We start from the raw sequence: 144,179 nt of genomic DNA on the forward strand, positions 1-144,179 counted from the left end.
GTTTGACCATATGCAAAACCAAACCACTAGGAATTCCCTAGTGGACAAGTTATAGCCTCGTGAGAGTTTTCCAGTGAAGGTACTCACAAACTTCATCTATACATAATGACTCAGAAATAACTATTGTTTCCTTATCTATGTCTTAATTATTTATACATCTCACTGGCAATGAATACAGAATAATCAAGTCAAAACCTAAGCTAATATATGCATAATAATCTATCATCTACGAATAAACATATATAGAATGAGTAATACTATGAGATGAACTAGCAGGTCTGTTTCTGAAAACTTGGAATAGCGTCCTTAAGTAGGTCCTCACATAAATGTCAAGACAAAAACCACTCTGATATTTCCGCTCAAGTTTCGATACTCCAGTGTGCAGTGGGCACACTTTACCTTACAATCTCTATGACACACAAGGAAGCCGGAGTCGATCAAACATATCTACCACTTACTATCACACTAACATATTCCTAATTGAGCTAGAGGTCTTTATTAGGTGTTGTGGGGATTAGGAGATGGTTTTAAAAAGGAAGGAAATGGATATTCAAATAGGACAAGTCTGAGATAATAGAGTCTTCATATTATGTAACTAGAGAAAACCTTATTCTTTACTTTTGCTTCTACACTTTGTTTCCATCCTTAGCCATTTTTTTTTTTTTTTCTTTGCCTTTTGACTCCTTGATTCATTTTTGGAGTTCTAACTCTTTATTTCCTTTTTTTATTTTTTTTTTTTTATTTGGATGGAAACTTACTTTTCTCTTCCTCAGTTTAATTAACTAATTCTTGATTTCAAAGGTTCTTCTCTTTTCTATTCTTCATCTCTATTCTCAGACTTATTCAAAGAATTGGGTAGGTTGATTTTTTATTTTGTTTTGTTTTGTTTTGTAACAGGGTAAAGGATTTGTGGCTTGTGAAAGGCTCAAGAAAGGCTCAGAGGGGCAACTAGCGGAAAATAATTCATAGGTTTGAATTTCTGGCTATATCAATCCAAAGATGCCTAAATTCTCGCTTAGGATATGGTATAGTAATCAAGCAAGTGAATGTGTGATTTCTCTATCCGGATTTTACTTCTCCCTTGTGTCATTTCTCAAATGTTCACTCATATAAGGCTTTAGGCTATATTCTCACAGGATTTGTATAATAAGTACTTTAGCCTAGATTTCAGAAACTTACTACCAACAATCATATATATTCATGTAACATATTTATAGATAGATGCAAAGATTATTACCTACATATTAGCCTAAGTTTCTAAAAACTATTCTAATGCAAAAGCTACGTGAGACTTCTAGATGTGGAGCATAGAGGAAGAAAACAATACCAATATTTCTAAGTGTATAGCATAACTTTTATTTATTTATTTATTTGAAATTTTTGAATTTTTAACTAGACAACAAGTGCATATTATACATATTTATATCCTAACAGATGCCTTAATTATACGTGTTTCTATCCCCCCCAACAAGAAGCATGCTTTGTCCTCAAAGTATTTTTAATAAAGATGGTAGGAAAATACCATTGAAACACGTGAAATTCCAGAACATCTGCAAAACAAGGTTATAACATACTAATATAGAAAAGAAAACTGACTCAACTCTATTAGAGTTCCACCCGTAATGGGGTTAATGAGAAACAAATTTGCTTGGGACATAAGCAAACACTAACGGAAACTAACATTTACCTACACTCCCATTTAAACATTTTCCTCCTCATCCTTAATGAAGAAATGAGGTTCCTTCGCATCCTACCATCCCATGGTGATTTGCCAGGCTTCACGCCACTTATCGTCTACTATAGCTAACTTGTCAAGCGCCACTTTGTCGGATGGGGTGTAAGGCGCAACCTAATGAGGTTGTATCCTCCACCCTTGCCAAGTCATTGCACGGAACTATCGTATAATACAATTGGTAGGTCTCACAATGTCGACTCCAACCCAATCCATGAAACGGGCACAAAAAACAGGAAAGAAACATAGCATTATACGACAAATTAAAACAGGCATAAGAAGGTACTCATGCCTCTTGGCATGGGCTCAGGCTAAACTAGACATTAAGGTCTGGGGAATATCATAGAGTGTACGTCCCCCAGCTAAAGCAAGAAAAATATTACAAGTTTCGTCATTCACAAAAGAATAACGCCATTCCCCTCTAATGTTTAGCATAATCTAAAACATAACAGTGCCCACATTCATAGACAGGCTACCAAGGGCGACGTTATAATCCCCATGGTCCTCTATCCTAAATATTCCTGCCTCGTAATGCTCATGCAAATCATCATAGTTATACATGTACATATTATCTACCAAATAGGCCCATGAGTCTTTTATTTCGGCCGGCATAGCAAGTCCAAGCACAAAGGCTATCAAGAACCTGGAAATTTCCATTGGTTCATCCCCGATGGTGATGGAGAACACTTGTTCTCCATCTGGTCTATCAAAAAACTTACTATTATCATAAAAATAAGATGTAAGTGCGGGAGAATAAAGTTCATCAGGACTTACTAATAGTGGCTCCCATCCCGCTAGAATGATCACTTCGCAAAACCACGCACCATAGGTGTCACTTTGGAATAAGTCTTCAAAAGACTGTTCCGGTATGATACGATGGAAAGTCATCCCCAATAAACTTGTTGGAATAGCTGCGAAGTATTCTGGAATAATCCTCGGAAAACTAGAAATTTTTGGTGTCCACAGAGGTCAGGGCGCAGGGTGTGCTCAAGGTATGCCTGGGATGGGTGCGGGTTGCTCTCTGTTGAATTTCGAGTTCAAGGTACTTGGGCGCAAGGTGCACTCACTTTTAGCCTAGGATGGGCGCGGGTTGTGCTCTGGATGAAAACTGGAATTCCATTGTTTTGGGCGCAGGTGGCACTCAGGTTTGGGCTAGAGAGGGCGTAGGTCACGCTCAGGGTAGAATTTATCTGACAATGCTGAGGGCGCAGGTGACACTCCAATGGGGCGCAGGTGCACTCGGGGAGCTGTTAGGCCGAAGTGTGAAGGAAAAATAAGGTAAAGTGGGAATGAAATGTGAGAGATGAATGTGAGATGTAGTTAGGGTTGTGAGTGTAGAATGAATGCAGTTTTTATAGGTTTTAAAATGCTAAACCGAATCAGGAATTTGCCAAAAAACTTTAGGCAATTTCCGAAAATAATAAAATTTCCAAAATCGAAAACAGAAACAACTCATATTCTTGATTCTAAAACAACCCTAATATCTTTTAGGTTGAATTTAGGATAGAAACTGCCTAACTCATCGAGATTTCATCCTAACACAATATCTATTTATAGCGATGCCCATATCGGCAATATTCTCAACCCTCACTCCAAAACAACTTCTTAAAATAGATGATCATATAACGAATTATGCTAGGCTAAATAATACCACTCCCAAACAATTCGGGAAGGTGGGATTAATGATAAAAATAACGCATAATTCGAAATAAACCAAAGTATATTAAAATTGAAATTCAAATACAATTAACTACCGAATTTAAATTTAACTACTGAATTTAAACAACTTAATATCCGGACTAAAAAAACAATAAAAACAACTAAATAACATCGAAACCACATATTTTTAGAAAATTTAGCCACGTGATGAAGATGGATACTGAGATGGAGATTGGGCTGGGATGAAGAAGGACCCTAGCCATCCGTTCTTTGGCGACGACGCTCATGCCGCTCAAACTCATCTGAAATAGAACCCTCCAAGGGTGGCATACGTCGTAGAATCTCTACTCGGAACAAGCGTTGTGCTTCCATCTCATCCTTTATTACTGTATACTGGGCCTGGTGACGCTGGTGGATAGTCTCCATGTTACACAAGATATCTTCCTGACCCTTTTCAAGCATTTCTAAACTCGTTTGAAGGTTTGTTTGTTTATTTCGAACTATAATTTGCCTATCTCGTATATCTTCACAAATAGCGTAAATTAATGCAACACACGCTAGTGTACAACACTGACATGCGTTCTAAATCAGACGTACACCTCTCCAAGGCATCTTCATCCAAACATGTCATCTCCTCCATTTCATCATCCGAATTCACCACCCTATCCTCCGGCAACATCCAAGTCTTTTGGATACACTCCTTATAACTGATTTCATTTGCATGCAATTTCAACATCCTTCGCTCAGTTTTTGGTTTATTCCCCCAAGACAACATTATCTTCATAATTAAAACAGGAAATGGTGCGATACTCTTCCCAACTCCTCTAATCATATTTAGCAAAAACTCGAGGATACAGAATTCATACCTCTTCTCTTACAATATCCAGAGAATGTGTAGACATGTGAACCCGATGTCGCTCACTTTCTCCTTCCCAATGACGTTCTTACCAATCCACTGAGCTACAGCCAATTGGTTGGTTCGCAGAGATTACTGTCGAGCACAATGAGAAGTCATATTATATTGACCCTCTATGAGGGTGTTGTTCATCAATGCAGGAACTCCAGTATACTGGGATTCCTGCACGGTGGCTTCTAAGTTGCATTCAGGCGTAATGCCTAAAATTTCAGCCAACTTCTTTCTCGATAATTCTCTCTTAGTCCCAGCCACTTTCATGAAAATTTTCTGACCATCCAACTCTCTCTTCTTATAGAACTATTCTACCAAATTGGAGTGGTAGAAATCATCTATCGAGTACCACAACCGATTTCAACCCCTTCTAATCATCTCGTCACCGTAAAACGGCGCGAAGCGGTCGGCCGTAAACGTTTGTTCCGGTAACAACCTTCGTCTTTGAGCCATTGATATTTTAGAACGATTTAGGTTTAAAAAGGCTGTGGGAATGGAGTTTGAGACTCTCTTACTAACAAAACAGTAGTGGTGGCGCGGGGGTGGCGCGGCAGTTTGAGTTTCTTTGAGTTTTGGGTGTTTTTCAGTGGTGGAAATTTTTGGGATTGGTGGAGGAGTGTTTTGGAGAAGATTTGAAGTTGGAATTGTATTGTGGGCGTGGGTGTATTGAGGTTTGTTTTTATTTTTATTTTTGGTTAGGTTTTTGAATTTAGTAATGGCGGAATTGGAAAGAAATCGCGATTCTGTTTGTTTTGGAGAAAGGAGACGCACACGCGTGCGTTGGGCCCAAGCCCAAAATGATTTTTCGATTTTTGCCGATTTTAGCGTAACTTCAAACTAAAATTCCCGCTTCGTTACCGGTCCGATTTTTGCGAATGAGGTATGGAAATTATCAAGAGAGAATTTCCAATCCAATAATCCATAAAACGCTCTAGTCCGACCATTGGTAACATATAAGAAGATGGAAAATGCATCAAAGTGCGTGCATGATGTAAGTTATGCGAACGAATGAAATCTAATTTCATAGATAATGTCAACCCGGATCGGAATACGATTAAACGGTTTAAACAACATAAATGGAAAGTTTGAACATCAATGAAAGAAATCCAAACACCCCATCCCCAAACAAATTTTAGACAATAGAGTTTAGAAAATTTATTTTAACAATGGGTCTTTTAAAGTCAAATTCCCGAGACCTTTAACAATTAATTAGATATATTAATATATATATACCATACAGTTTTCCATATATTAACAACCTAAAGAGTTGTGGGTCTTTCCATAAATAATTACCATGGAATGCACCCCCAAACAGAATCAAGTGCCAAGATTCTTTATGACGCAACTGTATGGAATCCATATATTGAAATGAAAGCGAAGTCTGATGGATCTAGAATGTAACCGCGCATGCAGCTTCTTTCTCGCCTTTAAACGAGAGGGTTTTTAAGTGAATGATCGTGAGAAAATGGATGTTTGTGGAAGATATGGTGGATATGGATGAATTTTAGATGTAAGGATTGGAAGAAATGATAATGTAGGTTTAGCACAAAACTCATTCATGATGTAGGTGGGAACTGTCTCAATTCTGAAAATGAAGGTGTCAAGTGCCTTTCCCTTGGGAATTATTTCTGTATTAATAGGATTTAGAAAATCATTAAGTACAGAAGAAACAAAAGGGTCAAGCGCAAACTCTAGGTTCCTTTGAAAGAGTAGAAGGTGGGGAATATTAGTGAGGGAAGATGAATAAGTGTCAGCTAGAGCTCTCAGGTCTAGATCATTAGAAGCTTTGAGATATGTCTGACATTCCTCAATAGGTGGGTCAAAAGAATCACTGGGATATAGGGTGAAAAATTCATCTTCCGTCATAGCGTTAAGGGATAAAGGGATGTTAGCAGGGTGGGACTCGCGAGGTGGCAGGGAAGAGTTGCAAAAGAGTTGAAGGAAATCTTCATCAATTTCCTCTACGTCCAAGGAGTATTTATTGAAGTTGGAACTTCCAAAGGAAAGGAATTTGTGCCTCTGGTCATTCGGAAACGTGGTTTTGAAATAATCATGAGTTAAGCTCTCGATCATGCTAACCTCTCCATCAATATTTGTATAAGGCAACTGTTTGATCGTCTTAAAAATGTTAACCGCAACAAAAACGGGAAAGATGGCCAAAAGACAAGGACATCGAACCATCGCGGAAGTTTATAAGTGCGTTGGCAGTTGCCAAGAAAAGGCGTCCTAAAATGATTGGAACAGAATCGTTAGTGACTTCTATATCGAGGATAACAAAATCCGCAAAATAGTAGAAATCCTGAACCTTAACCAGCACGTTTTCCACTACACCCTTAGGATAGTTGATAAACCTATCAGCTAGTTGCAACGTCATTGTTGTAGGTTGCATTTCATGTAGACCCCTCATTTGTTTATATACATAATAAGGAGTAAATTAACACTACCCTCAAGCCTTTGAATAAGGGCCTAGACTTTGAAACTTAAGCCCTCCTTAAGTATCCCCTCATTAGGTGCATTTAAATATATTTTAATAATTTTTTTACAATATAGTTTATTTTTTAATCCTTATGCTAAAAATCACTTAAAAAAAACTATTCCATTTGTGTTTTTAATTAAATATTTTATGTAATTTAATTGATCTTAATTGACTAATACAACTAAAAAGTTTTTTAGTAGTTTAGGTTTAATTTTTGAAGTCATTTGATTTTATCATTTTAACTAATGTTTCTAAATTTATTTTGTAAATCAAATGTATAACATAGCATCAACTCTTTAAGAAACTTAGCATGGTGAGGTAACTTTTAATCGCCGCCCGCCCATTTGACACCACTATGTGAAAAGTAAGTTTATCCTTGTTAGATTTTTAAAAAACTTCCTTAATTTTTGTCTCGTAGTGCAAAATTTGTATCCTTGTTTAACATAGATTTTTAAAAACTTTTATGAGAAAATTTGATGGTTTCTCTAATTTATGAGAAAACGATGGTTTCTCTCTATATTTAGCGTATGAATCAACTGGATGTCTAACCTTTGCTTTCTGTTTTTTAGGTTATGGTTTAACTGGTACCTCTACAGGGGTAGGATCTTCAATTCCTATTTCGGTATCTAGTATAATATCTAGTGTAGGGACTACTGGTGGGGTAACTATAGACATCGTTACTTTGTTATCCACCCTTTACCTGAACGGAGAGTGGTGATGGAATTTATCTCCCCTACGTTTGCATTTTCGTTACTAGTATTACCGTTTACCTCAAAGGCTGTGTTTGGTGTTTTCGGATTTTGTATCGCTTGTCCTGAAAACACACCTTTAGGTTGCACTTTCTCTTGAGCTAACTGCTATAAGGAAAGTTGGATGGCTTGTAAAATATGTTGTTGAGATTGCATAAAGATATCAAAATGATCCGGTTGTGGAGTAGTATTTGCTACTGGTTGTGTGACAGGAACTATGTCACGTTGATTATTAATGGGTGGATTTTGGTAGTTATTATTTATCGAAACGATACCTCTATTAGTATTATAATTATTATTGTTATAATTATTATAATTACCCTAGCTTTGTCCTTGTCGTGGTTGCGCTTGGTTGTTATAATTATTATAATTACCCTGACCTTGTCCTTGTCGTGGTGGAGCTTGGTTATAATTGTTTGCTTGCCTAACATTTAGGTTAAACAACCTTGGAGGTTGTTGATTATTCCGCCAACCGAAGTTGGGGTTTTGTCACCAAGCTGCGTTAGGTTCACTATTAATGGAACAAACGTTATCTTGTTGTGATTGTTGTTGCTCATAGGCGAAAGGACAATAGGAGTCGGGATGCTCTAGACTCAAACAGAAATTACATGGATTGGAGTTGACATTCATAACTGGGATAGGCGTTTGTTGAACAGAAATAGCCTCTAGATTTTTAGTTAGAGATTCGATTAAATTTTTAAGTTCCGGATCGGGTTTTATCTCAAACATACCGGCGGCCTTAACTGTTATAGAAGAACTAGCGTTGCGGGAGAAATCGTCACTACCCCCCCAGTTATTATTATACTTAGTTTGATCTTCTAAAAATTTATAAGCCTCTGAGGCTCCTTTACTTAAGAAACTATCCCCATTCATTATGTCAAGGACTTCTTTATGGTGGTGTAGAAGTCCCTTGAAAAAGGCACGAACTAACGTGTCTTTCACGAGGTTATGATGTGGACACTCTATAAGTAGATCGGTGAAACGATTCCAAGCCTCTAAAAATGATTCATGAGGATTCTGTCGAAAGAAATGAATCTTGGAAAGCATTTCATCGGTCTTCAGTGGTGGGTAAAAATGTTCCATGAATAGTTGAACAAGTTTAGCCCACGAGTCCACAGAATTAGGTGCTTGGGCAGTTAACCAAGACGCCACCTTATCGGCTAAAGTGAAAGGAAATACCCTTAGTTTAATTTGTTCAGCACCAACCGTAGGGTGGTGGAATGTAGTAAGGACTTGGTCAATCATACGCATGTGCTGATAAGGTTTTTCATGGTCTAACCCATGAAAAACGGGTAACAAATTAAATATATTTGGGAGAATTCGGAAATCCCTCACTGGGTCAGATAGAACGATGCAAGATTTAAGGCTATCGTTCAAGGCTTTCTAAAAGTCCGAGAGAGGAGACTCTCTTTCTTCAACCATAATTTCAGGTGTGGTGTGTGGTGTGTGGTATGCTAGCTAGAGGTGTAGTGAGTGGTATACTAGAAAGACGTGTTTGTTGTCGTTGTCGGTTAATTACGTTAGGCATTTTTCTTCGGCCTGACCTTAATCTCATGCAAGGCTAAGACCAATCTTAATGAAACACAACAACACTCCAAACAATGCTGATATGCTAGTATGAACCTCTAACAAAAGATGCGAGGTGTGGAAGAAAAGAGTACCTGAAAGCCTCCTTGCTTCGCTTATGAATAACATCTTATTTACGCGTGCTAACAAGTTAGAACACTAAAAATCTTGAAGAAATGGAAGTTTGAATCAAACCTGTGGAAATCGAATAGTGTCAGCAGAGGGCGCGGTCGCGCTCAGAGTAGGCCTAGGCTAAGCGCAGGTCGCGCTCAAGTCAAGATGGAGTTCTAGGCATGTGGGTGCAGGTCACGCTCCAAGTTAGCCTTGGTAGGGGTCGCAGTTCGCGCTCAGGTAAAAAGTGGAATCCAGGCATGTGGGCGCAGGTCGCGCTCAGGCAAAAAGTGGAATTCCAGGCGTGTGGGTGCAGGGTGCGCTCCAATTTGGCTTGCCTAGGGCGTGGGTCGCGCTCCGAGTAATTTTTTGAGGAAAATTTCAATGCTAAAATGGACAACCACAGTGAGAATCAAACAAGGGTGGGTGGTTATGGAACTTTGAAAAACTATCAATTCTAAAGAAAATAATACTAAAGAGTACTAAGATGGCAGCGGCACCATTTGATAATCGTAAAAAAGATAGTTTTACTAACAAATAGAGCGATGAAACTCCAAACGAAAGTAAAACTATAAACTGATATTTATACTAGACTTATCAAAGATATTTGTTTTCTACTCTCGAATCTATTGACGTAGAGTTGGAATAGAAGATTCGTTCCACTCCTAGTCCTTTAGCATTAAAGTTTTCTACAATTGATGGTCTATCCAAGGTCAATGAGAGATTTATGAAGGGAATTTATACTACGATGTGAATTCAAATAACAAGATACAAATAACGGAATGACAGAATGCTAAGAGTTGAATTTAGATAAAGAATTAGGGGAATTTGATTCCACCTTGAATCCAACTTAATAAACTAGCATAGATTTGTTGTAAACCAATTCTTATGTTCTTACGGTAAGAATTGGTCGTTCTAATCCCTAATTATACAAGGCATTTCTATCAATTCATAACTAACATGTGAGGTCGTCCACCCATTCTCATGGCGAATCAACGACCTTCTAGAGTGGAATAGATTCTTACAACGATTTTATACTACACAATCTCCTAATCCCTGCAACACCTAAATAAGACATCTAGCTCAATTAGGAATAGGTTAGTATGATAGTAAGTGGCAGATGTGTTTGATCGACTTCGGCTTCCTTGTGTGTCATTGAGATTGTAAGGTAAAGTGTGTCCACTGCACACTGGAGTAGTGAAACTTGAGCAGAAAAATCAGAGTGTTTTTGTCTTGACATTTATGTAAGGACCTACTTAAGGACGCTTATTCCAAAGTTTCAGAAACGGACCTGTTAGTGGATTTCATAGTATTACTCATTGTATATATGTTTATTCGTAGATGATTGATTATTATGCATATATTAGTTTAGGTTACGACTTGATTATTTTGTATTCATTGCTAGTGAGATGTATAGATAATTGAGACATAAATAAGGAAACAATAGTTTTATTTCTTAGTCATTGTAGTATAGATGAAGTTTGTGAGTACCTTCACTGGAAAACTCTCACGAGGCTATAACTCGTCCACTAGGGAATTCCTAGTGGTTTAAGGCCTTGTTGCATATGATCAATGTAATCGCACTCGGCGAAACGAGATTAGTTAGAATTCCGTTTTTGGTCACTTATGCTAATTTCTCATATTTGCTTAAGGACAAGCAAAATGCTATTTGGGGGTGGTTTGATAAGAGCCCAAAATTGAAGTTTTAACCCCTTAAGAATAATACTTTTAGACCAATTATGCGAGTAATAAATAACAGTTAATGCTGATTACGTGTTTTTATGTATTTCAGACATTGGAGTCGATTATGTGCATAAATGTGTCACTTTTGCGAGATAAAGGAGCAAGGGTTGGTTGCTGAGAAGTTCTGTGATTAAAGGCCAAAATTCAAGGAGAAAAACTCTTTTTAAAGCCTGGTCAAAGCTGATAAGTCAAAGTCAACGCGGGCAGAAATACCGCACAAAAGTCAGTAGAACTTTCGACAATCGTATATTTGGACTCAGACCTCCGAATTGGGTCTACCTTATGTCAAAACGACCGTCTTGGAAAGAGCTTTCCAATGGTTTAAACTTTGACCCAATAAGAGGAGCAAAAGTGGATGAAAAAACTACTGAAGTCAAATCCAGTTGAAAAGGGCTCTGTGGACTGAAGAAATTGGGTTTTGGTCTCGATTTTTCAGCCCAAAACATGGCTCCAGGCCCATGCACGAAATTGGGGATCTCTCTCTTTGTGAAAAGAAGAAAAGGGAACTCATTAGTTAGACCTGGATTAGAAAATAAATTAGCTTAGACTCCATTAATTAGTTTTAATTACTTTGTTTTAAATTCAGTTTTGAATCAATATTGTTATTATTCATTAGATCAATAAAAGTAGTTAGTTATTCATAAATTTAGTTTTAGTTTATTAAATCACTTAGATCTAAATTCAATTCTTTAGTTATTAATCATTTCTTAGTTGTTAATTTAGTTTTGAATTCTTGAGTAGATCAATATAGCAAATTTATAATCTTTATATCATGTCTTGTTTTAATTCCTATAGAAATGATAGTTTTATGAATCAAGGCTAAACCTCCATTAGAGGGGTTTGAGGAAGCCTTGATGAAAACTTGATTGTGTAGTGTAGAAATAGTTGTAAGATTCTATTTCACTCTTGAAGGTAGTTGATTCGCCATGAGAATGGGTTGAACTTCCTCACATGCTACTCATTATTTGGTAGAGATTGTCATGAATGATTAGGGATTAGAACGACCAATTCTTATTGTAAGAACGGAAGAATTGGATTACAACAATCTATGCTAGTTTATTAAGTTGAATTCAAGGTGGAATCAAATTCCCCTAATTCTTTATCTAAATTCGAACCTTAGTATTTGAATTGCCACCATAGTATAATTTTCATCATTACTCTCATTGATTTGATAGACTGATAATCGTAGTTAACTTAGATTTCTAAAGAACTAGGAGTGGAACGAATCTTCTATTCCAACTCTATTGCAATAGCATCGATAGTAGAAAACTTTGATAACATTAAGCAAGAAAATAGTTTTAGTTTTACTTACGTTTGAGTGTCATTACTTATTTGTAGATAAAACTATCGTTTTCCCTTTTATCACAAAACTAAGAAGTTGGGTTTGTAAAGTACCAAGAGCTAGATGACAGCAAACAAAAGAGAGGCTCCTAGAAGTTCTACACTCACGTCATAACAACACCACTAAGCTTTCAATCACTTGTAAAAAAAACAAACAAACAAATAAGGCGTCAAACATGCATAGCAAGTTTAGCTACCCAATAATTCATCAAGTTAGCGAAGAGAGAATGTACCAAGAGAAACAACAAAAATGCAATTAATACCATACATACATGTACCCAAATAAAAGAGATATAACACATCAAAGCGTACCCGTATTAACTATCATGTTAACTAATGGAAAGGAAAGGAATGGAATGGAATGGAAACAGTTTTAAAATTGTGTCTGTTTGGTAAACTGTGGAAAGGAATGTAAAACTGGGGAAATGAATAATCCTGTTTGTTAAAAAAAAAAAATGGAAAGGAAAAGAAAGTTGGAAACAGACATCATATTACCTAACAATTTTCTTTAAACTTATAGTTCCTGCGAAAAAAAAAATTTGGCATGACCTATCCTATTTTGGGCACATATATCATACATGACACCTGTAAAAAGAAATTCAAATCAAAATAAAAAAAAAAAAAAAACCATGTTTTATCAACATGTTTTATCAACACTCGTAGAGTATAAACAAGATTTCCTACACCTGCAAACAACACATGCATAATATTATCCATAAAACTACCACAACCATGTACCCCATAGTGCATTTAGAAAATAACAACAAAGAACTAGGTTTAAATCCTCAAAACATCCACAACACTTAAAATAAACATCAAAAAGTGCATGTTCCTACGATATAATCAAAACATACAATTTCATACAATATATATCGGTTGGTTCTTGAATTAGTATCAGCAGAGAAAGAATTATATCCCGGGAGGCATATTAAATCATAAGTAAGATCAATTGCATTTTGCTTATGATGTTCATGCGGAGATAATAAATAAATAACATATTTAAATATGAAAACAAAGATAGTGCCTAAAAGAGGACAGCAACAACAAAGAAACAGAGTCTATGTCTTCATAACCAACTAATCACATGCTTTGGGCGTGCGCATTTAGCTTTGTTTCGATCATAAACATATATAATCTTCCGTTGGGCATGCACATTTAGCTTTGCTTTTAGATTCCTAGAAATAAAATTCTTTATGTTTATCGACTCACTTAATATCATTGTTCACATGTTAGAAATAGGTGCTATCTACCACTTTTTTTTTTACAAATCTAACGAATTTCCCACGGAATTCCTTAAATCGTCTGTCAACGGAAAAATACTATAGAAGTATAACCAACCAAATACTAGTCTTCACAATATGATTAGAATAAGTTGGTGAGTATTCGTCAGTTTCTTGTTGATGCGAATAGTCTACTTTTTTTTCGATAATAGAACTAGTCTAATTAATCCATTCGCATTGTTGGGGCAATTGCAAATAAAATGAATAAAAAATAACTCTTGCGTGCAGCTAATAGAAGCAGGTTTTCCACTTTCAAATTTGAATTATTATCTTAAATCAGTCAAATGAATAAGTTAATTACCACAAAAAAGTGTAAGCCCAAATGGCAGAATTTAATTGTCATCCATTTTGTGATAGTTAAGATTAAAAAAGCATGCATATAGGACATCACCACCAACAAATTTACACAAGGGCATACAAAATTAACCTCATTAAATCACTAGAATTGCAACTTCAACTCTTAAGTCGCTTATTACATCTATCATGGTAATAGCTAGCATGAAAACAAGCAACAGAAAAACTACTAATGCAATTTACAAACAAAGTATATGTTGGTTGTCTAACATACCGCCTTCCATTGATTTGATTGTAATTTCAGTCATAATAATAAAACAAAACAAAAAAAAATCAATGGAAAAGAGAGAGAGAGAGAGAGAGAGAATAAAGATGTCCTTACCTGAAATTGGAGATGAGGATAAGTGATGAAGACAAATGAGGAAGATGAAGAAGGGGGCGGTTCCTTTCTCCCTGGTTCTCTTTCGGTTCTATTTTTTTTGGGTTTTTTTTTTTGGGTTTCCTTTCCCTAAAATTTAAAATTTGAGCGCGGACTCAAAACCATTTCCCTTTCCCCAGTTTTGTTTCCGCACGGTCAGGGGTGTCAAAATGGTCCTCAAACCCTCGACCCGGCCCATGGGCCGAAAAAGCTCTCAAAATGAGGCCCTCACACATTCGTGGGCTGGGCCTACCCGGCCCTCAAGCCTTTGAGAAGAGGATAAGGGCCTAGACTTTGAAACGTAAGCATTCCCTTAAGCCTGGCCCTCATTAGGCCCTCAACATTTATTACATATATTTTAATAAAATTTTTTACAATATATTTCATTTTAGCATTAATATGCTAAAAATCACTTAAAAGAACGTTTATCTATTACGTTTGCCAACCTTATAATTTCATTATAATATTTTATGAAATGAATTTAACCCTAATACAACTTTAACAAGTTTTTTTAGTAGTTTGAAGGTTTAATTGTGAAGTGCATTCGATTTTATCATTTTTAACTAGTGTTTCTAAATTTATTTTGTAAATCAAATGTATAAGATAGTATCCGGCCCTCACGTTTGGCCCTCAAGCGCGCTCTCTCAAAAGAGGGTTAAAGGGCGGATAAAGGCTTCGAGATTTAAGCATTAGCCCAACCCGACCCGACCCTCGAGGTAAAAGGGTAAGTATCATGAGGGCTTCATTGTTCATTTGATACCACTACGCATGGACAACAAGTTTTCTTATCCATGGGGAAACAAACAGCTACAAAACTACATAAAAGGTGGACCACACCTCTTTTCCTTTCCTTTCCCTAGCCTTCCTTCGAACAAACAAATTTTAACTAATGGAAAGGAAAGAAATGGAATGGAATGGAAACCGCTTTTTAAAATTGTGTCTTTTGGTAAACCGTTTTGTGCCTGTATTTTTCTTTCCTTTCCTTTCCTTAAAGTTTTTATAGACCATAGACTTTTTCCATTTCCTAGCTAGTTTTGTTTCCATACGAGAAAAGTAGTCTTTCCTTTCCATGGGCAAAAAACAACAAAAAAACTATGGAAAAGGTGGACCACACCTCTTTTCCTTTCCTTTCCCTAGCATTTCCTCCATAACAAACATGCCCTTAATTGATCTTAGTGATAAGAGGGAAAAATACCTTATTGCACTTTCATTCGTTCTTCCTTAAATCCAGAGCGAAAAAATTCATAGACTAAGCGGTTTCTTTGTTGATTATTGAAGAGATTTTTGAGCTGAGATAAGAATCGTAGCAGAGATGAAAGAGAGAGGAGAGGAGATGAGGGGCATCGAGAGAGAGAGAGAGATGAGGGGGCGCGAGAGAAAATGTGGACAGACAAAAACCTCTAAAGCACGGACGCACCTCCTAATAGGTTGTGTCCGCATCGGACACGGATGCGGCATGGACACGTGTCGGACGCAGTCAACATGGTCAAGACGCAGTCAACTAAATCGGACCTAGGCACAAGTTGGTCGACGCGGATTTTGACCTTAAAAAATCAAAATTAAATCAAAATAATATTAAAAAACTGAATTTTTTCATTTTTTTTGTTTTGTTAAGACTTATGACATGTTTTTAAAGTTTGATTAGGAAATATTAAATTTAATTTTGTGGCTATTTATCTTTAATAGTTTTGAATTTATGACTATTGATACATTTAATTTAGTTTTTAATGTTTAATTTATATAAAATAAAATTATAAATATTAATTAATTTCTACGTCCTTTGCTGCGTTCGCGTTCTACTTTTTTGAGATATAACCGAAGTCGCCGCCGTCGTCCGGCCCATGCAACATAGGACGGCCTTTTTGGGCCACATACCCCCACCCGATCGATCGCTCGCCTCCGCCACTTGATTATGTTGAGCACCAAGTTTTGATCAAAGTATGGATGGTACATACTATGTAGCATCCCGCTTTGGGATTGAAGATGATCCGTTGTCGATCGTTTATCATATGTGTCGTTAAGGCTCATTTCGTCTGTTTAGGATGGTATATCATATGTAGCATCCAGTTTTTGGGATGATACATACTATATAGCATCTTGTTGAGCACAAAGTTTTGATGTGCCAAACTATTGATGGTACATACTATGTATCATCCATAGCTAGTAAATTCGCGGACTGCTAAAAATCGATAAGGAAATTATTCGCCAAAAATTTGAAATTTAATCATAATAATACGTTTAAAAATTCGACTAAAAAAAACGATAAAAATGGCAAACATACAATTCGTCTTTGATACGGGTATAATACGGAAAAAAATCGGATATATTTTGTCGCATTACAAGTTTAGAATGCAATAAATTGTCATAATTGCTCGTTAATTACTCATGCATAACTCAAATTTTCATTTATATTTACTTGCTAACACTAGTTCTTCGATATTCTTTAGGTATGGAAGGTTCTAACTTAAGTGGATTTTCAAAACCTTCCATTTTGAAGTTGCATCATACCTTTTATAGTATGTTTTTTTCCATTTAAAAAATACGGACCATATTTTTTGGTAATTATAAGCCTGGATCATAGAATTCGTGTATTAATTCCTAGGTTTGAAACGTTCGCCTTATTATTCATATTATACATAAAAATGTATAAAATGGGTATTAAACACGAATTTACTAGCTATGGTACCTACAAGAGTTTTGGGGCTCAAAGATTATCTGAACTACCCTGTCAGAACGTTTGGCTCCTTGAAAAGCGATCTAAGGAGGTCGTTAAGGGCCGTTTCGTCTTTGAGGATGGTACATATTATGTAGCATCCATTTTTTGGGATGATACATACTATATAACATGCTATTGAGCACAAAGTTTTGATCTGCCAAAGTATGGATGGTACATACTATATATCATCCATTATTATAAACGACCCCTGAAGATCGTTTGGCTCTATAGTCCAACGATCTGAGTAGGTTGTTAGGGCCAATTTCGTCTGTACTGCCAAAGTATGGATGGTACATCCTATATACATCCATTATTATAAATGGCCCCATAAGATCGTTTGACTCTATAGTCCAGCGATCTGAGTAGGTCGTTAAGGCCAGTTTCGTCTGTACTTCCTAAGTATGGATGGTACCATCCTTTATTCAGAATGCTACATACCATATACCATCCTGTTGAGCAACTAAGAATGCCGCAGTGAATAAAATTCCAAAATCTATTACAAAAATCATGTCATAATCTATTACAAAAATGTCAGAAGATTTCGCAACGAGTGCTTAAAATAACTTGCAGACTTCTATATTGTTCGAAGTCAAATATTCTTTTTCCCTTACATCATATATTTATCATTCGAAAAAAAGACATGTCCATCATCACTACAAAACTTTTGGAGTCTATATCCATCTTGAGGCTCGCACCCAACATCGTCATCTGGGACATCATCATCATCAGGGACATTATCAACCGATAGGCCTGTAAGTTCAATATTTATATTGCGTTATTTATCTTCTAAAGTCATAATCATTAGCATGTAACACTGAAAATGAGCAAAAATGGAAACATTCACATACCTTGCAAATTAGGTTTGGGCATATGTGGACACCTACGCTTTGTATGCTCTGTAGATTGACAGTTGCTACACTTGTTCTTTCCGTCTCTCCCATTTTGCTCAACAGCTTCCACTACAACTACATAACAAGCAACCCAAAATAAAACTTCATCTCTTCACAAAGGAAATTTCATAATCCAAAAGTGAGATCTACATAGATATGTGTTATTTTTCTTAAAATGTCTTAAGCGCATTTACTTACATAAGTAAATTTATTTAGAAAAAATACTCGTATAAGAACTTACATCCAACATCTCTGTTCAACTCGTCATCTGCAGCTCAAGCATTGTGCTCAACATTCTCCCTATTTACACCTACAACAGAGCACACCACAAAAAGAAATGCGGCCAAATAAAAATCACAAGCAACTGCCCCATCAAAAATAATCAAACAAAGTGTTAATAAACGACTGAGAAAATGAATCATTACAATATTAAACAAGGTTGTCACCAACTTATATAAACTTACCCCTACCTTTTGGACACAAGCGTGGGCATTTGGGATTCGTGTGCCCTATGATACAACAATTGCCACACTTATTTCTTTTCATCTCGTTTTGACCTTTTAGTCTACTAGGATTTTTGGGCCGACCCTTGCATTTTACATATGGTGGATCATTAACTGATTGATGATGTGTGGTTTTAGGAGGAGTAAAAGGAAACTCGAAGGGAATTGGTGGGCTGCGTTCAAAAGTTGATGGAGTATCATCCATTCTATAAGTTCGATCATGAGTAGAAGGTATGTCAGAGTGAACCTGGGGCCTGCCATCCGAAGTAGATCGAGTCTCATAATTTATTTGGAAAGAAACTAACACGGCTTTAAAGGCTTCACTGTCTGCCTGAGTTTTGGAAGCCCGCAAACATATATCTTTGCAGTTGCTTGTAAGTTCACCATAATGAACGGCTGTGGTAGACCAATTAGAATCATTTGGACCGGGTACTCTAACAACTGATTTAGCGACCCGGGTCCATCTCCTAGAAAAGCAGCTTTGCGGAATTTGTCGAACGTCATCATGTTTGTAAACTGAAATTATATGTCTACAAGGAAATTCAGATGACTCAAATAGTCCACATGAGCAATTAGCTTCCCTTTCTAGGACGTTGTATTTCACAATTGACTTTTTATGTCTGTTTAAATGACGACTTACATTGTATGCATGAACATTCTCACTCGCATCTTCTCTACCCTCTACAGTGTACATCGCTTCTTGCTTTAACTCCATCATGAAAACATCAAAACAAGTTCGAGTGTAGATAGATTCAGCCTGTTTTGCATATTCATCTAAGTGGGTATCGATAACAGGCATACTCGTTATAGTCATCACCTCTTCCTCATGCTCTCTCTGGCGGATATTCAAAACTGCAATTTCCAATTTCCCGAAAACATCAAACAACCGCATGCCAGGCCTCACATGATGCCGTATAACATAATTTATACTCTCGCACCGCTGGTTGCTTTTACAACCAGCAAAGAAATAACCATGGAGATAAGCTTTTGACTACTTTTCCCTTTTTTCGTATATCATTCCCACCCAATTGTGCTTATCAACCTTGTAATTTTCCACGAACTTTTCCCAACATTTATCAAATTCATTGCGGGAGCACTTCATATGCATCATCGAGTTGAAGGCTTTTAAAAATCCTTGCTTGGGGACATTCTTGAGGCAATTATTCATGATGTGCCAACAACACAAACGGTGCTTCAAATTTGGGAGAGTCAATATCAAAGCCTCACTAATCGCTAGGTCACCATCAATAATCACATATTTTGGGTGCTCTCCATACATTGCATCAATAAATGATTGTAATACCCATTTATAAGACTCCGCCGTCTCACTTGTCATCAATGCAAAACCAAAAATTACTGTATGTCGATGGTTGTTGATCCCAGCAAACACTACAATCGGAATCTTGTATTGATTGCTCCTGTATGTTGAATCAAATAACAACAAATCACCAAAGCAACTATAATTTATACGTGAGATGGAATCTGCCCAAAATAGCCGAACTAGCTGCCCGCTCTCATTTAATTGGTAATTATGGTGAAAGAAAGGATCTACCTTTGTCTTGCTATCAATGTAACCTAGCAGAGTGTTGGCATCGCCATCAATACAACAAATTCTCCTATCATACCCTAATTTATTATACAAGTCTTTCTTTAGAAAGCCAACATTTGAATATTTTCTAGCTCTATGTACAAAGATATCCATTATTTTTGCAATGACGAATGCCCACATCATTCAGAGTCCTAGCATATTCCAAATCATGTTGAGGCACTTTTCTATGTGATCAACCGAACATCGAGCTTGGATACGACACAAGTGAATGTGTGTGATCCCCAACAAAATCTTTCACAATCCACAACTTTGCTTGGAAATCATAACCAACCTCAAAACGAGCTTCACATTTAAATCGAGTGATTGCTTTGGGTGCTCTTTTGCGTTTCCTCAGTATGAGACACTTTGGATCTCGTTCACCTGCAGTTGAGCACAAAAATCTCTGCTTAACACAAACACGATTTTTATGAACTCTCAAAGTATCCTTACAAATACTAAAGCCCACTACTTTGGCATAATCATTATAAAGTTTGTACGCCTCCTCCAAAGTTTTGAATTGCAAAGAATAAAAAGTTGTTTTGTCTTCTTCATAAAGCCTATCAGCCTCTGGCCTACTCACGGATGTATCCATGGTGTCTGTAACTTCATCATTTTCACTATCCACCATGGAAACATTTGATTCATCCTCTTTCTCAGACCTAAAACTGTCAGAACATGTATTTCTAAGCCATTCTTCGTCATCCTTGGAGATATGATTCATGTTAGAATCACTACATAAAACAAATGGAGACTTTTAGCACAAATTTACACAATTCTACACCCTCTAAATGATAATACTTGTAAGACATTAGAGAGGGGGTGCGGCCAGTTACCCCCAACAAAATGGGTTGGCACCCATTTGGTAAAAGGGCAGTGCCATAATGGTTATTCCATCAATTTCCTTTCTTAATATGGGTTTACAGCCCCGTCCAGGCATATTTCTTTTTTTGTTGTCCAACAAGGATGACAAATGTTATGTTATCTATCATTCATTATTGCCTCTAGAATGTTTCTGAAGTTTGAACTGTTCATTACAATGATATATTATATGTACCATTTCTTCTTAGAAGGCAAATAGATAGAATGCACCCCTCCTTTTTTGGGAGAATGTTGTCTAACAAGGTTGATACTTGTCATCTATTGTTCATCTATTTTTGGGAGAATGTTTCTGAACTATCCACTATAATGATATATTATATGTACCATTCATTATCATAAAGTATATACATAGAATGTCATTCATGGGATGGGAATGAATCTCTAAAATTAAGAAATAAACCCTAAGAACTCAATACATTATAACACAAATTGCAAATTGAATTGCAAATACGTTTCAAAAATCTTTCTTTCAGTTGAGGAACCATTTTACTAACCTTATTGTTACTGTAAAGGTTGATAGTGTGTAAGAATGTAAGATGAACTTTTGACCGGTAACCGCGAATTGAAATTGATTCAATTAACAAGTAAATGCGTTAGACGATGGTTGTATTAAATGAAGTTAGGGGAGGAGGAAGACTGATAATTTTGTTAGTTGAAATGGTTCGTGTAATATCCAAACCAAAATCTAATCTAATTTAAAATCTAAGATGTAAATTACGTTTTCGCCCTTTTAATTAATTATCATTAAACTTACCTAGCCGGTTACCAAAAATATGACTAAAAAAAACTTGGACAAGGAGCCTACGTACCGGTGCAGCAGACGTACCCTAAATTTTGGTATAATATAATACCCTATACTTAGACAGATTGGAGCTAGAAGATGGTGACACGTGTTGGATCGATCAAATCAAGTGGGGGGTGTTTAGGTAAATTCTTAGTGCGAAGGGTACTTGTTGTCTTTTCCTTTAAGTCGATGGTAGCCGTTATAGCAATTGATGAGATGACGACACGTGGAATTAATTTGGTTAATTTTGAATTTCAACCACGTAAGGGCACTTAAGTCTTTTTAATCTGTTCCTTCTTATAAACCCTAAACACAATACGAGAAAGAAGAAAAAAAGAATGACGAAATTCAACGTAATACAGAAGAAGAGGCGAGCCCAAAAAGCAGAAAGCAAACGCAAGATTCACGGAGACCCTTTGACTGGTAAACTCAAGACCAGACCTCAGACCCACACTCTCTCTGGCAAACGTAAAAGGAAACTCCTCAAGAAATGGCGCAGAGACAACAAACAAGATGCCCTACTTCTCTCCACTGCTATGGAACACGATGCTCTTGCTACTGCTGAAGGTGATACAATAATAATAATAATAATGTTATTTCTTTTTCTTTTCTCAAGACTTATAGTAATTTCTCATGGGAAACAGGGACCACCACCAAGTTTCAACTGAAGAAGAAGAATACTAAAAAGCTTAAAGTTAAGCATCTCAAGCGCGGAGGTAAGAAGCAGAAGAAAGCTGTGGAGGTTTCTGTAGACGCTATGGTAGAATAGATGAGAGAGAGAGAGAGAGATGAGTTCACATTTTGTAAACAGATGAGTTCACTTGTTCAGACTTTTGACATACAGGAAGTGTCTTTTGCTTGTTCTTTGTTGCAAAGCTACCGTGTCTCATTCAGCGGAGTACAAATTGTCATGCTTGATTGGAGTAGCAGAATCAGAGTAAAGATTGTGATTTTATTTTGGAAGTCAGAACTAATAAACCGTTATATCCCTGTCTTCATATAATGCAATAGGTTAGGTATATTTACAAATTGGAGCTATCCAAGTATGATGCTGTATGCTATTGTAGCTTGAGTGCTTGACACCTATTAAGCATATCTCATAACTGTAAGGTCTGCCGTGTGAATGCTCATGTCACAAGTTGCCTGCAGTTCATGCAAATCTGTAGTAGTATTGGTGATCCGTGGTCCTTTAGTTTGGATGGTGGTACTCGTAGACTGGTAGGCGTAGAGGGTACTGGTAGTCAAAGTTGTAGTTGCAGTGGTAGATGAGGATAACCATCTGAATTCTGTCTATAATGGATTCATGGACGAAGAAGCCTTGTTCCTGAAAGACGAAGGCATTTATCACTTTAAGCGAGAGGATATAACATTAAACCTTATTACGTCTCCAATCTTGGGTTTTTTTGGTAACTAAAACCAAGCTTGGTTGGGCAGGCTTCTAACCTAAATTGTTTATATTTGAGATGTCATAGATTATCGCTCCTGAGGCCTCTCTGAGAATAATCTCATAAAGGTCTTCAAACAGGGTATGTAAACCTTGTTTTAGTAAAAGGGTCACACTACAGTCTGTTTAGTAAAGGGATCACTCTGTTTGAACTTTGAAGCAAACTGGTTTCTGTGTCACTTTGCCACTCTCAGACTGAATGTAGTGTTCTGGTCCATGTCCTTAAACCGTTTAACTATCACATTTGTTCAATTGCAGCTTTTTGAGTACTACTTTCTATTATACTAGTATACTGTATTGCAGTGGGGCCGTGAGTGGAGAAGAGAGAGACATGGGTATTGGTGAGAAAGAAGAGACAGGAAAGATATGGGTTTTGCCGACAGTTTGAGAGAAGAAGGTAATCCAAAGCATAAACAACATAACTCTATTAGACCTTCTACAAAATTGTCACGAAGGAACTTCACTCGGCGCCCGTAACAGAAGATTCAAGACTAAAAATGAACAAATCCTAACAAATTAGTCTTTCATTGCCACACTAGAATGAATGTTTTTATCGCCTTAGAAAATTAATTAATTTTGCATTGTTTTGTTTAGTCCAACCATTTTAAGTATACTTTCAACAAAACCAAACAATGAAAGTAGACACCAACCCCTTGTCAAATCAAATCAAGATCTTCTCAAATTCAATAACACATCGTACCAATACCAAACTAAAAAACTATAATAAAGATATAAAGATACTTGGGCAAAATTAAACAAAAGAAACTCACCTTGCCTGCTCCTTTGAGGGAGTGAAGATTTTGGCAATTGACAAGTACTAATTCCTCTGAACGGAAATCTTGTGCGATTAAATCCCAAATTCTGCAATATAATAAAAGACAAAACATTGAATTAAGTGAAAATTTAAAAAGAAATCATAATAATAAATCAGATATATAAAGAGTTAGAGATTGACCTTGAAAAGAGGAAAGGTTATAGAGTGCCGGAACAAGATGGTTCAAGGGTTCGGTGAGCTGTGCTGCTACATGAACAAGATGATGGATTCAACGCCGCTACTAATTGCGTGTCTCTCGTCTTTCTTCTCTCTATCAAACTATTTTAGTCTCTCCACAAAAATTGTTTTGTTTATGAAAGAAAGTTGTGCAGCGAATTGAGCAGCTAATCGTCAACCAAGCGAATGCATGGGTCGCTAGAATACGTTATGGTTTGTCTTATTTTTCACACGCTCGGTAATACCAGGCTAAGTAGTGGGTGTGAACAGGGGAGTACTGGGCGGCGGAGAGGTCGGCTTGGGGGAGAGAGAGAAGTTATGAAGAAGAAGAAGAATATAGAGAGGGGGGACAGCAGACAAACAACATTTTGCCTAACTTTCCAAATCCAACTCAAAAACGTTCGCTACCGCTCACTTGATTAGGGCGCCCTAAGTTCCTGCTCTTTTGTTATTTGCTCAGCTGTCGTCTACCATTTACCGACTTACCTATATTGAGGGCACCACCACATGCTCTACAGATGGGTGTTTAGACATAGTTTCTTTGCCAGAGTTCCAATGCCCTTCTATTTTGAAGTTATGAAGAAGAAGAAGAACATAGAGAGGGGGGACAGCAGACAAACAACATTTTGCATAACTTTCCAAACCCAACTCAAAAGCGTTTGCTACCGCTCACTTGATTAGTGCGCCCCAAGTTCCTGCTCTTTTGTTATTTACTCAGCTGTCGTCTACCATTTACCGACTTACCTATATTGAGGGCACCACCACATGCTCTACAGATAGGTGTTTAGACATAGTTTCTTTGCCAGAGTTCCAATGCCCTTCTATTTTACACTCTGTTTGTTTGTCATTCACCTGCTGCTTTATGTATTATATCCACGCAACCTTGCTGCTGATCTCCTATGACCTAGGTGTACTCCGTTGTTCCTTCTCTCCTAATTTTTGAAGTCAGAACTAAGAAACCCATTGTATCCCTGTCTTGATCTAATGCAATAGGTTAGGTATTTTTACACAATGGAGCTATCCAAGTATGATGCTGTATGGTATCGTAGCTTGACACTAAGCGCAATTCATGCAAATTTGTATTAGTTTTGATGGTGGTGTGGTAGACGTAGTGGTACTGGTAGTCAAAGTTGTAGTTGCAGTGGTAGATGGCGAATAACCATCTGAAATCTATCTATGATGGATGGATTCATGGCCGAAGAAGCCTTGTTCAGTGGTTCCTGAAAGACGAACCGTTTCACTTTCTTTAAGCGAGAGGAATGAACCTTAAACACAACCTTATTAGGACTCCAGTTAATTAACCATGAGGTAAGGAGATCACCAATTTCTTTTACATTGTTCACCGTAGAAATAAAAAGACCACAAAAATGTTGAGGGTAAGGAAACTAGTCCTACTAAATTCCTCCACCATCCTCATCAAACTAACCATGTCGGTCTCCCCAGAGGTTCCTATAAAATTATAAAACCTCGAAAAAGGCTACAATCTATGCTGCAAATGGTTGACCATACCCATCCTCATCAATGTCCCTCAAGGTCCTTTCCATCCTGTACGTAGATATCACCCCAAGGCAGGGCATCCTTCAAAGTAAGAAGCAGGAAAGGCTGAGTAAAAATGTGCCATCTGATATAAAAACTCCTGTAATCAAATCTTCTCAATTTCTGTTATTTTTCTTCAACTTTGATTCATATCCAGTGAAAAACCAAGTTAATAGGATTTTCTCTGTTTTCCGTTGAGTTTGCAACAGACATCTTACAGAGTAGGCGTCAGTACAGTGAGCTGAATGCTATCAGCGACTAATTGTGATTTGTGAAACAAAGAATAACTATAACATGTGTGAAAAAAGAAAGGAAGAGGATTTTGGGGCCGACAAACTTTCAGTGCAAATATTTATATCTCTAATGTTGTGGCGAGGAATAAAAATCACAATGTGAAGCAAACAAGTTGCCCTTTTTGAAAAGGACTCGTGGTAATCACGCAATGCTAAAGAGAGCTGAAGACAATATCTCAAAAAAACAATTCACGTTTTCCTTCAGCTCTAGTCACACCATTTGATGATTCAGATTTCAGACAACATAGCAAGAGAAACACATAAAAAGTCTGCTTCAGTGTCTGACTGTGCAGTTGCGACAATCTGTCGAAGTATGCAAGTGGAACTATAATCAATTTATTCTAAAGTAGGCCCTGTTTTCTTTCCTGAGTTCCAGTAGCTCAAACAATGCAGAAAAAGATGAATGTAGTCCTATCTCCCACGATCAACAAAGCACAGACACAACAAAACCACTTTGTTGTACAAAGACATGAACGACACCACAAAACTAAAAGAATCACGACACCATGACCATCAAGACACGAAAGAAGAAGGGTTTTCTTAGCCAGTTGCCCACATTATTAAAGGTTAGATAGGCTTGAAGAAAAACATGGAGTGCCAAATAAGAGAAGTGCACGCGAAGATGGCCACTCATTCTTCTTGGATTTCTCTCCAAGCATTAGCTAAAAAGTTTCTCTGGTAAAGAGGGGTTAGTTAGATGTAATTCCCAAGAGAACAACATAGCCAGATGATATTAGGCTGATGTTAAAAATTTCTTCAAGGGTACAGAGTGCGAACACAAGTAACAATACACACCCTAATGCAAGAACAGAGTAGAGAGTAAGCTTTCTTCAATTAAAATAAGAAGTACAAAAAGAAGAGTTTTTGGTACAAGTCATAACTAAAGTGTTTATGCTAAGAAACTAAGTACATAAGTTTTACAATATTTTGGCCTCAATTTCCTCCAGAGTGAGTCCTTTTGTCTCTGGTACAATGAAGAATATGAAGATAAGAGCAAGAACAGCTATTACTCCAAATACAACAAATAACATTCCAGTTCCAATCAATGTCTGCAATGAAAGTATGGAATTACAAACAGAATTAGTACTGGGCCAAATATTTCTATAGTGAGAAACAAAGAACAGGGAAGATTCTCAAGACACTAATTACCTGAAGAGGGGAGAAAGCAAATGTGACCAGTGCATTAGAGGCAAAATTTATAAGAACAGCTATGCTCAATCCACGGCCTCTCAGACGTAGTGGGAAAATCTCCGAAATCATCAGCCAACCAATAGGTCCAAATGATAACTGCAAAATTATTCCTTTTAAGAATGTATTCTAAACCATAAAAGTATAAACCTAATTAGAGGACATAATCTACACAGGCATGGAGATTACATAAACACCCTGATCCTAGCATGGAGAAAACACAAAGTACAGATATGGTTGCCAAACCGGGAGTTCAGGTTTTTGTGGAAAAAAATGAGAAAAGAAAAACCCCAATATAACTGAGCAACCTAAACAAATTCTTTCCTGAAACCTAGAAAGCAGGGATTGAATACAAGGTTGTAACCACCAAATCGGAGAGAGGGTCCATGGGAAGATTTGATTAGCAACGTGATCATGCATTTGATGCATAGATGCAAGGTAATCATAAAGGTTTGCAAAAATATTCCTAAATCCTAATGTCTCATAATACACTATTCTAATTTGGAGTTCCTTTTGATACTTATCTTGTTTTCACATTTAGCAATCAAAACTTAAAGAACAAGGCTCCAACTTTTCGGGCAAAGTTAGTGCACCATTTTACTTCTCTAGTCTATATAAAGTACAAGCTTGGAAAGTTTTCAAGAGAAAGAAAAAACTGATGACATAAGATGATATTGTACTGTGGGCAGAGTTTTTCTCTTATCATGCATTAGTGGTTGGTGTTAGTTTAGGAGGAAATGCAAAGGTGTAAAACTACACAGCCAGTGAAAGAGCAAAGAGAAAAGAATCTGAAGCAAGGTGCCTTTTTGGAAGAGAGTATGGAGCACATGTGGCGGAAAGACATTTTGTTGTACTTATTGGTTGTGGAAATTCGAAACAACCATAACAAACTCCGGTAAAGAGAGTGTCATTATTATTATACTTGACATTGAGAGACTTCCAGAAGAAGCAAAGGAGAAGGAAATTAAAAAGAAAAAACCCTCAAGGTTTATTGACGAAGAACAAAAGAGATGGAGTCATGCAGAGTATGCAAGCTTTGCAGAGAAAGTCATGGAATTGGTGTATAGGATAGTGACTCAGAGGAGAAGCTGGTGAGGAATGTAGCGTATCTGGAAAGTACGATAGAACTGGAAGGAAGTTGGAAGGATGATGTGGGTACCACAACGGAGGAGGAGGTGAACACGAGAAGAGAAGAAGTAGGTGAGGGGACTGATAAACAATGAAGAAAAGGAAGCTCGTGTCCAGTTTGGGGTAAACTCGGGTGCTCAGGTGAACAAGAGCAGGAAAACCTTGTCAATCTGATACATGAGAAATTGAGGAGGGAGGAAGACAGGATGATGGAACTTTTAGAGACCAATGAAGATAGAGATGACTTTGATGATATCAGCGATGAGAGTGATGAGGATGACGTGGAGGGTCATGTTAATCTTAGCTGTTCAGAGGAGGTGGGGACGGAGGAGTAGGGTGGTGGACTAGTCTGGTGGTTTCTGGTCTAGGTGGTGTTTGGGTTTTTTTCTTTTAGGTTGTATTTTCTTTGTTTTTGTTGGGAATGGGCCAACCACAAGTAACCTTGATTAGCTGGGTGGGGTATTGATGTAACAGCCTAGCTGTTTATAAACATGATTAATTTTTCTTTATCAACAAAAGAAAAAAGAAAAAAAGAAAAAAATTATAATTGGCCTGTGGGCTGAAGGCATGCTGAAATGTGCCAAAATGCTTGCAACCTCTTACGAGTACCAGAAGGCATGGGACACCATTCCTTTATTTATATATTGAAGCACAATTTTCTTAAGAACACTAATTACATAAAACTAAAGATGGAACAAAGAAGAAATAAGACGGTGCAATAAAACATTATCAATACACGAATTAAATATAGTAGTGAAAGTAAGAGTCAATATGGCAGCGCTAATTATCATTAGCAGCAGCAGCAGCATTACTCTGACTATTTAGTTCAACTTTGGAGTTTTTGTGCTATACTGCTACTTGCAAAAGGAAAATGCACAGTTCTCCTAGTTTCATAGTCATTTTCAACTAATCTGAACCAACTACACTAGGGGTGTGCATAAATCCGATAGACCCGACAAAATCGACTGACCCGACCTGAACCGTGCCATACGGGTCGGTTATCTACTTGATATCGGTTCGGATCGGTTAAAAATATGGCAAAACCGATTAAGTCGGTTCAGTTGTCGGTTTATATTTGTGATAACCGGAAAAAACCGACCTGACCCGCCTATATACTAATATATTAGAATATAAGTATTTAATTTAATGTAAAAGTATATATACTATAATAAGAAGCCACGTCCTAACCTAATAACTTATAGCTTACACTTTGTTTACAGCAAGCAGCCGCCACCAGACCCTCCATTTCTCATTATATTCTTTTGTTTTTTATTATTTGATTGATTCTCCCCATTTGATCTAATAGGTTCTTATTTGATTCACTATTTGATGTTTATTTATTGGAATGATACTTGTGTTAACCGAATTTACATGCTCTCTCAATATAGTTTTTCCTCTCCCTTCTTTTCTCCCCTCTTTTTCCCTTTTATATCTCCCCCCCTCACTAACCGCTTTTCTCCATCACGATCTTTCTCTACATCCCACGATCGCTGCCTTTCCACATGTCGCTTTAGGTATTGCGGCTTTGTTCCTGTGCTCCCGCTTCTTCTTTCACTATTCTGCTTCCCTTGGGCCACCGAATCACTCCTGACCACTATGGAGTCCACGCTCCTTTAGGGTTTCGCGGACTGGATCCTGTGCTCTCTCTCACCTTCCTTACACTACCTCGATTCAGGAGACATGTCATCTTGATGGCTATGAATTAGGCTTATACAAATGCCCCCTCTTGGTCCCAGGAACTCCATGGAGAATCAAGTTCGAGGGGCCGAGATACACTACGCCAATTTGATCCACGGCACCTCATCCTCATACCCCTTCCCTGCCGGCGTGTGTCCTTCTGACTGGCATGTGTTAATCCTGACTTCACTCGCGTGCTTCAAACGCCACCACACGTCATGATTACCTGCAGAACCCGACTCCTCGTTTCTTGGCCTCCACGCGTCACTAGACCTCTGGCCCTTTTCTTTTGGCTCTTCGGATTTTGCACCATGGAAATTACCCCCATGCCCCTGGCGCTTCAAATCCCGCTCAAACTCTTCCTCTTCTCTCCAACTCTATTTCATTTCCTCATTCATTCAAACTCCATTCACACTTCTCCTTTCATATTTTCTATGCTCCGATCAACTCTCCCATTCCTCTACTCTTTCCCAGTGATACCCCCCTCGCTTTTGCTCCGGTTTCCAAAGCCTCCTTCCCCTTTGCCCGCTGCTGCACTCACCATCAGGTTCACTCTTCTCTTTATTAGTCTCTTTCCATTCTTTTCCATACAATGTTGGCTATTCTCTGATAATCTCTGACCACGCACACTTACCCCTTTAGATCCATCACCCTCTTGCATCCACCTCTTGTGCTGTTTGCATTATGTCGGCTACTGATTCGGCTGGCTCATCCGCCGTCAGATCCGCTGGATCAAAGTCCCCACCCTCTAGGTCAAGTAGCCCCACCGCTGATATGTCTGAGTCTGCAGCCTCTGACTCGGAGATCCCTGCCGCTGTCCCTTCCACCTCCGGGAGAACGTTTAAACTTCCTCTGCCTCGGCAGACCTAACTTAGACGCGGTCAAAGCGGCATATGGCATCCCTGATGACGTGATCTTAGAACACGTCTCAGGAATCACTCACTTCCCTCACCTTGTCACTCCTAGGCCGGGAAGCCTGGTCGTTACAGTAGGCCAAATAATGGCTGGCCTGCGCTTCCCCTTGTCACTATTGGATGTGGAGGTATGTAATCACTTCAACATTCCGCCCTGCCAAGGTATTGGCAATTTCTAGCGTGTCATGTATGCCGCCAACTTCTATAACAAAACCAACTCCCCCAAAATTCAACTTCGCGATATAATCGCCCACTATTATATAAAGAAGAGCACCAAGTTTGGGAGTGTAGGCTACCAATCCTACTGTAGCCTTCCGCGGAAGAAGTAATTCGTTCTCCGCATCACTATCTCCGACAAGGTGTGGCACCACTACCCCTTGTACGTGTCAGGGAGCTTTCTGTCGGTGGACATACCTCCTGAAGTTTCTCCAAGGCATTTACATTTTCTCCATAGAGGTAAGCGTAGTTGGTCAGCTTGTATGTCTTCTTACTGTTCTCATTGTTGTCATGATTAATCTTCTTTGATACAGGTTGGAGATCTGATTCACATTCTCACATATACGCCGGCATCCACTTAGAAGTCTTCCAGAAGCTCCGCGATCTAGGAAGTGATCAGTGCAGCGTTCTCGGCATTGATCCTGACAAAGGCACTCCTCTCCTCCTGGACCCCACTCTCAAAGATTTCGGCAAGTATCAAGGCCCTTTCTATCGTCTACCTCCTCCCAAGGAAAGGTTACCCAGACCCTCCCCCCCCCCAAGACTAAGAAGAGGGGCAACACCAAAAAAAATTCCCATTCCCAAGCCGCAGCCAAACGAGCTGCGGCCTCCCAGTCACACCCTCCCAACCCCGAAGGTACCTCGACCTCTTATTCTTCCCTGGTTGGGAAGACGATTACGAAGTCGCCGGCTCTCCTCTGCACTCCCCAAACATGGATGTTTCGAAGATCAAACTGTGGGACAGCAACTCAGAAGGTGAGCACCCTAATCCCGCGGCGAAGACTCCACCCGCCAAAAGATGCAAGACTACTGGTACCACCGCTGCCCCTTCTGCCCCAGCATTAGTACTGCGGCCAATAGCTCCCCCACGCCGCCCAGGCAAGGATCCCATGCCAGTTGGGCCCGAAGTCTGGCGTCCTGAATTCAAGGCTAGGGATCGTGTGGTCACTACCGGAGACCCGGCCCTAGACAATGCCACAGTGGCTGCCACACTGTTCTTTAGCCCCAATCTTCCCCGCGACCAGGCTTATGGCGACTCTGGCACCTTCGCCGCTCACCGTGCTGCTATCTATACTGGCTTGGGAAAAGGTGTGCCACTTTCCACTCTTGCCCTGGTGCTTTTTACTTGTAACATATTAATAGCTCTTTTGTGTTCAACTAAGCTTGGATATAGGCTACGTCATCCGCGGCCTGACCAATACTCTAGACACCCTGGATACTGTGAAGCAGGAGATCAACGGACCTAAAGGTTTGAAGGCGAAATATGCCCTCCTGGAAAAAGATCGCGATGACGCTTGTCTTGCATCTCTAAAATCGCACAAAGCGCTCCAGTCTACCGAAGAAACTCACCGCCAACAGATGGCTGACCTTCAGGCCCAGATGGAAAAGGAGAAAGTAGCAGGAGAGGCAGCTGCTCAGGCCGCCTTTGACCTATCCCTGAAATCCACCTCTGAGCGCTTCCGCGACTTAGCGGGAAGAAAATTGTTAGGGAGCTGCAACGTTAGCTGGATGAGCTCACCACTGCCGGGACACTGCTCCCCTCGCCCGCCTCTACTACTGCTGCAGACCCCTCTGCTGCCTCTACTCCTGCTGCGGACCCGTCTGCTGCCTCTACTCCGCTGCATGAAGGGAACCTCAACACTGTCCTTGTGACAGATGATGCTGTGGTGGAGATATTCGAAGGCTCGCCCCAAAAGGAAACGGCTGAAGATCAAAACCCGAAGGAGACGACGACGACCAGTAGCTTGGAATTAATTTCTCTGTTCTCGTTTTGAATATGTTTTGTTTTCCAACCCTTGTATGTATACTCTGTGTCCCGTATTTTTGGGTGCTCCCAGCGGGCAAGTAAGCACATTTTGCTACTTAACCAGCCTGATGTGGCACACTTTTGCTAATATTTCTTTTAAATCTTTGTTCTTCCACTTTGTGTAGAATGTTAGCTAAACCCCTAACTCGCCCCACTCAATACTCAAAATTACCATTAGTTCCCAGCCGCAAAGATGGTTGGGGGCAGCTCATTTTGCCCCCAAGTTAGATTCGGACCTCCCCGTCCACGAAGGGCTCAACCCCCCGCTGTCTCTTTCAGCCATGAAGCTGGATGGGAGCAGCTCAATTTGCCCCCAAGCCAAATTCAGACCCCATCGTCCGCGAAGGGCTCAATCAACCGCGAAGCGGATTGGGACAGCTCAATTTGCCCCCAAGTTGGATTCGGGCCTCATCGTCCGCGAAGGGCTCAACCCCATCTCTATCAACCCAAAGCCGGTGGGGCTTTCGGTTGCCCACAAGTTGGATTCGGACCTCATCCCCCGGCGGGCTCAACCCCCGCCCCGTCTCTTTCAGCCAATACGAAGCTAGATGGGGGCAGCTCAATTTGCCCCCAAATTAAATTCGGACCTCACCGTCCGCGAAGGCTTAACCCCCCCGTTGTCTCTATCAACCGCGAAGTGGGTTGAGGGCAACTCAGTTTGCCCTCAAGTTGGATTTCATTCATTCGCAGCAAAAAATATAATCAACAACTTGGACAAAGTTCACTCTCTATTCATGGATAAAATATGCAACACAATACATCATTATAAACTCGAATAACAATCTCTAAATGCGAGTGAGCTTGTCTTTGTTTAAACAGCGGTTCATGGTATCACTCGTGGACCCTCTTCAACATTCTGACGTTCCAAGGCCTCATGATGTCTTCTCCCATTGGAGTCTGTAACCAATAGGTTCCGGAGCTTCCCTTTTCAACCACTGTATAGGGCCCCTCCCAGTTGGGCCCCACTTTTCCATCACTCTCCTTCCTGGTGGCCGTGGTCACTCGTCTCAGTATGCTGTCGCCCACTTGGAACTACCGCGGTTTCACTCTCTTATCATATTGCCTCTGCAATCTCCGATGGTACTCTTCCAACTTAATGCGCACTGTATCTCTTCTCTCCTTTGTAAGGTTCAACTCTGCGGCTAGTATGGTCTCGTTCACTCCTTCCACAGCCCTGGTTCTTGTGGTGGCCACCACCATCTCCACTGGAATCACTGCCTCAATTCCATATGCCATAGCAAATGGCGACTCTCGAAGTTGAAGTTCGGGAGTTGTTCGCATGCCCACAAAGACATGGTTCATTTAAATGCGCCCGGGCCCCTTTCGATCCTCCAACTTTTTCTTCAAGTTATCCATTATAGTCTTGTTCGAAGACTTGCTGACCATTCCCCTCAAGATTGTAAGGGGTCGAGAATCCCTGCTTTACTTTGAACGCTTGGAGAAAGTCTCGCATCTTACCCCCTGTAAACTAAGTCCCATTATCTGCGATTATGGTATGCGGGAGCCCAAATCTGCATATGATATTCTCCCACAGGAATTTCTTTACTTGTTCTCAACGCCACGCCTTCTACCCATTTGGTGAAATAGTCGGTCGCGGCAAGCATAAAGCGTCGTTTGCCACTCGCCATAGGTAATGGTCTGACAATATCCAGTGCCCACATGGCGAATGGCCACGGGCTATACACCTTATGCAGGGGCTCCACTGGTGCATGTATCAATACTGAGAATCTTTGGCACTTCTCACACCTCTTGGCATACTCGGTGGCATCTCTCTTCATGTGAGGCCAAAAATATCCCTGTGATAACAACCAGTGAGCCGTCGTTCTCCCTGCCGAATGGCTCCCGCAATCCCCTTCATGGATCTCCCCCAAGACCTCCTGAGCCTGCTGCGGCCCCAAACATTTCAAGAGTGGTCCACTGATATTTCGTCTGTATAGGTCCCCATCCAGCAAAGTGTATCTTTGGGAAACCTGTTCCATTCTTCTTTTCTCTCGTTTGTCCGCGATCTCTATTCCTGACCGAAATTTTTTTATGGGATTCATCCACCATGTCTTGTCCTCAATGGTTAACCAAACCCCTTCCTCTTCGGCGGTGCTTGGCTTGCTTTACACCCTGATCTCAATGGATCTGCCTTCGGTCCTAGGCAAGACTGCCGCCACATATGCTAATGCGTCAGCATGTTTGTTTTCTCCGCGGCCCAGATGAGCACATATGCTAATGCGTCAGCATGTTTCTTAGCAAACTTTCCAGCTTCTCTCTATAATACCTCTAAATACTTTGCCATCCTGGGGCATCAGGCAACGAACCCTCCGTTCATTTGGCATATCACCAAGTTTGAGTAAGAATAAACTGTCAGTTCGCTCACCCATAGATCAGCAGTCAAACCCAAACCAGCTATCACTGCCTCATACTCTGACTCATTGTTTGAAGCTGCGAACCCCAGCTTCATAAACAACTCTAGACGATTATTCTCTAGAGTAACCAATACCACTCCAATTACGTTACCTGTGCCGGTCGTGGATCCATCTGCGAAAACCCTACACCCATTCCGCATATCCCAAGGGTCTAACGGATCGTGGCTTGTGTCACCCTCCTGTTCCATAACCATCTCTTCCCCCCAAGTAGGGTCCTCGGCAGGGAACTCTGCCATAGCTTGTGCCTTTTCCGCGGTCATGATCTGGTACTCAATATCATATGAACTCAACACCACCACCCATTTCAACATTCTCCCTGATTTGTCAGCCTTCAATGCTTGCTTTAGAGGCAAGTTTGTCACCATGACAACCAAGTGAGCGTCGAAGTACGGTTTTAATTTCAAAGCTGAGAAAACCAACCCCAAAGCAAATTTCTCGATCCTGCTGTATCTGGTCTCAGCATCTAACATGGTTTTACTCGGGAAGTAAACTGGCCTCTCTGCCTTGTCCACCACTCTGATCAACACTGAGCTGATGGCGTACTCTGACACTCCCAAGTATAGATACAATTTTTCCCCTTACCCTGGTCGCGATAGAATCGAGGCCTTTCCTAGATATAACTTCAACTCTTGAAAAGCACTTTCGCATGCCTCAGTCCATTGAAAGTCAGTGGTCTTCCTTAAGAGTAGGTACAGCGGTCTACACTTGTCTGAAGACTTCGAAATGAACCTGTTAAGGGCCGCAATTCTCCCTGCCAACCTCTGAACCTCCTTCACATTTTGTGGTGACTGCATTTCCAGCAGAGCCCTGATTTGGTCCGGGTTGCTTCTATACCGTGATATGTGACTGTGTAACCCAAGAACTTTCCGGGCTACACCGTAAATGTGCATTTCTTAGGGTTCAACATCAGCTTGTGTTTCCTCAGTATAGAAAACGTTTCCCTCAAACCCGTCAGATATTCCTCCTCGGTCGTACTCTTCTCTACCATATCATCTATATAGATCTCCATTCCCTTTCTGATTTTGCTCTCAAACATCTTCTCTCCTATTCTCTGAAATGTTGCCCCCGCATTTTTCAGTCCGAAAGGCATTCAGGTATAACAGTAAATTCCCCCTTTTACTATAAACGCAGTCTTCTCTCGTCGGACCGTTACATAAACACTTTTATTGTACCCGTTGGCATCCATGAATGAGAAAATCTTGAACTCGGCGGTTCGATCTACCAACTCATCGATCCGCGGCATTGGGTAGCAATCCTTCGGGCACTGCTGATTGACATCCGTGAAATCGACACACATCCTCACTTTCCCATTTTTCTTTGGTACAACCACTATATTTGAGAGCCATTTTGTAAATTTGCACTCGCGGATTATACCGGCCGCTTTCAACTTCTGTATCTCTTCCCGTACTCCTTGCGCATACTGCGGTCTTACACCCCTCATCTTTTGTCGAACGGGTCAGACACCCTATCTCATATGCAGCCTGTGGCAAGCGAACCCCGGATCCAGCCCCACCAGATCCTTTATAGACCACGCAAAAACGTCATTGTTTTCTGTCAGCAAGGCAGTCAATGTGCCTTCCAATCCTCCGGCAAATTTGCCCCTACTGACACGAATTTCTCTTCCTCCTCATCCCCTATGTTCACTGTTTCAATCTCATCCATCGTCTTTCCCCCCATAGGGACTCCCCCGTCTGAGGGTGCAGTCTGTAATTGCTATGCTAGGGGATCATCATTCTCCGGCCCCGCTACCGGTGCACGCTGAACCAATCTTGGACCGCCACCTTGCCAGATATTCCCGAGCCAGCGGCCCGGTCCCTCTTATCTCGTTCATTCCCCCCTTAGTTGGGAAGCGGATCACCTGATAACAAGTGGAAAGGATTGCCTTCATCTCATGAATCCATCTTCTTTCCAAGATCGCATTGTACTGGGAATTGATGTCTACTACCATGAAGCGGGTAAACGGTCACCGGTCCCCGCGATCCGCGATACGCCAGCACTCCCCCCTTGGTTTTGTCATCTGTCCGTTGAACCCAAACAAATTAGATGCAGGGGGCTTCATCCCGCTTTTTTCAATGCACATTTCTTCCATCGCGCCTCTAACCAACAAATCCACTGAACTTCCACAATCTATCAAAACCCTTTTTACCATGTAATTACCCACTGCTATTGTGATCACCAACACGTCTTCGTGCGGTGAGATTACCGCTTCAAGTCCTTTGGTGTGAATTCTATCCTCCCGTCCCTCATGGTGGTCCCCGGAACGGGCCGCGGAACAGTCGACACCTCATTTATTTGTTGTAAGCTGGTCGTCCTTACTTTGTCCCTGTAAGCATTCCTCCCCAACGTCTCTCCACTAATTGATTGTTCCTAGGATCCTGGTCTCTGCCTCTCTCCGCTTTGTGTCTCCTCCCTATATGAACCACCCTCCCTGACCGCAACCTTGCCCCTGTCTTTCCGGTCATCCTGTTCTACACTCTATACTAATTTCTCGGATTTCCTGGGTTCCTTTGTATTTCTCTGCAACATGTCCTCGTAGCGTATGTATTTTTCGACCTTTGGATACAACGCGTGTAACGTAGTGACCTCGATCTTGGACACAGATTCATGGACCCTAGATCCCTGCTTCAGACCATGCTGAAACGCTATCACCGCGGTATGCTCATCCAAGTTTTCCACCCTCAGCGTCTCTTCCTTGAACCTACACAGAAACTCCCTGAGGGTCTCGTTGGATCTTTGTTTGACATTAAAGAGATCCGCGATGTCAACTACCCTCCTCTTCTATTGAATGAAATGGTCCACGAATGCTGTTCAACTCCTCGAACTCGCTTATACTCGCGACCACTTAATCGATAGTACCGGTCAAAGCTCCCCGCTTTCAAACTTTAAGGAAACATCATGCGTGAGGAGTCCATCATACGTGTTCTCTTGCCAAAGCGGCATCTGCTATCTGAAATGGTGTATGTGGTCCGCCGGATCACCCTTTTTTCCGCATATCTTTCGAACCTCGGTTCGGAAAACCTGGAGTCTCGCTTCCGGATTCTCTGTTAATTCCCGCCCATTACCACCACTTTCTTCGCCCCCCTTGGTTCTCCCTTTCCATTTACGCGATTTGCTTCTCGGTCTTTTTCGATCATGGCTTGGACCATCTCCAGTGTGATGCCTCCCCCTAAATTTGCTCCTGGTTCGCGAGGGGTTTCCCCATGCAAGCCCTCCACCTCGCCATCTTCGGCCTTCTAGTTTCCCCTCTCCTTGTGTTTCCGCTTTCCTTTCTCGGATCATCATTCTCTTCTCTCCGACTATCTCTTCTTGTAGGAGTCCGGTTGCTTCCACCGCCACATCCCGGACTTCCTCCCCGCTTCTTCCATCTCCACACTCACCGTTTCATCCTCAACAACCTCGGCTCTCACTTTTTTGGGTCTCCCTCTTTCCGCCCGCTATCGTGAGTCATACTATTTTTCTCTTCCTCAACACTAGATCATAGGCCTCTCTCTCGGTCCCCACAGACGCACCAAATGTGTTAACCGAATTTACACGTTCTCTCAATATGGTTTTTCCTCTCCCTTCCTTTCTCCCCTCTCTTTTTCCCTTTTATATCTCTCCCTCTCACTAACCACTTTTCTCCATCACGATCATTCTTTACATCCCACGATCGCTGCCTTTCCACCTGTCGCTTAGGTATCGCGGCTTTGTTCCTATGCTCCTGCTTCTTCTTTCACTATAATGCTTCCCTTGGGTCACCGAATCACTCCTGAACCCTATGGAGTCCACGCTCCTTTAGGGTTTCGCGGACTAGATCCTGTGCTCCCTCTCTCTCACCTTCCTTACACTACCTCGATTCAGGAGACGTCATCTTGATGGTCATGAATTAGGCTGATACAATATTTTTCGAAAATCCATTTTTTGCTTTTCTAGATCTAATTTAATGGGGTTGGTTGAATGGATTTAATTACTCATTCTTTGCATTTTTCGGAAACCCATTTTTGTTTTTCTGGATCTAATTTAATGGGGTTGAATGAATTTGGCTATCCATTATTTGTATTTTGCTCTTTGATTGAATGTTTTTCTGGATGCTTTTGAGTATTTGGGGTTTCCTTAAAACTTGTTTATGAAACTTCAATAAGTTATATGATTGCAAGTTGCAAGCGAGAAGGTGTTGGAGTTCTTTGGCAAGAAGAAAGTATAGCTAGATATCGATCGGCCGGTTAATTTCAGTTAAACCATAACACGACCGGTTTGGATCGGGTATCGGTTGTGTGTGAAATTGGTCGGGTCGGTTTCAGTTCGGTTAAGTCCAGATTCTCTGTTCGGTTCAGTTATTGATAAACATAAACCAAAAGAATCGGTTCGGTGATCGGTTTTAACCCAAACCCGACCGACCGTCACACACTAAACTACACCCACATGTTGGCATCGAGAACAATAAGAGGTGAACAAGTAAGTGTGATCTCACGAAGTCAATAAAACCTAGTAGCTAATGGAAGTACATGGGATAGATACAAAACAAAATAAATTAACTAATGAAAAAATAAATTAAAATCATAACAAATATAGATAAGTGGACCTGGTATTTTCATGCTGATAACTAAACAAAATGTTTTAAAGCATTTTCCAAACTAAACTAGCACACATAACAATGCGATATCTCACTAACTACTTTTATTACTCAATGCTGATAACTAAACACTCTTTCTTTTGGAGTGTATTATTTATCATCATCAACATCATAGCCTTACTCCTAATATTTAGTTCTAATTGTCCTAGGTCCATAGTCGCTTTCAAATACTCTTAACTAACTGCACCCAGATGTTGGCATCAGAAAAATAAGAGATAAAGAGTTTAGAGTGAGATCTCGTGAAGTGAATGATCTCGTAAAGTGAATAAAGGGCTACTTCATGGTAAAATTACAAGGGATCAACAAAGAAATCGTAACACTATAAAAAGTGGCCTGGTATTACACAATGCTGATACTGGCATCCTTGGTGCTTTGGTAATTGGTACCGTAACTCTCTGCATCTTGAAATTTTTCTAAATGAGTGGTATCAGGCTTCTCATGCTAGTGTTTCTGCATATGAGCTTCTCATTATTAAATATGCCGCTGATGTGGTTAAGGATATATCACTTTCCACTTCTTGCATTTTGTTGTATTTGTTTTGGTAGTTGTTGTAGAACTGTCTTTGATATAGTACATACGGCGTTTCCTTACCATTTTACAGATTCTAGAGGGCCTTATAGTACAACTCTATGGAATGGGACTATTTAAGGATGGGATGAGTGTTCTAAAGGGGTCTCTTTTCATTCAAGAAAGGGTAGCACTATATCTTTTGGCACAACATCTTATTAGGATAGGACCACTTCGTGAACGGACCATATTTATGAGATTGCATCCATTTAAATACCAATATAGCAGATAATGTTGTTAAAGAAGAGAATGAAATAGTTCAGAGGTGGCTCAAAGAACAAGTGTAAAAGTTTATGAAACCAGCTTTTGCTAAACTCCTGATAATCTACCAAAAGGGTAAGGACTTTGGGAGGAAGATGATGCCGTGTGGACTTAAAAGTAAAGTATAGGCAGTGAAGTCTTTTAGGGAGTCATTGGCAAGCTACAAGCTGGGAATCTGCTACAAGAGCATGAAATTATCAATACCTTTCCCCACAAAAGAATTTGGGTAACCTTGATTCCGATCGCAGTTATCCTTTTCACTTGTATGCCCTATCCTGGATAGATCCAAGAGATTGATAAACTCAAATTGTTTTAGAGTTCTATAGGATGTCACCTGAGGGGATATAGGGTGTAGATTGAAATAGGGCATCTCGTGAATTATTTGGGAAGCTTCAATCATGTAAAACACTGTTATTTTATTATATATATTGGAGTGATACAAGATCGAAACCAACTAAGACTCTATCCTCGTTTTCTCTCTTCTCTCTCCATAAATTTCTTCTCCATTAACAATAATATAATTTACTGAAAGATTTGGCTTTTGTTAACAAGTGCTCTTTTAGTAGCAATTGAGGTTAGGAGGTAGATGACACCCTTGTTCAATGTCCTTCAGCTAGAAGAGATTGGGATCCCTTCTCTTCAGTTTCATTAAACCTGGGCCCGCCGGATAATATAGAGGAGGTTATAGGGAATGATATCAATATCCACTCTATCACAAAGGGCTAAGTAGATGGCTGATCACACATACTGAAAGCCATAGTTAGGGTGTCATGAAATGAACGCAGTAGAATAAATTTTGAACGAAAGGCTAGATACTAACTATCCATTGATGGAAGTCTAAGAAACTTTATATGATTGATCTAGGGGTGTCACTGCACTTAGAAACTTGAGGTTCCCTGATTGCTTCTGTAATAGGGACACCATTGTCATGTAATGCGTTTGGACGTAGAGTTGTAACTTGTAAGTGCCTTCTAGCTTAGTTGGTAAAACCTTTGGGTGATGATACCAGAGGTCTGGGTTCGAACCCCGCTACACACTATTGAGTTACTGATCTCTTTAAAAACAGGCTTGCCCACACATTTTTGGCAGGTGCCGACTAGCAAAGTCGGTAAAACCTTCGGGTGATGATACTAGAGGTCTGGGGCTCAAACCCCGCCAGCATCAAAGAGTTACTAATCTCATTTAAAACAGGCTTGCCAACCAAAAAAAAAAGTTGTAACTTGTGAGTGGTAGACTTTAATTTTAGTATCTTCACAAGGTAATCCTACCACAACCGGATTGTTACTTTTGAAAATGGAATATATCTATCATTAACAAAATGTATCTACAACTGCTTCCTAAGAAAGTATTCACATAAAGAGCATATGAGAGGATAAAACATAATAAAATATAACCAAAAAATTAGATACCTGATAACACCCAACATACAACAAAAGGGCGACCACAGCCAGCACCGGTGCGTTATTTAGGAATGTGTAATATGATGCCAATAGGAATAATGAAATTACCTGTCAAAGGGGGGAGGGATTGACATATAATTAATGAACGGATATAAGAGCTTTAGATTATAAATCCTAAACTGCTTAAGACCGAAGTTACCAAACGGGATAGACTTTCATGCCTGTTTATTTCAGTTGAGATTAACTTTGCATTTAAACTTCTATCAGTCTCATGTTGCAGGGGCATATCTAGTGATTTCACTCATTAAAACTGAATTTATCATATGATCCCAAAGAGATGCAAGAACTTACAATACCAGTGACACCTCCAAGAAGTAAAGGTCTCCGGCCAAGTTTGTCGACTACAAGAACAGCGATTCCTGTCATAATCAACTACAAGAAGAAAACAAGTAGAACAATTATAAACTCAGAGAAGATAATTGCCGGAGAAAATCTGCCAGAGGGAAGAAAGCAATGAAGGATAGAGTTGAAATTACATACAGAAGCAAAAGAAAAGAAGGCACACTCTAGATATTTATATGAGCCTATGAAGTTCATATTTACAGAGTCAAAGGACTTGGAAGGTGTCATATAAGATGTGAGATTTAGGATTTTTTCCTTCAACCATTCTAATCATGTATCATTGCTTTGTAAACAGGAACTATAAATACAGAATTCTTTTTCCTAAACTTCCGTTTCACGTCATATGCATTACTAACGCAATACTGCCTAAACTACCACCTTTCCACTTGTTTTACTAACATTATTTCTATGGTACCTATTTTATTATTCTCTAGTTTGACAAATATGTTTATGATAAACTTGGACTACCAAATACCTTTCACAACAAATTTGTATGATTCTACTGTATGCCAGATTGCTAACTAGGATTTACTTCAAATCTAGCCAGCCAAATGGAGGGATCAACTTATTCACCATGCACATAAGCATACTCCTACAACAAATTCTTGAGATTCTACTGTCTGCCAAATTGCGAAGTAGGATTTCCTTTAGAATGTAACCAAATGGAGGACTAACTATTTTCACATACTGATTGAAAAGAAACATGTGCCTACTTGCCTTTATAATTTCCCTCATCAAGACTCATTTGTTAGATTTGTTTGGTATAGTTGGCTCTTAATCTTCTTTAATTTTTAAGAAATATATTAGAGATTGACTAAATTGTTTACCTAATGTTTTATCTGATATTGTTCGGTCTAAATATTTATTCCTCTTTTGGTTCCCAGAGTCTGATTCATAGACAACTGGCCCAGGTCATGCAGTGACACTAATGTACATGCATTTACAAGAACATCCATGTCTTGCCATCTTGGCACACAATATACATTGAATGCTGTTGGACTGAACACAACCAATACACATTCTGAAGTAAACCCAGAAATGAGAGTGCAAAATCCTAGATTGTTTCATTTAATATGTTAGCATTGCAATATCTAAATAGGGAATTCCTCGGCAGTCGGATCTACCATTTTAGTATCAATGGAAAGTTAAAGAATGCAAGTGTAGTAGATGAGGCTTCGTCATTTGCTAACTATCAACAGTTACACTATGAAATAACTGTCACTTATTAGTAAAGTACATTTGTCTAGAATACCAATATACCTTGAGTAGACCCAGAAGGATCGAGACCCTAGTAGCATCAGATGCTGCTGAAAACCCTGCACTCTGCAAAAAAGAGAGAATAAATGTTGAGCACCATTCAGTTCCGAGATCCTAGATCATTCGTTGTTGTTAGCCAATCAAATGACTAGATGTTATTAAGATCAGATGAAGTGCCCCTCGGTTTGAGGTGGTACAGATATAGGCATTGAACCCACGAGCATGGATCATGTTTCAATTTCACAAAAATATCAGATACAACAATATACCTTAAGAATTGTTGCAGCATAATAAAGAACACTTGGCTGCCCTGTAATCTGTGAAGCAAGCAAACATGATATAAGATCCGAATATCAAAAGTTTCACTAATGATATGCCACAGCTTATTTTATTGATTTTTACCTGCTGAAATAAGACTAAACCTCCACCAATGGTAAGGGCTTTTAAACATTTTCCTTGAAAAATTTCTCCTAGTGAAGCTTGTTTTCCTTCGTCTGCATAAGAAAGCTCAGCCAGAATCTCGTCTATTTGTTCCGGCGCTGAATCACCAATAGCTTGACCCCTGAGCCGACACAAACAACATATGGCAGTTTCTCTGGTATCTGGTAGACTTCCTTTTCCCTGTATGGCACATAAAAGCAGCCATCTAGGGGATGGGGGTAGCCACCACATTCCAACTCCCATAATAATTGCTATAGGAACACTGGTTCCATACATATAGCGCCATCCTGAAATTATACCAATCTCGAGACTGCCAACTGTATAACCCAACTGCATAATAAATCTAGGTACTCAGTATTTGCAATTTATAGAGGTAAAACATTTTTCTGGTATTCACGAAAGAAAATATGAAAGGGGACAGGAAGATACAATTTCATGTTTGTTTAGTTTCTGATGAAACTCCATCAAGAAAATTCGAAGGATAATATCAAATACTTAAGTACAAAGTTGACATACTTACTAGCATTCCAAGAACTATAAAGAACTCTTTAAGAGAAATCAGCCGACCTCGTATTTGACTTGGGGCAGTCTCAGCAATGTACATTGGAGCAGCATGCATTGCCTGAAAGGGCAAAAAAAATCAATATATGTGTCCGTCATATAGAAAAATTACCCATTGAGCTATAAGTTACTATATCTGAGAGCATATAGCATCCATTGTTCAAAGTTCAGAGTCTCCAAACTTTACTGGCCAGACTCCCGGAAGGTTTAGATGAAATTCAAACCAATTTCCGTAATTTTGTGTTTCTGCAGAATTTGTATTTATATCCGATCTTTCCACCTTTTCCTTGTTTTTCAGTCTAAACTTCAAAACTTTTATAATTCAACAAAACCTATAAGTACACCCTTGAGAATCCTGTATTTTACAAATTTGCATTCTTTCTATTATAACAAACATGTAGATACTTGAATGCAGAATGCCTAATACATATTTTTATTATTATTTATCAGTAAATGCCTAATACAACGAAAATCTAATTTGTAAGAGTTCTATGGGAGTATGAGACATTTCCTGAGGGCAATCAAGGGCCATGCCTTAGATATAGATCACTCCAAGACATGGATTACTGGAGATATTCAGCAAAATCTCATGATATTATGTAATATACCAGCATCTAACTTGAATAAAAACGGATAGTGACTTCACAAAAACACAAGAAGTGCTTTCCTTCGTACTTTCTACTTGTTCTTCCCTTTCTACATTTGTATTGTTGTTAGTGGAGAGGAAAGAGAGAAAGAGGATACACCACTTATTAGTTTCGGCACAGTATCACTTCAATATATATATATATATATAAAATAAGAGTTTACAATAATAGAAACTTCCTAAAATATTTGGGACGCTGCCCCTAAACCCCCAATGGACGATCCGCACACAACGAAAGTAGCATGGTCCTCTTAGATCCTCTCGGGAGATGTCCTCTTAGAACTCTAACAGTGTTTAAGGGACCTTCTCTTTCGGACATATAGAGTTCAAAAACAAAAAGAAGGCCAACATAGACAAATTTTAATTTGAGCTAGACTTTCAATGTTTGGATACAAGATTCCGAAAAAAGTTTCTATTTGAAGTCTTGCTTGAACAACCACAATGGTACTCCAAAATTATGAGATAAGGAGCAACTTTACTAAAAAGAAGATTTACTGCAAGTCCATTCTCTTTATAGTTGATTTTTTTTTCCTTTGGAGGATTTCTTCACAAGAAAGAAAATTGAGTAGGAGCCCTCTACGAGAAGATATGGACCATCTTCTAGTATTGCATCAGTTCAACTGAAGTTAGGGAGATTTTCTGTCCTGTAAAAAGCCATGGGCTAAAACCATATAGCATTACAAAATTTTGGTATTCTCATCTTATCATTCATGTTTTCTCTGATAATACCAAGTGGTTGTTGGAACACATCCTAAAGGTAATTATTTGGTCTTTGTGGAAGTAAAAGGAAATTGAGAATTTTTAAACAAGACAAAAGAAACTTGCAGATTCATCAAAGGTTCAAAGATTTTCTCTTTGACTAGTATGGTAGAATCTCCGCACTTAAAAGGCTTCGAATCAAAGCCGTGTTTGAACAACAAGGATTCCATCTGAAGTAGCGTTTGAACAATGTGCCACAGTGGTACTCCAAAATCATTGGATCATAAGCCATAATGATGTACACTGGTTATGCTGAGTTTTGGAGTGTGTTCATGGAATCAAATTTGAAGACGAATTATTTCAAGCCGAGGAGATTGATGCAGGAGCATAGCTGCTGACATCAGCATGATGATATCAGACTTGCTGGAAGACAGTTCTATTCTAGTTGTTATGCTACTTTATCACTAGTTTCTAAGTCAGGAACCATGTTTTAATTAGGATTTAGTAATATGATTAGAATTCCTTTTAGTGATTCATTTTCTATATAAACAATCTAGAAATTGGGCTGTAGACACTTTATGTAGTGTCCGTTTTCTATAGAGAAACACCAATATTTTCTTTTGATTCTACTCCAATTTTAGTGACACGTCACTTATAGGGTATACTAACTGTTTCTAAAAACTCTTATTTCTCTTTTTTACCCCTTTCGTTTCTAACTACCTAATTTCTTCCACAAATAAAAAGAAGCCCAACTACTCTTTCATCTTTGAAGTGGTCGTCATTGAAATAAATCTCAAGAGCTTGGCCTAGAAGTAGAGAGAAAATAGATATAATTGCACCAGCAATAATGGCTTAATGTAGGCATGTGGCACTTTGATCGAAGCGTAAGTGCTTGACACAATGCAACAATGGCTAGCAACGAATCTAATTTGTAAATAAAGCTCTAACCATTATGGTTGGAGAGATCAAATTTGTTCATAATATTGATTTGTTTTGCGTGAATATATATTGAAAAGTGTTTGAGTAGATATAGATTGTTTGAGTTAATTTTTATTAGAAAATCTACTGTGCGCAGGAAAGAGAGTAGTGTAGTTAATGCAGGCCACTCATCACAGCAAAAGGTGCGTGTGTATTGCATCACGGCAATCTTGTGCAAGGGCCCGTTCATTCATGCGGTCGCGGTGCAGCGTGCTCTAGAACTGCTAAATTTTTATTGGTACAGAGCAGTTATTTGTTTCTTGGCATTGGTGAAATCGTTCTTTTCTTCTCATCACTCAATATCTCATACGTTTCCCATATTCTCTGGAAATTCTCAGTAGCCATTTCCTTCATCTAAAACTTGAGCATAAATATATTAATAAAATAACAAGGAATGACTCTCAAGGACAAAACTGCCGAAAAAGTAACTCTCAAGGACACCTTTTTTTTCGTAACTCACAAGGACCGGGTAGATGAAAGGTCAAGTCTACCCTTGACGCAAAATAAAAAACGGATCGGGTAGATGAAATGTCAAGTATACCCCTGACGCGAAATAATTAACGGCCCGGCCCAGACAAAACGACCCGGTGTATTTAGTATAAACAATCATTGTTCATACCTTTAAGCAGTATTGTTCATACATTAGCTATGAACAATGAGTGTTCATACCTATTGGAGCTATGAACAATGATCCAATAGGTATGAACATTGATCCAGTTATGAACATGGATTGTTCATACCTATTTGGGAGTATGAAAAATCATTGTTCATACATCAACAAGAAATTCATACATCAAACATGAACAATCATTGTTCATGACTACTTTGATTTCAAATATAGTATGAACAATGAGTGTTCATACCTCAACATTGTTTATGAGCTATGAACATTGATTGTTCATACTTGCGCATACATTGTTCATAGTCCTTTGGGTATGAAGATTCAATGCTCATAGTTCATAGTCCTTGGGTATGAACATTGATTAGGTATGAACATTCAATGTTCATAGTCCTTTGGGTATGAACATTGAATGTTCATAGTACACTAGATATGAACATTCAATGTTCATACCCTAATGAGCAATCGACTGAAACCTGGTGTCGCGATAGATTTGAAGAAATAACTCGATCTTCGCTCTCCACTAAAAACGCAGCGCGCAGTGTAAAATAGTTTCTGAGTTTGAAAATTTCTCTGCTTTAAATATAACACGGAGGGGTTAAACTAGTATTTTAAAAAAATGGAAAATTTAACGGAAGGGTATAACTAGCATTTAAAAAAAGTAAAAGGGCCGGTCCAACTTATTTTGTCCTTGAGGGTTATTAAATTTGAAATCATGGGTTTGTGGGTTACTAATTGCTAGAATTTGGTGTTGTGAGTTACTTTACAAAATTGGTGTCCTCTAGACTTCCTTTTCCCCGAAATCGGCCCAATTTCTTGATAAAATAATCATAAGGTTGAGAACACTTTGATGTTTTCCTCATTCACTTTTAAATGGAAATTTGAAGAAATCGGATGAAGATGAACCCACTACTCCTGGCGTTTTTGGTAACTGATTAAGTTTGGGATTGGTTTGCAGGTAGTAGCTACTAATAGAAAAAGGTCAAAATTGTAAATTGCAATCCGAAAGTTGAGACAAATGTCAACTTTTAGTTTTTGTGGATGAAAAACAAAATTTTTCTTACTTCTTTCCTATGACCGTAAGAATTCTCTATCTGTGTATCTAGACCCAATTTTCTGTATAAACAATGGATAACCACAAACACAGGCAGACTTGATATTTATTAATTATTAAATGGAATAAAACTGTTTCAATATTGAAACCAGTTTTGGGTCTTTATTTCAATTACCACATCTAGTTTTTATATGTATTATACCTCAAATGATAGAAAAACTAGAACAAATCATAAAGGTTTGACAATAATATAATGATAAAGTAAATTACCAGTCCAATTCCCATACCAAATACAAAGCGTCCAATCACCATAGCAGGAAAGTTTGGTGCAAGAGCAGTTACTAGAGCTCCAATAAGATATAACAAAGAAGACAGAATCAACTCCCTTCTTCTACCTTCGATAAAAAATTGCTTCTTTCAGATTAACATGTGAAAGTTATGATTGCCTTTCTGATAACTGAGACCACAAAGTATAGACAACAAACCTAGGAAGTCGGCAATACTGAAGGCCATGACAGAGCCAATTAAGGCTCCATATAAAGAACCACTGACCTGTAAGCAATTTAAGCACCAAAAAATCAAAGAAAGAAAATGATCGTGGAATTGTCAACACACTTGGAGCAAACAGAAAAAATTGTACAACTAGAATCAAAGATGAGGTCACTCACAATCAATCCAACTTTCACAGAAGACATGTTATACCATGTGATCCCGCTCAATGTGGCTGACTGAAAAAATTGAAAGTATTGATTAGGGAAAGTTTAAGACAAGCATGTACATTTGAACCACTTTCGTAGAAGGAATTAATTTACTTGATCTAACAACTGCTAATGGTTGAAAAATCCAGACATCTTTAGTTTCTAGATATCTTTTTTTAACAGCATACCTCAATCACTCAATGTATGAAAATAAGAACAAGAAAAATCTCCAACTTCTTATACCATTACAAATTTAAGGCTCATTGTAAGTATTGTTTCTAAACATAAAGTTCTGAACGGAGTAGTTTGACTTAATGCACAAAAATAAGGGGTGGGTCCTTTTGAAAGGCATGCGTAACATAAAACACTGAAGACATGTATACAAGATCTTAAAATTCATCTCCTGTCTTCCAACTCGTGAAATGAGTTAAGTTTCAAGTTCATAGGTTATTATCTCAAAGTATTAGCAAAAATAATAATAAAATACACAGACTGAAATGACATATCTAGAGGCATCTGGCTAGAGCAGAAGAGAAGACATTTTGAGGACATTGCTCTATCTTTAGAAGTGAGCATTAGGGTTGCATAACCCTTTGCTCGAAATAGGAGAACTCAAATATGTCCTTTTAACTTGTTCTGTATTCAAGTGGGGGTGGATATCACCTCAAAGTGCCTCAGAATGTTGAGGCATAATCCTCAAACTCTATGCCAGAGGCTACCCATAATAGGTTAGTTCTGAAGTGTACACCTAAGAACAAGTTAACGCAGATATAAAAAGACACAGTAGGAAGAACTCAACTATTACATTTAAACTACCAATCCAATGCTTTTTCTACTACATTAAAGCAATAATATCATTTCAAGTCATTATCTAAGTTACATTAACACGGATAGGTGTGTCTGTATCCGACACAGATAAGAAGTGTCTCACATGGCGAAATCTCAAAAATTGAGGTATCTCACATATAGTATGTGTCCGATACAGACACATTGATACGTATCCGACACGGATTATTTTTGACACATGGCGTGTCCATGTTACATAGGTCATTATCAACCACTGAAAGCATTTCTTACTATTTAATTTTAAAGAAAAAAGGGTCCTTCTTATAGTCTAGAGATTCGATATAACTCAATACCTGTAAAGAAATTGTAGCACCAGATGTAGCACCAATGTCATAACCATACAGCAGTCCTCCAAGAGCTGGAAACAGAAACCTGGAAACTCATCAAGTTACACGCAATTTTGAAGGCAAGTAAGGAGTGAAGAGTGTTTTGAAAGCAAAGAACGTTTAGTATTTCCTATTATCCCCACATTGGTTTGCAGACTTCCCCACGAATTCAAGGAATATACATTATTAATCAGTCATTCTTTTCAATTAATTTGCTTTTCTGTTGACAACCATATGTAGAAATGAGAAATGGAAGCTTAATCCTGATTCACATTCTGAAATTTTGATCTAACAACTGATTTCTCAAAGATATATATACTAAATTAACAATCTAGATACGTGGTAATCGAGACACAATTGTAGGTGGGACCGAAGGCCGTTACCAATCTAACGAAATCAGATTGTAATTGATCATGCTAATGAATAAGATGTCGTCAATATGATGGTATAAATCTTAATGCGCAATCATGAGTATATCAGATCAAATCTTTCTAGTTTCTATTGACAAAACACAGTTCAAATAAACAATAATAAAAAAAAAATCAATAAATGAGAAAAGAAAGAAGTAGTTTGATTACGGGAGGATGCAAGAAAGAAGAGAGTAGGTGTCAGAAGGGTTATTAGATTCAAGAAGACCCTCTCTTGCACTGTCCATCTCCTCAAATGACTTTCCCGTCTGCACCAACAAAACAACCAATCAAATCATCACTCAGACTAAAAAGTAGTAAGCTATAAGTAATAAGTAGAAATAGTAGCACTATATATAAACTAACTAACCTTGCCAAAGAAAGAAAGGTGAGGCCGCTCTGGTTCAGATGACTGAGTTGCCATTACGTTTTTGTTGATGCAACTCTCTCTGTGTGGAGAGAGAGAACAACGTAAGACTGTTTGAGGTGAAGGCGGGGTAGTTAAGGAAGAGAGGTGATATCAACTTTACCAAGGAACCTGTGATTCTCCAAAGCTAAACGTTTATCATTTATTCTACCCTATATATATATATATATAGTGTGGCAAGTGGCAACCTCATATTTTATTAGATAGATTTTCAGTACAATTATTTTTAGGCTTCCATTGTTTTGCATTTTATTAGATAAATTTTCAGTAAAATGGGTGGTCATTATTTTTTAGGCTTTTAAATTATGTGTTTGATAACAACAATAATCTTTTGTTTGCAAAAGCTATGGAAAGTTCTGTAAAGGAACTTTAGAATAATAAACAAAAAATTATGGAGGGTAACTCTTATTTTAAAAACTATGGAAAAGAAAAGAATACTATTGACACTCCCAAATTGTTTAGTTAAGCTTAGGGTCTAAGAGCCCCATTTGTCCAATTAGGCATCTCTAATGGGAGGTGTAAACAATATAGAGTGAAAATTTTACATTCCAAATGTCAAAAAACTCTTTCAAATAGGGGTGTTATATAGTAGGTAATTCCCCACTCTCTCTATCAGCTAATAAAAATCCCGACACTCTAATTTCTAAAGTCACAATTTAAATAAAAACAAATTCAAACGTCACTTGGAGTGTTGTCCCTATCTATTTCTAAAGTCACAATTTAAATTTTGACGTCCTACTTTAATTTAAAGAGAGACGTCACTTGAAGTAATGTCCGGTCCTAATGGCACCTAGGTGGCCCCTATGTGGAGGTGTAATTTTACACCCCCCATTGGAGATGCCTTTAGGGGTATGTACTAGGAGTGGAACGAATTTGTTACTCCACTCTATATTGGGCACTACACTAAGTCCCATACACCCCATCCAATTTATCAAGAACCGAGAAACCAGCATTGACTAGTTCTTTATTCTCTCTTGGACCACTCTCTAACTGCATTCACTAAATTATCACCAAATTTTGTATCGATATTTGTATCAAATTTGAAACATTTATAGAAATTTTGAATAAAATTTGAAATTGAGATAGCTATTGAGAACAATTTATTAGTTAACTCTAAATTAGTTATTGATTCACAACTGCACAAAATAAAATGGAAAATAATTAATTTAGATTTAAAACTAAAGATTATTTGAAATTTGCAAATGTTTGATTATAATCATTCTTATTCAATTTGTTTATGTAAGACCTAATTTTGAGTTTTAAATGTGAGAAGAGAATGGTTATAAGAGGTTGCCAACATATTAACTTGATGTATTTTGGTGTGTCAAATACAAAATATATTTTTTGGATCAATGATAAACTTGTAATAAATATATATATATATATTTTTTTTGTCTCGGAGAAGCATAACCATAAGGATCTATTTGAGCGTGTAACGCACAGAAGTTTGGTATTTGATCCATCAAAGAGTACAAAAAATGTGTGACAAGAATAATGGATAAAAAGTCCAAACTCTATCCAAAAAATTGTGACACGTGAATGCATTTCCCAAGTCATGTGGGGGACTGCTACCTACCTCCACGTTGGGTATATTAAAATAAAATTAAAAATTCACACAGCCGTACACGACTCATCGACTCCTTTAAATATGTTTTCTACCCTCGTGGAATAGGAGGGATTCGTTGAAAATATATTGGGTTAATATATGGCTAAATCTATGTTGCGCGAGATGTATGGGTGAAAAAGCACGAAACACATAATTATTTATATGTCGTTGTTTGTGTTACGTATCTTTTACAAATCTTACTTAGCCTAATATATATTGATTAGTATAGTGGCTAGCAAAGTATCAATCATACTCTAAATAACTAAGTGATGATAATAGAAATTCCTAATCTAAATTACTCTAATGTATGCAAGTAAAAGATGTGGCTAAGTAATAATTAATATATAGTTGATTTGATTTGAGATTTAAGCTATGCATAAAATAAACTAAATTAAATATATAAATATGAATCAAGAGAGAGAATATCTTGGGAGAGATGAATCCACCAAAATCATAAAATTAGTCTAATAGATCTACCTATCATGCTTAATATAAATCACCAATAGAAACTCACCATACCTACAAACCTTATGCTCATAACCATGATGATAATATGTGGCTTTCAACGTTCTTTCTATCTTTCCATCAAATACTTCTTCAATCTCCAATGATATCTTCTATCTAACCAAATTGTGCTTTAAGTGGCATTCAATATACAACTTTAGGTGCCATGGAAAATCCACATGTGGCATTAACCATACAACTAATTGAGGTGCCATAAAGAATCCAATCATCACACTAGAACACTAAAAACTAGAAGAAAAGAATCTAGGATTTGTGGTATTTGGCTCTACACAATCTTGAATTACCCTAAGACCTCCTAACCTCCACAGGAGCGTTAGATCAATGGACGAATAAGAAGAAACTTCAATGAGGGATTTAAACTAAAACATGATAGAAGAAGAACTAAACTAAAACATAATGAAAAAGGCTTCATCTCCCTCCCAAGAGAACGGAGATTAGCCCCATACTACTATGCTATGAACACAATATGAAAAGGAATAATCTTTATAGCTATTAATGGTGAAAATGTATGAACTTTCTTCTCTCTTAATTCTAGATCTAATATGCAAACACTAAATTTCCTAGATGATGTAAACTGAGATTTTTGTGCCTTATATATTGGCTTACATGCTCGTCCGGATAGAGATCCTAATCCTATGTTTATTTGGTGTCAAACTCTCTCTAATCTTCTTTAGAAGCAATCCCGAAAAGTTAGATTCGGTTGGACTGAAGTTGGACGTGGCTCACTTTGCCCTGAGGGCTATTTCTCAAGCTGCAGCTTCTGACAGCTTTCAGTTTCCTAATTCTTGTGAAAGTCTGACTTCTTTTCCATGTTGATCTCATCTTCCTATGAAGTCGAAATTAAGGCTTTGAGATCAGATTGAAGACTCTTCTAACTCAATTATTATCCTCTTTTAGAGTCCCATTAGGCTTGGCACTTATGGAGACAAATATGACATTTTTGCCCTAGGCCTTTAGCTGTAATTCCCAATGACTCCTTTTTTACTTGTTTGACTTCTTTTCCCTCTATATTTCACATTTAGGTTCTTTGACCTGCAAAAACTCAAATTGCATCATATTAGAATATTTAAATATAAAATGGAGACTAACATACACATAATTGGGGATATAAATCATTACTTTTGAGCACTTATCACAACCCCTAACTAGCATTTTGCTAGTCTCTTAGCAAATATATGTTATACTAAAGAAGTGTTCAAAGCTAACAATACTAATTAAATAATAAACTAACTCACTTTCACGAGCATCATCGGTTGCATTTACCATATGCAACAAGGCCTTAAACCTTTAAGTTACCCTTAAAGGACGAGTTATAGATAGCACAAGTGAGGGTTTTCACCGATATACCCACAAAATCAATTTTACATATGAACTATGGTGAAATCTAGATAAAACAACTTTTTTTAGCTTAAAATGTCTAAATCAAAAAGTTATTACTTATCATACCCATGATCATAAAACATTAGGCTAAGGTTCTATTCATAAAGATAGAAAAGACTGACTAATCATCCTAACTAGAGCTTATTCATTTTAACCATTTTGATTCCTTTCTCTTTTCCAAGTAACTAAATTTCTACCTTACCTTTGGATTAGTATTTTGACTTCAAATCTCACCATTTCATACACTCACAAGAAAGTCTCTCTCAGATAAGTTTTCTATTTTACCTCCATATGTAGGAAATGAGTAAAAAAAAATAGAACATCCCACATATTTAGTGAAAAGACGGAAATTTTCAAATATATAAATAAAGTCTCATGGAAAGAATGTCAATCACATTTGAAAGTGTCGGTCCTTCACTTTAGCATCCTCTCACCTATTCTACACTTCATATCATACTTTAGTGATAAGTCCGGGTATTAAAAGCGGGGCTTAGGGACAGGTTAACAAGAAAAGGGTAAAAAGGATTCAAAAATTTCCGAGAATATACTAAAGACTTTGTGCTTTTGACCTTCTTGGAAATTTTCTTCACTTGTAGACCCAACACTTGAACTTTATCACTACTTTTTGCTCAATTATTTATATATATATTCCTTTTGCTTTCAAGAATATATATATATATATATATATATATATATATATATATATATATATATATATATATATATATATATATATATATTTTTTTTTTTTTTTGAGCAAAAGGAATGATTTTCTTCATTTGATTTTGGTAAAATTTCCTTCAAAATCTTCTTCGTTCTAGCTTTCTCTTTAGTTCTTTAGAAATCCTCATAAATATGGGTAAGGCTAATAATATGGGATATACTCCTTATCTGGAGTTAGGTTTAAGATGATTGGTTTAAGAATAAAAGGTTTAATATATAAGGCTCAAAAGTGGTTAACATGATAATCCTACTAGGTGGGATAAAGGCTGATTGGTTTACTACTTGACTTATCAATATGATATTCCGCTTTGAATAGACTACAAGACCTAATGGCTATCTCCCCAATTGATGATATGCCACCTCGTGATTGACCAAATCAAGAATAAATGAGACTACACAACGAATTTAAGCACTAAAAATGGTTGAGTCAACTTGGACTCAGATTTATGTAAAGACTCTCCAAGAAATTAAAATTGAAAGGCTCAAGTCTCACAGGTCAAGTCTCTATACTAATCCTCTAGTTTGGTAGAAGTTTAAGTTGCTTTTTCATTTGAAATTCCTCTAGTGGTGTATTATATGAACTTACTCTAGACTAAGACTTTTATCAGTGAGATCTATTTCTAGTAATAGAAACTTAGTCTAAAAGTCTTACTAATCCTGGTCATGACTTATAATTTCCTATTTCATTAGCCAGTTTAAACGATAAAAATATACTTTTCACCTAGAATCACCATAATTCACATATAAACTTTCCAAATATTGTAATTAAAATATTGCAAAATTTTAATTCTCACCCCCTTAACTAAATTAGGCATTGTCCTCAATGACTAAATAAAATAACTGAAAGCTTACCATAATTGAAATAATCAGAGAAAAGGAGGGATATTACCTTAAATGCGTGCAAAACTACATCAACTAAAATTTGTAGAATTTATATCCTTAACAAAACAAATAAGAGTGATTATTTATAAGGATCAATAATTACTACAACGACTAAATATTTGTCATGTGCTCAATTTGTAGAGTGATACGTCTCTAAAAAGACAGAGAAAATGTGCTAAAGTGGAATGTAAGAGTCACATGTACAAATGACACGACTGAAAAATAAAAAATAAAAAATAAACAATGAATAATAATAATAATAATAATTTAAATCAATAGTAATAATAATAATTTAAATCAATAGTTTCATTGTTGCACGGAATACACGATTTGTCTCTGCCTACAAATAAAAGTGATAAAACCATAATAGACAATCAAATACATGAGTGATCAAAAATAGTTTTTAAGAAAATGCGGAACTGTGAGCTGAGTCCAAAATTTTCTACCAAAAATCGATTATGATAATAAACTTCGGTTTCATTATCCCATTACAACTCCATTTTCCTGTGCCACTCGCCTTCTCATAATCGATTCGACAATCATAAAACATCAAACAATATATTTTCGGGACATTTGTCACCCTTAGAATACAAGAGACAGTCCCAACCCCGATTTAGATTCTTGTTTAAAAAAATCCGTTTATGGCATTGTTATCAAACAACTCTCCATAACAGAGTTCGACATGAATTTTTTCGTTCGGTCGTCATGTTCAACCGTTTATTAACTTATCCTCGAGCTGTCGAATGGAGATGGCCATACGTAGGTAAACTAACACAACAACACTACTAGAACAATACCGCAAAACAGCTTGCTCAAGAAACCAAAAAATCGCCCCGTACACCAAAAACCTTGTTTCTCCAAAATTTTCAAGCAACCTAACTACGGCACCATTCCTTCTTCACAGTTCAACACCCATTACTACCTTCATGTTTTTCCCATTCTCCTCAATCAATCAACAAAAAAAAAAAAAAAAAAAGAAAAAAAAACCGAAAAATTAATTCAAATCGCTAATTTCAGCCACCCGAATCGAAGCCGAAATGGTGATACATTCATCGTGGATAATATGGGAATCGGAAGTCCCATTATGCTTGACCGGCCGATCTTGCCGGTGAGCAAGTGTTGAACACTGACGATAAGTCGCGTCCGATCGGGTGGAAGTCATGAAGTTGGGGGGGCTGGAAGTGTGTCCGGAAGTGTGCAACTTGTGGTGGGTGCGGGCGGAAGTGTGTCCGAAGAAGAAGAAAAAGTGTGGGAAGTGTGTCGGAAGAAGAAGAAAAAAAGTGTGGAAGAAGATGAAGAAGATGAAGTTTTTTTTTTTTGTTGGGCTTTTTTTTTTTTTTTTAGGCCCAAAATCGATTTTAGAGAGTTTTACTAGGATTGGGATTTAAAACAAAGTGGGATTCTAACTTCTTCGGGTCGGAATAGAGATCTAGTCCGAATGGAGAAGAATTCCACCTTACTAAAGCACAACTTAACATATATATATATATATATATATATATATATATATATATATATATATGTGTGTGTGTGTGTGTGTGTGTCGCATACACTTCAAAGCTCATATCAATTTCATTCTTATTCATAAAAACTAATCACTCACTCCATAAACTATTGATATTTTAAGAAAACAACTAATTAATCCCATGACAGTAGAAAAAAAAATTAACTTCTACGTAAACTCTTCCAAATATTATACCCTAACGAGTAAAAATAGATTAATTCTCCGTACTCTCGATACTTCAAGCTCATTTCCGAACCTTTTGTGGTGATGGGATAGAGAATACAGAGATATAGAAAGTGTTGATGTAGTGAACGCAGGAGACGCTACAAAATATAGCTTTATAGGAAAACTTTCAGAAGTGATCCACGTCGTTACTAGTCCTAATCGTGAAGCTACAACTTCTTGATGCTGGGCAGATTTCAACTCCTATCTTAACTCGAATTCCAAAATCTATCGCACTCTCCCTCTTTTTCCTTGCACAAACTGGGTTAGTTATCCTGGTTATATTGGAACTTCCCTAGTCCTCTATCATTGTTTGAATTGGATTTGGAGAAAGCTATTCACAGTTGGAAATATAAAAAAAAAAACTCAAGAATCATCAACTCAACGAATTCTTTAGCTTTATATTTTCAAAGACATACGGTTTCAGTGCATGATCTATTTTATTTTATTTTTGTTCGATTTTCTTGTCATGAGCTACTATCTATTTAAACTACTTGGGTTGCCTCCCATAAGCACTACGTTTAATGTCGCCATCCGACACAGAGGGGGGAAACTTAAGGTTACCCCCCTAACTAGCTTAGGTAATTTTTTTTTTTTTTTTTTTTTTTTTTTGGGTCTTTATAGTCAGATTCCCTAGACTTAAAACTTGTTTGTAATCCAATTTTTGCTCTTTTTATCTTTCTTCTTTTTTCATGCGTGGCCTATACATTTTAGTAGAGGGCTTAGTCATCTTAATTAAATCTTTGATAAATCTACGATTAAAAGTAGCTTGACATAAAGATGCTCGAATGTCTTCTATTTTTGTATGAGGTTGACCAGTGTCTAGCAATGTATTAATATAATGTATAACACTATCCTTGTTATAATTCATGCCTAATTGTGATACACATGATAAAAATGGATCTTTGTAGTGAGTGTTCCTAAAACTTTTATTAGCTATTGTGTGTACTACACATAGATCATCCATCTTTTCCATATCATCATCAGGGTTTCTAAATAGTGTAAATATGTTTACATCTACTCTCATATTCCCGAAAGTGATAGACATGTTCCCATTCCTACAATTAATTAAAAGCTTCTCACTTTGTAGCTAAGAATGGTCTACCCAAGATGATAGGAATTTGGTTTCCATTTGTAGGTAAAGTGTCAACAACTATAAAGTCAACGGGGTAATAAAAATCAGAGACCTTGATAATAACATCCTCTATTACTCCTTGTGGAATCTTAATAGATCTATCAACTAACTGTAGTCTAACATTTGTTGGTTTCAAGTCTTTTAACCCTAGCTGTTTATAAACTGAGTATGGTAATAAATTCACACTAGCACCTAAATCCAATAATGCTTGATCAGTGTAGTCCTCTCCTATTCTACACGTAATTGTAGGACTACCGGGGTCCTTATGTTTTACTACAACTTTGTTCTGTAGAAAGGATGAACAACTTTGTGCAATAAAAGCGTCCTTAGGAATATTTGTTTTCTTCTTTACTAGGTCTTTTATAAATTTTGCATATGAAGGCATTTGTTTAATTGCACTTAAAAAAGGAATATTGATATGTAGATTTTTAAAAATATTCATGATCTCATTATATTGTGGTTCCTTTTTGTTATCTTTTAACCTAGAGGGGAATGGTGCGGGTGAAATTTTTTCAGTTACCTGCTCTTTGGTTTTCTCAGTTTCAACTGGCTTTTCCTTATCTTTTGTTATAACAACTTCATCGAAATCGTATGTCAACTTTGTTATCTACTTTCTTTTCGACCTACCTAAGGGTAGATATCGAAGTTAACTCCCTCCGTGGTTGTCGGATGAAGGGGTGGTTTCAACTTGATAAACATTTCTACCTTTAGGGTTTTGTTCAGTTGACTTGGTAGAGTTCCCTTGGAGTGCAATGCTGCTTTAGACTAGCTAGTATTTGATTGAATTGTTGGCTTATCCGGCTGAGTTATTTGTTAAGCCATAATATCAATTTTTCGGTCAATTCTTTTGAATTCATTCTCGGTTTTGGTGGCTAAAGCTTTCATGCTTTCATCTGCGGTGTTGGGTTGGGTTTGGTAATTAGCCATAGGATCTATGGCTAATTCTCTGTTCATGTTTGTTTGTTGTTGTTGTTGTTGTTGTTGTTGTTGTTGTGGGTAGTACTGTGGAGAAGGTGCTACTGTGCCTCTATTATTCATGTATTGTTGCCTATTGTTCCCTTGATTACCTTGAAAACCATATTGGTTTTGTTGTGGAGGCATATTCTGTCTCCATGAATTGTTTGAGTTATTTCTAAGATCTGGGTTATAGTTGTTGTTATTACTAAAATTATTTTGATAACCCCCGCCTTTTGAATGTATTAAAAAGCGCAAAACATCATCGTAATTACGAAAGCAACAAACATAGAGCAAACCGAGGTGTCATGATCAGTAGTAAGGCAATTTTCACAAAATTGATTGACACTCATTGCTTGTTGAGGTTGATTATTCTTTGGAGGGTTTAAAGTGAATGAATCAAATTTCTTGTTTAAGTTTTCGATTCCTGTGGTTAAACTAGCAATGGCACCTTCAAGTTTCTCATTGAGTTCGTTTTTAACCTCATACATACTTGGTTTACTAAAACTTATACCCCCATCTACCCGTGCCATGTCCTCATGGTCACTACTATTAATGATTAGAACTCTCAGAAAAGTTTTGCAAAAAAGTGTATGCTTCATCAGGAGTAAGACTAGTAAATCTTCCTCCATTTATTGATTCAATTAACTGAAGGTTCATAGGTGAAAGACCTTTTATAAAGTAATGTACTATATTAAGTATGTCAAAACCATGATGTGGACAACGAACAAGTAAATCATTAAATCTATCCCATGTTGTATGAAACTCTTCATTAGGTTTTCCTTTGAAGGTTGAAATAGCCAATTGCATGGCTTCAGTTTTACGTAAAGGGTAATATTGTTTCATAAACTTTTGTGATAGTTGCTCCCAAGTAGTTATAGAATTAGAGGGTAGGGATCTATACCAACGTAGTGCGGCATCCTCAAAAGTCAATGGGAACAACCTTAATCTAGTCTCTTCAGGGGAAAGATGAGGTGCTTTAAAAGTACTTAATATGCTCAAGAATTTACTCAGATGATTATATGGTTCTTCATTTATTTTGCCATAATATCTTGGCAACATATTAAGAATAGTGGGCTTAATCTCATAGTTATTGTTATTGTCGGGCATCACTATGCAGTTCGGTGGTTGAACTGCGATATGTTGAAACAAGGTGCTAAGAGTTCTTTGATCATCCATGGCGGCTAATGGTACTCTCTCTGGTGTATCCTCTAAGTTTACTAGTGGTGTGTGTGTTTCAGAATCAGAATTAGATCCTGAGTTTGATGGTGTGGTCTCCTCCAAAACCAGAATTGGAAGATTGTTACAAGAATTAGCTCTTCTGATTAGACGTTTACGAGGTGAATCACAAAACCAAGTTTTCATGCACTAGATAATAAAGCTATGTAAAATAATCTAGGGTAATTTTGACTTAACCCCCCACAGATGAGTAGCGGTTTGACTAAACCCCCCATTTTTAAAATCATTTGAGTTTGCCCACCACTCCGTCAATTTTGTGTGTAACAGACGTTGGTATTTTAGCTATTGACCATTTTACCCTTATGAAATATTGCCCCCCACATTAACACGTTAAACCTAGCTTTGCGAAAACCCCCCAAACGTTGCCATTATTTAATTCTTGCACTCTCTCTCTCTCTCGTATTTTACATAATGGCCATTTTGCCCTTATTTGGGGGGTTTTCGCAAGCCTGGCCTTAATGACTTTTACTTCTACCTGAGCAGTTATCTAACTTTTACTTCTACTCGAATAAGCAACATCAGTAGGAAATATCCGATTTCCTTCATATTGGTTGGAAATAACTTTTCCATGTTTTTTTTTTTTTTTTTCACCATATCTCGTGCTCTTTGCTACGCGACGTGAACATTTAACAAGATCCCTTCTTTGATTTATCCGAGTTACATAAAAAGTCGCGGAAAGGTTGTTCTTATGTTTTGTAATTTCCGCTTTATCCATTTTCCAGAGTGTGGGTACAAGATTTGAATAAACTTGAGATCTTAGGTTCTAGAAGATATGGTAATGTTGTTTGAGGTGTTAAAGAACCATTTTTACCCCTCTTTCTATTTCATTTCAGCCTTTTACTCTATGTTTCACATTTCACAAATAGGTGAAGTAACTTGGAGAATCCAAAGTTTGATTGTGCTCACACCGCATCATAAATGGGTGCTTGTCGGTTTCTATGTGAAATCCAATGCATTGAGAGGGTCCGGGTCTTGCTAATGTATTGGAGGGTAGTTCCAATGAAACATGGTTTCCAGTTTTCTTGAATAGATCTCGAAAGTGTTAGTCCCATCGATCTTAAGGTCGCTTCAATAACTTCGCCAACCTTATTCTTACGTGTGGATATCAATAGAGAATTAGCAAAATGAAATTAAGGACTTCAATTTACCGAAAAAAAAGATTAGTTATTACTGAAACATAATCAACTAGGGATATGAGCCAAAGTAAGCGAAAAGTTGTTAAATTTTTTATGTTCACAAATCAGATTTTATGGCAAACATCCCTCCCCTTGCCAAATTCGATCACCTCGGATATAAGAGAACTTCTTGCATGAAACTATGAAAGGCATCCCTTGCCAAATCTGGGTGAAATATGGGAGTCGGATCTGCGGAGAGTGTTCTCTTCTAGTTGGATCCTTAGCTTTAAGTAAATGGAGCTCCTGTTGCTTTTTTCTGATTTCTATGTTTCTTTGGGATAACATAGACCTCACCTTCATTTTTCCCGATGGGGATTGAGATTCCGTTGGGTTCTATACCTTACTTCCCTGAATTAGAGTGCATGACACCCAGAAGATTGAAGATGGACCTAGTATTGCAGACGCTGTGCTGGATCAATTCTAAGAATGGAAGTTTACTGTTAAGTCAGCCTACCACCTCACCAATCACACACTCACTAGTCATTAAGGCCAGACTTCAACACATTTTTAAAATACGAGAGAGAGAGAGAGAGAGAGAGAGAGAGAGAGAGAAGAGAGAGAGAGAGAGAGAGAGAGAGAATTAAATAATGGCAACGTTTGGGCGGTTTTCGCAAAGCTAGGTTTAATGTGTTAATGTGGGGAGCAATATTTCATAAGGGTAAAATGGTCAATAGTTAAAATACCAACGTCTGTTGCATACAAAATTGACGGAGTGGGGGGCAAACTCAAATAATTTTAAAAATGGGGGGTTAAGTCAAAATTACCCAATAATCTAATATGCACTTAATTAACTAAATTATATTATCAAACTATATGATGCTAACTATTAATGCTAATTATGAAACCGCTAACAGGGGATTCACGGTGGAAGAGAAGCACTTACTGTTACAGCAAGCAAAACAAGTCCAAAAATTTTGAAATTTTTATAGAAGCTACCTGATACGTCCAGAAAGTATCCTGTAAAATTTCAGAGCAATCGGAGCTTGGTAAGTCCCTCTTCTTTACTGTTCAATCCTGCAGAGTCTAGTGAGAAGTTTTCTGCACACACTGTAAACAATCGATTGAATAAATAAGTAAAAGAGCACTAAAAATCACGAAATTTTTACTGGAGTCTCCTGATGTGTCAGGAATGATCCTGTAAAATTTTTGGATTATTTGAAGTTTTACAAATCCTTCTTCTCGACTGTTCTTCCAGAGACCTTGGTCCTGAAAAGCTACAGAAACACACTGAAAACAAGCAACTAGTTAAGTGGTCAAAATAGGTAAAAAAATACTCAAATTTTTACGGGAAGCTCCTGACGAATCGAGGTTCCTCCTGTAAAATATTTAGAACTTTTGATAATGTGCAAATAACTCTGCTCGACTGTTTTTACAGATGTTTGCGTCCTGAAAACTGAAAACTGAAAATGGGTTACTGCAAAGACGATGTTAGTTACCCAGGTAAGACAAGTACTAAAAATTCGAAAAAATTTCAATAAATTACCGATACTGTACAGATCAACTCTGTAAAATTTCAGAATTTTTTGAAATTTATAAATATGTTTTCTGTACTGTTCTTTTCTGTTAAACAAACACTAAACTTTATGGAAATACTTTTTACTATGAAATCTAATTGAATTATGCTAAATTAATCTAATTATGCTAAATATGCAATTTATACTATATGAATTCCTAAATTAAAGTAATCTAAACTAAATATTCTATCACCTAATCAATTTAGAGCGGGCAGCGGCGCCATTGAAAAAGCACGAAACACGTAATTATTTATATGTCGTTGTTTGTGTTACGTATCTTTTGCAAATCTTACTTAGCCTAATATATATTGATTAGTATAGTGGCTAGCAAGGTATCAATCCTACTCTAAATAACTAAGTGATGATAATAGAAATTCCTAATCTAAATTACTCTAATGGATGCAAGTAAAAGATGTGGCTAAGTAATAATTAATATATAGTTGATTTGATTTGAGATTTAAGCTATGCATAAAATAACCTAAATTAAATATATAAATATGAATCAAGAGAGAGAATATCTTGGGAGAGATGAATCCACCAAAATCATAGAATTAGTCTAATAGATCTACCTATCATGCTTAATATAAATCACCAATAGAAACTCACCATACCTACAAACTTTATGCTCATAACCATGATGATAATATGTGGCTTTCAACGTGCTTTCTATCTTTCCATCAAATACTTCTTCAATCTCCAATGATATCTTCTATCTAACCAAATTGTACTTTAAGTGACATTCAATATATAACTCTAGGTGCCATGGAAAATCCACATGTGGCATTAACCATACAACTAATTGAGGTGCCATAAAGAATCCAATCATCACACTATAACACTAAAAACTAAAAGAAAAGAATCTAGGGTTTGTGGTATTTGGCTCTACACAATCTTGAATTACCCTAAGACCTCCTAACCTCCATAGGAGCGTTAGATCAATGGACGAATAAGAAGAAACTCAATGAGGGATTTAAACTAAAACATGATAGAAGAAGAACTAAACTAAAACATACGAAAAAGGCTTCATCTCCCCTCCTAAGAGAAGGGAGATTAGCCCCTCATACTATGCTATGAACACAATATGAAAAGAAATAATCTTTATAGCTATTAATGGTGAAAAGGTCTGAACTTTCTTCTCTCTTAATTCTAGATCTAAGATGCAAACACTAAATTTCATAGATGATGTAAACTGAGATTTTTGTGCCTTATATATTGGCTTACATGCTCGTCTAGATAGAGATCCGAATCCTATGTTTATTTGGTGTCAAACTCTCTGTTATCTTATTAGAAGCAATCTTGGAAAAGTTAGATTCGGTTGGACTGAAGTTGGACGTGACCACTTTGCCCTGCGGGCTATTTCCCAAGCTGCAGCTTCTGACAGCTTTCAGTTTCCTAATTCTTGTGAAAGTCTGACTTCTTTTCATGTTGATCTCATCTTCCTATGAAGTCGAAATTAAGGCTTTGAGATCAGATTGAAGACTCTTCTAACTCAATTATTATTCTCTTTTAGAGTCCCATTAAGCTTGGCACTTATGGAGACAAATATGACATTTTTGCCCTAGGCCTTTAGCTGTAATTCCCAATGACTCCTTTTTTACTTGTTTGACTTCTTTTCCCTCCATATTTCACATTTAGGTTCTTTGACCTGCAAAAACTCAAATTGCATCATATTAGAATATTTAAATATAAAATGGAGACTAACATACACATAATTGGGGTTATAAATCATTACTTTTGAGCACTTATCAATGGGATACGTAGGATTCTTGTCCACTCATTCTGCAAACTGGCAACCGGTAGAATAAGTTTACAAAAAAGGGTAAAAAGGATATATCACTTTCAATAAAAATAAAAATAGCCGTATTTATTCTTATTGCACGACTCCAGCAGTTTATCTCCCTCTCACTCGTCTAGTCGTCTCCGTAAAAAATTTCTCTCTCTCTCTCTCTCTTTAACTCATGCACCTGAAATGCGAAACATGGTGATTAAATAGAGAGTTCTCATAATCAACTTGTAGAAATTGGAGTTTTTATTGATGATTTTCTTCTACTTTTTATAGGCTATAATCAACTTTCAAGCGCTTCCTTGCCTGTTGAGCTTGTTAACAAATAATCACAAGAAGAGTATCAAGAAAGAAGCTTGCTGGACCATTTCAAATATTACTGCGGGAAATAAGGATTATATATAGGTACAAAATATATTCTCCTTTCACTATTCTATTATTACTCTATTTTGTCTGCTACTGTGAATTGGGATTTTTTTATCCTGATATTGTATTATGGTTCAAGGACTTGGTAGGTGTGCTTCCACAACCGGAATCCTTTGAAATCAGATGTAATTTGAGTTTAAAACATTGCTACCACTTCAAGACTGCAAAATTTTATAAGAGTTTATATTTTCTTTGTAAGGATTTTGGTCGTATAATTAGCACATAAAATCCTTGAATTAGGCTAAGTTTAGGTTAAAACCTAATTAGGAATGTTACCTGAATTTTTAAAGTGAATAAACACAGCTGTTGCTTTTATACCTTCCTTTGGTTGTGAAAGAAATGAAATGTGATGTGAACAAGGCCGGCAAAAGCTCTCCCGGCTTGGGGGGTGCCTGCTTTTAACTGCATAGAATATAAAACTTATCTTAAAAATATTCGTTTATTATTTAATTTAATCCATTCTTACGTTAATCGGTTAATATATGTTGTTATTCTACAGACTGTAATTGCTACAGATATTATTGGCCCCTTAGTTCGTTTGCTCCAAACTACTGAGTTTGATATTAAGAAAAAGGCTGCTTGGGCATTATCAAATGCTACTTCTGGTGGTGATCATAATCAAATCAAGTATATACATCTCAATTTTACATCTCTCTACCTTTTTCTCAACTGGTATATTCTTAGTCCATTTGCACTGCACCATTTGGGTGATTTTGCAACCTTTGGGATTTCTTATTTGTAACATATATTGATTCATTAGGTAATTTTTCACACTTATTATCTGTTATCAATGTTTCTAACCGTTAGTAAGTATCTATTCAAATTCTTGAATTATTCTGTAACATTTATTGGATATTTAGTGACACTTAGTAATGTGTGACAAAGCTAAACATCATGCTAGGAAATAAAAAAAAGAAAAAAAGAAAAAGAAAAGTTAATCGGGAGTTTTTTAGTTCTTCGGCGCCCATGTAATCTAATCTAAAAAGAGAAATATCACATATGCTAAAAATAAAAATAGGGTTTTGATTTCGTTGTCGCTGCCGCTGTTGCTACTAGGGTTTTGATTTCGGTAAGTCATCTTCTCTCCCTCCTTTTGTTCTTCTTTTTTTGTTCGGTACAAGTTTCATGGTTCCCTGCTGGAGATTGTGAGATTTGATTGAATTAGGCTTGAATGCTTGATAGAATATAGTCTATTCAAATCTATATCGATGGAAATCGCAAAGCTTTGAATAGATCCATGATTTTTTATTCTCAAAAGAATCTAGAGGTTTAGCTTTTGGGTTAGTTTATCAAAAGCTTTAGCTTGATTAGATACTTGCTTGCCGAACTCAGGGTGTTCTTGCAAATTTGAAAAAGGGAATGGTACAACAATTACTTTTAGTTTAAGGGTTCAACCCTTATGGATGCTGTAAAGACTCAAATTCTCGTTAAGGGTATTTTTGTAAATTTCATATTAAATCTAGGGTCATTTATGTAAATTGGTCGTCGAGTTTATATTTCAAACGTACGTAACTTAATGAAACTTAACTCTGAATCATAAGTCACGTTAGGTAAGCGAACCATATGCGAAAATTTGACAAAATGCCGGTTAGCGGCTTTTTGCGTTCGAAGCGGGTACGAGTTAACAGCTTACACGCATGAGTGGGTCATCGTTATAGCATGCGGTGAGATAGAATATAGGAGATTAAATTTAGCGGGATGGGCCGGAAAAATAATTACGACGCGACGTCAAATGAGTTAGTGGTTAGGAGTGAATTAGGACTTAAGCCTAATTGGGACATATTGGGCTTGGGCCTTAACCAAACAAATCGGCCCAAACCAAACAAAATCGCGAAACCAAATTATCGCCCCAACTTCTCCTTCTTTCCTAATTTCGCCAATACTGAAAACCTAGGAGAGAGAAAACTCCCTTCTCCCAAATTCAACCGATTCAACCCAAAATTCAAACACCCAATCCTTAGTAGCACTCAAATCAAGTGTGAAGCTTCGAAAATTCTTGGAGTTGCGTCGGGTTTTCGCAAAAGGTTAGTGAATTTCGCCTACAGTAAATAGTTTGAACTCGATTTCGTTCTATTTGGTTGTATTGATGAAGGATAATTGAAATGGGGTGGTTGTAATGTCGACAGTAGCTGTTGGTGGAGATAGAGTGGAGCGATTTTGGTGGAGGAGAAAGCTAGGAGCGATTTTGTTGCTGACTTGGTAAGAATTTGGTTATTCACTCCAATTTCGAGCAATTCATGTCGATTTATAACTGTTAATGTGAATTTCGAGCAATTCATGTCGATTTATAACTGTTAATGTGAATTTCGAGAGATTCATGTTGATTTATAACTGTTAATATAAAGTTCGAGAGATTCATGTCGATTTATAACTGTTAATGTGAATTTCGAGAGATTCATGTCGATTTATAACTATTAATGTGAATTTCGAGAGATTTAATATGAATCGAAGGGCGTGGGATTGGTTGTAGTTGAAATTTGGACTTGGAATTGGGATGTGATAGGATTGGCGTCGATATGAGGGCCTGCCATGGCCCGAAATAGCCGTAGAGACCGTCAGAGTAACAGTGCCAGAAATGGCCTGTAGCTCTGTTAACGGTAGTTAGATAAAAATTTATCCGAAACCCAATTCTTAACGTCGAGATTTCTTCTCGGCTTACGCTAGATAATAATTCCTCGTTGTTCGATCAATTCTAATAACCGACGTATATGTATATGTTGTTATAGGAGTGAATTCGAGTTGATTCGGTTAAGCGGGCTGGATTTAGTTAAGTGGGCTTGAGGAGAATGGAGCTTGCTAAGGTAGGAACCTACATACCAATATATAGCATGCTTATTTTCATGCATGATTTGAATTGTTTAAATTGGAAATAGATAGTTGCGTATCAACCATGCATGTATATATGATATTCATGTTTTGCACTGTATTTCCTTGCTATAAAATATATATATAGATAGCTTTCGTGTGAAATGGGTTTTGTAAAATCGGGGTAGCGGGGATTTGTTTTCTTGGTTAAAAGAGTAAAACTGGTTTTGGGAAGGGTTCTCGTCTCTTGTCTCTCAGAATGAGAGAGAGAGATGGTTTTGTAATGCGGTAAGGATTACCCGGTTGTTTGTAAATATGTGTGAGGTTTTGGATTGTCCCCGGATAGAGTTTACGTTGTTATTCTTTATGATTCGCCGTTTAGGAATCACCGGTTGTCATTTACTATGATGAGCCCGTTTAGGAGTCATAGGTTGTATGTGATCGATGGGGGAAATCCGAACTCACACATCTGAAGACAACAGTTTTAAAAGAAAAACTAAATATGTATCTATAGTATTTGGAAAACAATCGGTAATACGAGTATATATATAGATATTATTATGCTTATCACGAGGGGATTTAGAAAAGGAATTGTGAATTCCTATAAAGAAGGAATTGTTGTCGCAATTCTGGAGACGGCAATTCGCTCTAGGATTCCAACTGTGGTGTACACCTTTCGAGGTGGTGGGCCACCTTTAAAGAGATGCATCACTGGATGTAGTTCGGGAATTCCTTTTCTACTTTTCTAGATAACCATGTTTGTACGTGTCACGCTGTATGGTGATTAGCTTGTGTGGGGTTACATGCTACCTTGATGAGGTTTAGACGCGAGGAGTGAGAGTTTAGTCCACTCCTGGATGTGTGTCAGGATCCTGAGCAGTCTGCAGTCATCGAACGGTTGACCACCGTAAGTTAGGTGACAGCCCGTATGGGGGTCGTGGTCACAGGGCCCACCTGAGCCCTAAAAGCTTTGGGGAGTTTGTGTGTACGAACACAACAACGCCATTTCAGCTCCCTGCCGGTAAAATCAGGAAAACAACGGTGCATGGTTCACACCGAAAGTATCTTGAACCGAGATTGCCTGGGATCGAAACGACCCCGTACCCTCACCATTTTAATAGGATGCAGCGACCACAATAGTTGTATGATGATTGTGAAAAACTATATTTTGTATATCAATGAATCATGTCGAGATGATTTCTGCTAGTTAGTCATGATATTTGAATACTTTTATGGAAACCCTGCATGTTTTAAATGTTTTCTATAAGTAACTATTTATTGGCTATGTGCGTTTCTACTGGGCATAGTTGTTTGCTCATCCTACTTAACATTTCAGACGAGCCAGTTGCGGAGGAGGCTTTACTTAACCCTAGTGATGACGGTTATGATGATTTGGGAGGATTTCCTTATGCTTGACGAGGACAGAGTCAAGTTCATACTTTTGGTTGTATAGAGATAGTCTAGTCATTTTGGTTGTATATATATAGAGCTCCGCTCATTTTGATGTATTTATTTGATGTATTGGAGTGTAGTTCATCATAAGCATTTTGGGATATGTATATGGGCATCACAGTGGTTTATAGGGTGAAGATTTTGTATGTATATGGTTGTTGGAAGGGTATTATGAAATGTCTAGGTTTATGACAGGTTTTAGGGTTTACGAATGTCGATTAAACAAAGGAAACTCTGTCGAAATTTCGTTAGACTTGGGTGTCAGCCTCGAGATTCACTCCTCGTCCTCGGGATGTGTGCGTGGGGTCTCGGGGCGTCACAGATGCACCTTGACCAATTTAAGGCTTAAAAAGTGGAGTAATTTCCTAGGTTGAGTGTTGCTATGTTATGGAAAATAATTTTCCATCCTTTATTAATGGTGTTGGTGTCTAGAAGAGGCACAATATACTTGATGTGAAATATGCCTTCAAAGAATGGGGCCTGCATTTGATTGATCATTTGTTGGCGAGGTGATGGTGGAAATAAATGAGAGATCTATTTATCATGTTGGGTTCAGTGATGAGTTTTGTTGATTTAATTGTGTTCAAGATAATTGCTTGCTTTGTTTTGCTTTGCTTTGTATGACATACTGAAAGATTGTATGGAATTTGCTATTGGAGTTTTGTATGAAGTTTATTTTATATAATGTCTTTTATGTCAACTTCAATTTGAGAAGTGTTCACTTTTAATGGTGATCGAATAATAAAAAAAATGAATGGTATAGAGGGGTCTTTTGGTTTACACCTATGTTGCATGGGTATGCTGATATTGGTGGCGTGTCCCGTGTCGTGTCGTGTCTTGTCAACACAGACACCAACACGATACAGATTCGTTGAGAGGCGTGGTTGTTTTCTGAGAGAGAGAGAGATTCACCTTATGAAGAAATGAGAAATGAGGAGAGGCATGGTTGTTGTGAAAGAGGAGAGAGAGAGGTCTAGGGTTTCTACTTTCTACTTTCTACCATGGCGGCTGTGCTAGTTTGAGAAGAAGACCTAAAGTTAAGGAAGACAATTACAAAATGGACAGTTTTAAATGAAGCAAAGGGACTTGGGCCTTTCTAGAATGGGTATTATATTCAAGATCTAAACTTTTACACCTTGGTTTCTAAAAAGCTAATGGGCTAATGGGCCTTATATTCAAGTAATAACTGTTTTAAATGGCTAATGGACTTTATATTCAAGTAATAACTATTTTAAATGGTTAATGGGCCTTATATTCAAGTAATAATTGTTTAATGGTCGGGCAATATCAAATAATTTAAAAAAATATATAAAATTAAAAATATTAGGCGTGTCCCCGTGTCTGACTATTTACAGCTTGCCGTGTCCAAATTGTTGTACCCGTGTTCAAATCGGACACTCGTACCCGTACCCATGCAATACAGGTTTATACCTTTGTCATTCATGTGTTCTTGGTAAGAGTCAAACAGAATCACACCATTCACATAAACTTAGGATCATCATGTAAGATACAATGTCAGGTGCATTCTCTAGTTATTTTTCTTTGCTTTATTGCATTATTTTATTTGTTGACCTCATGTAGTTGACTATCCAATTTGCTTAATTAGGGAAGCATGTTATCACTTGAAATATTTCTAAATAGTAAACTTTAGCCTCAAAGAATTTTTTTTGTTTGTGGAACTTGCCTTGTTGCTGATTCTTGTACCTTAAGCTTGTTTCACCTCATTCATAACCAATTGATTCACTAGTGTGAACTATTGGTTAAAACTTAGTTTAGTACACGCTGCTCATCCTGAACTAAGTTTACTATTTTATTGTGAACCGTCCTACTATATGTTTTGAACCTAGTTCTTTCTTACGCTCTTAGCTAGTTTTATAAGATTATGCTTTGAATTGATTGAAATATTAAAGGCTGTGAAATTCTAATTATAAGAAGGTACTCAAGGAATGTTGGATTTCTTTCTTCTTTATATGTGTAAATGGTTGTTGTTAAAAAATGTGTACCCCTTGAGCTTTTAATGAGGGCATGATCCACCCTGATGTATTTTTGAAACTTATTCCCAAACAAACAACTATGATTGACAGGCTATGATTGCTTGTTTTGGAGTTTGAAGAATTGAAACATGGGCGTCGATGTTTGTAAAGTGAAGAATTGGTCTTCGTATGCTTGAGTTCGGGATAATACAAGTAATATCTCTCTCTCAACTATGCTGCCTTTCAAAGAATTCATTCTTTCATAATTTTGTAGGAATTAAGCAAGGCCCAACAATATAGATGTGTAATGCCTTTATATAAGCATGGTGGTTCTGAAAGGGCTATCTTTGGTCTCATGGAGGATATATGATGACCGGTGAAGTGGTGAGTATGTTTTCTGTGCTTTTGTATATTTTTTAATCATTTGGTCCTTGAATGTCTTTATGTACGCAAGTTAAAATCCTAGAGATTACTCTTTTGTCTGTACATGAGGTTGGCTAAAATGGTTTTTAGCTTTGACAACAACTAAGGAGTTAATAGTAGCATATTCACTACAAACAATGCCTGTTCGTGAAATGAGTTTCTGAGAAAATGTTTGTTCTCAGTCAAACTCACTCAAACCATATATGTACAAAACAGAAAAATTGCAACTGCGAAAGCAATCCATTCAAGCCTGCGTGTTTGTAGTATGCCTAAGCTTGGCATAGCATAGGTAATCTCTCTCTCACTGTCTCCCTTTTACCTATTTGTTTTCTCTTTGCCTGACTTCCTTTTATTTATTTATATTGAAATATCCGATGAAAGGGACTTCTATGATGATACCATGCCAAAGTCATCCCCTGATACTTTGCAACTGCTGAAGGCGGAACTTTTGTACAATTTATGGTATTTAGCTACTCTGGTTTGAAACCGGTAGCATTTTGGTTTGAATGCATAAGCTTTTGTGCGTCTGGTTTTAGTGGTACTTTCATTCTAGTGGCCTTTAGATTGCTTTTGAGCTTGTATGCACTCATGACAAGAATAGACTAGGTCCCATGCATATAGTGAGGTTACACATTTAATATGTTTTGACAATCATATTAGCATATCCTGAATAGTAAGCATTAAAGGTCTATCTTGACTTTATTCCTAAAATCATTTTTGTTTTTTGCAGGTAAGGATAGGGAATCATCCTTGTTTTTTGCATACCAACACTTAATAGCCCTTTGCTAGGTGCAGTCCATGTTGTGATGGTTTATGCTCTTGTGAATATTTTTTATCTGCCATGTGAAATTATCCTAGCTACTAGCTTTTACATTAGTATGTTAGGATGGTCTACCCAATCAGTAGGCGTGCATCCTGAGTTCCGCTATAAAACAGAGTTTCAAAGCCACTAGCCCGAGGTATTATCTTCTCAATTACACCTCATAAGAATCTGTATGAGTACACACTATTGTGCTTGTTGGATTTTAATGCTGTGATCCCCCATTTAATAATGTTTTTCTTTTATGTAATTCAGTTCGACTACCTCTAGAGCTTGGAAATAGAGGAGAAAATCAACAAGATAAGATGGTGCCAGACAGCTAACAGTTCCTTGTTTCTTTTCTCTACTAATGATAAAACAATTAAATCTTGGAAGGTATACTTTATGGATTTGATAAGCACCACAAGTTTTTCTTTTCGGAAGTAGCATCTTGCATAATGCTGACACATATTCTTTGGAAGTCTTGAGTTCTGTGGATAGCTATTCCCTTAACTATTTGGTATTATCTGGTTTGAAGGTACATTTATTTATTTTTTGACCAAAGTCCTAAATTTGAATATATGTTAAAAACATTCTCCCCAGCCCCTTAACATGTCAAGTTGTTTTCCTCTTCTCTCTCTTTAATTTGGTATTCTGATTTTGCAGGTGCCACCACCTTGACATTCAGTGTTATCAGCCACAAATATTTTGGAAGCTTTTGCAGTTCAAGAACCAATTGAGTACAAGAGAAACTTCAAAGGCTCATTTAATACCTTGGCTATCATTGCATTGTATGGTGGTATACATCATGAAGTTGTTGTATAGTCTTTGGTGGACTTGTTAATCACTTATTGAGGTGGATGATAAGATAATAATAATTTATGTTTCTTTCTTTCTATATCTTAAATATCTTCACCGCGTTTTCAGTTTTTGATAATTTTCTCCATTCTAAAGCAGTTGGATGCTTGGGAATTTTGGTCAATAGGGTTGATTGGGGGTATACAAGTAGTCGAAAGTACTATACAACTAGAAGGCAAGTAGTAAGTAATGTTTCACAATCTTTATCAATTACAAAGTTTTATATATTGGTTTCTTTCTAACAAGGTATGTTTCCTTGATTTTCAGGCACCGTATATAATACCAATATTTTGTTAAGTGTTTAATAGCATCTGTAAACGTCTTTGAAAGAGTTGGATCTGTCAACCACTTAATGCAGTTGTCATGGCACCTAGTCCTACACTCGAGGTTAGTTTTTCATTGTAATTGGACCCAATTCTCCATCAAGATGGATAAAGTTCCATTATACACATTGCTTACATGTCAAATTCTGTTATTCACTTGTATGTAAACCAACAAATATGGTTTTTCCTAGGTGCACTCATCATCAAAGAATCAAGAGACAGTTCTTTTTTGTTTGGACATGTTAAGGTTGTCCCACCCATGTGTACACATGTGTTCATAAGTTCAATGCAGTGCTCAGGGGATTGAGTGCTTAAATTTTGCCTGCAAACAATTACTTGAGAGCCTCACCGTTACTATGATATATGACTGAGTACCCCATGTATGGTTTCGGTTTTAAGAGTTTAAATTAGGCACAAATTTACTTTAGCATACTCTACTTATCAGTTTAGTGTCTGGTAATTAAAAGCACGAGGGTCTGATCACTTTGGATTTGTTAGCCTGAGTTTTCTACTCTAACCATGCTTAGAACTCGAGTGTTGTGTTCTTATTTGAGTTTTCCTCTTAGCAGATCATTCTTTGCTTTACATACAGTTTAGTTACTGGATGGTGCTTCTGACACTGCAAAGTTTGAGGATGAAAGTAGAGCTGTCACTGGAAATTTGGCATATTAAAATGTCGCAGGTAATTCACTGTTTTTTGTTTTTGAGCTAGGTGTTATGTTTTCTTACGTGTATAAAGGATTTACGGCTTCAGACGTGCTTCTTGTATTATAGCAGGATTATATTGATACAACTATAGCAAGCTTTAGATGCCTTTATTGACATTGTGGAACTTGAAAGTTGTCATGCGCTTCTTGTATTATAGCAGGATTATATTGATACAACTATAGCAGGCTTTAGATGCCTTTATTGATGTTGTGGAACTGAAAATTGTCATGCTTTATTTAAGAAGCTGAAGGTTTACGTGAACCTCCATTATTCTTGTGTCGTTTGATATAACTAGTATTTGTTTATTGGATAGATGTGGGACACATTAAGTACTTATATGTTGATTGATTTAAGCACCATGTACCTAAGTAAACTTTGGACAAGGTTGCTTACTGGAAAATGAAAGTTATTTTAATTCTAATGTATAAATCTCATGCCCTCATAGGTATTTTATGATTAAAACGTATCTTATGATGTGTGTTTGTGTTGATCAAGAATTCAATATTGGGAGGTTTGAAAATACTTGTGGTGAAGTTTGGGGTGGATAATTTGTACCGACTATCACTACACCATAATAGGATATTTGCAACACATACCTTTTTTGCTTTGCAACGGTTATTTACCGTTAGCAAGTTGCCAACGCTATATAAGCGTTAGCAATGTTATAAAGCGTTAATTTATTTAGGTGAATTTTTGGAATTAATTGCTAACTCTTAAAAATCGTGTGAGAAGTGTTGCAAATTAAAATCTTGAAATATAAAACATAACTTTACTTTCTCTCCGGTCTCCTCCCTCTCTCTCACCTACCTCTCTCACTCTCCCTCTCTCTCTCACCCCGTCTCCTCCCTCCTCCCTCTCTCTCACCCACACACACTCTCACTTTGTAAGAACCCTAACTCCTTCTGAATTTTTTTGGGTTTTCTTATCTTCTCCGATTTTCTATCGTCCTAAAACCCCAAGTTATGATTTGTGTATCTTTGGATATATATCTGATCTCGGTGATCATCGTGTGTTGGAACAATTACGTAGGATTTTGAGACTCTTGACTTCGTTGAAAGTCGTTTCAGTTCTCCCACCACCCGATAGAGATCCAACTCTGCTTTCTTTATTACCGTTTGGCGGACTCAAAGTTTTGGAACTCCGTGGTTGTGATCTTTCCACCTCACCGCTGCTAAAGGTCTTCTCAACTCGGACATACTTTGGAGAAACTCATTCTTCATAATTCCACTGTAAGTTTCTTTAATAATTCAATACAAACTTTTATTATTATTATTATTATTAGTTTCTCATTAATAATTTAATAATTCAGGATGCGCTGCGCCACGTGTTTGCTAGTAGGATAGTGGATATTAAGGACTCTGCCGTATGGAATAGGCTTTTCTTAGTTTCCTGTCCTTGCAATGGATTGCTAGCTACTCATGGATGATTCTTTGCAATTGCTTCCTAATGTTGAGAGTAGGAATAGGTTTGGCAAAGGGGATAATTTGAAGAAATGTACTAAGTTAAGTTACTTGGATCTTGGGTTTAATCACTTGCGCTCTATATCTTCCCTAAGTGAGGTATGTTACTACTTCTCTTTAGTGTTTTAGTCTAATTGTCATTTATCATCAATGAGCAGTGATAAGAGCCCAAAACTGTAGTTTTAACCCTTTAACAGTCATACTTTTGGACCAATTATGCGAGTAATAATTAAGAGTTAACACTGATTACGTGTTTTTATGCATTTCAGGACTTCAAAGTCCATTATGTGCAGAAATGTGCCACTTTAGTGAGATAAAGGAGAAAAGGTCGGTTACTAAGGAGTTCCGTGATTAAAGGCCAAGATTCAAGAAGATAAAGCCTTCCTAAAGCCCGAATAGCTGAAAAGTGAAAAAACGACCGCTTTGAAAGCGACCAAAATCAAAATCTACTTCCGAAAGCCGTATCTTTGGACTCAGACCTCTAATTGGGCCTACCTTATGTAAAAATGACCGGCTCGGAAAAGAGCTTTCCAATGGTCTAAGCCTTGACCCAATCAGAGGAGCAGAAGTGGACGAAAAGTCTGTGGAAGCCAACTGCTGCTGAAGAGGCCTTTTGAATTTGAAAAGAATTGGGTTTTGGGCCTGATTCTTCCCCCAAAAACATGGCTCAAGCCCATGCACGATTTTTGGATCTAAAAGTATAAAACAAAAGTTTAGCTCTTTGTTAATGGTAGCTAGTTAGACCTAAATTAATATAGATAATTCTAGATCTGTTTTCATTAATTAAATTAAGCTTTAGTTCCATTTTTCAATTCTTGTTTTAGATTAAGTCTTTGAATCATTGTTCTTGATTGATTAGATAAATAAAATAGTTGTTTTCTCAATTTAAGGTTGTGTTATTTCAATTTATAGATCTGATTTTAATTCTTGTTGATTATCATTCCGTAGTTTAAATAGATTGAACCATTGTTAGTTAATTTAGTTAAGTTAGAATTTTAATATGATGTGTAGTTATAATGAAATGGGAAATGATGGTTTGATGACTCAAGGCTAAACCTCCATTAGAGGGGTTGATGAAGCCTTGATGAAAACTTAATGGTATAGTGTAGAAACATTGTAGAATCTATTCCAATCTAGAAGGTCGTGATTCACCATGAGAATGGGTGGACGACCTCACATGCTAGTTAGTACTCGGTAGAAATGCCATGAACACTAGGGATTAGAACTTCGAATTTCTTGCCGTAAGAACGTAAGAATCGAGATACAAGAATCTATGTTAGGCTATTAAGTTGGATTCGAGGTGGATTCAATTCCCCTCTAATCCTTTATCTAGATTCAAAAGTGGTTCATATTTCCATAGCATTAAGTAGTTAAAATCAAGTAATCAAATTCAGTAAATATCGTAGCATATCACCTTCCTAAAGCTCTCATTGACTTAAGACCGACTAATTAGATTAGAAAACATCCATGCTAGAGCACTAGGAGTGGAACGAACTTTCTACTCCACTATATCTCATAGGATTGAGAGTAGAGGAAACTTTGATAAAAATATAAGCATCATAAGATTAGTTTAGTTTACTTACGTGTTGAGTTCATCGTTCATTTCGTAGGTAGACTATTCAGTTTACTTTTATCAAGCAGCATATACAAACTCACTAGTTAAGTCTGTTTCAAGTGTTGGAAATCCTTTTTTTTAATCACATTTATGTATCAACCCTGCATGGAATCTCATATAACCTTCAGACTTCGAGTTTGTCTAATAACCACACATACATGCATGATCAAACTTCTGATGGATAGTAGGATCTTATACTCTAGTGTGATTTATTTTCCCATCTTTAGAGCAATGAGATTCTGAGAGATTCAATATAAGTTGCATACTAATTTTGTCTAGCGACTTATGTAGACTAATATTAACCCTCGCAAGTGTATGCGATTTTTTCTTTGGGGGAGATTAGAAAGGATAGACAATGAGGCACTCAAGTGAATTTATCCCCAGCCACACCGACGCAAAACTTTGCTACACTCAGCAATAATATTTTGAAACATAAAATATCACATTGGTGACCTAGAGTGAAGATGGGTGGAGAAAGCTTTTGCATGGACGCCTCATGAAACTGTCCAACAACAGTTTCTGGTTAGAAAGCAACTTAATTATGTTTCATTTTCAGTGAGTGAATAGGATTCAATTTAATAAACTTCTGAACGTCGAACACTAGTTCTTCTTTACATTTTTCAATAGTTTTTGCATTGGGCAAGAACTATTGTGTAATCTTACTTAAATAGTATGGAGCTATTTAGAGAAGATGAGAATAGTTTGTCAACTTGAACACCAAATAAAGAGCAAGGAGCAAAGACATTATATATAAGTTTGCAGTTTTGCCCCTATCTTTTGCTTTTGCTGTTTGTAAAAAGAAAAATTCAATTCATCCATTATTTGGAATTTACAACTAGGAAATGGTTGGATCATGCAGGTTGCATGCTCAATAGTTAAACTGGTTTTCTTGAACAATGCTCGACTAGTTTGAATGGGATTGAGACTTTGAAGTCGATTGAAGGGCTTGATCTTTCTTACAATGTTATTTCCAATGTGTCGAGTTGGAGATCCTCGCTAGCTTCCCATTTCTTCAAAGTTTGTGGTTGGAAGGAAACCCCATTTGTTGTGCCCCATGGTACAGTATGAGGAGTTTTAGCTTGTTTGCTCATCCCGAAAAAAGTAAGTACATGCTAATCTCTCTACTTTGGGGCATTAGATCATTCACTTAGTCACTTCTCACTTTTGCTTAACCATTGTCAAATATGGGTAACCCGGATAGTCATTTTGTACTTATTTTTGGCCGGATTGGCGGGTGTAATATTTGAAGCATGGGTCATTTGATTTAATCAAATCTCATGCTCCTAATGTAACTTGTTCCTTTCAAGTGATTGAATGACTTAGCTGAAATTAGGTGAAAGAGGAATCCTGACTAGAAAATCTTGGAAGAGGCAAATTGTTATTGCAAGCAAGCTAAAAAGACCTGGCTGGATTTGGTTTTATTGCCCTACTATAGACAATGATGAAGATGAGGGAACTCTCACCGAGAGGCGGGGTTAGTGACTATTCTAATTGAAATTGGGTTAATTTGACTCATTGAATAACAAGGGTCACATGAAAAGCCATGTTTCTCAACATGTGAACAATTATATGGGGTCATATCTTTGGCGACTTGTTTTCCCCCTCTCATGTCATCCACACTAATATCCGAGCTATCTAACAACTTTCTCTTTATGACGAAAAAATTGTCCCAAAGAGGGAGGTCTATTCTTTCCGAAATTTGTTGAGCAAGATTCGGGCTCATCGAAAGTGAAATCCGAAGCGAGGGAGGAAAATGTCGTTTCGATAGTGAAGCGTAAGTAGGTGGCCTAATGAATAGAGTGGAGTTCATGAAGAAAGAGTATTATGTTCTTTGGCTGGGGAGTTTAAGGATTGGATGGACCAGACTTCTTGAAAGTTTAGTGAGTAGCAAACACTTTCGGGTTTCACTGCCCTGCTTGAAAGAAAATTATACAAGAAGTAGAAGAGGCCATAGGCAACTTGGGGAAAGTTCAAAAGATGTCGTGGACACCGTTCAAGCTTCGAGGAGAGGAGAACCGCACTGGGCGTTCTAGGATTACGCCAATTCTGTGAAGATATTTCTATAGGTTCTCATGACCATAACAACTTCGACTTAGTTGGTGAGGTGGCTTTAAAGTCCTCAACAGTGAGTGTAAAGGAGATTCCGGACCACATGTAGAAAATAGGAAAGTTAATTTTAAATAGGTGCAAGTAGAAGTTTGCTCGCAAGAAGGATTTAATTGTCTTCCTTTGGCAAAGGAACCCCTTCCCCGATTCTTTGACAGCCCAAAGAGGTATGAAAAATGTGGAGGTTAGTCCAACACCGGGTGACAGCTATTGGCGAGATGATGGAGTCGCACCACTTATCTTCCTCTTACCCCGTGTCTCCTCCGCATTACGGGGAGGATATACTACACCGCCGCTACAACTTAGAGGAAGAATTTATGCAGCTCGGTGGAATCTTATTCATTGGCATCATCGGATAGTGATACTAGCAATAGTGATGATGAGTAATTGCCGATTTGACACATCATTACCTGAAGTTGATCACTCACGAAAAGAACCGAGAGTGGCACAATGGATGACCACTTTCGAGATGTTTCCTTCGAGGATCGTTCTCGATGGGAGACATGCCACATCACATATAAGACAAAATGGAAGATCCTTGTTTAATTATTGTTCGATCAAGCTTCTAGAATAAAAAAAATTCTTAGAAGACCATTATGGTATGGGGAGTGACGTTGCTAATGTCTGTCCTCTTGGATTGTTTGATGGTATTTCAGTTCTCCCTCTAACATAATGTAGTTGGAGCGGGTTCAGTGAAAGACCATTTAGCACCGTGGTACACGTCGCGATCTCTTCTAGAGGCAATCAGATTGCGATGGAGTTAAGAGGCATGTTGGTATTTGTTGAGTCTGTTTTTCTTAGTTCAATTATTAAGAGCAAAAGTTCTTATGTTTGTATTGTGGTAGAGGAACTTGACGGTACTCCGTTCGATTACTTTGTTTTATATGAGATACTTTCTTAGGGTGAGAGTGAGTTTTTCGACTTTAGCGCATGTGGGTGTTTTTCGCCTTTTTGCTTATTATATGTTGGCCATGTAGGCCACCTCGACTTCCTTAATTTTTTTCCCTCTTAGTTCTGGTTTGGTACTTATAAATATATCTTCCTTTTCACAAATGTAAGAAAGCATCCCCGATTTACCTATCTCACTGTCCCCGAAATTATATTTACTCAAATTTATCTTTTGCAGGCATGTGTTAATACTACCCAAATTTAACATGTTTCTCTCAGGCATGTGTTAATACTACTAAAGCACCATCCTCAGAAAAACTACCATTCCCGCATCTGCAAGGAGCTTCTGGTCTACTGGTTTGGAGGAATATGTGAAAGCTTTGAAAGGTATTTCCAGTCCTTTTGTATTTATAAGTTTATTTTGATTAATTATAAAGTGAAGTGTCTTTAATAATAACCGGCTTTCAGTTTTCTGAAAAATATTGGCCTTACTCCAAAAAATAAGATAGGACCAGTTACTATAAAATAGTTTAAGGAAATGGAACTTGTTTACTTGAATAATTAATTCCTTTTTAGATTAGGAAACATGGCCACTTTCTGTTAGACAGTTAGATTGTCTTAAGATACTTATATTTATACCTCTTCATCTTTTCCTTCTTCCATAAGTCACTGTCCTCCTCCTCCCGTTTCTATATTTCTGCTGCCGTTGATTTGATGTCATAGAGACTATCATCCCGAAAGTTAAGTCTTTGTGACACTTTTGAACTTATCATATTCACAAGAGGATATTTATTCAAGTTGCTAAATATTTGGGCCATCCGTTATTTGGAGAATAACTCTCAATCCTTTTAACAAGGTTAGAGATTTACCAACGATATGATTTTTGGAGTCCATGATCTTCATCTGACGTGATCATCATTCTAATAGGAATTTGAGATACTCCACCAAGTCCTTTGAAACAAGGTGGGCTTGAAGACGAATTGGCGCCTGACCTTTTGTGTGGGTATGTTTTACTCTTAGTGGATTTCATTCTAACCACAAATCATCTCATTTAGACATTTCTAACCGCGCCAAAAGTTGTCTTTGAGTTCCAATGTTTTACATTTTCCAACTCTATTGATAAGGCTGAACCTTTTCAAATGAGCTGATTTTTCGTGAAGATGATCTCCATGGCGGAGAGATAATATGCACAAAAAATCAGCCTAATTAGTTGTGTGGCTCCCATATTTTTCCTTAAGACTTAGTGGAGCATCTGAAATTCCCATTACATGGTCAAGCAAAGTAAAAAAAATCCCTTCCAGAACATTGAACGCCTTACACAATAGTATATAACTCCCAGCCTCCCTTAGATGCTTTATTCGTAGAAATTGGTTTTGAGTTGGATGCTCTAAAGTTTAAGATGGTACCAGACTACCGAGAGCGGTACATTGTATTTGGCCTAATTACTCCATGTCACCTATGTTTGTCCACATGTTAGGCCTAAGTAACGCTACATGTGAGGCATATTGAGATGCTTAATATAGTCCCACATGGGACATTGAAGGCCGTGCATAATAGTATATAGTTCCCGGCTGGTCTTTGCTTTTCTTTCGTAGGCATTTGTTTTAAGTTGGATGCTCCAAAGTTTATGAGTACAAACTATGTTTTGGCACACAATAACACTCTTTTTCATTTTTGGTAGACTAGATTTAATGTTGCACAAAGGGATGTTTATTGTGTTGCACAAAGGCATGTTCAGAAATAGGGTTATGGATTTTAAAATCTCCATTTGTAAGATTTGTGCCCCAAACCTCCGTTCAAGTTTCGTTTGCGCACATATTATTACTTCTTTATTTTTCTTTATTTTTCTTATTTTTATATTATATTTTCTTATTTTTGTATATTGTTGTCATATAGTGTTAGGTCGTTTTGGTTAGGAGTTGGGCTTCCAAATGTTGGTGCTTTGGATATAAGAATGATGTTTGGTGCTTTGGAGCTTAAGAATGATGATTGGCTCAAGGCAAAAGAGACATTACGTGCTGCTAGAGAGACAACTGATGGGAAAGATTTTTATTCTGCTCTTTCTCTGGTGGGTATAGTTTATGGCAAGTATTGTTTCTTTTTCTTCTTTAATCTCAATATAGTCTTAGTTATTCATAAATTAAACAGTTGAACAATTTTTACCGATTTATGATCATATTTTAAGTTTGCAGGGAAACTGGAACTACTTTGTTGCCGCCCGTTCGGGATTGCTTGGAAAATCGTATAGAAATTTGTAATCCTTAGTAAATCTGAATTTGTAACCCTCAAAACTCTTTTGAAGCTATATATATGGTTCAATGAATATAATATTTTTTTCAGGCGTTTACTTGTGTTTATTTTACTTGTCAAATGGTATGAAAAAACATTGGTAATTTTATTTGTTTCTATATGAAAACAGGAGGTGCAGGTTTAGGGCAGGAAAAAAATTAAAATAATTTTGTTGACCATATCAACACATTAAAGCAAAAAATAAATATTAAAACATCCATCAATAATCGTTACAAATCAAACTACGCAACGCTTTTTAACTGTTAGTAATTGTTACTCTACAACGGTTAATAACCGTTGGAAAATATGGTTTGCAATGCTTTTAAACAGTTAGTAATTGTCACTCTGCAACGGTTAGTAACCGTTGGAAAATTTGGTTTGCAACGCTTTTTAACCGTTGCAAATATTTCCAACACTTTAACCACGCCATATTTGCAACACTTTTTAAGCATTGTGAAAATTATTCGCAATGGTTTTTTGCCGTTAGTAATAGCCTGTTATGGTGTAGTGTATTAAGACTAATGCTAAACATTAAAGCGGTGACACATTTTATATACATGTACAACCTAAAATATGTTCATGGGTTTTGAATTTAGTTCTCAAGTATTTATTTGTTACCATTCTCGACCTTTTCTGGTCTCACTATTTAAGCTGTGGTATGTAAGTGGTTAAAATCAGAACTGCGTGTTAGTATGGTTGAGTTTGTTGCTAGTGAAATAACTGGTTTTGTCTTTTTTTTTGTTATGGTGTTTGCATGATCGAACTTGAATTTTATTAGTGTTTTAAGAATGCCTTGGGCTCATCAAGAATTTTAAGCTTTTATATATTTGCTACACTTTTGGATTTAAAATTGGCATTTGCAAATATTCCTGTAATATTAGTATGAATGTCCTTTGAAGTTTTGGAGCCTGAAGCTTTTCTTCATCTTTTATTGCACTAACCTCTCTTTATTAATCTGTGAATTCCAGGACTACCTTAAGTAAGATGATACAGAAATGATGAAGTCGCTTAATGCAGATCTTTTACCTTCACATGTTAATTAGTTAAATACACGGGAATCCGTTTGTATATGATTTAAATGAATAATAAATAAAATGTATCTATTTGAATCATGTTTTATGAATGGATTTTGGTATGTGATTTGGCATAATATGTTCCTCGTGCCGTGCACATTAAAATTGGAACATGTTGCACCCTATGTGTAGCATTTAGTGTTGTTTGTATATGTAATAACGTCTTTTGGGAGAGCGATGTTATCTTATTTTACGTAATGTATTGTAAACTCTAATTGTTTTCTTGCTTTTGTTGGATTGATTGGAAAATGATTGGATTTGGTTGAAAATGTATTATGCAGGTCTCACATTCTTAAAAACGTTGAAAATATAAAGGAGACTATATCGAAATTTTGAAATGAATGAAGTGTCGAGATGTTGTAGTATTCGTTTTAATATAATTTGTATCGAGGTACTTTTCAACTAGGGTTATCTCGTTCAGTAAGAACTCTTTACTTTCACTGATTCTTCATTCCTCGTAAAAATCTCGTCCAATTGTAAACCTTGCATGAAATTGAGTTTAACAAGTGAATGGCCCGAGTAATCTTTTAAACACTCGGGTACGAAATTTTTAAGTACATGTATTTATAAATGTTACAAATTCATCCCCTAGCTAGTCACAAGATAGTTGGCAATATGACACGTATAATGACAACAATTTTTCACTCCATAATAGAATTGAAGTTGCCTACTCATGATTTGATAGATAACGATCAAATCAATCTAAGTAGTTATGGTTCTCCTATTTATAGGTGATTGCTTAGGCGTAATTACTGACTGAGGATAGCAACACCAGTTCAGTGTACATAATGTGATTTATTACATTTGACTTTACGTTTATGGTAATCTCTAAAGATATTGCTTGGCTTAGCTAATTCTTGCGTTTTACATACTTTATGCCCGGGGAATCAAAATTCAAATAAGGCATCCATGCAAAAGTCAACACAAGGTCATTAGTTATACATATTAAGCTTTAACATCATGTATTCTGATGCAAACCTGAAGTTTTCTCATGTTTAATCATCCAGCTAGAAGTTAAGTAATATTGTTTTCAAATAGACCAAGTTGGCAGAAATGTTGAAATCTACATCAATTATGATATGGCTATCAAGTCTCTCAACTCAGCGCACCCAGTTGACAATATGATTGAACCTATCTTTTGCTAACTCAAAATTTTCTAGGTCAAGCTTAATCGAACCAAATCACGTGTAGGGTTAGTAGCCTTTGTTCCAGTATGTGTGCTTGTGCCCATGGTTTTATTGACTTCGGTTCAAGATCAACCCGAGTCAAAGCTCCTGATTGACTTTTTATGTTGAATTGGTTCAACATAGACCGGTTTCAACACCGATTTGAAGGGTCCAATTCAAGTTAGAAACCATTAAACTCAGTTTAAAAAAGAAAAAATTAGTTCAACTTGATGATTTTTATTCAATCCAACCGAGTTGACTCAACCCAAATATTAATTACTTTTCTTTAATCATTGTTAACCTTAAATATATAGTTTAATACTTTTCTTAACAAAGAACCAGACGAGTTTTAGTTGAACCAGTGGTTTGAACTGGATCGGGGTTCAAAAACCGGTCCTGGTTCTGAAAACCATGTAGAACTATTTTCTTCCCGCCTGTGTATCTCGGTGAAAAATTTAAGCATGCCGCCCAAATTTCAATTTCCCACTGAAACATTTAGAGACCGTCCATAAAGTTTACTCTCTTCTCTCTCCACCTCGCCACTAAATGACTAAAGATTTCAGTTCCAAGCTTTGAAACCAACGTCTGCAAACTGGCAGGCAGGTAGGCTGCACCTATAATTACACCAACCCAAAAAAAACTCCTCATTTTTCCAATCCCTTCTTCACAGAGAGAGACAGAAAATAAAATACCGCAGTGGATTTGGAGAACGCATCGAAATATATAATGTCTGATTTTTTCGGATCCAAACCCGATAAGCGCCTCATTCTCATCGGTATACCTTTTTTTTTTTTTTCAATGTTGAAATAGATGAATGGGTATTTCATTTTAGGGCTTCGAACATTATGATTTTTTTATTTTGATTTATATTATACTCCTAATCGATTGATTTGACTATAATTTTGAATGTAAAGCTTCACTTTGACTGTAAAGATTTATTTAAATACCCATGATAAATAAACCTAGCTATTAATGAAAAATTAGTTGGCTGGCAGGTCCACCCTGGATCGGAAAAGGAACCCAGTCTCTTATTATCAAGGATGACTGTTGTTTGTGCCACTTGGCTATAGGTGATATGCTAAGAGCTGTTGTTTCTACTAAAACACCTCTAGGCGAAAGAAGCCATGGAGAAGGTATGCACTTTACAAAGTGTTCTTTGGTCATGAGACAAGTTTATATTTGTTGTCGTTCCTGATTGTGGAGTTCGTTTATATATAGGGCGAGCTTGTAACTGATGACTTGGTTGTTGGAATAATCGATGAAGAGGCCATCATGTCAGAAAGGTTCATTCTTGATGGGTTACCTAGAACTGTGGTTCAAGTAGAAAAGGTTTACGATCTTTTCATTTATCGTTAGAAATTTATTCTTTTGCGCCCCATATTTTCTTTCTTGGTTTGAATATCATTTTATTGAAATTTTCTCTTGTTTGTATCTTCCTTTTGTGTAGCTTGACGAGATGCTGGAAAAGCAAGGAACCAAAGTTGACAAAGTTCTTAACTTTACCATTTTTGATTCCTTCTTAGAGGAGAGAATCACTAGCAGTTGGGTCCACCCTTCCAGTGGCCGAACCTATCAAACAAATATGCATGTCCCAAAAGTTTCAGGTGTTGATGACGTAAGCTATTTTGATTTTTCAATTTTGGCTTTTTAAGATACTCGTATTTTTATTATTATTTTTTTGTGACTTGCATAAAAAGATATTTATTTAATATTATTAGTAATATTGATGTTGGGGTGGAATGACGTATTAGGGAGTGTCAAGAGTGTTGTTACCACCTATTGATCTAGGGTTTGATAATTCATCACACAGGAACTTTAGAGTGTGTGCTAATGTATCTTTTAGGGTTGGCAGAGTGACATTGTTTACTTTACCATCATTTGGGAGTTGGGACACATGGTACCATTTTGAGTCTCAAACATATGCTTTCCTCATATTGTTTTTATCATCAAATGCATTCTTTTCCCAAAGTGGTTAGCACATAGCATTGGTTTAATCTGGAGGGAATTTCATTATGGATGTTTAAGCTCTATAGGTCTTTAACGTTAGGTGGAAAATCATTTTAAATAATTTTATTATTGCCATACTCCTTGCTATGGGAATTTCTCTATTATCGTTCACTATATGGAAAGGGTTTGCTGGAGCTATGTAAAGCCAATATACATAAACTACCTAGAAAATTAAGATTGATCGAGAATGGTGTTATATCTAATTATGCTTGTGACATGCGTTTGATGGGTGACCAGATTGCTTGATTGGCATATGGTCACTTGTTGTGTGTCTTGACTTCTTCATTTCTAAAAGTAGTTCATTTGGTGACACTCTAGGCAGTGATGATGGATACGTAAGTTTATCTTAACACATGACCGTAACCAATGTTCTTTTATTTATTCAAGTTTTTTTCTTTTGTCAAACTCTTATTTGTTGTTGCTTCACTTGTCACCATTAAATTATTAATCGTGGTACACAAAGTATTTCCCCTTGTACTAATTGTAGTGCTTCACTTGTCATCATCATAAGCACTTTGACTGAATGGTGAATAGTAGATCGTATTAATTGGTTATTTTGGTTTTGATAACAATTCGATGGTGCTTGTACTTTTAGTAGTTGATACCAACAGATTATAAGGTTTGTGAATAAATTATAGAATATACATACTAAAAATGCCGCTAATTTAATGGTTGTTGAACTTATTAGTATATTCAAATTCTTTTGTTCGAACAAGGAGAAAAAATGCTTAGGAAGAATATCTAGTATTTGAACCAATGTAACTATATAATCAGACTATGTCCATACAAGATGAGACTGAATGAGAGCAGAACAGGTTGTGATCTTAATATGTTCCTAAAATTCCATTTGGCATTGCCACAATAAGTTATTTTATTTGTTCTTTAGACTAATGTGTTTATTTGCTGCACATTCGTGATTTTCATGTGTTCTTATTATATCATTTGTGTTGGTACACATAATTCTGAGGTTGTTTGTATAGCTTCTCGGACATAGATCACGCTATTTTTCTTATAGGTTGCTAATGGATGATCTTATTAATTAATACCCCTTCATGCACTAATTTTTAAGTGGCAACACATACGAGCTCGTGTATTGGATCATCCCTTTCAGATGAAGTTAGACAAAAAAATGGTATGAATCGAAAGACATTTACATATTTATTTTGTTCCAATCGAAAATAAACTTAACTCGACAAGGTCCCATTCAGTATTGCAGACAATCACAAGTGAATGCATTGCTCATTAGGCAAGGAATTGGTCAAAGGTTACAAATGCGAGTCTTTACCAACTCCACTTCTGATTAGGTATAAATTACTCATTAGAGATTTAAGTTCTTAAAAACTGACTCTAGGTGACATCTACAAGCTATGTACTTGCAGTTTTTTTTATTGTGGATGACTATCGGTCTATCTTTAATGTCCTATCACGTTGTAAAAGATTGTACTAATTTAACACTGAACTGAACTATTAGATAGTGTGCAATTGTGCATGGCATTTGACATGATCCCTTTCTCACGACCTCGATTTTTTTTTTAATTGAGAAGCATGCTGCTTCTTTTCATCTTGTTTTGAATAACGTTTAGGCAAAAATAAAGAACAGTCCAAATTGATTTTAATCACCAAGTTAAATCAGTCTCAGGCAAGGCCTTTTAGGTACTGCATGTCTGGTTATTCTGTTAGGCTTCACTAGATCCAATTTTAAACTGCAATTCATCACTACCACCAGCTCCATCGTGTTTTTGAGCATTGGTGAGATATGAAATAGGAAAGAGATGAGAGGAGAAGCGAAGGTGTTGTAATTGTGATTATCATAATTGAAAAATGAATGAGGTCAAGATGAGACTTACAGATTCTAAGCCTAAGATGTTAGGCCACACAAGGTTAATAATTTGTCCGAGCCTAGTTTCCTACATTTATCAGGGAGAAATCTAAGGATTATTTGGTGATGTTGGGTTGTATTCGAAACTATTTTTTTTTTTTTACTTTTTCCAAATAAATCACTTGGGATCAATCCAGTGGTTTGTATATATGATCTATTGACCGCCTTCATTATTATATTTGTGGATTCTTTTATATCTAGATATATAGTCTATGTGGTTCAATATTATTTATGGAGTTGTGTGAACCAACAATACTTTATATGAACTTGGTGCTGGCTATGGTAAGATGTTAGATGACTTGATTCATAAAGGACTTTGTAATGGACAATTAAAGGTTCTAATATATTACCAATGAGGTTTCTTATTCATGTGTAAACTTTTGGGATTTGATACTGTACCAACTAGTAACAAGCTTGGGGAAGACAATAGTTTGGAAAGAAGCTTGTAGAAATGATTGAATTGGAACTATTACGACGTTCTTTGTAAGAGCAAATTTTGACATAGGAGTCGATTTAGGCTTGGATTTCCTACATACAAAAGTTAGTATTGTGAGTCTATTTTTATGTGCATTATGTATAATATCATTTTTTATGGAATTGAACCTAAGTTACGTTGTAAACAATTTACTTAATGACATTCAAGGGACAATTCGTTTCTGGCTGTGCAAGTTATATAGGTTTATCATTACAACCATTTTGACTTTTGTTTTTAACATATGATTATAATGGTAACACATTTAATGATTTAATTAAATATGACCCATATTTCAATCTACCAATTGCAGGTGGGGCATTGTGAAAGGATTGTTTTCATGTCTTTTTCCCCAAGTGAGTGTGTGTAGGGGTGCTTGAAAGGACCTTTTTTCCCTCTTATTTTCCAATGAGGCTTGCCATATTATAATTTTAAAGATGAAACATGGGGAGGAGAGGGGCTTAGTGAGCCTTATCCCATTACAATAAAATGATCCACAACATGGAGAGAAGCCACACCCACAAAATCAAGAACCTTCTCCTCTAGAGTGAGTGAAACCCGAGAGAAGAGGTAATACCGTCCAAAGCTCCTACTAAAGAAACATGAGATTTGTTAATAAATTTTATCTGTTTCATTATTAAGTTGTGGAAAAACACCTATTAAATACAATTATGTACATCTTCTCGCAGGGTCCGAGTAAAATAATTCTTGTAGGCTGTTAACTAGAAGAAAGTAATGCACTTGTTCTTGCAATAGTTCCACCAAGGTTATGTTGGGGATTAGAAATTGTATAAACTTAACTCAAAGAAGATCTCTATGCCTAAGTATTCAGATTATGTAAGTCCAAAAGTCATCTTTTGTTTAATTTGAACAAGATCTTCTCTATATTATTCTATTATGACATTTAAATTATAAGAAAGTACGCTTCTATATGTTAGTAAACTTCAACCAGCCCACACATCAATTTGCACTTCAAAATTATTCATGTTGGACTCTTGGAGTGATGTCGTTTAACAAACTTTCTCGCAAGATACCCAAGTAAACTAGGGCAACAACAAAACATTGATACAATGTAAGTATCCGTGCATTATTTTTCATCTGCAAGTTTAGAATATTGTTTTATGATAATACATTATTATGCTTAGTTCTCCTTAAACTTGTTCAACATGTTGAGAAATAACAATTTGCTTGGCAGAATTCTCATCCAACCTAATTAGGTTGAATGTCAAATAATAAGTGGGCTTTATTTATAGGGTGCCAACCTAGAAGGGATTTTTAGTTTCATGTAAATGTCCACTCACCCCCCTGGTTTATTGCTTTTCTTTTACCACTATGCATGGAAATTTTACTACACCAAGTACTATGATATATTTTGTAATCACTTGATACATTTTGCAAGCTTAATTCTTAAATTTTTTTTGGTTGGTCAAGCTTTATTGTGAAGTGAAAAAGGTTGGGGGCAAATCCTTATCGATTCAAACATTTCTTACACTAGTTTAACTGCTTCCACCATATAGAAATATATTTATTTTTCAAAATCTGGGGCGTCTCCCTTGATTTGTCAAGGCTTTGTTATCAATCAAAAAAATTTAGGGGAAAACCTTTAGTCCCTTATTGATTCAAATATTTCTTACACTAGTTTAATTGCTTCTATTATATATTGATAATTTGTTTCAAATTCTGGGGTCCCCCTTCTCCCCTGGATCCATCACTGACTGTGATAATGTTATCAAAACTTGTTTAAGATGTGTGCTAGTACCACCTTACTCTTTTACATTTTTGTTTGATGTTTTTTCTTCATTTGATATATATTTTTTTAGCACTTGCAGTGGATGTATGTGGTTGTTGACAGTATATACTTTATATTGCATATCTACATTCATGGAAGTTAACATATGCATGTGCTAGTGTGTTTATTATTATAATCCAATTCCTTAGAAGCACATATATGTCCTACCTTTGAAGAAGTGTTATAAATCACTATAAAACACAACTTTCCAAAGAGCAAACCAATAAATTTATAGGATTTGAATATGAATTCGGTGGTCACATAGATATAAAACGCCTTGTATTGGGGGTCAGTCCTCCGCAGACTTAATTAAGAAATACCTTTTGGCATTCAATGTTTCTTTGTTTGTATAAATGTTTGCTTTCCCTATAAGATGTAGATGCACTTAAGTTATTTATGGCGATGATAAGGAGACTGTTCTTGAGATCCGAGTAGAGTACGATCCATTCTAGAATTCAAAGTCAAAGTTTAGTTTCTTGATAAAAAGAGTTAAGTTGATATTCAAACTTATGATGGTGTTAACATAGACATTTATTGACACATCAATGCGGTGTGATTCATTGGGCTGCAACCTTCTCCGAGAGGTGTTCCTCTTAATAAGGGTGGAATTCGAGCTAAACGAGCCAAAGCTTTACCATGCTCCAAGCTTCGGCTTTGTTAATTACGAGCTTTAAATTGAGCTCGAACTTGAGCTCAATATAGTTAAACAAACAAGCTCGAAATGAGCCCGAAATAGTTATTTTACATTACAAATATGCTATTTGAGGCTAAACGAAGTCGAGCTTCATCAAGCTCATTTGTTACCGAGCTTTAATTTGAGCTCGAGCCCGCCTATATAGTTAAATGAGCCGCAGCTTGAGCCAAGAGAGTAAGGGAAAGAAGAAATGAGCGGGACTTTAAGTAGGGAAGGGTAAAAGGGTAAAATCCTTAGGGTGAAGAAACCGAAGAGTCGGCAGGTGGTTCAACGGATGTGACATGTGGAGGCTCAAAAATAATTAAAAGGTAATGAAAAGATGCGCAGATGAGTAAGCTTCCGCAGTTAATCACCACATACCGATGAATATGAGGCAAAGAAGTTGAGAATTCGGACCTCGACTATATAGGGTCAGTAATGCTGGAGAAAGGGTATCTGTGGTAGGGTCTGTGATAAAGGATCGGGCCATTGGCCTGATGTGGTGGCTGTGGTAGTGGAAGCCAGGTGTAGAGGATTAGCGTAAGAATGGGTCTCAATAATGAAGTAATATCGAGAGTCGATTTCGCTCCACTCTCAATCTATCAAGACTAAATAGAATTCAACTAATCAAACCAAAAGGAACAATGGTGAGAGAGGATGATTTTGGTGTGAAATTTCTATACTACCATTCCCAACACAAGAACAATAATAACAATAAGACATAATTAAATTAAACTGAAATTAAAACTTTATAAATCTAAATTTAACAATAGTCTAAGAATCAAAATGAAGACAACCTAATTTATGAATTTAATGAACAATAATCCAACCCAACATCAATAACTACTGAAAACGACTAACAACCAAGAAATGAAATTAGATCTAAGCAATAGATAAATGACAAAATTGAATTTGATCAATAATAAACTACTTTTATTTATCTAATGAAGCAAGAACAATATTTTAATACTTTTAAATTAAAACAAGGGAAATGAAAACTAATTAAAATAGAGATTTAATTCTAGATCTAAAAAAATTATTCTAACCCTAAACTCCATTAACATTAGCTTCCTAACCTAACTACTTTTACTACCTAACCTAATTGCCATTAACAAAGAGTCAAGCTTTTGTTTTTATACTTCCAGATCCAAAATCGTGCATGGGTTTGAGCCATATTTTGGGCCGAAAATCGGCCCAAAACCCAATTTCTTTTTAGTCCAAAATGGGCTCTTCAGCCTATAGTTGGCTTCGATAGATGTTTCGTCCACTTCTGCTCCTCTGATTGGGCCAAGGCTTAGACCATTGGAAAGCTCTTTTCGAGCCGGTCGTTTTGACATAAGCTACTCCCAATTCGAGATCTGAGTCCAAAGATATGGCCTTCGAAGTTCTCACGACTTTTGTGCACGTTTCTCGCCCGGTCGACCTTGACTTTTCAGCTTTTGACCGGCTTTACAAAGGCTTTGTCTCCTTGAATCTTGGCCTTTATCACAGAACTCCTTAGCAACCAACCCTTGCTCCTTTATCTCATCAAAGTGGCACATTTTGCACATAATTGACTTTGAAGCCCTAAATGCATAAAAACACGTAATCACTATTAACTCTTACTTATTACTCACATAATTGGTCTAAAAGTATGATTGTTAAGGAGTTAAACTACAGTTTTGGGCTCTTATCAAACCACCCCCAAACAGCATTTTACTTGTCCTCAAGCAAATATGAGAAATTAGAATAAGTGACCAAAAAATGGAGTTCTAACTACTCAAGTTTTCACTGAAAGTGCGATTGCATTTTACCATATGCAACAGTGCCTTAAACCACTAGGAATTCCCTAGTGGACGAAGTTATAGCCTCGCGGAGGGTTTTCCAGTGAAGGTACTCACAAACTTCATCTATACTACAACCACTAAGAAATAAAACTATTGTTTCCTTATTTATGTCTCAATTATCTATACATCTCAATCGGGCAATGAATACAGAATAGTCATGTAAAACCTAAGCTTCTAATATATGCATAATAATCAATCATCTACTAATAATAACATATATACAATGAGTAATGCTATGAAATGCTTAGCAGTGTCCGCTTTCTGAAAACTCCCGAATAGCGCCCTTAAGTAGGTCCTCACATAAAAGTCAAGACAAAAATCACTGATTTTTCCGCCAAGTTTCGCTAATACTCCAAAGATTAAGTGCAAGCACACTTTACCTTACAATCTCAATAACACACAAGGAAGCCGGAGTCGATCAAACACATCTGCCACTTACTATCACACTAACCTATTCCTAATTGAGCTAGAGGTCTTTATTAGGTGTCATGGGATTAGGAGATGGTTTAAGAAGGAAGGAAATGGATATTCAAAAGGACAAGTCCGAGATAATAGAGTCTTCATATTACGTGAACTTAGAGAAAACCTTGTTATTTTCTTTTGCTTCTACACTTTGTTTCCATCCTTAGCCATATTTTTCTTTTTTTTCCTTGGCTTTGACTCCCTTTTATTCTATTTTGGAGTTTTTATTTTATTTATATTTATATTTTTCTTTTTCTTTGGATGGAAACTTTTTTTCTTTATTTTCCTCAAGCAACTAACTAATTTTTGTTTTTTATTGTGTTTTTTTTTCTCTTTTCTTCATCATTCTATTCTCTCGACTTATTCTAAATGGGGTAGGTTGATTTATATTTTTTATTTTGTTTTGTTTTTGTAAAGTGGTAAAGGAATTGTGGTTTATGGAAGGGCTAATGAAAGGCTCAGAGGGGCTTAATTAGCTGAAAAATATTCTTAGGTCAGAATTTTAGCTATATCGATCCAAAAGGGCCTAAATTTCGCTTTTTAGGATATGGTTTAGTGATCAAGCAAGTGGACGGTGATTTCTATCCGATTTTACTTCTCCCTTGTGTCATTTCTCAAATGTTTCGGGCTCATATAAGGCTTTAGGCTATATTCTCACAGGATTTTAGAATAAGTACTCTAGCCTAGATTTCATAAACTTACTGCTAACAATCATAGATACTCATGTAATATATTTATAGATAGATGTAAAGATTATTACCTATATATTAACCTAAGTTTCTAACAATTATTCTCGATGCAAAAAGCTATGTGAGACTTCTAGATTGTTAAGAGCATGGAGAAAGAAACAATACCAATATTCCTAAGTGTATAGCATAACTTATTTATTTATATTTTTGAATTTTTGAAATTTTAACTAGAAAACAAATACATATTATACATATTTATATCCTAGCAGATGTCTTAATTACACGTGTTTCTATGCCCCCAAACAAGAAACATGCTTTGTCCTCAACGTATTTAAATAAAAAGGGTAGGAAAATACCATGGAAACGCGCGGAAATTCGAACATCTGCAAAACAAGGTTAGAAACATACTAAATATAGAAAAAAAACCGACGCGAAACTCTATAAGAGTTCCACCCATTATGGGGTTAATGTAATTAAATTGCTTGGGACATAAGCGCACACTAATGAAACTAAAACTTACCTCCACTCCAAATAAGCATTCGCCATCCTCCTCTTCTATCAAGAAGTGAGGTTCCTTCGCGTCCGCCATGCCATGATAATTTGCCATGCTTCACGCCATTTATCATCTATGATTGCTAACCTATTAAGCCACTTGGTCGGATGGGGTGTAAGGTGCAACCCGATGAGGTTGTATCCTCCATCCTTGCCAAGTCATTTAACGGAAAGATCTGATAATATAATTGGTGGGTCTCACAAATGTCTAACCTTAACCTAATCCGTGAAACGGCACAAAAAAAAAGGGAAAGAAACATAGCATAATACGGAAACTAATATAGGCATAAGAAGATACTTATGCCTCATGCTATGGGCTCTCGCTAAACTAGACATTAAGGTCTTAGGAAGGTCATATAGCAGCGCTCTCAGCTAAAGCAAGGAAAACATCGCAAGTGGCATCATTCGCAGAAGAAAAATGCCACCCCTAATATGTTTAGCATGATAAAGAACATTACCAGATCACATTAAGGGACAAGCTACCAAGGGCTACGTTATATGTCCTTGGTCCTCTACACGGAAAAATGCCGGACCCATAAGCCTCATGCAAAAGTCATAAGTGTAGACATGCATATTATCTACCCAATAGCATCATGGGTCTTGTATTTCAGCGGGCATGGCAAGTCCAAGAACAAATGCTAACAAGAACCATAAGCGGTTCCAAAATTTACGCGGTGTGATCACCTCAAACCAAGCACCATAAGTAGTGCTTTGAAACAAATCTTTCAAAGACTGTTCCGTATTATTATAGGAGATGTCATCTCAAACTACGCCTGAACAGCTGCGAATGAACCGGAACAACCCGCTGAAAACTGGAATTTTTCTGGTCGAAGGAAGTCGGCGCCGAAGGCCAACTAGGGCGCTCGCGCCTTCGCGGTATTTGGAATTCCAGTGTTTGAGCCGAAGTCGCTGACCTTGAAGCGCTGGGCGCCTCGAACAAAAATTTCGACAAAGTGTGTGGCGCTGAAGCTGCTTACTCAGCGTATGGCGCTCGAGGTGTTGATTCGTGAAAATGCTAATTTAAACGCGGGGAAACGCGGGGAGTGAAAGGTGAGAAATGGAAGTTAGGTGTAGTGTGGGTTGTGAGTGTAGAATGAATGAAGTTTTTATAGGTTTTGAATTGTTAAAACGAATCGGTAAGTTGCCAAAAAGCTTTAAGGCAATTTCCGGAAACAATAAAATTTCCGAACCCGAAAACGGAAACAACTCATATTCTTGATTCTATAACAACCCTAATATCTTTTATACTGGATTTAGACTAGTAACTTCTAAACTCTCTTAAATTTCATCCTACCACCACATCTAATCATAGGTATACCAATTATGACAATATTCTCAACCTTCACTCCAAAACAAACTCTAAAATGGAGGATCTTCTACAAATCATGATAGAATAAATAATACCACCCCCAAACAATTCGGGAAGGTGGGATTAACAATAAAAACCATGCACAATTTGAAAAGAACAACATTATATTAAAATTGAAATTCAAACAACATTTAACTACCAAATTCAAAGTTAACTACGGAATTTAACAACGTAACATCCTATCTACTAAAAATAATAAAAAGACAACATCAAAACAACAAACAAAGAGAAATCTAGCTACTCTTAAAGGAGCGAGGTGGGGATAAGAATAGGAAGTTTAGTGATTAAGCATGGAAAAACCAAACACCCCACTCCCCAAACAAATTTTTGAAAACAGTTTGTAAAAATTTGTTTTAAAACGCTGGTCTTTTAAAGTTAGATTCCCTAGACTTAAAGTGATATATATGTATTTACATGCAGTTTCCCATATATCAATAATCTAAACAATTGTGGATCTTTCCATAAATAGTTAACATGGAATGCACCACCAAACGTAATCAAGCTCCAAAACTTTCTACGACTTATAACTTAACTTTGAATAAGAAGGAGTCCAAGTGAATGATCGCGGAGTAAAATGAATGGTTTTGGAAAATACTTGGAATGTGGATAAGTGTTAGAAGAAAAGGGTGGGAAGAATGATTGATTTTATGAGGGATTAACTCAGGTGGATGGTGGTAGGGGTGGTGCTCTAGGTAGTGCTTGAGAAGGTGGATCATCACAGCTCTTAGAAACTCGTCGAATTCCTCATCTAGGTTGTTCACATCCATATAATTATGGTATTCATCTCCATCTTTGAGGAATTCATCTATCTCGCCTATTATGAGGTTTAGTCCATCTTTGTATGGTCGTGGTAAGGGTTGAAAATTCTTTCTCTAGTTCAGCTTATGTTCAAAGAGTCAAAATTGGATCTTTGTCTTCTTCCATAAGAGGGTATCTACTAGTGTGGGACTAAAGCGTCGCCACCGCACTAATGTGAGGTACAAAACTCTCAATGGACTTCACTTCTCCTTCTATAGGCAAACCTAGTTGTCCCGCTTTTTGTCTAAACATGTTAACTTCTACGTAAAGATTTCCAAAAGAAAGAGTCATCGAGCCATCCCGACAATTGATTTGAGCATTGGCGGTTGCCAAGAAAGGACGCCCTAAGATGATGGGAATGGAATCATGAGCAACTTCGTGTCGAGAATAACAAAGCCGGCCGGATAGTAAAATCCTGAACTTTAACGAGAATATTTTCAACTACACCCTTGGAATACTTAATAGAACGATCGGGCTAACCGCAAAGTCATTTTGGTTGGTTGAAGTTTTGTTAGACCCAGCTTGTTTTTATATAAAAAAAGGGAGTAAGTTAACACTCGCCCCTAGGTCTAATAAAGCAGTTGTTATAAAGGTATCACCTAAGGTACATTCAGATCGTAGATCTGATCTACTGTGGTCCTTGTACTTAACAATTCCATTATGTTCAGATAAAGAGGGATATTGTTCGGTTAAAGAAGCGCTTCGTGTGGGGTATGTTGGTTTTCCTCTTCTTGGTGCACAACTCTTTTAGAAACTTAGTTGTCCCTGGTAGACTTTTTATAGCATCTAGAAAAGGTAGGTTGATAGTTAGATTTTTAAACACTTCCCTAATCTCATCAAAATTCTCGCCCTTTTAGACACAATTAGTCTCGGGATACGGTGGTTTATCTTTATGCCTAATATGAGGGGAACATATTTGTTAACCGTTGCTTTATCTTTTATCACTTCGAACTAGGTTTCCATATTGGAACCTCTATTAGTGGTCTCCACTTTCTATTATTGGGTCTTGTAATGTTTTCCCTTTTTGGGTGTGGTGTAGCGGTACTTCTACGGTTGTAGGGTCTTGGTTTTCTATTATAGTATTTGGTATGGTATCATTTTTAGTTTTGCGGGTAATCTTTAGGTATAGTCACTTGGTTATCAACTACTCAGCCTCGAACGGCGGTAGTGGCCGCCTGTAGGTCCCCTTGGGTTTATATTACCATTACACTGAATACTTTTATTTCAAAGGCGTGTTTGTCGACTTAGGATTAGGCATTGCTTGACTTGGAAACACGCGGTTTGGTTATTATTTTGGTTAGAAGACATGTCAATAACCTTTTGGCACAAAGACGCATCATTTGCATCGTTTGTTTCATCATATTAGAGTTTTGATCATGCCGATCTTTCATCAAGTTGGAGTTTTGTTGCATAATTTGATTTTGTTTCTCCAACAAGGTCACTACTACTTTGTCCGTAGATGGTTGTATTGGAATTAAAGCTTGTGAAAGCCGCTCATGTCTTGATGTTGATAGTTCGGGTTATGGGTACTAAACCTCTATTCTCGGGTCACCTAAGTTCCCTTGTCCTTGATGTTGAGTTAAGTGGTTGAAGTGTGGTGGTTGTGGTGGTGTTTGTGCATAGACAAGAGGACAATAGAAGTCGGAATGCTCAAGACTACAAATGCACATTACAACGAGTAGAGTTAATGTTCATGACCGAGTGGGTTGTTGTTGAACGTAGATGGCATCTACCTTTTTAGTGAGGGCATCGATAAGAGTTTTAAGCTCGGGATCATGTTTAACCTCAAGAGAAGAAGGAGAGGAGCCGGAGGAATCGTTACCTCCCCAATTGTTGTTCCTCTTAGATTGATCTTCTAAGAATGTATAAGCCTCCAAGGCTCCTTTACTAAGAAAACTACCCCTACCATGATATCTAGAACCTCCTTATGATAATGTGAAAGCCCCTTGAAGAAAGCACACGAACAAGCTTGTCTTTCGCAAGATTATGACTTGGGCATTCAATGAGAAGATCAGTGAAATGATTCCGTGCCCCTAAAAAGGATTCATGAGGATTATGGTGGAAGAAATGAATCTTGTGAAGCATTTCATCCTGCCTTCATTGGTGGGTAAAACTGTTCCATGAACAATTGAACAAGTTGAGCCCATGAGTCCACAGAGTTTGGCGTTTGGGCAGTTAACAAGACGCCGCTTTGTCGGCTAGGGTGAAATTAAACACCCTAAGTTTAACTTGTTCGGACTTACGCCAGGATGATGGAATGTAGTGAGAACTTGGTCTATATATCCGACGTAATCTTTGGTGAGGCTTCTCGTGGTCTAAACCATGAAAACCGGTAACAAGTTAAATATATTAGGGGATCGAAAATCCCCCACTAGGTCCTGCAAGAACGATGCACGACTTAGGGCCATCGTTTAGGGCTTTATAAAAATCGAGAGAGGAGTCTCTTGTTCTTTAGCCATTGATGCAAGTGTAGTGTGTGAAATTCTAGATAGGTTGTTGTATTTATTTCTTAGAAAAACAAGCCTGATTCTACTAGAATTAAAACTCCCTCCATGTAAGAAGCAGGAGTGGAAGAAGGAGCACCGAATGCTTCCTTGCTTCGCTATTTAATAGCGCCTTGTATCGCGATTTCAGTGTATTTAACAAGTTAGAAACACTTTATAACTTTAAGGAATAGAAATTTGAACTTTCCTGTGAAAATCGGGCTGTTCACGATGAATTTTCCTTGTAGGGCACGGGTTGGGCGCGAGTGGGCGCGAGTGCCCTCTGTTTTGTCGAATGTCCAGTGTTTTGGGCGCGGTCGCGCCCGGTTTGGGCGCGGGTCGCGCTCCAGGGTTTTCAAGTTTTAGGCCTTTTATTGTTCTCCAAAAAATCTGTAATTTTTACAGTAATTTTCTAAGACGTCTATCAGGTAGCCTGTAAAATTTCAGATCAATCGGAGCTGTGAAAGTCCCTCTACAGCCCTTCAAAGTTTGCGAAACGGTTTTCGGACACAATACAAACAACCGAATGGTTAACCCATCAAAACAAATCTAAAAATTGCCAAATTTTTACTGGAGACTCCTGACAGATCCTAATTGTTTCTGTAAAACATTTAGAGCAATTGGAGTCCTACAACCTCTCCTTATTGGCTGGTGTTCCAGATATTAAGTGTTTGCAACACTGCAGAAACACACTGGAAACACTCTACTATTTAGGAGGTCAAAAAAAATCAAAAACTTGTCAAATTTTTACTAAAAACTTCTGACTTAGGATAGATACTCCTGTAAAAATTATAGAATTTTTATAACTCCCTAAGTAACCTTATTCGTCTGTTTTTCAAGAACATACGGTGTGAAAACTGAAATGCAGCACTGTAAAGATCGTATTTGTTTCACAAGGTAAACCAACTTTGAAAAATCTGAAAATATTCCAGTAAATCAACAACACATTCAATAATATGTATGAAAATTTTCAGAATTTTCGAAAATTTAGAAATACCTTCACCGCAGTGTTTTTCTCAGTGAATCCTCAGCCCCTATGCCTCAAAACAGTGAGGAGCGGTTCGAAAATCAAGAAATAAGAATGAAAAATTAAAAGGGTGGGTGGGTAGAGAATGGGGATTGCCCATTGGATTCAAGCAATTGAATTCTTGTCTTGAACGAGATTAAGATGGCAGCGGCGCCATTTGATAAAAGTGATTTTACGATATGATTCTAACTATCTATGCATAAACACAAATAATCAAATTACGTAAATACGTGTTTATATCAATATTCCTACTCTCAATAATGAAGTAATATCGAGAGTCGGGGATTCGTTCCACTCTCAATCTATCAAGACTAAATAGAATTCAACTAATCAAACCAAAAGGAACAATGGTGAGAGTGATGTGTTTGGTGTGAAATTTCTATACTACCATTCCCAACACAAGAACAATAATAACAATAAGACATAATTAAATTAAACTGAAATTAAAACTTTATAAATCTAAATTTAACAATAGTCTAAAAATCAAAATGAAGACAACCTAATTTATGAATTTAATGAACAATAATCCAACCCAACATCAATAACTACTTAAAATGACTAACAACCAAGAAATGAAATTAGATCTAAGCAATAGATAAATGACAAAATTGAATTTGATCAATAATAAACTACTTTATTTATCTAATGAAGCAAGAACAATATTTTAATACTTTAAATTAAAACAAGAGAAATGAAAACTAATTAAAATAGAGATTCAATTCTAGATCTAAAAATTATGCTAACCCTAAACTCCATTAACATTAGCTTCCTAACCTAGCTACTTTTGCTAACTAACCTAATTGCCATTAATAAAGAGTCAAGCTTTTGTTTTTATACTTCCAGATCCAAAATTCGTGCATGGGCTTGGATCCATGTTTTGGGCCGAAAAATCGGGCCCAAAACCCAATTTCTTTAGTCCAAAATGGGCTCTTCAGCTATAGTTGGCTTCGATAGATGTTTCGTCCACTTCTGCTCCTCTGATTGGGCCAAGGCTTGGACCATTGGAAAGCTCTTTTCGAGCCGGTCGTTTTGACATAAGCTACTCCCAATTCCGAGATCTGAGTCCAAAGATATGGCCTTCGGAAGTTCTGTCGACTTTGTGTCTTTGTTTCTCGGCGTTGACCTTGACTTTTCACTTTTGACCGGGCTTTACAAAGGCTTTGTCTCCTTGAATCTTGGCCTTTATCACAGAACTTCTTAGCAACCAACCCTTGCTCCTTTATCTCATCAAAGTGGCACATTTCTGCACATAATTGACTTTGAAGCCTGAAATGCATAAAAACACGTAATCAATATTAACTCTTACTTATTACTCACATAATTGGTCTAAAAGTATGATTGTTAAGGAGTTAAAACTACAGTTTTGGGCTCTTATCACCTCCATTAATGAATTCTAGATCTAGTTTTTCATGTAGATTAATTAAGTTTAGTTCCATTTCAATTATTGTATTAGATTAAACCCCTGAATCTTGTTCTTCATTTTGATTAGATCAATAAAGTAGTATTTTTATCAATTTCGATTTTGTCATTTCCATTTCTAGATCTAATTTCAATTCCTGTCATTATTTTATTTTAGTCATTAAATTAGATTTCATTATTGTTTAATTAAGTAAATTTCAATTCTTTATATCATGTTTAGTTTAATGTAATCGGAAATGATTAGCGTAATGATTCTAATACTAAACCTCCATTAGAGGGGTTGAGAAGCCTTGATGAAAGCTTGATTCGAATATCGTAGAATCGTCGTAATTTCCTTTCCACTCTATAAACGATTAGTTCACCATGAGAATGGGTTTAATCGTTCACATGCTAGTTATGAATTGGTATGAATGCCATGTGTAATTAGGGATTAGGAAGAACCAATTGTTAGCGAAGGCGATTCAATTCGGATTACGACGATTCGTCGTTAATAGGATTAAGTCGAAGTTAAGGTGGAATCAATTCCCTCTAACTCCTTATCATCGAATCAACGTAGCATTCCCTTAGTTATTCCCATCGCCGACTAGTTGCATTTAGGTGGGTAGTTGCATCGTGAGTCTAGTTGCCTTTTTCGTAAATCTCTCATTAGACTTTAAGTTTAGAGTACTTACACTTGAGAACATAGCATGCGGAAGGACTAAGAGTGGAACGAATCACTCTACTCCACTATATCTCATAGACTTGAGAGTAGAAACTTTGATAAATAAAAAGCATCATAAGATAGTTTTAGTTTACTTACGTTTTGAGTTCATCGTTCATTTCGTAGGTAGACTATATTCAAATTTATCTTTTATCAGACCCTAATGTTTGCACTCATCGTATCCATTTGGAGGATAATGATATACGTAAAAAGAGAAGTTTACCTACGAAATGAACGTTAAACTCAAAACGCAAGAAAAATAAACTAAATTACGAAAAGCTATCAAAGATTTCTATACTCTCAATTCTATCGAAATAAAGTGGAGTAAAAAGTTCGTTCCACTCTCAGTTCCTTAGTATTGAAGTTTTTTACAATTGACTAGTAATCCAAAGTTTAATAAGAGCAATGGTGGAGGTTTTATACTACGACGTGAATTCAAACGACAAGATACGAATAACGAAATGACATATATAAAGATGTGAACTTTACTACTTTTAATTAACCAATACTTCAAATCTAATTAATGACTAAGAATTGAATAACAACAATTGAAATTAGATCTAATAAATTGAAATGACAAAAATTGAATTGACAAGAATAACTATTTTATTTATCTAACTAAATGAAGAACAATGATTCAAACGGTTAATCTAAAACAATGAATTGAAACTAATTAATTTAACTAATTGAATTCAAATAAAACTAGATCTAGAAGCTATTTTAATGGCTACTTTTTACTCTAACCTATCTAACCCTCTCTAACTTAAGAGCTAAATCTTATTTTATACAAAGGAGGAGACCAGATCCACAATTTCGTGCATGGGCTGAGGAGCCATGCTTTGGGCCGGAAAATCGAGTCCAAAGCCTAATTTCTTCAGTCTACAGAGCCTGTTTAAGCTGGCTTCGACTTTAGCAGACTTTTCGTCCACTTTTTCTCCTCTAATTTGGTCAAGGCTTAGACCATTGGAAAGCTCTTTCCGAGCCAGTCGTTTTGATGTAAGGTAGGCTCAATTCCGAGGTCTGAGTCCAAAGATATGGTCTTCGGAAGTTCTACATACTTGTGCACTGTTTCTGCCCGTGTTGACTTTTCAGCTTTTGACCGGGCTTTACAAAGGCTTTGTCTCCTTGAATCTTGGCCTTTATCACATAAATTCTTAGCAACCAACCCTTGCTCCTTTATCTCGCCCAAGTGGCACATTTCTGCACATAATTTACTTCACTGCCTGAAATACATAAAAACACGTAATCAGCATTAACTCTTATTTATTACTCGCATAATTGGTCTAAAAGTATGATTATTGAGGGGTTAAAACTACAGTTTTGGGCTCTTATCAGATAACACAAAGACTTCTCACCGAACCTCTGTCGCTTGAACCCCGCCATGAAAGAGTTGGTCGGGGAAGAAGTCTTCGGTTATTTTCGATGTGGGTATCATATACCCAATCTCCGATATAACAAATGGGTAAGTCCCATTCATGTAGTTCCTAAGAAATCAGGGATTACCATAGTACGTAATGCCAAGGGTGAATATGTTTCCACGCATGGTCCTATGAAATGGAAGATCTGTATTGATTACAGACGTTTAAATGCCATGACACGAAAGGATCATTTTCCTTTACCATTTATAGATCAGATGCTCGAACGTCTAGTTGGTCTTGCTTTTTATTGTTTTTTGGATGGCTACTCTGGCTATTTTCAGATTATTATTGATATTGATGACCAAGAAAAGACTACCTTCACATGTCCGTTTGGAACATATGCCTATAAACGAATGCCTTTTGGCCTTTGTAACGCTCCTGGTACCTTCCAGCGGTGTATACTTCATATATTTAGTGACATGGTAGAACGCTTCATGGAAGTTTTCATGGATGACTTTTCTATCTATGGAGACTCTTTCACTGACTGCCTGTCTAACCTATTTAAGGTTTTAACACGGTGTGAAGAGAAGAGTCTGGTTTTAAATTGGGAAAAATGTCATTTCATGGTGAAAAAAGGAATAGTGCTAGGGCACATTATATCTAGTGATGGCATCGAAGTAGATAAGGCCAAAGTAGATAAGATAGCATCTCTACCTATACCACGGACTGTCCAGTGATATTAGAGTATTTCTAGGACATCTGGGTTTTATAGGCGTTTTATCAAAGATTTTTCAAAAATAGCTAGGCTTTTGACTAATTTTTCTTTTAAAGGATGCCATCTTTGATTTTAATTTTATCTCAAAAAAGCCGCCTTTAACCTCTACACCCATTATACAGCCTCCGATTGGTTTAAACCTTTCAAACTCATGTGTGATGCTAGTGATTATGTTGTTGGTGCTGTCTTGGGACAGAAACTAGATAATAAGTCCACTGTTATTTATTATACTAGTAAAACTTTAAACAATGCTCAAAGGAATTATATAACTACTGAAAAAGAATTCTTAGCTGTCGTTTATGCGTTAGATAAGTTTCATCCTTATTTGGTTAGTTTTAAGACTTTAGTTTACACGGACCATGCAACCCTTAGGTACCTTCTCGCAAAGAAGGATATTAAGCAGAGATTAATCCGATGGATTCTTCTCCTGCAAGAGTTCACATTAGAAATAAAGGACAAAAGAGGGGTCGAAAATGTAGTTGCCGACCACTTATCTAGATTAACAAATGATGATGATAGTGATTCTGAGTCCATATCGAACTCTTTTCCTGATGACCATCTGTATGCTATTTTTTCTGGACCATGGTATACTGACATTGTGAATTATTTAGCGTCTGATATTATTCTTGATGAGTAGTCAAGAAATGAGCGTAGAAATTCTTGGCGAGTTAAGGTATACTCTTTGGGATGAGCCCCTACCTTTTTAAGTATTGTGTGGATCAGATTATTAGTGGATTTGTATTCCCCAGTGGGAATATAATGAGGTTCTATCATTCTGCCATGACAAAAAGTGGTGCTCATTTTAGTGGTATGAAAACAGCTGCTAAAATTCTTCAATGTGAGTTTTATTGGCCTACCCTTTTTAAAGATGCCCAAGTGCATTGCAAGACGTGTGTTCGTTGCCAACAACTTGGGCGAATCACAAAACGTAATATGATGCCATTAAATCCAATCATGGTGGTAGAAATTTTTTGACGTATCGCGCCTTGATTTCATGGGTCCTTTTCCTATTTCCCACAGTTTCATTTATATTCTAGTTGTCGTGGACTACATGTCTAAATGGATAGAGGCTATGGATTGTTGCATCTCTAGTCAAAAAGTATGGAGTTACACATAAGGTAGCAACTCCGTATCATCCACAAACTAGCGAACAAGTAGAAGTTTCTAATAGGGAAATCAAAAAAATCTTAGAAACAATGTAAAATCGATAGGAAAGATTGGTCTAAAGCGTCTAACCGATGCCTTATGGGCGATATGGGACTGCTTTTAAAACTCCTATAGGTATGTTGTCTCTCTTTAGACTTGTATTTGGGAAACCTTGTTATTTGCCCGTTGAATTGGATCACCGTGTTATGTGGGCTATAAAACGCCTTAACTTCAATTTTGATGAGGCGGGTGTCAAACACAAGTTGCAATTGAATGAGCTTGAAGAAATCCGTAGCGATTCTTATGATCTCACGAAGGATTATAAAGTTAACATGAAACGTGTTCATGATAAGCAAATCTTGCGCAAAGTGTTTGTGGTAGGTCAAAAGGTCTTGCTTTACAACTCCCATCTACATATTTTTCCAGGGAAATTAAAAACCCGTTGGTCTGGTCCTTTTTTGGTTACTAAAGTCACCCCTTACGGGGCAATCACCTTGGTAAATCCCAAGGACAACAATACCTTTCAAGTCAATAGCCAACGGTTAAAACATTTTCACGAGCTAATGTCCCCTGATGTGGAGGAAGTCCTTTTACAGGACCCTGTCTATGAGGACTGACCTTTGTTGCTTAGTGTACTTCCTTTCACTTCCATATATTGATAAGTGCACCATTCAGGTAACCGGGCCCTCCCTATGGAAACGATTAGGAGATGGAAAATGCCCGGTTATATGGAAACGATCGTTTCCATATCTCATTTACAAAAATTAGACCGATAACGAATCGGCAATTTTAGTTTGAAGTTGCAAAAAAAAATCAGAATATTTCGGAAATCGAATTGGGCTTGGGACCAAATACCGCACGCACGTGCGCGACACGTGCGTCTCCTTCCTCAAAACAAAACAATTTGCGATTTCTATCTTCTCACTTCTGCCATTAACGATTTTAAACCCTGATAAATGTAAAATGAATAGTTTACCTACGAAATGAACGATGAATTCAAAACGTAAGTAAACTAAAACTGATCTTTTAATCTCAATTATCAAAGCTTCTACTCGTCGCGAATTGCACTAAGTGGAGTAGGAAGTTCGATTCCACTCCTAGTTCCCTAGCATGGATTGTTTTCTAAGTCTAAGAAATCAGTCTTAAGTCTAATGAGAGCTTTACGAAATGTTATGCTAACAAGGGAGCGTTAATTTAAATAACAAGATAATAATAAATAACAAGATAAAATATAAACTAAAGTTAATCTATGAAAGCTACGAAAATACGATTGTTTGAATCTAGATAAAGAAATAGAGGGGAATTAAATCCACCTCGAATCCAACTTAATAACCTAGTATAGATTGTCGTATCTCGATTCTTACGTTTTCACGGCAAGAATTTCGAGTCTAATCCCTAGTGTTCATGACATTTCTACCAAGTACTAACTAGCATGTGAGGTCGCCCACCCATTCTCATGGCGAAACACGACCTTCTAGAGTGGAATAGATTCTACAACGATTCTATACTAAACAACTAAGTTTTCATCAAGGCTTCATCAACCCCTCTAATGGATGTTTTAGCCTTGAGTCATCCAAACATCATTTCCCATATTATTATAACTAAACATAATATCAAGATTCGAAATCTACTTAATCTAAACTAAACAATGATTAAATTCTAATTAACAACTAAGAAATGGTAACCAACAATAATTAAAACTAGATCTATAAATTGAAATACCACAATTGAACTTGCTAAAATAACTATTTTTTATTTATCTAATCAATCAAGAATAATGATTCAAAGACTTAATCTAAAACAAGAACTGAAAATGGAACTAAAACTTAAATTAATTAATGAAAAGCAGATCTAGATTTATCTATATTATTTTAGGTCTAACTAGCTACCATTAACAAAGAGCTAAGCTTTGTTTTTTATATGTTCCGATCCAAAAATCGTGCATGGGCTTGGAGTCATGTTTTTGGGCGGAGGATCGTGCCCAAAACTTCAATTCTTTTCGATCCAAAAGGCCTCTTCAGCTGCAGTTGGCTTCAGCAGACTTTTCATCCACTTCTACTCCTCTGATTGGGTCAAGGCTTGGTCCATTGGAAAGATCTTTCTGAGCCGGTCGTTTTGACATAAGGTAGGCCCAATTCCAAGGTCTGAGTCCAAAGATATGGTCTTTGGAAGTTCTCTTGCTTTCTTTATTGCATTTACACTGCGTGGACTTTGACTTTTCATCTTTTGACCGGGCTTTACAAAGGCTTTGTCTTCTTGAATCTTGGCCTTTAATCACCGAACTCCTTAGTAACCAACCATTGCTCCTTTATCTCATCAAAGTGGCACATTCCTGCACATAATTGACTTTGAAGCCCTGAAATACATAAAAACACGAATCGGTATTAACTCTTTACTTATTACTCACATAATTGGTCTAAAAGTATGATCGCTAAGGGGTTAAAACTACAGTTTTGGGCTCTTATCAACCACCCCAAACAGCATTTTGCTTGTCATCAAGAAAATATGAGAAATTAGCATAAGTGACCAAAATGGAGTTCTATCTACTGCCTCTGGCTGAGTGCGATTGCATTGACCATATGCAACAAGGCCTTAAACCACTAGGAATTCCCTAGTGGACGAGTTATAGCCTCGTGAGAGTTTTCCAGTGAAGGTACTCACAAACTTCATCTATACTACAACGACTAAGAAATAAAACTATTGTTTTCTCATTCATGTCTCAACTATCTATATATCTCACTAGCAAATACATAAGAATAACCGGTCCCGAGTAACCCTAAGCTAATATATGCATAATAATCAATCATCTAAAATAAACATATAACAATGAGTAATACTATGAAATGTAATAGCAGGTCCGTTTATGAAAACTCGGAATAGCGTCCTTAAGTAGGTCCTCACATAAATGTCAAGACAAAAACCACTCTGATTTTTCCACTCAAGTTTTATTTACTCCGATTAATGCGGTGGGCACACTTTACCTTACAATCTCAATGACACACAAGGAAGCTGGAGTCGATCAAACACATCTACCACTTACTATCACACTAACATATTCCTAACTGAGCTAGAGGTCTTTATTAGGTGTTGCGGGGATTAGGAGATGGTTTAAGAAGGAAGGAAATGGATATTCAAAAGGACAAGTCTGAGATAATAGAGTCTTCATATTATGTAACTTAGAGAAAACCTTGTTATTTTCTTTTGCTTCTATACTTTGTTTTCATCCTTAGCCATATTTTTCTTTTTCTTTTCTTTGGCTTTTGACTCCCTTTTATTCTATTTTTGGAGTTTTTATTTATTTCTATTTTTTTTTTCCTTTCTTGGATGGAAACTTCTTTTCTTTTTCTGAAGCAACTACTAATTTTTGTTTACACAGGTTTTTCTCTTTTTCTTTCTTCCTCATTCTATTCTCAGACTTATTCTAAATTGGGTAGGTTGATTTATATTTTTATTTTGTTTTGTTTTTGTAACAGGGTAAAGGAATTTTGGTTTATGAAAGGCTAAGGAAAGGCTCAGAGGGGCGACTAGCGGAAACTAATTCATAGGTTTGAATTTCTGGCTATATCGATCGAAAGAGGGCCTAAATTCTCGCTTAGGATATGGTTTAGTGATCAAGCAAGTAGACGTGTGATTTCTCTATCCGGATTTTACTTCTCCCTTGTGTCATTTCTCAAATGTTTATTTCATATAAGGCTTTTAGGCTATATTCTCCACGGGATTTGTAGAATAAGTACTCTAGCCTAGATTTCAGAAACTTATCTTTGCTAACAATCATAGATACTCATGTAATAAATTTATAGATAGATGCAAAGATTATTACCTACATATTAACCTAAGTTTCTAACAATTATTCTGATGCAAAAGCTATGTGAGACTTCTAAATTGTTAAGAGCATAGAGAAAGAAAACAATACCAATATTCCTAAGTGTATAGCATACTTTTTATTTATATTTTTGAATTTTTGAAATTTTAACTAGAAAACAAGTGCATATTATACATATCTATATCCTAACAGATGTCTTAATTACACGTGTTTCTATGCCCCCAACAAGAAGCATGCTTTGTCCTCAAAGCATTTAAATAAAGAAGGTAGGAAAAATACCATCATTGAAGCGTGAAATTCAGGAACATCCGCAAAACAAGGTTAAAACATACAAATATAGTAATATAAAAAAAGCGACGAATAACTCTATAAGAGTTCCACCCATTATGGGGTTAACGGAATGAAATTGCTTGGGACATAAGCGGACACTAACTTAACTAAAACTTACCCGCACCCCAAAGATTTACTCGTCATCCTCCTCTTCTATATGAGGTTCTTTTCGCGATCCCCGCCATGCCATAACAACTTGCCGCCCTTCCGTGTATCATCAACTAGTGCTAACCTCTCTAGTGTTACTTGGTCCGATGGGGTGTAAGGGGCAACCAAATGTGGTTGCACCTGCCATCCCGCCAAGTCATGGCTCGGAATGATCTTACCACCGCGATTGGTGGGTCTCATGGTTTCGACCCTTTCCCAATCGGTAATCGCGGTACAGAATATGGGTAGGCAAAGATAATGCGGCAAACCAAGGCGGGCATAAGAAGGTACTTATGCCTCAAGGTATGGCCTCGCTTCAGAGTAGCAACTAAAACTTCGGGGAATGTCATACCGACGACGTCCCTCGGCTAAAGCAAGGAAAACGCGTCACCAAGCGGTATTATTGGCGTAAAACCGCCGTTCCCTAGAATGTTCATCATGATGAACAACATGGTCATGCCTACATTCAGCGATAGGCTACTTGTAGGCGATGTTATATTGGTCTTGGTCCATGATATGAAACACCCTCCCCATAATACTCATGGAAATAGGCATATTCATATAGGTATGAGTTATTCGTCATATATCCCCACGTGTGCATAGGGTCGTAATGGCAACCCGAAACCAAAGCTATCAATTGCTTATGAATTCCATAGTCGTGCCATCAATAGCAAGGGAAAATTTTTGTTCTCCTTCTTGGGTACAAAAAAGTAATATTATTATAGAAGAATTCAGTTAGCTTAGGTGAAAAGAATCGTCATCACTCACCGAAGATGCCGCCATCCTAATCGCCGCGATCCGATTTCGCGAACGATGCTCCATAGGTATCGGTTCCCATCAAGTCTTCAAATGACTATTCAGGAATCACTATAGGAGGTGTCATCTCAAAACTACCCTGTAGAACAGCTGCGAAAACCTGGAAGAAACCTCAGAAAATTGGAATTTCCTGTGCTTACGGGAGGAGGGCGGGCGGCGCTTCGTGGGTTTTGGAATTACGGTGTTTGCTGTTGAATTCGCTTCTGCTGGGCACGGGCGCATTTCGTGAGATTTTTCGATTTCTGATGTTGTAGAAGTCGCGCTCTGCTTGAAGCTGGGCGAAAAAAAAAAAATTTATAGCGGTATAGGCAGCGGTAGCTCTAGCGTGGGCTTCGTGCGTAAGTGCAGAAACTGAGTTTACAAGAAAAACAAGAAGAAAAAGCTTGGAGTGAAAGGTGAGAGATGATTGTGGGGTGTAGTGTGGGTTGTGAGTGTAGAATGATGGAAGTTTAAATAGGTTCGGGTTTCCAAAGCGAATCGGCAAGTTGCCAAATTGTTTTAAAGGCAATTTCAGGAAATAGAAAACTGCCAAACCAAAAGCGGAAACTAACCATAGTTTTGATTTCCTAACAACCACGGTATCTTTTAAACTTGGTTTAGAATAGTAACTTCTAAACTCTCCTACATATCATGCTACCACTACAAAAAAAATCATAGATATGCCGATATCGGCCTAATTTTCAACTTTTACTCCAAGACAACTTTTACCAAGACAACTTTTACTCCAAGACACCCACCCACCCTTGTTTGATTCATACTTGTGGTTGTCCATTTTCAGAGTTGAAAAATTCGGTAAAAAATTTAATCGCTTGGGCTTCGGCTTGACCGACCCTATAGCTGGAGCAAAGACCCGCCGCCCTATGTGGGAGCGACCCGCCCTAAAAACACTATAATTTGAAAATTACCCGAGCACGCACCCCGCTTCTATCCCGAAGCGCCAGCGCCTTAACAAAATTTTTCGGATTTTGACAGTTTTGATTCGAACTTTGATCTTTCATATTTTTCAGTGTTCTAACCTGCTATATACACTGAACAAGCGTAAACAAGACGCTATTCATAAGCGAAGCAAGGACGCAATCAGGTATTCCTTTCTTCCACACCTCGCTCTCCTGTTAGAGGTTTATACTAGTATATCAGAATTGTTTGGAGTGTTGATATGTTTAGCTAAGTTTGGTTTTAGCTTTGTATGAGATTAAGGTCTGGCCAAACAAAAACACCGAACGTCATTACACAACAACGTCATCAAACAAGTCTATCTAGTATACCACCCACTACACCTCTAGCTACTATTTCACACACATCACCTGACACAATGCCCGACGAAGAAGAGAGGCCTCTCTATGACTTCTACAAAGCCTTGAGCGATAGCCCCAAATCTTGCATCGTTCTAGCAGACCCAGCGGGGGATTTCCAAATCCCCCCAAATATTTTTAATTTGTTACCCTTTTTTCATGGATTAGACCATGAAAAACCTTATCAGCACATGCGTAGGATTGAACAAGTCCTAACAACATTCCACCATCCTACGGTTGGTACGGAACAAATTAAATTAAGGGTATTCCCTTTCACCTTAGCCGATAAGGTGGCGTCTTGGTTAACTGCCCAAACGCCTAATTCTGTGGACTCGTGGGCTAAACTTGTTCAGCTGTTTATGGAACATTTTTACCCACCCCTAAAGACGGATGAGATGCTTTCCAAGATTCATTTCTTTCGACAAAATCCTCATGAAACATTTTCGGAGGCTTGGAATCGCTTTCACCGATCTCCTTATAGAGTGTCCACATCATAACTTAGTTTAAAGACACGTTAGTTCGTGCCTTTTTCAAAGGACTTCTACACCACCATAAAGAAGTCCTTGACATAATGAATGGGGGTAGTTTCTTAAGCAAAGGAGCTTCGGAGGCTTATAAATTTTTAGAGGACCAAACTAAGCGAAATAACAACTGGGGGTAGTGACGATTACTCCCGCTCCGCTAGTTTTTCTTCAACAGTTAAGGTTACCAGTATGTTTGAGGTTAAATCAGATCCTGAGCTTAAAACTCTAATTGAATCCCTCACAAAAAAGGTAGAGGCCATTTCTGTACAACAAAAGCCAATCCCCGTCATGAATGTAAATTCAAATCCATGTAGTTTTCATTTGGAGCCCCGAGCATCCCGACTCCCACTGTCATCCCTATAGCCTATGAACAGGCTTGTTCCATTAATAGTGAACCTAACGCCCCTTGGAGACAAAATCCCAACTTCGGTTGGAGAAATAACCAAAACGTCACACCTCAAGGGTACAATAACCAATATGTTAGGCCTACGCACAGCTTTAACCAAGCCCCACTATGACAAGGACAGGGTCAGGGGAATTTTAATAATTATAACAACCAAGTGCAACCTCGACAAGGTCAAGCACAAGGTCAAAGTAGTTATAATAATTATAATGCTAATAGAGGTATCGTTCCGGTAAATAATAACAACCAAAATCCACCCATAAATAATTCACGTGAAATAGTTCTAGTGACTACTACACCCACACAACCGGATCGTCTTGACACCTTCATACAAGTGAGCCAAAAACTTTTCCAAACCATGGCTCAATATAACCAACAGCTTCTACAATCCGTTAATAATTTAACCAAACAGTTGGCTCAAGATAAAGCCCAACCCAAAGGTGTGTTTCCAGGTAACGAAATACCTAATCCTAAAACAACAAATACAGCCTTTGAGGTAACCGATAATACTAGTAACGAGTATGAAAATGTAGGTGAGCTAAAGGCCATCACCACCCTCCGTTCTGGCAGAATGGTTGATAACAAAGTAACTATGCCTATAGTTACCCCACCAAGAGCCCCCTACACTTACTATATTACTAGATACCGAAATAGAAACTGAAGAGCCTACCCATCGTAGAGGTACCGGTTCAACACAACCTAAAAACAGAAGCCACGGTTAAACACCCGGGTAATACCATTGCTAAATATAAGCGTAAACCACCGTTTCCATAAAAATTAGCCATGTTAACTAGGGATACAAATTACGAGGAGATTAGGGATGTTTTCAAGAATCTAACTATAAACCTTCCCTTCCTCGAAGCTATAAAAAAGCTACCACACCATGCGAAGTTTCTTAAGGAATTGTGTACTACTAGGCGTAAGACCAATATACCAAAAGACGCCTTTTTAACATAACAATTCCCAACTCTATCTCGAACATAATGGAATTGTTAAGTACAAAGGACCACGGTCGCCCCATCTGACAATGCACCTTAGGAGATTCCTATAATGACGACGCGTTATTAGACTTGGGGGCTAGTGTAAACTTACTCCGTTTTATTTGTATAGACAAATAGGTCTAGGCGAGATGCAACCCACTAGAATGGCGTTGCAATTAGGCGATCGGTCTATTAAGTATCCTAAGGGTGTCGCCGAAAATGTGTTCGTAAAAATTCAGGATTTTTACTATCCGGTGATTTTGTCATCCTCGACCACGGAAGTGGATTAGCGACTCTGTGTCGATCATCTTAGGGCGTCCTTTTTCGGCAACCGCCAATGCGCTCATTAATTGCCGTGATGGTTCAATGTCCATGTCTTTTGGCCATCTTTCTGTTGAAGTCAATGTTTTTAAAACAAAGACACAGTTACCCGATTCGTCTATGGATGGAGAGGTTAGCATGATCGAGAGTGTTGCTCGAGATTATTTCAACAACACGTTCTCTGATAATCATATGCCCAAATTTCTTTCCTTTGGAAGTTCAGACTCCAACATTTCCATCCCTACACTAGTCGATACACATATTATGGATGAGGATGAGATAGATGACTTTCTCAAAGATGTAGAGGACTATCATAGTAACGAGGATATGACCAATCTAGATGAGCAATTCGATGAGTTTCTTTGAGCAAGTGATGAATCACCCTATCAAGAACTACTTTACACAACATCCACCTCGATTCCCCTCCTTCCACCCTTTCAAAGGAATCTCGAGTTTGCACTCGATCCTTTTGTTTCTCCCGTGCTCCATAATTTTTTAAATCCACCTAGTAAACAAATACTACAGAAGGACAAACCACTTGACACCTTCGTTTTCCAGAATTGAGGCGGTCCTACACACACAATGAATGAGTTTTGTACTAAAACCACATCCTCATTGTTTACAGGCTGTCTTTCTACAACTTATCCATATCCACCATATTCTTCACAACCATTCACTTTTCCACCCTTATTTACTAGAACACCCACTCATTCAAAAATGAAAAATAAGGTGCATGATAGGTTACATAATAGGGTTATCCGACTTAAGCTTTCATTTCACTAGGTTGAGTCATAGGAAATCTTGGTGCTTGATTGTGTTTGGATATGTTTTCTGTGATATTTATTTATGGAATGATCCACAATTATTTTGGTTGTTGATATATGATAAACTGCATGTTCATACATACGTCTAGATAAAGTCTCGAGTATCTGACTATAAACGACTCAACTTTTGTGGTTGGTGCATTTTCTTTCATTTTCATATATTGGTGAGTGCACCATTAAGGTAACCGGGCCCTCTCTATGGAGTGTTTGGCTGTAAGTACCGAAACCTAAGTCCACGTTTTAAACATAATTCGTTTTCCACTCTTGCATGTTTTCTCGGACTTTTTGAGTCATGTTTCTCTATGGGGTGAATTATGTCCTTCTTGTTTATTGTTTTCTTTTTAAAATTAAAAATAAATATATATATATATATATATATATTAAAGAATAAGCATAGTAACCTAGGAAGTCTCGGGAATCTGACTTTAAAAGACCCACTGCTAAAAACAAATTTTCTAAGCTTCGTTGTAAAAAATTTTGGGGGGGTCAAAGTGTTAAATGTTTCCATTACTAAATATTTATGTCCCATTAGAGTTGCTTAGGCCGTTTTATTGTATTACGATTCGGGTTGACATAATCCATGAATTTAGAGTTCAATTGTTCGCGATAACGCGACGTTATGCACGCACTTCGAGGCATTTTCCACTATCTTATATGTCATCCACGGTCGGAATGGAGTGTTTTATGGATCATTGGATTGGAAATTCTCTCTTGATCATTTCCATATCTCATTCGCAAAAAATCGGACCCGGTAGCGAAGCGGCAATTTTGATTTGAAGTTTATGAAAAATCGAAAAAAAAATCACAAATTTCGATTTTGGGCTTTGGGCCCAACCAGCCCACCGACAGTACCAGCGACCCCTTACCTTTAGCAGATCGGCGATCTTCTTCTCCATCCGCCATTAACGCGAAGCTCCAAAACCTAAAAAACAAAACCAAAATAAAAGAAAACTAAAATTAACCCGCCCAAATCAAATCCCAACCCAAATCGATTCCAAACACCACCGACCACCACCACTACCGAATTACATCACCAAAAAATCCACCAAAATACCAAATTTTGGTGCTGCCGCGCCACCACACCACCACCACCATCATTTTTGATCAGTGAGTCGTTCCTCATTACTCCTACACCTTCTACAAACACCAAATCATATCCAAACTTCCAATGGCTCAACAACGCCGAATTTTGCCGGAGCAAGCTTTTACCGCCGACCACTTCGCGCCGTTTTACGGTGACGAGATGATCAGTCAAAACTGGAACAACTTGTGGTACTCGAATGAAGCCTATTACCACGAGGACTTAGTCCGACGGTTCTATGATATGAGGGAGTTGGAAAGGACTAGGATTTTTTGTTGTTGGTAAGAGGCGGAAGGAAGTGACGACCGGGTTGTTGTTGAGATTCTAGGCATTCCGCCTAGAATCCATCTGGATCACCCTGCAGGAGTCCCAAAGATAATGGGGTAGAACCATTGATGCACGAGAGACAGTTATTGAGGGGACTACAATGCAAGATCGCATTGTGTTCGACGGAGCTTCCCTTAGGACCAACCCGGTGGCTCTGACCCGGTGGATTGGTCGGAACGATCGAGGGAAGAGGAAGGTCGGCGATATCGGCTGAACTGCCTACATATCTTATGGATACTCCAGGAGCGGAAGTATGACTTCTACATCTTAGAGTTTTTACTGAGCATGATTAGGGGAGTAGGGAGGTCTGTTGCCCCTCTCCCTGTGTTGATAACAAAGATCATGCTCAAGTTGAGAGCATTTCCAGGCGATCGGACATACATCACTCTCCACCGTAACCCTCGATCTATAAGGAGTGTGTCCAACGGGTTTGGAGATTGGTTGAGGATAGAGAAGAAGAAGAAGAGGATGGAGGAGCTGAGAATGCCGAGGAGGTTGGGGACATCCGGATGCCTCCGAAGGATGAGGAGGACTTGACCTGTTTTGACGCGGATGCCTTGGAGAGGTGCTGGACAGATGCAGAATGCATGGCTGTGATCCATCGAGGCATGCGTTCGCTTAACACTATCTGTGAAGACCTCCGGACTCGACAGGCAACGATGCATCACAACCGAGCTCCATTACCCGGAGAGGACGAGAGGTGGGAACAGATGAGCGCCGAGCTAGAAGCTCAGCACCAGTTCTGGGACGAGTTGCTAACACGATTCCCACCTCACGGGGACTCTCCTTCTGAGGACACACCATCCAGGCACGAGCGTCGTCGCCGAAGGACGAATGGTGCTGGCTCTTCAGGAGCTCAGGAGCAGTCTCCGGAGCATGTTCCCTCCGCCACCAGTTCCGGAGTAGCTAGGGATAGTATAGTTTTATGTTTTATGTTTTATTTGTAATTTCTTTATTGTTATTTATTTTAATGCAAGTTTATTTCCGTAATTTAAATTTTGTAGTGTAATGTACTCCGAATGAAAATTTTAATATAAGGGGTTATTTTCAAGATTATCGTGGTTGTTTCATATTGATTCCACCTTCCCAACTTGTTTGGGGTGGTTTTATCAATTCAAGCATTATTTTTATATAACCCTCAGATTAGAATTTATTGCGGAGTCAAGGTGAAAATATAGCCGTTTAGGCATATCTATGATTAAGTATCATTGTAGGATGAAATCTAGATTAAATAGGTACATTCTATCATAAAATCAACCTAAAAGATACTGGGTTTGAATTAAAATCAAGGATATGAGTTGTTTTTTTTTGATTTGGAAATTTTAGGATTTCCTGAACTGCCGTAATTAGTTTTGGCAACTTCCCCGATCCATTTTAGCAACTTTAAACCTATATAAACTTGATACAATCTATCCTCACAACTCACACTACACCTAAACTCCATCACTCACTTTTCACTCCCGCGATTCCCCTCGTTTCGGCTCATTTTCCGAAGTTTCGCAACTCCGAAACTCTTTCGCGACCTCTGAGGGGCGCTTTTCATTCTCTGATATTTTTTCTGAGTTTTTGTCGAGCCGCTTTCGCACACCAAAGATGAAGACGACCAGCCAAACACTGGAAATTTGACTTTCTTCAGAGCGTCGGTCGCTTCTATCGAAAGCTTTTCGGCCGCGACTTCCGTGGACCGAAATTTTCCAGTTTTTAGCGTAGTATCCGGATCATTCGCAGCTATTCCAAAGCGTAATTTTGAGATGACATCTCTAACATTGATACCGAACAGTCTTTGAAGATTTGTTCCAAAGCACTACTTATGGTGCTTGGTTTTTGAAAGCGATCACTTTCGTTAATTTTGGGGCCGCTTTATGGTAAGACCGGATGCACTTTATTCCCCAACACTAGCATCTTATTTTTTTACGATAACTGCATTTTCTTTTTGAAAGACCGGATGGAGAACAAGTGTTCTCCATCAACATTGATAATGAACCAATGGAAATTACCGGTTCTTGCTAGCATTTGTTCTTGGACTTGCTATGCCGCTGAAATACAAGACCCATGGTGCTATTGGATCGATAATATGTATGTCTACACTTACGAAGTTTTTGCATGAGTCGTATGGCGGGCATTTTTCGTATTGAGGACCAAGGGGAATATAACGTCGCTTTGGTAGCCTTTGTCCATGAACATAGGAACTGTTATGTTTTGGATCATGCTAAACATTTTAGGGGGAATGGCGTTTTCTTACGTGAATGATGCCACTTGCGCGCGTCTTCCTTGTTTTAGCCCGGGACGTATTATGTGTCACGACCTTCCCCGAACCTTGATGTCTAGTTTAGCTCGATCCCATAGCATGAGGCATAAGTACCTTCTTATGCCCGTTCTAGTTTCTCGTATTATGCTATGTTTATTTCCTGTTTTTTGTACACGCTTCACGGATTGGATTACGGTCGACACTATACGACCCACCAATAGTATTATTCGATCTTTCTGTACAATGACTTGGCAAAGGTGGAGGATAAAACCTCATCTGGTTGCACCCTACACCCCGTCAGACCAAGTGGCTCTTAATAGGTTAGCAATAATAGATGATAAATGGCGAGAAGCCTGGCAAATTATCATGGCATGGCAGGACGCGAAGGAACCTCACTTCTTTATGGAAGAAGAGAATGAGGAAGATGACGAGTAATCGCGGGGGATAAGGTAAGTTTTCATTCTAGTTAGTGTCCGCTATGTCCCAAGCAATTTCATTCTTGTTAACCCCATAATGGGTAGAACTTCGTGATAGAGTTGTGTCGGTTTTATTTCCTATATTAGTGCGCGTTATAACCTTGTTTTACGATGTTCCGAATTTTCTGGCGCTTCAATGGTGCGGTATTTTTCCTACCCTCTTTATTTAAATGCTTTGAGGACAAAAGCATGCTTCTTGTTGGGGGGCATAGAAACGATGTAATTAAGGCATCTGTTAGGATATAGATAGAGTTAATATGCATTTGTTCTCTAGTTAAAATTTTAAAAAATTCAAAAATATAAATAAATAAGTTATGCTATACACTTAGGAATATTGGTATTGTTTCTTTCTCCATGCTCTTAACAATCTAGAAGTCTCACGTAGTTGTTGCATTAGAATAATTGTTAGAAACTTAGGTTAATATGTAGGTAATAATATTTGTATCTATCTATAAATATATTACATGACTATCTATGATTGTTAGCAGTAAGTTTCTGAAATCTAGGCTAGAGTACTTATTCTACAAATCCTGTGAGAATATAGCCTAAAGCCTTATATGAGCGAAACATTTGAGAAATGACACAAGGGAGAAGTAAAATCCGGATAGAGAAATCACACGCCCACTTGCTTGATCACTATGCCATATCCAAGCGAGAATTTAGGCCCTTTTTGGATCGATATAGCCGTAAATTCAAACCTATGAATTATTTTCCGCTAGTAAGCCCTCGAGCCTTTCTTTAGCCTTCCATAAACCACAAATCCCTTTACCCTGTTACAAAAACAAAAAAAAAATAAAAAAATAAATCAACCTACCCAATTTTGAATAAGTCCGAGAAAAGAATGAGGAAGAAAAGAAGAAGAGAAAACCACATGGTAAACAAAAGTTAGTTAATTGCTTTAAAAAAATAAAGAAAAGAAGTTTCCATCCAAGGAAAGAAAAATAAAAATAGAAATAAAATAAAAACTCCAATAAAAGGGAGTCAAAAAAAAAAAAAAAAAAAAAAAAAAAAAATAAAAAAAAAAAAAAAAGGATGGAAACAAAGTGTAGAAGCAAAAGTAAATAACAAGGTTTTCTCTAGTTACATAATATGAAGACTCTATTATCTCAGACTTGTCTTTTATGAATATCCATTTCCTTCCTTCTTAAACCATCTCCTAATCCCCGCAACACCTAATAAAGAACTTTAGCTCAATTAGGAATAGGTTAGTGTGAGTGGAAAAATCAGAGTGTTATATCTTGACTATTATTATGAGAACCTAATTAAGGACGCTATTCCGAGTTTCAGAAACGGACCTGCTAGATATTTCATAGTATTACTCATTGTATATATGTTTATTATAGATGATTGATTATTATGCATATATTAGCTTAGGTTTTTGACTTGGTTATTCTTGTTCATAGCTAGTGAGTGTATAGATAGTTTGGAGCATGAATAAGGAAACAATAGTTTTATTTCTTAGTCGTTGTAGTATAGATGAAGTTTGTGAGTATCTTCACTGGAAAACTCTCACGAGGTTATAACTTCGTCCACTAGGGAATTCCTAGTGGTTTAAGGCCTTGTTGCATATGGTCAATTAATCGCACTCGCTAAAACGAGAAGTAGATAGAACTCATTTTTGGTCACTTATGTTAATTTTTCATCTTTGCTTGAGGACAAGCAAAATGCTATTTGGGGTGGTTTGATAAGAGCCCAAAACTATAGTTTTAACCCTTTAACAAATCATACTTTTAGACTAATTATGTGAGTAATAATTAAGAGTTAACACCGACACGTGTTTTATGCATTTCAGGCTTCAAAGTCCATTATGTGCAGAAATGTGCCACTTTAGCGAGATAAAGGAGCAAAGGTCAGTTACTAAGGAGTTCCGTGATTAAAGGCCAAGTTTCGAGAAGACAAAGCCTTTCTAAAAGCCCGGTCAAAAGCTGAAAAGTCGACGCGGGCCGAAACAGCACACAAAGTCAGCAGAACTTCCGAAGGACATATCTTTGGACTCAGACCTCGGAATGGGGCCTACCTTATGTCAAAATGACCGGCTCGGAAAGAGCTTTCCAATGGTCTAAGCCTTGACCCAATCAGACGAGCAAAAGTGGACGAAACGTCTGTTGAAGCCAACTGTAGCTGAAGAGGCCTTTCTGGACTGAAAGAATTGGGTTTTGGGCCTGATTCTCTGGCCCAAAACATGGCTCCAAGCCCATGCACGATTTTTGGATCTGAATGTATAAAAACAAAAGTTTAGCTCTTTGTTAAGGAGAGGTTGTTAATGGTAGATAGTTAGACCTAGAAATAGATTAGATTAGTAGCCTCCTGATAAAAGTGATTTTACGTATTCTAACTATCTATGGATAAACACAAATAATCAAATTACGTAAATACGTGTTTATATCAATATTCCTACTCTCAATAATGAAGTAATATCAGAGAGTCAGGATTCGTTCCACTCTCAATCTATCAAGACTAAATAGAATTCAACTAATCAAACCAAAAGGAACAATGGTGAGAGTGATGTGTTTGGTGTGAAATTTCTATACTACCATTCCCAACACAAGAACAATAATAACAATAAGACATAATTAAATTAAACTGAAATTAAAACTTTATAAATCTAAATTTAACAATAGTCTAAGAATCAAAATGAAGACAACCTAATTTATGAATTTAATGAACAATAATCCAACCCAACATCAATAACTACGAAATGACTAACAACCAAGAAATGAAATTAGATCTAAGCAATAGATAAATGACAAAATTGAATTTGATCAATAATAAACTACTTTATTTATCTAATGAAGCAAGAACAATATTTTAATACTTTAAATTAAAACAAGAGAAATGAAAACTAATTAAAATAGAGATTCAATTCTAGATCTAAAAATTATGCTAACCCTAAACTCCATTAACATTAGCTTCCTAACCTAACTACTTTTGCTAACTAACCTAATTGCCATTAACAAAGAGTCAAGCTTTTGTTTTTATACTTCCAGATCCAAAAATCGTGCATGGGCTTGGAGCCATGTTTTAGGCCGAAAAATCGGGCCCAAAACCCAATTTCTTTAGTCCAAAATGGGCTCTTCAGCTATAGTTGGCTTCGACAGATGTTTCGTCCACTTCTGCTCCTCTGATTGGGCCAAGGCTTGGACCATTGGAAAGCTCTTTTCGAGCCGGTCGTTTTGACATAAGCTACTCCCAATTCCGAGATCTGAGTCCAAAGATATGGCCTTCGGAAGTTCTGCTGACTTTGTGTCTTTGTTTTACGCGGCGTTGACCTTGACTTTTTCAGCTTTTGACCGGGCTTTACAAAGGCTTTGTCTCCTTGAATCTTGGCCTTTATCACAGAACTTCTTAGCAACCAACCCTTGCTCCTTTATCTCATCAAAGTGGCACATTTCTGCACATAATTGACTTTGAAGCCTGAAATGCATAAAACACGGTAATCAGTATTAACTCTTACTTATTACTCACATAATTGGTCTAAAAGTATGATTGTTAAGGAGTTAAAACTACAGTTTTGGGCTCTTATCACCTCCATTAATGAATTCTAGATCTAGTTTTTCATGTAGATTAATTAAGTTTAGTTCCATTTCAATTATTGTATTAGATTAAACCCCTGAATCTTGTTCTTCATTTTGATTAGATCAATAAAGTAGTATTTTTATCAATTTCGATTTTGTCATTTCCATTTCTAGATCTAATTTCAATTCCTGTCATTATTTCATTTTAGTCATTAAATTAGATTTCATTACTGTTTAATTAAGTAAATTTCAATTCTTTATATCATGTTTAGTTTAATGTAATCGGAAATGATTGCGTAATGATTCTCGGCTAAACCTCCATTAGAGGGGGTTGAGAAGCCTTGATGAAAGCTTGATTCCGAATATCGTAGAATCGTCGTAATTTCCTTTCCACTCTAGAAACGATTAGTTCACCATGAGAATGGGTTTAATCGTTCACATGCTAGTTATGAATTGGTAGGAATGCCATGTGTAATTAGGGATTAGGAAGAACCAATTGTTTCTGAAGCGATTCAATTCGGATTACTGACGATTCGTCGTTAATAGATTAAGTCGTCGAGTTAAGGTGGAATCAATCCCCCTCTAACTCCTTATCATCGAATCAACGTAGCATTCCCTTAGTTATTCCCATCGTCGACTAGTTGCATTTCGTGGGTAGTTGCATCGTAGTCTAGTTGCCTTTTTCGTAAATCTCTCATTAGACTTTAAGTTTAGAGTACTTACACTTGAGAACATAGCATGCGGAAGGACTAAGAGTGGAACGAATCACTCTACTCCACTATATCTCATAGACTTGAGAGTAGAAACTTTGATAAATAAAAAGCATCATAAGATAGTTTTAGTTTACTTACGTTTTGAGTTCATCGTTCATTTCGTAGGTAGACTATATTCAAATTTATCTTTTATCAGACCCTAATGTTTGCACTCATCGTATCCATTTGGAGGATAATGATATACGTAAAAAGAGAAGTTTACCTACGAAATGAACGTTAAACTCAAAACGCAAGAAAAATAAACTAAATTACGAAAAGCTATCAAAGATTTCTATACTCTCAATTCTATCGAAATAAAGTGGAGTAAAAAGTTCGTTCCACTCTCAGTTCCTTAGTATTGAAGTTTTTTACAATTGACTAGTAATCCAAAGTTTAATAAGAGCAATGGTGGAGGTTTTATACTACGACGTGAATTCAAACGACAAGATACGAATAACGAAATGACATATATAAAGATGTGAACTTTACTACTTTTAATTAACCAATACTTCAAATCTAATTAATGACTAAGAATTGAATAACAACAATTGAAATTAGATCTAATAAATTGAAATGACAAAAATTGAATTGACAAGAATAACTATTTTATTTATCTAACTAAATGAAGAACAATGATTCAAACGGTTAATCTAAAACAATGAATTGAAACTAATTAATTTAACTAATTGAATTCAAATAAAACTAGATCTAGAAGCTATTTTAATGGCTACTTTTTACTCTAACCTATCTAACCCTCTCTAACTTAAGAGCTAAATCTTATTTTATACAAAGGAGGAGACCAGATCCACAATTTCGTGCATGGGCTGAGGAGCCATGCTTTGGGCCGGAAAATCGAGTCCAAAGCCTAATTTCTTCGATCTACTGAGAGCTTTGTTTAAGGCTTCGACTTTAGCAGACTTTTCGTCCACTTTTGCTCCTCTAATTTGGTCAAGGCTTAGACCATTGGAAAGCTCTTTCCGAGCCAGTCGTTTTGATGTAAGGTAGGCTCAATTCCGAGGTCTGAGTCCAAAGATATGGTCTTCGGAAGTTCTACATACTTGTGCACTGTTTCTGCCCGTGTTGACTTTTCAGCTTTTGACCGGGCTTTACAAAGGCTTTGTCTCCTTGAATCTTGGCCTTTATCACATAAATTCTTAGCAACCAACCCTTGCTCCTTTATCTCGCCCAAGTGGCACATTTCTGCACATAATTTACTTCACTGCCTGAAATACATAAAAACACGTAATCAGCATTAACTCTTATTTATTACTCGCATAATTGGTCTAAAAGTATGATTATTGAGGGGTTAAAACTACAGTTTTGGGCTCTTATCAGATAACACAAAGACTTCTCGCGAACCTCAGCGTCGCTTGAACCCTGCCATGAAAGAGTTGGTCAGGGAAGAAGTCTTACGGTTACTCGATGTGGGTATCATATACCCAATCTCTGATAGCAAATGGGTAAGTCCCATTCATGTAGTTCCTAAGAAATCAGGGATTACCATAGTACGTAATGCCAAGGGTGAATATGTTTCCACGCATGGTCCTATGAAATGGAAGATCTGTATTGATTCTGAGGGCGTTTAAATGCCATGACACGAAAGGATCATTTTCCTTTACCATTTATAGATCAGATGCTCGAACGTCTAGTTGGTCTTGCTTTTTATTGTTTTTTGGATGGCTACTCTGGCTATTTTCAGATTATTATTGATATTGATGACCAAGAAAAGACTACCTTCACATGTCCGTTTGGAACATATGCCTATAAGCGAATGCCTTTTGGCCTTTGTAACTCCCCGATACCTTCCGGTGTGTATACTTCATATATTTAGTGACATGGTAGAACGCTTCATGGAAGTTTTCATGGATGACTTTTCTATCTATGGAGACTCTTTCACTGACTGCCTGTCCAACCTATTTAAGGTTTTAACACGGTGTGAAGAGAAGAGTCTGGTTTTAAATTGGGAAAAATGTCATTTCATGGTGAAAAAAGGAATAGTGCTAGGGCACATTATATCTAGTGATGGCATCGAAGTAGATAAGGCCAAAGTAGATAAGATAGCATCTCTACCTATACCACGGACTGTCCGTGATATTAGAGTATTTCTAGGACATACAGGTTTTTATAGGCGTTTTATCAAAGATTTTTCAAAAATAGCTAGGCTTTTGACTAATTTTCTTTTAAAGGATGCCATCTTTGATTTTAATTTTATCTGTAAAAGCCGCCTTAACCTCTACACCCATTATACAGCCTCCGATTGGTTTAAACCTTTCAAACTCATGTGTGATGCTAGTGATTATGTTGTTGGTGCTGTCTTGGGACAGAAACTAGATAATAAGTCCACTGTTATTTATTATACTAGTAAAACTTTAAACAATGCTCAAAGGAATTATATAACTACTGAAAAAGAATTATTAGCTTGTCGTTTATCGTTAGATAAGTTTCATCCTTATTTGGTTAGTTTTAAGACTTTAGTTTACACGGACCATGCAACCCTTAGGTACCTTCTCGCAAAGAAGGATATTAAGCAGAGATTAATCCGATGGATTCTTCTCCTGCAAGAGTTCACATTAGAAATAAAGGACAAAAGAGGGGTCGAAAATGTAGTTGCCGACCACTTATCTAGATTAACAAATGATGATGATAGTGATTCTGAGTCCATATCGAACTCTTTTCCTGATGACCATCTGTATGCTATTTTTTCTGGACCATGGTATACTGACATTGTGAATTATTTAGCGTCTGATATTATTCTTGATGAGTAGTCAAGAAATGAACGTAAGAAATTCTTGGCCAGAGTTAAGGTATACTACTGGGATGAGCCCTACCTTTTTAAGTATTGTGTGGATCAGATTATTAGTCGTTGTATTCCCCAGTGGGAATATAATGAGGTTCTATCATTCTGCCATGACAAAAAGTGGTGCTCATTTTAGTGGTATGAAAACAGCTGCTAAAATTCTTCAATGTGAGTTTTATTGGCCTACCCTTTTTAAAGATGCCCAAGTGCATTGCAAGACGTGTGTTCGTTGCCAACAACTTGGGCGAATCACAAAACGTAATATGATGCCATTAAATCCAATCATGGTGGTAGAAATTTTTGACGTATGCGGCCTTGATTTCATGGGTCCTTTTCCTATTTCCCACAGTTTCATTTATATTCTAGTTGTCGTGGACTACATGTCTAAATGGATAGAGGCTATGGATTGTTGCATCTCTAGTCAAAAAGTATGGAGTTACACATAAGGTAGCAACTCCGTATCATCCACAAACTAGCGAACAAGTAGAAGTTTCTAATAGGGAAATCAAAAAAATCTTAGAAACAACTGTAAATCCTGATAGGAAAGATTGGTCTAAGCGTCTAACTGATGCCTTATGGGCGTATAGGACTGCTTTTAAAACTCCTATAGGTATGTTGTCTCTCTTTAGACTTGTATTTGGGAAACCTTGTTATTTTTGGCGTTGAATTGGATCACCGTGTTATGTGGGCTATAAAACGCCTTAACTTCAATTTTGATGAGGCGGGTGTCAAACACAAGTTGCAATTGAATGAGCTTGAAGAAATCCGTAGCGATTCTTATGATCTCACGAAGGATTATAAAGTTAACATGAAACGTGTTCATGATAAGCAAATCTTGCGCAAAGTGTTTGTGGTAGGTCAAAAGGTCTTGCTTTACAACTCCCATCTACATATTTTTCCAGGGAAATTAAAAACCCGTTGGTCTGGTCCTTTTTTGGTTACTAAAGTCACCCCTTACGGGGCAATCACCTTGGTAAATCCCAAGGACAACAATACCTTTCAAGTCAATAGCCAACGGTTAAAACATTTTCATGAGCTAATGTCCCGATGATGTGGAGGAAGTCCTTTTACGGGGACCCACGTCTATGAGGACTGACCTTTGTTGCTTAGTGTACTTCCTTTCACTTCCATATATTGATAAGTGCACCATTCAGGTAACCGGGCCCTCCCTATGGAAACGATTAGGAGATGGAAAATGCCCGGTTATATGGAAACGATCGTTTCCATATCTCATTTACAAAAATTAGGCCCGATAACGAATCGGCAATTTTAGTTTGAAGTTGCAAAAAAAAATCAGAATATTTCGGAAATCGAATTGGGCTTGGGACCAAATACCGCACGCACGTGCGCGACACGTGCGTCTCCTTCCTCAAAACAAAACAATTTGCGATTTCTATCTTCTCACTTCTGCCATTAACGATTTTAAACCCTGATAAATGTAAAATGAATAGTTTACCTACGAAATGAACGATGAATTCAAAACGTAAGTAAACTAAAACTGATCTTTTAATCTCAATTATCAAAGCTTCTACTCTCGATGCGAATTGCACTAAGTGGAGTAGGAAGTTCGTTCCACTCCTAGTTCCCTAGCATGGATTGTTTTCTAAGTCTAAGAAATCAGTCTTAAGTCTAATGAGAGCTTTACGAAATGTTATGCTAACAAGACGCGTTAATTTAAATAACAAGATATAATAAATAACAAGATAAAATATAAACTAAAGTTAATCTATGAAAGCTACGGAAATACGATTGTTTGAATCTAGATAAAGAAATAGAGGGAATTAAATCCACCTCGAATCCAACTTAATAACCTAGTATAGATTGTCGTGATATCTCGATTCTTACGTTTTTTCGGCAAGAATTTCGAGTCTAATCCCTAGTGTTCATGACATTTCTACCAAGTACTAACTAGCATGTGAGGTAAGCCCCACCCATTCTCATGGCGAAACACGACCCTTCTAGAGTGGAATAGATTCTACAACGATTCTATACTAAACAACTAAGTTTTCATCAAGGCTTCATCAACCCCTCTAATGGATGTTTTAGCCTTGAGTCATCCAAACATCATTTCCCATATTATTATAACTAAACATAATATCAAGATTCAAATCTACTTAATCTAAACTAAACAATGATTAAATTCTAATTAACAACTAAGAAATGGTAACCAACAATAATTAAAACTAGATCTATAAATTGAAATACCACAATTGAACTTGCTAAAATAACTATTTTTATTTATCTAATCAATCAAGAATAATGATTCAAAGACTTAATCTAAAACAAGAACTGAAAATGGAACTAAAACTTAAATTAATTAATGAAAACAGATCTAGATTTATCTATATTATTTTAGGTCTAACTAGCTACCATTAACAAAGAGCTAAGCTTTGTTTTTTATATGTTCCGATCCAAAAATCGTGCATGGGCTTGGAGTCATGTTTTGGGCCAGAGGATCAGGCCCAAAACTCAATTCTTTCAGTCCAAAAAGGCCTCTTCAGCTGCAGTTGGCTTCAGCAGACTTTTCATCCACTTCTACTCCTCTGATTGGGTCAAGGCTTGGTCCATTGGAAAGATCTTTCTGAGCCGGTCGTTTTGACATAAGGTAGGCCCAATTCCAAGGTCTGAGTCCAAAGATATGGTCTTTGGAAGTTCTCTTGTCTTTTGCCTTGTTTACTTTTGCGTGGACTTTGACTTTTCATCTTTTGACCAGGCTTTACAAAGGCTTTGTCTTCTTGAATCTTGGCCTTTAATCACCGAACTCCTTAGTAACCAACCATTGCTCCTTTATCTCATCAAAGTGGCACATTCCTGCACATAATTGACTTTGAAGCCTGAAATACATAAAAACACGTAATCAGTATTAACTCTTACTTATTACTCACATAATTGGTCTAAAAGTATGACTGCTAAGGGGTTAAAACTACAGTTTTGGGCTCTTATCAACCACCCCCAAACAGCATTTTGCTTGTCATCAAGAAAATATGAGAAATTAGCATAAGTGACCAAAAATGGAGTTCTATCTACTCGTCTTCATTTGAGTGCGATTGCATTGACCATATGCAACAAGGCGCTTAAACCACTAGGAATTCCCTAGTGGGACGAAGTTATAGCCTCGTGAGAGTTTTCGATGAAGGTACTCACAAACTTCATCTATACTACAACGACTAAGAAATAAAACTATTGTTTTCTCATTCATGTCTCAACTATCTATATATCTCACTAGCAAATACATAAGAATAACCCAGTCAGAACCCTAAGCTAATATATGCATAATAATCAATCATCTAAAATAAACATATAACAATGAGTAATACTATGAAATGTAATAGCAGGTCCGTTTATGAAAACTCGGAATAGCGTCCTTAAGTAGGTCCTCACATAAATGTCAAGACAAAACCACTCGATTTTTCCACTCAAGTTTTCATTTACTCGATTAAAGTGGGCACACTTTACCTTACAATCTCAATGACACACAAGGAAGCTGGAGTCGATCAAACACATCTACCACTTACTATCACACTAACCTATTCCTAACTGAGCTAGAGGTCTTTATTAGGTGTTGCGGGGATTAGGAGATGGTTTAAGAAGGAAAGAAATAGATATTCAAAAGGACAAGTCTGAGATAATAGAGTCTTCATATTATGTAACTTAGAGAAAACCTTGTTATTTTCTTTTGCTTCTATACTTTGTTTTCATCCTTAGCCATATTTTTCTTTTTCTTTCCTTTGGCTTTTGACTCCCTTTTATTCTATTTTTGGAGTTTTTATTTATTTCTATTTTTTTTTTTTTCCTTTCTTGGATGGAAACTTCTTTTCTTTTTCTGAAGCAACTACTAATTTTTGTTTACACAGGTTTTTCTCTTTTTCTTTCTTCCTCATTCTATTCTCAGACTTATTCTAAATTGGGTAGGTTGATTTATATTTTTATTTTGTTTTGTTTTTGTAACAGGGTAAAGGAATTTTGGTTTATGAAAGGCTAAGGAAAGGCTCAGAGGGGCGACTAGCGGAAACTAATTCATAGGTTTGAATTTCTGGCTATATCGATCGAAAGAGGGCCTAAATTCTCGCTTAGGATATGGTTTAGTGATCAAGCAAGTGGACGTGTGATTTCTCTATCCGGATTTTACTTCTCCTTGTGTCATTTCTCAAATGTTTTATTTCATATAAGCCTTTTAGGCTATATTCTCACAGGATTTGTAGAATAAGTACTCTAGCCTAGATTTCAGAAACTTACTGCTAACAATCATAGATACTCATGTAATAAATTTATAGATAGATGCAAAGATTATTACCTACATATTAACCTAAGTTTCTAACAATTATTCTGATGCAAAAGCTATGTGAGACTTCTAAATTGTTAAGAGCATAGAGAAAGAAAAACAATACCAATATTCCTAAGTGTATAGCATACTTTTTATTTATATTTTGAATTTTGAAATTTTAACTAGAAAACAAGTGCATATTATACATATCTATATCCTAACGGATGTCTTAATTACACGTGTTTCTATGCCCCCAAACAAAGAAGCATGCTTTGTCCTCAAAGCATTTAAATAAAGAAGGTAGGAAAAATACCATTGAAGCGCGTGGAAATTCGGAACATCCGCAAAACAAGGTTAAAACATACAAATATAGTAATATAAAAACCGACGAACTCTATAAGAGTTCCACCCATTATGGGGTTAATGAATGAAATTGCTTGGGACATAAGCGGACACTAACTTAACTAAAACTTACCGCACCCGGCATTTACTCGTCATCCTCCTCTTCTATATGAGGTTCTTTCGCGATCTGCCATGCCATAACAACTTGCCACGCCTTCCGTCGTGTATCATCAACTAGTGCTAACCTCTCTAGTGTTACTTGGTGCGATGGGGTGTAAAGGGGCAACCAAATGTGGTTGCACCCGCCATCCCGCCAAGTCATGGCTCGGAATGATCTTACCACCGCGATTGGTGGGTCTCATGGTTTCGACCCTTTTCCCAACTGTCGGTATCGCGGTACGAATATGGGTAGGCAAGCGGCAGATAATGCGGCAAACCAAGACAGGCATAAGAAGGTACTTATGCCTCAAGGTATGGCCTCGCTTCGAGTAGCAACTAAAACTTCGGGGAATGTCATACCGACGACGCCCCTCGGCTAAAGCAAGGAAAACGTCACCACCCGGTATTATTGGCGTAGTAAACTTCCGTTCCCTAGAATGTTCATCATGATGAACAACATGGTTCATGCCTACATTCACCGATAGGCTACTTCGTAGGCGATGTTATATTGGTCTTGGTCCATGATATCTGAAACACCCTCCCCATAATACTCATGGAAATAGGCATATTCATATAGGTATGAGTTATCCATCATATATCCCCACGTGTGCATAGGTCGTAATGGCAACCCGAAACCAAAGCTATCAATTGCTTATTGAATTCCATAGTCGTGCCATCAATAGCAAGGGAAAATTTTGTTCTCCTTCTTGGGTACAAAAAAAAGTAATATTATTATAGAAGAATTCAGTTAGCTTAGGTGAAAAGAATCGTCATCACTCACCGGAAGATGCCGCCATCCTAATCGCGACGATCCGGCCGGAACGATGCTCCATAGGTATTGGTTCCCATCAAGTCTTCAAATGACTATTCGGGGAATCACTATAGGAGGTGTCATCTCAAAACTACCCCCAGAGAAGAGCGAGCGCGAAAACCACGAAGAAACCTCGAGAAAATTGGAATTTCGTGCTTACGGGGAGGAGGGCGCTGGCGCTTCGTAGGTTTTGGAATTACAGTGTTTGATGCTGGTCGCTTCGCTTGGGCACGGGCGCTTCATTGAGATTTTTCGATTTACAGTGTTGTAGGGCGAGTCGCGCTCTGCTTTGAAGCGCTTCTGAAAAAAAAAAATATAGCAGTGTATAGCGCGGCGCTTACCGGAAGCTGCTGGCTTCGTGAAATCTAAACCGAAGTTTACAAGAAAAACAAGAAGAAAAAGCTTGGAGTGAAAGGTGAGAGATGATTGTGGGGTGTAGTGTGGGTTGTGAGTGTAGAATGATGGAAGTTTAAATAGGTTCTGGGTTTCCAAAACGAATCGGCAAGTTGCCAAATTGTTTTAAGGCAATTTCCGGAAATAGAAAACTGCCAAACCCGAAAACGGAAACTAACCATAGTTTTGATTTCCTAACAACCCTGGTATCTTTTAAACTTGGTTTAGAATAGTAACTTCTAAACTCTCCTACATATCATGCTACCACTACAAAAAAAAAATCATAGATATGCCGATATCGGCCTAATTTTCAACTTTTACTCCAAGACAACTTTTACCAAGACAACTTTTACTCCAAGACACCCACCCACCCTTGTTTGATTCATACTGTGGTTGTCCATTTCAGAGTTGAAAAATTCCGGGTAAAAATTACATTACTGAGCGCGCGCGCGCTTCCTTGAGCGCGACCCGCCCTATAGCCTGGAGCAAGAGCGCGACCCGCCCCCATGTGGAGCGCGACCCGCCCTAAAAACACTATAATTTGAAAATTACCCGGAGCGCGACCGCGCCCTATCCGAGCGCACCCGCGCCCTTAACAAAATTTTTCGGATTTTGACAGTTTTGATTCGAACTTTGATCTTTCATATTTTTCAGTGTTCTAACCTGCTATATACACTGAACAAGCGTAAACAAGACGCTATTCATAAGCGAAGCAAGGACCAATCGTATTCCTTTCTTCCACACCTCTCTCTCTGTTAGAGGTTTATACTAGTATATCGAATTGTTTGGAGTGTTGATATGTTTAGCTAAGTTTGGTTTTAGCTTTGTATGAGATTAAGGTCCGCCAAACAAAACACCGAACGTCATTACACAACAACGTCATCAAACAAGTCTATCTAGTATACCACCCACTACACCTCTAGCTACTATTTCACACACATCACCTGACACAATGCCCGACGAAGAAGAGAGGCCTCTCTATGACTTCTACAAAGCCTTGAGCGATAGCCCCAAATCTTGCATCGTTCTAGCAGACCCAGCAGGGGATTTCCGAATCCCCCCAAATATTTTTAATTTGTTACCCTTTTTTCATGGATTAGACCATGAAAAACCTTATCAGCACATGCGTAGGATTGAACAAGTCCTAACAACATTCCACCATCCTACGGTTGGTATGCGGAACAAATTAAATTAAGGGTATTCCCTTTCACCTTAGCCGATAAGGGTGGCGTCTTGGTTAACTCGCCCAAACGCCTAATTCTGTGGACTCGTGGGCTAAACTTGTTGTTTGTTTATGGAACATTTTACCCACCCCTAAAGACGGATGAGATGCTTTCCAAGATTCATTTCTTTTCGACAAAATCCTCATGAAACATTTTGAGGCTTGGAATCGTTTCACCGATCTCCTTATAGAGTGTCCACATCATAACTTAGCGAAAGACACGTTAGTTCGTGCCTTTTTCAAAGGACTTCTACACCACCATAAAGAAGTCCTTGACATAATGAATGGGGTAGTTTCTTAAGCAAAGGAGCTTGAGGAGGCTTATAAATTTTTAGAGGACCAACTAAAGCGAAATAACAACGGGGGGTAGTGGACGATTACTCGGCTCCGCTAGTTTTTCTTCAACGATTAAGGTTACCGGTATGTTTGAGGTTAAATCAGATCCCGAGCTTAAAACTCTAATTGAATCCCTCACAAAAAGGTAGAGGCCATTTCTCGTACAACAAAAGCCAATCCCGTCATGAATGTAAATTCAAATCCATGTAGTTTCGTTGGAGCCCCGAGCATCCCGACTCCATCGTCCTATAGCCTATGAACAGGCTTGTTCCATTAATAGTGAACCTAAGCGCCTTGGAGACAAAATCCCAACTTCGGTTGGAGAAATAACCAAAACGTCACACCTCAAGGGTACAATAACCAATATGTTAGGCCTCCACGCACAAACTTTAACCAAGCCCCACTATGACAAGGGCGAGGGTCGGGGAATTTTAATAATTATAACAACCAAGTGCAACCTCGACAAGGTCAAGCACAAGGTCAAAGTAGTTATAATAATTATAATGCTAATAGAGGTATCGTTCCGGTAAATAATAACTACCAAAATCCACCCATAAATAATTCACGTGAAATAGTTCTAGTGACTACTACACCCACACAATCGGATCGTCTTGACACCTTCATACAAGTGAGCCAAAAACTTTTCCAAACCATGGCTCAATCTAACCAACGACCTTCTACAATCCGGTTAATAATTTAACCAAACAGTTGGCTCAAGATAAAGCCCAACCCAAAGGTGTGTTTCGTGTAGCGAAATACCTAATCCTAAAACAACAAATACAGCCTTTGAGGTAACCGATAATACTAGTAACGAGTATGAAAATGTAGGTGAGCTAAAGGCCATCACCACCCTGGATTCTGGCGAATGGTTGATAACAAAGTAACTATGCCTATAGTTACCCCACCCGATAGCCCCTACACTTACTATATTACTAGATACCGAAATAGAAATCAAGAGCCTACTGGCTGTAGAGGTACCCGGTTCAACACAACCTAAAAAATAGGAAGCCACGGTTAAACACCGGGTAATACCATTGCTAAATATAAACGAAACCACCGTTTCCATAAAATTAGCCATGTTAACTAGGGATACAAATTACGAGGAGATTAGGGATGTTTTCAAGAATCTAACTATAAACCTTCCCTTCCTCGAAGCTATAAAAAGCTACCACACCATGCGAAGTTTCTTAAGGAATTGTGTACTACTAGGCGTAAGACCAATATACCAAAAGGCGCTTTTTAACGTAACAATTCCCAACTCTATCGAACATAATGGAATTGTTAAGTACAAGGGACCGGGTAGATCCCCCATCGCACAATGCACCTTAGGAGATTCCTATACTGACGACCGCGTTATTAGACTTGGGGGCTAGTGTAAACTTACTCCGTTTTATTTGTATAGACAAATAGGTCTAGACGAGATGCAACCCACTAGAATGGCGTTGCAATTAGGCTGATCGGTCTATTAAGTATCCTAAGGGGGTGTCGCCGAAAATGTTCTCGTAAAAATTCAGGATTTTTACTATCCGGTGATTTTGTCATCCTCGATACGAGGAAGTCGATTAACGACTCTGTCCCGATCATCTTAGGGCGCCCTTTTTCGCAACCGCCAATGCGCTCATTAATTGCCGTGATGGTTCAATGTCCATGTCTTTTGGCCATCTTTTTGTTGAAGTAAATGTTTTTAAAACAAAGACACAGTTACCCGATTCGTCTATGGATGGAGAGGTTAGCATGATCGAGAGCGTTGCTCGAGATTATTTCAACAACACGTTCTCTGATAATCATATGCCCAAATTTCTTTCCTTTGGAAGTTAGGACTCAACATTTCCATCCCTACACTAGTCGATACACATATTATGGATGAGGATGAGATAGATGACTTTCTCAAAGATGTAGAGGACTATCATAGTAACGAGGATATGACCAATCTAGATGAGCAATTCGATGAGTTTCTTTGAGCAAGTGATGAATCACCCTATCAAGAACTACTTTACACAACATCCACCTCGATTCCCCTCCTTCCACCCTTTCAAAGGAATCTCGAAGTTTGCACTCGATCCTTTTGTTTCTCCGTGCTCCATAATTTTTAAATCCACCTAGTAAACAAAATACTACGGAAGGACAAACCACTTGACACCTTCGTTTTCAGAATTGAGGCCGATCCCTACACACACAATGAATGAGTTTTGTACTAAAACCACATCCTCATTGTTTACAGGCTGTCTTTCTACAACTTATCCATATCCACCATATTCTTCACAACCATTCACTTTTCCACCCTTATTTACTAGAACACCCACTCATTCAAAAATGAAAAATAAGGTGCATGATAGGTTACATAATAGGGTTATCCGACTTCGCTTTCATTTCACTAGGTTGAGTCATAGAAAATCTTGGTGCTTGATTGTGTTTAGATATGTTTTCTGTGATATTTATTTATGGAATGATCCACAATTATTTTGGTTGTTGATATATGATAAACTGCATGTTCATACATACGTCTAGATAAAGTCTCGAGTATCTGACTATAAACGACTCAACTTTTGTGGTTGGTGCATTTTCTTTCATTTCCATATATTGGTGAGTGCACCATTAAGGTAACCGGGCCCTCTCTATGGAGTGTTTGGCTGTAAGTACCGAAACCTAAGTCCACGCGTTTAAACATAATTCACGTTTTTCCACTCTTGCATGTTTTCTCGGACTTTTTGAGTCATGTTTTCTATGGGGTGAATTATGTCCTTCTTGTTTATTGTTTTCTTTTTAAAATTAAAATATAATATATATATATATATATATATATATATATATATATATATATATATATATTAAAGAATAAGCATAGTAACCTAGGAAGTCTCGGGAATCTGACTTTAAAAGACCCACTGCTAAAAACAAATTTTCTAAGCTTCGTTGTAAAAATTTGTTTGGGGGTGGGGTGTTCGTGTTTCCGTACTAAATATTTATGTCCCATTAGAGTTGCTTAGGCCGTTTTATTGTATTACGATTCGGGTTGACATAATCCATGAATTTAGAGTTCAATTGTTCGCATAACGTACGTCATGCACGCACTTCGAGGTTTTCCACTATCTTATATGTCATCCACGGTCGGAATGGAGTGTTTTATGGATCATTGGATTGGAAATTCTCTCTTGATCATTTCCATATCTCATTCGCAAAAATCGGACCGGTAACGAAGCGGCAATTTTGATTTGAAGTTTCGCAAAAAATCGAAAAAAAATCACAAATTTCGATTTTGGGCTTCGCCCAACCCGCCACCGGCGGTAGCGACCACCGCCCTTACCTTTTAGCAAAGGCGGTCTTCTTCTCCATCCGCCATTAACGCGAAGCTCCAAAACCTAAAAAAACAAAACCAAAATAAAAAGAAAACTAAAATTAACCCACGCCCCAAATCAAATCCCAACCCAAATCGATTCCAAACACCACCGACCACCACCACTACCGAATTACATCACCAAAAAATCCACCAAAATACCAAATTTTGGTGCTGCCGCGCCACCACACCACCACCACCATCATTTTTGATCAGTGAGTCGTTCCTCATTACTCCTACACCTTCTACAAACACCAAATCATATCCAAACTTCCAATGGCTCAACAACGCCGAATTTTGCCGGAGCAAGCTTTTACCGACCACCTTCTACCGCTTTTACGGTGACGAGATGATCAGTCAAGACTGGAACAACTTGTGGTACTCAAATGAAGCCTATTCCCACGAGGACTTAGTCCGACGGTTCTATGATACGAGGGAGTTGGAAAGGACTAGGATTTTTGTTGTTGTGGCGAAGAGGCGGAAGGAAGTGACGACTGGGTTGTTGGTGAGATTCTAGGCATTCCGCCTAGAATCCATCTCGATGTCACCCTGCAGGAGTCCCAAAGATAATGGGGTAGAACCATTGATGCACGAGACAGTTATTGAGGGGACTACAATGCAAGATCGCATTGTGTTCGACAAGCTTCCTTTAGGACCAACCACCGGGCTACGACCCGTGGATTGGTCGGAACGCCGAGGAAGGGAAGGTCGGCGATATCGCCTGAGCGCCTACATATCTTATGGATACTCCGGAGCGGAAGTATGACTTCTACATCTTAGAGTTTTTATGAGCATGATTAGGGGAGTAGGGAGGTGCATTGTTGCCCTCCCCCGTGTTGATAACAAAGATCATGCTCAAGTTGAGAGCAGCTCAGGCGACTGATCGGACATACATCACTCTCCACCGTAACCCTCGCATCTATAAGGAGTGTGTCCAACGGGTTTGGAGATTGGTTGAGGATAGAGAAGAAGAAGAAGAGGATGGAGGAGCTGAGAATGCCGAGGAGGCTGGGGGACATCAGGATGCCTCCGAGGATGAGGAGGACTTGACCTGTTTTGACGCGGATGCCTTGGAGAGGTGCTGGACAGATGCAGAATGCATGGCTGTGATCCATCGAGGCATGCGTTCGCTTAACACTATCTGTGAAGACCTCCGGACTCGACAGGCAACGATGCATCACAACTTCGAGAGCTCCGTACCCAGAGAGGGCGAGAGGTGGGAACAGATGGCGCCGAGCTAGAAGCTCAAAGACCGATTTAAGGACGAGTTGCTGACACGATTCCCACCTCACGGGGACTCTCCTTCTGAGGACACACCATCCAGGCACGAGCGTCGTCGCCGAAGGACAAATGGTGCTGGCTTTTCAGGAGCGCTCGAGCAGTCTCCGGAGCATGTTCCCTCCGCCACCAGTTCCGGAGTAGCTAGGGATAGTATAGTTTTATGTTTTATGTTTTATTTGTAATTTCTTTATTGTTATTTATTTTAATGCAAGTTTATTTCCGTAATTTAAATTTTGTAGTGTAATGTACTCCGAATGAAATTTTTAATATAAGGGGTTATTTTCAGTATGCGTGGTTGTTTCATATTGATTCCACCTTCCCAACTTGTTTGGGGGTGGTTTTATCAATTCAAGCATTATTTTTATATAACCCTCGTATTAGAATTTATTACGGAGTCAAGGTGAAAATATAGCCGTTTAGGCATATCTATGATTAAGTATCATTGTAGGATGAAATCTAGATTAAATAGGTACATTCTATCATAAAATCAACCTAAAAGATACTGGGTTTGAATTAAAATCAAGGATATGAGTTGTTTTACGTTTGGATTTGGAAATTTTAGGATTCCGAAACTGCCGTAATTAGTTTTGGCAACTTCCGATCCATTTTAGCAACTTTAAACCTATATAAACTTGATACAATCTATCCTCACAACTCACACTACACCTAAACTCCATCACTCACTTTTCACTCCCGCGATTCCCTCGTTTCGGCTCATTTTCCGAGTTTCTAGATAAAAAAATTAGGGGCGATTGATTCTACTTTAACTCGACTTAATTTACTAACGAAGAATCGTCGTAATCCGAATTGAACTGCTTTCGCATAACAATTGGTTCTTCCTAATCCCTAGTTGTTCATGGTAATCTCTACCAACTAACATCTAGCATGTGAAACAATCAAACCCATTCTCATGGTGAACTAATTGTTTTCTAGAATGGAATGGAAATTACGACTATTCTACGCTAATCGAAATCAAGTTTTCATCAAGGCTTCTTCAACCCCCTCTAATGGAGGTTTAGCCTAGAGTCATTAAACTATCATTTCTCATCAAATTTAAGCAAGACATGGTATAAAGATTCTAACTTTGCTTATTTGAACTAAATGAAAATCTACTCATGCAAGATTTAATTGAAACTAATAATGATAAATAACTAAATCTAAGAATTGAAATTAAATAATTAATGGAAAATGAAACTAGATTATGAAGAACTAACTAACTTTATTAATCTAATTAGTAAATAACAATGATTCAATAATTGAATTTAAAACAAGATGAAAAACTAATTAATTAATGGAGTCTAAATCTAGATCTAAACTATTCCCTAATGGCTACTTGCTACCTAAACTAACTATTGCTTAGGAGTTAAGTCTTGTCTCTTGAAATGGAGGAGACAAGATCCACATTTTCGTGCATGGGCTGAGGAGCCATGTTTTGGGCTGGAAAATCGAGCCCAAAACCTAATTTCTTCAGTCCACAGAGGCCTTTTCAGTTGGATTTTTCTTCAACTAACTTTTCATCTACTTCAGCTCTTCTTATTGGGTCAAGGCTTAGAACATTGGAAATCTCTTTCCAAGCCGGTCGTTTTGACATAAGGTAGGCCCAATTCGAGGTCTAAGCCCAAAGATACGGTCTTTGAAAGTTCTGCTGACTTTTGTGTGATGTTTCTGCCCGCGTTGACTTTGACTTTTCAGCTTTGACCGGGCTTTACATAGGCTTTTTCTCCTTGAATCTTGGCTTCTAATTATAGAACTTCTTAGCAACCAACCATTGCTCCTTTATCTCGCCAAAGTAACACATTTCTGCACATAATTGACTTCAATGCCTGAAATACATAAAAACACGTAATCAACATTAACTCTTATTTATTACTCACATAATTGGTCTAAAAGTATTATTGTTAAGGGGTTAAAACTACAGTTTTGGGCTCTTATCAAACCACCCCCAAACAGCATTTTGCTTGTCCTCAAGCAAATATGAGAAATTAGAATAAGTGACCAAAAATGGAGTTCTAACTACTCTCGTTTTGCCGAGTGCGATTGCATTGACCATATGCAACAAGGCCTTAAACCACTAAGAATTCCCTAGTGGACGAGTTATAGTCTCATGAGAGTTTTCTAGTGAAGGTACTCACAAACTTCATCTATACTACAACGACTAAGAAATAAAACTATTGTTTCCTTATTTATGCCTCAACTATCTATAAATCTCACTAGCAATGACTACCGAATAATCAAGTCGAAACCTAAGCTAATATATGCATAATAATCAATCATCTATGAATAAACATATATACAATGAGTAATACTATGAAATGCACTAGCATGTCCATTTTTGAAAACTCGGAATAGCGTCCTTAAGTAAGTCCTCACATAAATGTCAAGACAAAAACCACTCTGATTTTTTCGCTTAAGTTTCGCTACTCTAGTGTGTAGTAGGCACACTTTACCTTACAATCTCAATGACACACAAGGAAGCCGGAGTCGATCAAACACATCTGCCACTTACTATCACACTAACATATTCCTAATTGAGCTAGAGGTCTTTATTAGGTGTTGCGGTGATTAGGAGATGGTTTAAGAAAGAAGGAAATGGATATTCAAAAAGAACAAGTCTGAGATAATAGAGTCTTCATATTTTTTAACTAGAGAAAACCTTGTTCTTTACTTTTACTTCTACACATTGTTTCCATCCTTCGCCATATTTTTCTTCTTCTTTGGCTTTTGACTCCTTTGATTCTATTTTTGGAGTTCTAACTCTTTTTTTTTTCTTTTATTTGTTTATTTATTATATATTTATATATATATATATATATATATATATATTTTTTTTTATTTGGATGGAAACTTTCTTTTCTTATTTGAAGCGACTAACAATTTCTTGATTTCAAAGGTCTTTCTCTTTTCTATTCTTCATCTCTATTCTCAAACTTATTCAAAGAATATGTAGGCTGATTTTTTTTTTATTATTATTTTGTTTTGTTTTTGTAACAGGGTAAAGGATTTGCGGTTTATGAAAAGCTAAAGAAAGGCTCAGAGGGGCAACTAGCGGAAAATAATTTCATAAGGTTTGAATTTCTAGCTATATCAATCCAAAGAGGGCCTAAATTCTCACTTAGGATATGGTATAGTGATCAAGCAAGTGGACGTGTGATTTCTCTATCTGGATTTTACTTCTCCTTTGTGTCATTTCTCAAATGTTTCACTCATATAAGCTTTAGGCTATATTCTCACAGGATTTGTAGAATAAGTACTCTAGCCTAGATTTCAGAAACTTACTACCAAACAATAATAGATACTCATATAATATATTTATAGATAGATGCAAAGATTATTACCTACATATTAACCTAAGTTTCTAAAAATTATTCTAATGCAAAAGCTACGTGAGACTTCTAGATTATTCAGAGCATAGAGAAAGAAAATAATACCAATATTCTTAAGTGTATAGCATAATTTTTTATTTATATTTTTGAAATTTTTGAATTTTAACTAGAAAACAAGTGCAT

At 37.4% G+C, this 144,179-nt stretch overlaps 1 protein-coding gene, 3 long non-coding RNA genes and 2 pseudogenes across 20 annotated transcripts; 3 read left to right on the forward strand and 3 right to left on the reverse strand.

Annotated features, from left to right (window-relative positions):
- Window positions 1-17,467: 17,467 nt before the first annotated feature.
- LOC147525171 (uncharacterized) lies at window positions 17,468-25,012 on the reverse strand. Its single transcript, XR_015221083.1, has 5 exons — window positions 24,036-25,012; window positions 23,851-23,941; window positions 18,124-18,192; window positions 17,841-17,957; window positions 17,468-17,742 (listed from the first exon to the last, which is right to left on the reverse strand). It is a non-coding gene; the product is annotated as an uncharacterized LOC147525171 (long non-coding RNA).
- A 1,701-nt stretch (window positions 25,013-26,713) lies between these two features.
- LOC147525172 (D-xylose-proton symporter-like 2) lies at window positions 26,714-51,688 on the reverse strand. Its single transcript, XM_086605598.1, has 14 exons — window positions 51,389-51,688; window positions 51,190-51,287; window positions 50,579-50,657; window positions 49,410-49,469; window positions 49,227-49,293; window positions 49,012-49,136; window positions 44,705-44,806; window positions 44,146-44,514; window positions 44,013-44,060; window positions 43,747-43,809; window positions 42,436-42,516; window positions 42,094-42,192; window positions 27,050-27,187; window positions 26,714-26,949 (listed from the first exon to the last, which is right to left on the reverse strand). The coding sequence occupies exons 1-14, from the start codon at window positions 51,440-51,442 to the stop codon at window positions 26,818-26,820; spliced, it is 1,515 nt and encodes a 504-aa protein (XP_086461724.1). The 5' UTR covers window positions 51,443-51,688; the 3' UTR covers window positions 26,714-26,817.
- A 14,370-nt stretch (window positions 51,689-66,058) lies between these two features.
- LOC147525173 (uncharacterized) lies at window positions 66,059-73,080 on the forward strand. Its single transcript, XR_015197804.1, has 4 exons — window positions 66,059-66,285; window positions 66,364-66,492; window positions 67,013-67,140; window positions 72,855-73,080. It is a non-coding gene; the product is annotated as an uncharacterized LOC147525173 (long non-coding RNA).
- Window positions 73,081-73,128: 48 nt separating this feature from the next.
- Window positions 73,129-84,267, forward strand: LOC147525174 (uncharacterized). Of its 16 annotated transcripts, none has more exons than XR_015221085.1 (13): window positions 73,129-73,455; window positions 73,548-73,628; window positions 73,897-74,125; window positions 74,242-74,503; window positions 74,632-74,821; window positions 74,923-75,005; window positions 75,091-75,210; window positions 75,716-75,828; window positions 76,884-77,083; window positions 77,164-77,413; window positions 82,203-82,310; window positions 82,851-82,926; window positions 83,820-84,267. It is a non-coding gene; the product is annotated as an uncharacterized LOC147525174 (long non-coding RNA). The 16 variants fall into 16 exon arrangements; XR_015221101.1 differs by lacking the exon at window positions 82,851-82,926 and having other exon boundaries at window positions 74,242-74,361; window positions 74,448-74,503; XR_015221087.1 differs by lacking the exon at window positions 82,851-82,926 and having other exon boundaries at window positions 74,920-75,005.
- Window positions 84,268-87,177: 2,910 nt separating this feature from the next.
- Window positions 87,178-88,624, forward strand: LOC147525175 (adenylate kinase 4-like; annotated as a pseudogene). The gene is made up of 4 exons (XR_015205408.1): window positions 87,178-87,226; window positions 87,447-87,584; window positions 87,670-87,780; window positions 87,899-88,624. The product of XR_015205408.1 is annotated as an adenylate kinase 4-like (transcript).
- Window positions 88,625-135,839: 47,215 nt separating this feature from the next.
- On the reverse strand, window positions 135,840-135,932 carry LOC147525176 (small nucleolar RNA R71; annotated as a pseudogene).
- Window positions 135,933-144,179: the final 8,247 nt, after the last annotated feature.

This window comes from Coptis chinensis, chromosome 1, assembly GCF_015680905.1.
Source record: "Coptis chinensis isolate HL-2020 chromosome 1, ASM1568090v1, whole genome shotgun sequence".
Taxonomy (NCBI): domain Eukaryota; kingdom Viridiplantae; phylum Streptophyta; class Magnoliopsida; order Ranunculales; family Ranunculaceae; genus Coptis; species Coptis chinensis.

Bases quoted from the DNA above. Each gene is read 5' to 3' on its own strand.
- LOC147525172 (XM_086605598.1), bottom strand. From the start codon at position 51,442: ATGGCAACTCAGTCATCTGAACCAGAGCGGCCTCACCTTTCTTTCTTT. The intron at 50,658-51,189 runs GTAATCAAACTA...ATGAGTTTCCAG, and splicing joins CTTCTTTCTTGCATCCTCCC to GTTTCTGTTTCCAGCTCTTG. The intron at 44,807-49,011 runs GTAATTTACTTT...TTGCCCTTTCAG, and splicing joins TTGGTATGGGAATTGGACTG to GCAATGCATGCTGCTCCAAT.